Here is a 113,823-nt window from a genome sequence, read left to right on the forward strand (position 1 = left end):
CTTCTGTCACCATTGCATCTAGATGTGGCTTCCAGCAAAGCAACTGGCTCGACACCCAGGTTTACCAGGCAGCTGTGTATCCTCTTCACCACTGGCGTCTCTACTTTGAGTTATAAACACTCCTTAGAAGATGTATTGGTTATCTACTGCTGTGTAACCAATTACTCCGGAACCTAAAAGAATAAACATTTATTATCTCAGTTTGTGTGGTCCAGGAATCTGGGAACGACTTGTCTGGGTCGTTCTGGTTCAGGGTTTCCAATGAGGTTGCGTTCAACTCGTAGTCTGATGGCTAGACTAGTGCTGGAAGCTCTGCTCCAAACTCACTCAGGCGGCTGTGGACAGGAGGCCTCAGTTTCTCACTGGTTGTTGGCTAGCCAGAGGCCTCAATTTCTTGCCACACAAATGTAAGTCTCAACATAAGGCTGGTACCTGGCTTCCAAGAGAGAACATAGAAGACGCTGCATTGTCTTTGTGACCTAATCTCTGAGTCACACACCATCACTTCCCTTCAATTTTATTTGTTAAAAGCCAGTGACTAAGTCTAACCCATACTCAAGGGAATGGAAACTAGATTCTACTTATTAAAGGGATGGCTATTAAAGATTTTGTGGAAAAACCTTAAAACCACCACAGGAGGTAATTGGCCAGGGCTAAGGGAATGTAAAGATGTTCAAGTTGCCTTTATGGGGAAAAAAAAAAAGTCTAATTCCACCAGGATGCATAAACTTAACAGGAATCAGAACACCTACAGAACCTGAAAAAGCATTTGGAGTGCAGATCACAAATCGGATTATCATTAATGTACTAATGGGCAGTTTTGGTAATTGCTTCCCATGTTTTAAGTCTTAAAAGGAGAAAGAACACACAGACCAAAAGAAGTCATCTCATCTTGCTCAAACCCATGTTTTCCAATGGATCAGTTCTTTAAAAGGCATGTACCTTATACAGAATTCCGTGTATGTGTTAACAGACAAACAGAAATGACATTTAATTTCAAGCTCCATTAGTAACATATAGGGAATGGTAAGAACAAGGTCGGCCAAGATGGTGAAGGACAAAAGTATTTCATTTCCAATTACTTAAAATAGTGTACAAATGCAGCAGCTGAGATAATGTTGAGTGCTTGCCAACTTAAAATAGAAGGGATTATAGGAAAGAAACAGAAAGGCTTGTGATACCTGAAGATCTCAAAATGCTCTATTTTCTATTGAAATAATCATTTTTACAGCAAGCATTCAGATCATATATAACAGGTGTCTACAACCTGCAGGCCAAATCTAGCATGCTTTCTGTTTATGGAAAATTTTATTGGAATACAGCCATACCGATTCCTTTATGCATTGTCTTTGGCTATCTTTACAGTACAGTGGCAGGGGCTCTATGCTCCACAAGGACTAAAAGATTCACTATCTGGCCCTTTAGAGAAAAAGTTTGCCAATCTTTGGTGTAGACTAAAGAAGGAGGATATATGAGTATTCTTGACTTCATTAAAATAATCCCAAAGCTTTCAACACAGATTCTCTGGGCCTTAAAGACAGATCCAAGCAAAAACAAGAAGATCAAGGGATTGGCAAAAAAACATGTCATTATTTATTAAAACTTGCTACCTTTAGGGCAATATGATGAAAAGTTAATGCCAAGTATTTCCTCTCATCCTAATCTTGTTCTTCTCTGTATCTATCTATCTATCTATCTATCTATCTATCTATCTATCTATCATCTATCTATCATCATCATCTATCATCTATCTTCTATCTATATAATGTACATCTGGAGTTTCCAGAAGTCATACTTCTTGTGACATGGAGAATATCCAGTTACAGCAGGAAGAAATGAAACTAATACAGAATACTATTTAAAAAAAGCATATATATATATATATATATATGTGTGTGTGTGTGTGTGTGTGTATATACATATATGTGTGTATATATATACATATATATATATATATATATATATATATATATGAAGTAATCAGTGTTCTTTAGGTTGTATGTGTTTGAAAAGAACCTCCAATTTGCCTAAGGGAATAAAGACGGAGGGAAATCAAAGGAAGTCAGAACCTGGGAATCTGAATACCATCCTCTTGATCATTCTGTCTCTCACCCTTTCCCACTTTCCTTCTTCCTCCCTTATATCCCAAGCCCCTCATTCTGTATTAGCTTCATTTCTTCCTGCTACAACTGGGTGTTCCCCCTGTCATGAGGAGTATGACTCCTGGAAGCTCCAGATGTACATTTCCTGCCATCATCAGAGCAGCCAGAGAGCATTTCTTTTATCAAGCCTCATAGAAATCCCAGATGGAGCACAACGATTGGTTTGGGGACCAAGTCTGTGGTTATAGGATTAGGCCTTTCTTCAAATGAAGAGCAGAAGAGGAATGGTATGCAGATGAAAGGCCAATCAGTGGATGAAACATGGCCTACTCCACCATAAAAACTGGCCCTCCCACAGCAGTCAGTCACAAGACCCAGGGACATTCTAAGAGAATATTTCATCTATTCCTTGGCTTGAGGGCGGCGGGGGGGGGGGGGGCGGGGGCTCTTGTAAGTCTTAATTGATTAATGGATTCTAATTTGAAAACCTCTCTAGATTTCATAACTCCACCAATGTGTTTCTCAAGAAATTCTTTATTCTTCATGCTACAGTTGATGCTTCTAAGAAGAGAGACATACAATGTTACATCTTCTTTTGACCATATACCTTTCTCTGGTCAAATAATTCAAATTTCTTGGTTCCTCTTTAAGAGCCTATGGCTGAGGTTTTGCTCCTTTATCAAATTTTTGACTCCCACTAGATTTGTTTTTGCAGAATTTAAAGCACACCTTCTTAATATATGAAACTCAGAACGTGACACTGGATAGTGATCCATTCAACCCTGGCTTCATTTGGAATTAACATTGGAATCAGATTCTCTTGGGAAGGAACCCTAGCTCTGCCATTTATTCGTTGTATGATCTTGAAATACTTGATATTCTTAGATGAGAACTCTAAAATATTCATCTCATAAATATTTATTGAAGGTATCAGTATTTGGGTTGCAACAGTAAGTGAGAAAGTCTCCATCCTAACAGAACATATGTCAAGAGGACTATAGGTAAATTTATAGGCTGTTTTTATATACTGTGGTGAGTACTGCAATATGAAATATAGGATGTTCTAGAAGGACATAGAAAGGGTATGCAACCTAGACTGGGGTAGGGGTTGAGTGGGAGGTATACCCTTCCCAAAGGAAATGGTATCTAAGGGGAGACCTAACTCAATGAATTAGGCAAAGAAGAGAGAGAAAAAGGATTAAACAGTCTTTCTGCAGAGAGTACATAGTACATTTACCATGATACAGGAAAGCATGATTTAAAGGAACTGAATATTAAGTATTAGTCAGGAATATTCAGATGGCAAGTGACAAATCCATTTCCAACTAGCTCAAATGAAAAAGTAGGATTTTCTTATTTATCAACCCATGGGTAGACTCGGCTGGCATCAAGGATGGTTAAGATATAAGGACCAAAAAAATGCCACAGGTCTTACCTCTGCCGGTGATTTTTGCTTGTCTTTGCGGGTTAAGTTTGTTCTCTACTTCTGTAGATTATTTTCTCCACACGACTGAGAACATGGACACCAGCTATTCTGCATTAACAAGCTTTGGCATTAGTTAAGGTGGCTTACAAGACATTAAGAGAGGAATGTATTTCACAAAGACGAGCCAGACTTATTATAATTCAGTATTAGAATGAAAATAACAAGGTTGAAGAGCTAAGATGGGGCCAGATCATGATTATGTAAGTTATATTTAAGAGTTCGTAATTTTTCTTATGTGGAATAGCAACTTATTAAATAACTTTATAATGGGGGAGTGTTAATGTTATCTTTAGAAAAATCACACTGGCACAGATTTTAGGGATTGGTGGGAAAGAGCAAATGAGAGAGGTTAAGGGACTGTTGTAATAGTCCAAGTAAAAAAAGGTAACAGCAGCCAGAACCAGGATAGTAAAGATGGAAAAAAAAAAAAAAAAAAAAAAAGGTCAAATTTAAAGAAATCTTGGTAGCATCTGTAGGGAGTGAAGACAGAATCGAGGACAAGCTTTGTGTCTGTTTTGGGAAACTTAGTGAACTGAGATGCTGAACCTAGAAGTAGGTTTTAGGCAGGGAAAAAAGACAAATTCAGCTTTAAAAATTATAAATCTGAAGTGGAACAGGTCTTCAAAAGCCGGACTAAAGAAATGGATCAGGAAACATGGGTCTTAGACATGGATGGGGAGAGGGTTGTAGAGGAAAGACCTCCAGGACAAAAGCTGAAGGACACTAATATTTAAGGGCAGATAGAAGCAGAAAATCCTGGGGGGGGGGGGGGGAGGAAGAAAAGCTTGAGAAAAAGTAGCCAGGATGGTAAGCAGAAAACTAGGAAGAGACAGTCCAATAGAAGACAGAAGAGAATTCAAGAATATAAATTGACATATTTTTTGGTTAACGGCTGTGCAACATGCCATAGCGTGGATGCACCACAGTGTAGGAATAAAAACAAAACAAAGAACTCAAAGCAGCTAAGCAATGTCAAATGCTCCAGGAGGGCAAAATTCTTCAGCTGTAAGATGGGGGATTCCATCAACCTTAAAGGATCGCCAGAGGTATACAGTGGATCCTGTTTGCACACCTCCTGCGTCATGAAGGCATTTGATGTCAATAATTTTCCTTTATGAAGCGAGTTGCTGTGAATTACCCGTGGCTCAGAAGATACTCTTACTCCAGGATCTTTTAAAATCACTCTTAGAAATATCTTGTCATTACATTGTACTAACATAGCTTTTTTGTGTTCCATTGTACTCATCCCTAATAAATGTGACCTTTCCTCCCCCTTCTGATTATGTCACTGGGACCAAATCCTTTGATTTATCAGCTGCACCAAAAGTCACAGATTAATTGGCAAGATAAATACAAGTGACATTTTGTTTCTGCTCATCTCATTAATGTAGCTCAACTTTGATTAGTTTTCTTCCAAACACTAGCTAGAATGGGACTATAACTTGGTGTCATACAGAGTACAATGGCTCGTGATGGTTGCTTTCCAAGGGAGGATTTAATAGTTTTTTTGTTTTGTGTGTGCTCACATGATAGTCTCTTACATTTTTGTACCTGGTTATCATTTCTTCCCCAAGAACTAGCACAAATAACAATTCTTAGCTCTTTCTTTAGGAAAAGGGGGAAAATAAAGTACCACTCCAATTAAAGAGAGAAGGAAAGTAGGAAAAGGTTGGGGAGGGCATTTTATAATTCATTCATATAGGCTGGTGCCTCCTAAAATGTTTCTCTTTATGAAAAACAACTGAAGAATAAGATCAGAAATAAGAAATCAAGGACTTTAAAAGATTTACCACTTGCTTTTTATAGCTTTATTGATGATTACCAAGTTTCAAGGTGGTTCAAATAATTAAATACTGCAACTGGGACATTAAAAATACAAACTAATTTACCAAAATAATTGTATTCTGAATATTATGTACAATATTATACATTTTACATTACATAAAGGGTTTTTATACATAAAGGTAAAATTTGATTCATGATTATTGAAAATCCAAAATACATTTGAACAAAACATTCCTATGCATACATACACAATCACTCCACCGGGATAATCAAAACCATACATGAGTGTGGTTATTAAAAACTAACATTACATTCATACAATGGTAGAAATTAAATTTGTCTTTACTAATTTGAGTGTATTACTATAAAAACCACACACATATGAATTATATAACCTAATTCTAGATATTTAAAAATCTTTATGTAAAAAGACAAATATGTCTTGATCTCAAAAGAAATTTTTGATTTTTTTTTTTAATTTTAGGGGACTTTTGTAGTCATTAAAATGCCATCCATGGGCATCACACAGGCCTGGGTCCCTGAAAACAGAAAAATCATGAGGGTCTATCATATATATCATCATGGGTACTTCATTGTATAGTTTTCAAAAAATAATCCTATTCAATTGTATCATCTGAAATGCCTTCATATTCATACTTGTCATCAAAGAGATTACATAATGAGGAACAGAGCTGATGGGGAAATACATATATTACTGTAGAGAACTAGATATTGAAACAAGGATATCACTAGATGATTTCAGTAGAACTGAAGGGTGTGCTCCCGAAGACCATACCACCCACACACACACACACTAAATTAGTTACTAAACAAGGTGTCAGTCCTTCAAGAAGGTTAATACACTGCTGTGTCCCATCTTGTTTGAATACCGGAATATCAAAGTCCAGAACACTGTGGCGCGAGTTTAGGTACCATCTCCTTTTAAAATCCAATTCCTTTCCAGAACGGCTGTGATTTGAGGTAAAGCCAAACATTTTTCTAACTGATATGAAGAGTCTGAAAAACAACGTCTGTATAATCAAAATGCCCTTCCAGTTGTACGTCAGTCTGCAGTGGATCTTATTCCAGAGACAGACAGAGGGACGAAGATTCCATCAGAACTATACGCAAGAACCTCAGAAAGGCAGCAGTTAATAAACTGACCATTCTCCTCAAAGGCTACACAGCGCTTTGCAATATTCCCTATTTGAAATCCTGTATTTTCTTCAAGGCTAACAACCGAACACCTGGAAACTAGAAGATAGAAAAGGAGCAAGCTGAAATATACAAAATCGGTGCCCTTTCCAACATCACATGATCTATGAAAACGAGATTCAAAGGCTAAGGTTTGCTTTATTGTTTTTCTTCTCCTTTGTGTTTAGCTTAAATATAAAAGAAGCTCTAAACCTAGGTTATCAAAATATATTCATATAAATGTATGAGCATTTCTAATACAAAAGTTAAAAAAAAGTCTAAATTTTTAATTTTTGTAATTAAATATCCTAGAGTTTCAGTAGGCAGATTTGTTTCTGAGCAGCTTGAAAATAATCCGTTGGCTGAGCACCGTCCGTGAGGTGGGGCACTGCTACATTTCCGCTCTTCGCTGTGATTTCTCTGCAGCCCCAACCCCATCTTCTTCTTCCTCCTCCTCCTCCTCATAGGGTTCCTCTCGGCCTTTGGGGCGGTTGTCATCTCGAACTTCTTGTTCTTCGCCATCGTTGTTTTTTTCATCAGCCTTAAAGATAAAAGGAAAAACGAAGAGATAGGGGATAGAGTGGGTGATATAAATAATTCCTTTTTTTAAAAAAATGTGAAGTTATTCATTTGTAGAGAAAGGAAATGAGTGCAGAAAAATGTTCAGATACGCAGCAGTGCTAGTCTTTCCTAATCCTCATACTGTCACAGTTTTCCTAATTCTATGTTGGCCTGTTAAACCACTAGCACGTGAAACGTACCCACTGGTACCTACCCAACTGGCCACACGTATCTCCTACACATGTACAAGCACGCAGTGGACATCTCTGTCCTGTACGTACGTTTTCCTCATTTTCCCCATAGGTCTCTTCAGCATTATGCTCCAATTCCCTTTTTTTCTCTTCAGTCAAATCTTCCTGAGCCTGAAAGAAACCAGAGATACTAGGTGACCCTTTTTATCATTTAATATATTATGATATGAACATATAATACGTTCTTATGCAAGAACATATTTTGATTTCTAAAATGTTCGTTAAAAGTAGCAGAAATGAGGAGTCTGGGTGGCTCAGCTGGCTGAGTGTCAGTCTGCCTTCCGCTGAGGTCATTATCCATCCCAGGGTCCCGGGATCCAGCCCCATGTGGGTTCCCTGCTCAGCCAGGAGTCTGCTTCTCCCTCCCTCTGCCCCTCCTTTCCGCTTGTGCATGCACTTTCTTTCTCACTCTTTCTCTCAAATAAACAAACAGAATCCTAAAAAAATGAGTAGCAGAAACTAAAAATAAGCTTGAAAAAAAGACAAGTCTTTTTGAATCAGAGACCTGATTTGTCTATTAGCTATGGAGAGATGTGTAATACACCCCCTACAAAAAATCATTGCCACTGATTTAGAGCCTAGGACTTACGTGTCTGAATTTCTCATTTCTTTGAATAAGTGTTAATCCTGCAAGTATAGCACCTGAAGAAATTCAGCTTATAAAATTAAAAACTCCCCTTTTCCAAATGGAGGAACTCTAGAAGTCTCAAGGCTCTGATAGAATGTGAGTTCTAGGAAGGAAAGAACCGTCTCTCTTACACTCAATTGTCTTCCATTCCTAGATGCATACCTGGCACACTGCAGCTGCTTAATAAATATTGATGAACGTATGAGGCAATGAATGAATAAGTGAATGAACACAAAAAGCATCTGCTCTGTTAAAGACACAGAAAACAGACACCCTTATTACATGCACATGATGTAGTAAAAAAAAAAAAAAAAGGTGTACATCTAATCCTATAATTAAGAATATAAAGTTCTCTGGCTAACATATCTAGAACCCAGAACACAAGCATTTCAATTTCTTCTTGAAATAGTTACTAAACTGCCCCAAATCCCTACATCTCTTCATTGTTCTAAGTAGTTTTCTACTTAAGTAGAAATAGTTCTTTTAAAAAATATTTTATTTATTTATTCATGACAGAGAGAGAAAGAGGCAGAGACACAGGCAGAGGGAGAAGCAGGTTCCATGCAGGGAGCCCAACGTGGGACTCGATCCCAGGTCTCCAGGATCATGCCCTGGGCTGAAGAGTGCCCTGAACCACTGAGCCACCCGGGCTGCCCAAGTAGAAGTAGTTTTAAGTAGTTTTCCTTTATGTGTGCTATTACTGTTTTAAGTAATTTTAAGTGCACTATTTTTATTTTAGCCATTACTATTATGTATCTGTCATGGGTCCCAACTATTTTTTTCAAAACACAGGTCAAAGAAAGCATCCGAATATTTTTGCAGACTAGTCTCTATTTAATGGTTACATTCCACAAAAATACAAGGTAAAATATTTTCTAGCTTAACCATTTTGAAAACCATAGGTATGCCAAAAGACTGGAGTCACTTGAATTTCAAAAAATTGCTGCCCATCCATTAAGCGTCATGTGGAGTCCTGGGACTACAAGAAAACCTAACCTGTCCTACGACAGGGGTGTAAGAGTAGGTCTTCCTGAACAACACAGAGAATTACCAAATTTGGTTGGTGGGGGAGGAGTGTTAAAAATCCCAGAAATGGGCAGGGGAAGGAAAGCACGCAGGTGTTACAATGCAAGAGGAACAAATCAGGGGCTGCCTCAAGGTGTCCAGCCCAGGTGTGACAGGAATGAAGCACAACCCACCGCACAAGCTTTGGCAGGAACCTGGCTTCTTATGAGCTGACAACGATGACCCTTCAAAGACGCCCTAGACAGAGCCCAGCTTTTACGAACCTCTTCTAATCAGCCCAGTGTCGGCCAGACTCACAGCCACTGAACTACAATGGCATCCAATAAATACATTCTGGGGACAGAGGCACAGGGCATTCTTTGTATTTACATGTCCCGGTGGCGGAGCTTAAGAGACAGACAGACCTGGATTAAAACCTTGGCTCCCAAATGCTGGCTGTATAAAAATAAGGTCACTTGTTTCTATTAGGAAAATTTGCAAGCAAGCACAAGCAAAGCAAGTAATTCACTGAACTCCTTACAGCCATCCACAAGGCTCAAAAGTTAGCTCAACGTTGCCACTCCCGCATGACCTATCAATCAGTATTCTTTATGTTTTTGATGACCTATTATTTAAAAATTTGGCGTTGCCAAAAAGAGTTATGGGTGCTTAAAAGTGACTGAAATGCTCAATATATATATATATATATATATATATATATATATATATATATATATATATATTAAGTGACTGCTTGAAAGCCCTGAGTGCTCATTTTCTCCAACTATAATTGGAAATAGGTCAATCTGAACACTCATGGGAGAGCGCGTACAAGGTTATTTGGCTACATTCAGTGGCACTGGCAGCCTGTGGATGTCTGCCTACAGCATGGACATCTGGACGTCCTGTAATTTCACCCCTACCCACCTCACCATGTCTCTCTAAAAACAAGGTCGTTTTCTTATATAATCGTAATGCCATTGTCACCTGATAAATAATCCCATGGTACCATCTAAAGTCTAGCTCCTACTTAGCATTTTCCTGATTATCTTCAAAATGTCTATTGACAGCTGGTTTAGCCTAATCATTATCCAAACAAAGGCCATGCCTAACATCAGTTCCGCCCTGGCAAGATGCACTCCCTCCCTAGGAGAAAATGCTGATGGAAGGCATTTTTGCCTTAATGCTATTGACTTGTTTTGCTATAGAATGACCCACACTCTGGACTCACCAGCTTCTTTAAAGTTATGACTTAACTCATTCCTCTAGACCTCACATTTCTTACAAAAGGAAGTTAAAGACTTACATGAATTCAATTTGCAAAACAAGAATTTTTCAAAGGTGATGCTGCAGATTTATTTTTTCATCACACCAAAAGGCACGTAACACTCGTCCCACTTTTCTTGAGACTGAAGTCGGACAGCGCACTCAGAAGGCAACTGCCTCATCCGGATGCTCCATGATAAAATTCCCTGACCTCCATTCACCTAGTGATATCATCCATTGATGACTGGCTCCTAAGTCACTTGTTTTAATTAGGGGTTACAGAAATGGTGACTCTCTAATTTCACCATTCCTTCTGCATTCACTAACTTCTACAAAGAACTTGCCCGTATCCATTACTTAGTTACTGTGCTTGTTATACTAAAGTACAGTAGCCTCTAAAATCAGACGTGGGGGGCGGGGGGGGGGCTCCAATCATGGTTCCAACAATAACAAGCTGGTGAGTTCCAAAAACTTAGCCAACCTCTCCGAGGCTCAAATTCCTCATCTGTAAAATAAAAAGGTGTGATAAAACCAGTGATTTTTAAGTTTCTGTCAGGGGGAGGGAGGGCAGGGGGTCATGGGCCCTTTTAAGACTTTGGGAAGAAATGCAAATGTATGTACATAGGCACAAATACACATCATTTTACACAGTAGTTTCAGGAGATTCAGACTCCGCTGAGTCTACCTGTGGCCACCTGTCCGAGGAATGCTTCTCCAAACAGTGTGTTCCTGGAATAATTCCTAGGTTCCTCCACAGGTAAGATCAAAATCTTCAAGGGTAAGGTCTGAGCCAGGAATTTGTGCCTTTCACACACACTCTCCAAGGTGACTCTTAGCCACAGCTAATAGTGAGAGCTACTAGCTTGAGTGACAATGACTAGGGGATTAAGAACGTCTCTGGCTAGAGATGAACACCCTTGCATAAATTCCTTCTTTTATTCCCTGGAGATCTATTTATAGAAAATTTGGGTTGTTTACCAGCTGTCAATAGATTCTGAGGTAAGAAGCCCTCTGTAAGTTACTCTTTAGAGAGAACCACAAATAAAGATTTTGTGATTTTCAAATTTATTGATAAATACAAGATATATTCTTCATGTTTGGGACAAAAGTAATGCAAATTCATCTCACAAGGCACTACTGAAAAGGAACAAAATGATACGGCATTTCTAATTTTCAAAGATACTTAGACTTAAAAAGAGAAGCCAAAGGTGACTCCTTTCTAATGGAGACACACCAATTAGGTCTTCCACATTCGACCCTCCTTAGCATCTTGATAAAGCTGATGCAAACATCTTGTCAGAGATTTACAACACTACTCCTCATTACTCATTTTGAATTCACTGAAATCTAGTGTCTGGGGCATTTTAGAAATGGTCCCTATATGATGCAGCAAAGTTTAACTGTCAAAATAAGACAGATCTACTGAGGCCAAAATGGGCTTTGGTGTTACACATCAAAGATGCCATAGGATGAGACACCACGGACCAGAAGGCTGAACTTGAAGCAATCCAGAATTCTGGGGTCCAAACACGGGGATGGAATGTGACAAAGGAAAGGCCTTCAGCACCAGTGGCTCTCGTGAGGGACACCACTGCTGGCTGAGTCAGGGGTCACGGGTCACGTGTGTGCTGCCTGGCCGGCTCTGTGCCATGGGCACCCACAGGCTCCCAGTCCCACTGAATGTACCAAATAACCTAGTGCGCGCTCTCCCACGAGTGTTCAGATGGACCTATTTCCAATTATATTTGGAGAAAATGAGCACTCAGGGTTTTCAAGTGGTCATGTAGCGTATATATATTTTTGAGCATTTCAATCACTTTTAAGCACCCATAACTCTTTTTGGAAATGCCATAATTTGTCTTGTTTACTCATGAGCAGATAAAAAGTCTAGAAAGTAAGCAACATACGGATGGGATCCCCACATGAATGTCCCAAACAAGAAGCCACGAACGCTTGTTCATAACCATCATTTTTCTGTCTTAGAAGGGTAATGCTATGGCACCAAGATTAAAAAAAAAAAAATGTGGGGATAGTGCAAATTTCCAAATGGCACACTCGTCTTGGGTCCTATTCTCTGAGCTCAAGTCACAAGTGTGATGGGCTATACCTCTGAGCAGGGAGGGCCCTGGCAAGACGCACTCCCTCCCTAGGAGCAAATGCTGATGGAAGGCAGGTGACATGGGATGGACGGGAGGGGGACCGTACCTCCCTGTGGTCTGCTGGGGCAGCTAGAAGACTCTGAGGCTCAGTGAAGATAAGGACGCATATGACATGGTGGTGCATGGTCTTCAGAGCATCCCACAAATGTCTCATGTGCATCACTTACAAACAACATGAAATGGGTTTGCACATATTGCCTTCCTCTCTTTCTCATTTTGCTGCAGTCTGGTGAGAACTGCATCTCTATTGCTAGTCCTTAAATGGTATTTGGGAACCACTCTTCTCCCTTTTCCAGGGAAGAACTGGGAATAATGGGAAAAGGTGGGAAGATCCAACAGCTGACCATCTCAGGAACTGCCTGAGGAAGGCAACACAGCCTGTGCAAGGGCCTCTGGGGATGGGGAGGGAAAAGGCAGGCTGAGAGCACCCCTACATGGGAGGGTGCACAACCTTGAGCCTATATAAGAGCAAGAGAGGGTCAGAAAGTGGGGCCGAGACACCAAACAGGAATTCAGAGCAGGGAACCAGAGAAGGAGAAGCAGGATCTGGGGCCCGGTACAGGGAGAGTAAAGGGCTCTGGTGGGTTCAGCCCACATGAGGGACAAAGAGCAGTGGTCCTCACGTCGACCTGTCACCACTCTCCACCCCTCATGTCTCTTTCTTTTTTCCCCTATCCTTGATCCCTCTCGGATACAGGAGTGCTCTCTTCACCTTAATTGACATCATATGAAGGTAAAAAAGTAACCAGTAAATACTGATTAAAATTTTATGTTTACCCTTCTGCATTTTTAAAAAGAAGTCAAGGTGAACCTCTTCTCTTTTAATCCCTCCCAGATCCCTGGCATCTGACCCAATGAAACAGAATAATATTTGTCCAGACATCCTGTTACAAGAGAAGTCCAGACAAATACCTTTTTCTTGCCAAATGCCTTAATATTCAAGACTGCTAATTTTTCTAACTCTTGTGACAACATAGCTCAGGCTCTTGATAGGGATGAACAGTAGGATGAGAACAGAGAAAGAACAGAAAGTCCAAACCAGTTAGAGTGCGTGTGACTAGAGCTATGTGTCGCCAATGGCTGTAAAGAGCACCATCCTTTTCTATTTTTCCAGGATAAGTGCAAATTTTAGCATTAGGTCTGCGAAGTGGACAACAAATACGGCAAAAATAAAAAAGCAGGGCTGGTTGGGGGAACTGTGCACACGAGTGTAGTGGCGCATGTATTCTGAGCGGGATCCCCAGGGGTGGTGGGGGGATTGGTCTAGGCTGCCACTTGTCCATCTATTCATGCAGTTCCCCTTCGGGCCAAAGCCCCACAAAGGCAAGAAGCCTGGCTGAGAAACCCCTCTGAACTAGAGTTTGAATTTAGTGGACCATTTACTGGGCCAGAGAGAGACGAAACATGGGGCGTTGGCCTCTTTCATAGCAGGTCCCCAGGTACGGAGCTTCGGTGATCCGTAGAGTAGAGCACTGTGACTCACCAGCCACAACCAACTGCACCCATCCATCGCTTGCACAGATGTGCCACCCCGATAGGTGCTCTATAAAACTAACTAACAATAATCTGCCAGAAGTTTCCAATGAAAAGGAAACCAAAATGAAATTTAAGAAATTCCATCCATGGGGCGCCTAGGTGGCACAGTCAATTAAAGCAGCTGACTCTGGATTGCGGCTCAGGTCCTGATCTCAGGGTGGTGAGACTGAGGCCTGTGTCAGGCTCTGTGCTCAGCATGGAGTCTGCTTGAGATTCTCGCTCCTTCTCCCTCTGCTCCTTCTCCCCACTCCATGCGCGTGTGCTGTCTCTAATAACATGAACTAAATAACATCTTAAAAAAAAAAAAAGAAAGAAAGAAATTCCACCCAAATGCATTTTATTCAACTGAGCTCCTTACATATTTTTCCCTTTCTGTATTGTTAAATTTCATCATGACATGAAATTCTTAGGAGGGAAGCAGCAAAATGTAGAGACTCTAACAATTTTTTTGGAGGCTGCCAAGTGTACCCTGATGGACACTGTGGGGCACCCCTGTGAGACGGAACTATGGCAATGTCTACAGAGCAAGTTACAGGAGTTACACCAGACCCCCCCACAATAGGCAAAGCTTTGCTCTTCTCTCTCTTTTTTTTTTTTTTTTGCTCTTTTTTTTTTTCTCTTCTCTCTTTTATAAGGAACAGAAACAGGAGAAAATATTCTTACAAAGATCACACAGACCTAAGTCTACCGTTCCTAGAAGGCCGAATGTCTCTCTTAGTTCAAAATTTCTAGTGAGCACCAGAAGGAAGGAGTCTATGGCCCTGTTTTTGTTACCTCCTAACCAAATGTCTCTACTTCCATGGTCCATTTCCTCTTGAAAGCACCCTTTTCTCATCCTGCCTATGTTTTTCTGCAGGTGTCTACAGAGGCGTGTCAAAGCCGATGCCGCCGCTTAAGGTGAGTGCGATGCACCAAGCAGCCTGATCAGGGGCCTGCGTTTGGCCTCCCTACCTCCTCTTCTCCCTCTTCCTGGTACTGCTCATCAACATTATCCTCCTGCTGGTCTGGGTTTCCTGCCATCTGTTGAAACAAAAAGGGGAAGCTCAGGTTACTGAACACTGGAGATGAGTTTTACAATACGCTCAAAGGGAGGGCAGGCTTGCTGCCATAAAAAATGTACTTTTGATGCATCGGTGGCCAGGAAATGATGACTAATCCTTCCCAACACAAAACCTAGGAGGTGTGTCACCCTCTCTCTCTCTCAGTGTGGGCCTAACATTTCACACAATGGCTCAAAAACCAACCAAAGAGGCAAACCTTCCGTCAGTGTGTGTTTGGACTAACCCTGCATCCACCAAGCAGTTACTACTAAGATGCCCGGATTTAAACCCTCTGTAGTAGCGTCTGCTTACCACTAAATGCTCCTCCATTTCTCCGTTCTCTTGCTTTTGACTGCTTTGCTTTGGTTCTTCATTTTCATCTGGCAAATTTTCTTCTCTCACTTGCTCAGCTTCCTCAAATTCATCTTCGCCTTGATTATTGGGGTCATCTGCTGGGTTTATATCCTCTGCAGCTGCCCTCTGCAAAATTTTAATAAAAAGCAACCACTACTTCGACATCCAGGATCAAATTTAATGTCACTGGAAAGACCACACACTGGCGGAAAATGAAATCGTCCTTCACCAGACTGTTCAGATCTATCCCTGCCAAGACTCGCAAGTGCACATCCCACTGTCAGAAGAGAAAACCTCGGCTTTGTTTGTCAGAGGCTGACGGAATCAGAACAAACAGCGCCTGCTGTCTGCAAGCGATTCCAAAACGGTCCCCCAAATTCGATCACGAGAAATGTGAGCATGACAAACGGACAGCGAGAGAAGTAGTTAATAAAAGCTAAGGGGATCCCTGGGTGGCGCAGCGGTTTAGCGCCTGCCTTTGGCCCAGGGCGCGATCCTGGAGACCTGGGATCGAATCCCACGTTGGGCTCCCGGTGCATGGAGCCTGCTTCTCCCTCTGCCTATGTCTCTGCCTCTCTCTCTCTCTCTGTGACTATCATTAAAAAAAAAAAAAAAGCTAAAAGACGAAGTAGGAGAAATCATTAAGATGAGGGATGGAGATGGGCAAACTGTAACTCCTTTGGTGAGTATGTTGATTTTGATACAGACACAAGCAATGTTTCACGTGTTAAGTGGGTGGACAGTAGGCAAAGAGCGAGGAGGCCCCACCACAGAGGACCCAAGAAAGCGGCTGTGGAGGAGACAAGGGGCTAAGCCAAATGCAAGCACTCAGTTTCTAGCATGGAACAAATTTCTGTACGACACACACCACCATGAAAGAGAGACACTGCAGCAGCCAGAGACAGGAGGAAACACACACACACACACACACACACACACACACACACAAACGAGCTAACCCAGTCTTCAGCAACGTATCTTGAAAAACCTCTCCCCCGCTCGCCGTCCCGCACAGCAGCTCTCGGGTTTGCTGTTCCACAAATGCCCTTCACGATATCAACCTGAGAGTCATCTCTATTTTCCTCCACTCAAACTCCCAGAGCACCTTTCAAAATAATGCATGTCCTCATAAAGATTCAGATTTTAAAGCCCGAGCTGGGCAGAAACGGTAATGCTTGCGGGAGCTTCTTGATCACTCCAGGGTCACCAACAGGACACTTAACCGAAGTGGCAAATGCTGCCCAGAGAGGAGGCCTCAGAGTGAGATTTGGTCTCCGTCGGTGTTCTCCCGACAACACGATTCTACTCCAATCCAATTCACCTCGGAGCCTTGAACGTGGTCAAGAGCTCAGCGCGCGGTCTCGCTGACTTATTGTGCGCATACCCCCGGTTGTACACTTCTTGCAAGTGCAGATGACACTCTTCTTGGGAATATAGAGTGACAAAGCATCACCTTCACACGACGCCAATCACTCCACAATCTCTTGTTGTAAAGATTTCTTTTTGTGCATTATCGATAGTGCGTGTGAAAGCATGGGAAAAACGTAACACATTCTCTTCAGGAAAAAAAGTACCCAAAGCTTTTGCAAGGGCCCACAAAACGTACACACCAAGTACGTTTGGGTCCAACCCTAACCAAGTAATAAATAAAGTTGAATAGGCAAGGTTGTTCCATCCAAATCAAACGGACGACCAGTTATAACTCAGTGAAGCCAGACAAAATTTTTTTAATTATATAAAAAAATTGAAAATAGATGAGACAGAGAGACAATTAGACTAACACTTTCTAATTAAAAGAAGGAATGGGAGGAAGGCCACCAGTGTGTTCTCCAGAGCCTGTCAACCGCTGACGGGAGAGTCAAGGGTTATAGTCAAGTAGCCAAGGTACACGGCAGGCCCCAGAGGCCGGTGCCTGGAACAGGCGTCCTTTTGCTGCCCCTCCATCCCTCTCAGACAGGCACACCTGCTCCCCTGCCGCTGTGACTACAGACTCTCGTCCTGTCACAGTCTCTAGCTGTGTCCTGCTCTCTGGAGCACCTGCTCTTTCCTGAGCGAACTGTCACAAGCGCGGCTCCAGTGACCACAGAAGGACTGTGCTTTGCCACAGCCTCGCACACGTAGAAAAGTCACCCGGGGACTTGAGGTGGCTATCAGGAAGCTTTCCCAATGACTGTCACAGAGCCATATGGATCCCTCTTTCCATACAAGCAAGACCCATATGACAGCATCGACTGAATTTCACAAGCACAGTAGTTGACTTACTAGCACAAGAGGACAGTAAGTTGTAAAACGCATCTACACACATGCACGAGAACACACTCACTGGACACTTGCTTGCCTGGTCGGGGTCCTCTCCCAGGAAACACAAAGAACATTCCCCGTTAGTAGGTCTCTACCAATTTATATTCTAATTCTGCTACAGCCCCATGGTACCTGAGCAGTTTTGTCTTTTTTTTTTTTTTTTCATTTCTCAAGCTACACGTCCTTACCGATGTTATTAATTAAAATGGTCCCTGCCTGCTGGGAGATGACAGTCACACGACACACACAGTGCTCCAGCGCGCTGGTCAATGGGCCCCTAATGGTCAGCTTCCTTCCTCCAGTTCTCTAACTCCCACACTTGCTCTTTTTTTTTTTTAAAATCTTTCAGAATGACTGCATATTTCGAGCCTCTCAATATTGCTTTTCTCAGTCTTACTTTTACTAATATAGAAGTTGGCAGAGGGAAACTCCTCCTACGTTTTCCCGGAACAACTTCTGGGCCGGTCTCCTCACACAAGCACCCTCGGTTTACAGTTAGCGACACTGCTTATGCCATCACACAAGCCACCTTCCTTCTGCGCCGACATAACAGACACATCTGCAGCCGGAGCTGGAGCCAGAGGCTTGGTGTCGGGCAAACCTTTGAGTTTCCTTCCCGCCTTGGGGGCTTCCAAGTGTGGTGACCAAGAGAGGGGACACTTACATCTGCCTCAGACTCCGGATCAGCTTCGTGGGGCCCGTGATCTTGAGGCTCACGTCCATTCTCTGGGTCGTCCTCTGCTTCATCTTGGTGATGGTTGTCCCTCTCATAGGCTAGCAAATCGAAGGGATGACATCAGTGCAGGTGAACCGGACGGGACTGTGCCCCTTCAGTCCCAGAAAAGCCCCCAGTGGGCTTTCCTCCAGACCACTTCACCCAATCTCTCCTCCAGAGAGGCTAGTTCACTGCAAAGCATACATCTCAGCTTTTCTGAATAAAACTATGTTCCCTTCCCCAGACTGTGTGTCTCAGGAGATAGCGTGGGTAAGCGATGCCATGCTTACCTTCTAAAACAAATATTTATGAGGGCAGCTGCATCCCCCCCTCCTTGTGATGCAAACGATAACCAGAACTTCCTCACTACAGGAAAGCCCAGTCCACTGGACGCTGCTGCTATATCAGGTTATTTGGGGTACCATGAGAGGAAACAGCAGGGAACCAGAAGAAGATGGTAACGTCTCAGGAGACGGAAGAAAGAACAACCCCATCTGTGGAGCTCAAAGCCAATCTAGCCCATCCTGTGTGGTCCGATATGGCAACGATGAGGGCGGCCACCACAAAGATGCATCTCGCACACACATTTACTTGCTGCTTAAAGCAAAACGTAATTTTTTTTTCCGGGGGAAAAAAAAAATTTCCATAAAGGAAATTTAGATAAGAGCGTACAAAGCGAAGAACAAACAACTTTTTAAGTAAGTTGTGAGAGGAAAGGTTAAGTATATAGAGAGTATTTAGCTTACAGAAAATAGGGATGCAAGGTAACTTACCATCAGGTTTCAAGTGCACCAAGGGATTCATTAAATAAATAAGAGAGCAAACTGTTCTCCCGTCTTACTGATAATGGAACAAAAAAGCTTAAAGTGCCGTACAGGGGGACATAAGGAAAACGATTCCTTGACTATAAGGGCTATAAAATATCAGAAGAGGCTATGCAGAGAGTTTGGGTAATCACCTTCTTTTAGGCTCTTTTAAAAAAAGGATACCTGTCTGAGTGTTAGAGTTGCCAGAGAGGCTACTTTCTAGTTGTTACACAGCAAGTGATATTTGATAAATTACACAGGAGCCGCTCACCACCAGTGAAAGCTACTATTGCCTTAATTTGAAAAACTTTTAAAGGCAATGATCCAAAGGCTTTCAAGGTAAGGTGAAAATGGAGCCATTTCCCAGAGTACAGCAGCCCGGGGATAATGTGTCAGAAATAACAGTTCCGTATACAAAAAGCCTAAACGACAGGAAAAACATCAGAAAGGAAATACATGATCTCGAATAGTCTGGGCCACCAACGAGCACCATTCCGGAGGACCGGCAAACACCTAACACCGACAACAAAAAAAGACACGCAGCACACAGACCTCCCTTGTGTGTACTCACACGTGCCCACTGCACTGGGTTGATAATCTGTATTACCAAGTAATCCAATTAACATATGCATCATCTAAGAAGTCTCACCACCTCCTTCCTCTTCTTGGATGCCCTGGTCCTCCGCGCCCTGGACGATATCATGATCCATAGCATCGTAGCGAGCTTGCTGCCTGTAACGGCACAAACATGATCAGTCCAGTGACAAATTAAGGAGCACAACTGGCCATAAGTCAGTTATATTTAACGGTAGTAATAAATGCATTTTTCCACGTTTTCTTAAAGAGTCAGATTTTTTTTTTTTTTTACACCTTTTGCTATCAGGCTTCGTAAGGATTCCAGATACGATTTCAAAGGATGCCTTGAAAGAGCGAAGACACCTTTGAAGTGATGAAGTAAAACACAGTCATCACCAAACCTGCTAGGTTATTTTGAGAGCTACACTAAGCTTAGAGACCTAACATTTTTAATCGGGGGGGGGGGGGACATTTATTTAAAAATGTTTAAAAAAACATTTATTTTAAAAATTAAACATCTGGACGTTTAACTTTCAAGTCGTCGTCCTGCCCCAGCCAGGGGAGCCCCTCAGGCTCACAGGTAACACACACACAAAGCTACTGCCATCTGCTGATGGGATCAAGGGGGGGGGCGGGGTGTGCCCAGGTCATGATCCCAGGGTCCCGGGTTCGAGTCCCCCGTGTTGGGCTCCCAGCTCAGGGCGGAGTCTGCGTGCAGAGTCCGCTTCTCCCCCTCCCCTGTCCCTCCTGTGTCCCCTCTCTCGCTCACTCTGTCTCTCTATTAATAAGATCTTCAGAAATTAAAAATAAGTAAGGAGGACACGGGGCGGGGCCAGGAGGCTACCGGAGCTGCTCGGGGGGCCGCGGCCGCCCGTCCTCGGGGCCCGCCTGCCTCTGCCGGGCCGCCCCGGCCAGGAGCTGCTGCTGCCGCTGCCTCCACGCGTGGCCCTGCAGCCTCTGCTGGCGCCCGGCCTCCTGCTGCTCCCTCGGCCGCTGCTCCAGCTGCTCCTCGGACGCCGGTCGGAGTCTGGTGGCCGGCCCGGCCGAAGGACGCACCTGGGGGACAACGAGCTGCAGCTGAGCAAGGCATCGGGACCTCTGGGGCGCCTCCGCCTCGTTTCTCACGACAGGCTCAGGAGGCAGGGCCGGCGGAGCGAACCCCTGGAGTCAGGTGAGTAGATGCAAAGGCCCCAGGCGCCTGCCTCCCACCCTCGATCGCCCGGAGTGGCCGGCGTCCCGGCAGGTGTTCAGTGTGCTCCCTCTCACGAGGAAGGGGACACAACAGAAGAACGCCGTTTTGGACCGTAATTAAGTGTTATGTTCGCAAGGCTCTGCCGTAAGCGGGTGCTTGGGGACCTCACGTTAACTGGGGCAGTGCTTCCAGGAAGAGTTGAAGATGCAAGGATGCCAATTAATACTAGGAGTGCATAACCAATCTCAGGCTACCCTGAGCCAAGAAAGAAGAAAAGAAAAAAGAGAAAAGAGAAAAGGGAAAAGAAAAATAAAAAAATGAAAGAAGAAAAGATAAAAGGAAAAGAAAAGAAAAAAGAAAGCCAATTTCAGATATTTGTGGAGAGACAAAGACCAAATTCTTCAGGACGCCAGGGTGGTGGGTGGCTTAGCACTTGAGCATCTGCCTTCAGCTCAAGGCATGATCCTGAGGTCCTGGGATCGAGTCCCACATCGGGCTCCCTGCATGGAGCCTGCTTCGCCCTCTGCCTGTGTCTGTCTCTCTGTGTGTCTCATGAATAAATAAAATCTTAAAAAAAAAAAAAGTCTTCAAAGAAAAAGAGAATGCATGAGAACAAAGTACCTTCCAATGAAAGGAAGAACTGATGCAGGAATCCTTAAACTCTGCTCCCCACTGGGCTACCCACCACTCTCTCCTGCCCACCCTCTCTCCCAACCAACACAAGCACAAGCAATTTTCACCAAAGGAAAGAAGGTGCAGGGGTGAGGGAAATCAAACCGACGGGGGAATTACTTTTGAAGAAAGCTATGAGGGACACAAGGCTGGGAGAGGCTTCTCCATGCGAAGTGTGCAACAATGTGGAAGTACAACAGAGGCCTTTGCATCTACTCAGCCCAGAGCCTCAACCAGCTTGAAGTCTTAGAGTCTGAGGCCACACAAAGCTTCAGAGTCATAAATAAAAGGTGATCAGCATCTATGGAAAGGCCAAGTAGCCCACTGCTAGGTATCGGCTTAGAGACAGCAGAAGAGAGACAGCCCTCTGCGCTCAGTGTTGCTTCCAGTTCTTTTAAAGTATGATGTCTCATAAAAATGGATTTTCTAAAGGGAAAAAGCCTTACTTCTGTGAGAAGGCAGGCTCTGTAGGGGGAGCCAGAGCAGGGACTGGTTAAACATACTCACCCAGTGGGGCATTCTTAAGTGCTAAGATCAGCCTTTTGACAACTTAATAACCACCTTGAAGATGAATGTGCAAAAGCCAACCTACCATTTGATAGTAAATGAACAAGGACAGGGAGGCTTTTGAGTCTAGAAAATGAGACCCTTCTCGGCCTCAAGATGCCGGTGGGACTTGAGCACGTTCTGGGAAGTGCCCAGTCAGGCGCTCATGCCTCCTCCTACTGCTCAAGGAAGGGAGCGTGATGCTCCCTTGTGATGTGCTGCTCGCAAAGAAAATACACACACCGACAGCAGCCTTCTCCTCCCACCGGGCATCTTCCTGAGCCATGTGAGCAGCTAAGCCACGAACATTACAATAGAAAGCTTAAGCATGTGCATTCAACGTTTAGTGAAGTCCCTCAATTTTTATTTGAGAGACTGTCAGATATGGGGAGGCTTTTTCAGTGTTTACAAGCAAAGCCACGTTCCCTATCCCAGCTGACAAAACATCATCCTGGTGGACAGGAAGTGGATGACCTCTTACCTCAGCCGGAGCGTGACCCCCTAGAAGGTTGGCTTCTTCTCTGGCTTCATGCTGTTCCTTCCATTCCCGATGCTGTTCCTTCCATTCCCGATCCTGCTCCTCTGGAGATGGATCGTGTTCCTCCTCCAGATGCTCAGCCTGCCCGACCTGCTCCATCGCTTCCTCTTCCAGGGCCTTTCTGTGCTCCTCTTCCACCTGCCGCTCCTCGGGTTCTCGGGGTTCCGCGTCGTGCTGGTTCAGATCTGCTGGAGCCTGAAAGTCTGCCTCCTTCTGGGTGGGAGGGTAAAGTTTTGATTCTTCTGTTCTCCTGCGAACTGCTTCATGTGTCTGCCACGCATCACTATTTCGAGACACCTAGGCCAAGCACATCACTGGAAATGACACTCTTCCATTTTGAAAACAGTGACATAATCTCTATGGGGTTACAACATAAACAAAACCCTGGCGTCTAGAAGTAGAGAGTCCTCACTGAAAAGTATGGCTGCAGTGGAGTCACTTAATGCTTCTCACTATGTCATCTCACTTATAAAAGAGAGAGAACATAAGCAAAATTTCATCTCAGAAACAATACGGTTAAGTAGTTCAAAAGTAAAGCCTGCACATGACCACATCTCAGCAGACCCTTCCCTCAAAAGCAATCTAACTCCTGTTTCTCCTTTAAAACAAAAGGGAAAAAATCCCTCAGCCTTCAAGTAATGCAGTGTCTATGTCACCTGCTTCAATGTAAATTCTGTTTTCAATAAGGATTTGAAAGAGTGGGACACCTGGCTGGCTCAGTTGGAAGAAGGTGTGACTCCTGACCTCAGGGTTGTGAGTTCGAGCCCCATGGAGGTGTGTAAAGATCACTTAAATGAATAAAACTTTAAAAAAATATATAATTTGGAAAGAGAAGGACAAGATCAAGTTGAAGATGAATTGGGTTTATTTTTTATTAACTAATAAAAAAAATTGCCATTACTAATAGATGCCCATGGTAGCTGCAAATAGTGCTCATTAAACCAAATATAAGAAAATATTTTTTTTATGTACTAAATAGCATTTCCTCGTAAATCAGAGGAAATATTTTGTATTTTGTATCGCTAATACAGAAAAGTCAACATAAAAAAAGGCATATCTTTTTACAGAGGACTCCTCTTCTAAAATTGGTTGATTTAAATGGATTTTCCTGGATTTAAAGTTTCAGAGATTTCCATGTGATCTTCATTACTTAGAAAAGAGGGGCAAAGAAGAGATGATACAATATCATAAGAAAATATATCACTCCTCCCCTCGTCCAATCTTTGGTCAGACTGTTCTTCCAAATTGAAATAAACGTGAAGCCCTCTTCTTAAATTAGCAGAACTATAACTGAGAAACTGGATTGATTAATTGAATGAATGAATGAATGAATGAGTGAAATGAATGGAGGAAGAAAGCCCTCTCTCAGACATCTGAGGACAACTTCTGGAGATATGTCTTACCAATGTCCTCACATACCTGGCACGTTTGACCTAATACTGCCCTGGCTTTATACGAAATATTTCTCTAAGGGGCCCTAAGTGCTTTCAGATACGTGCCAATTATCTCCACAGCCATTCCCATGAGAAAGGTGACAGCAGAGAACTACCAACCCCACCTCCCAGATGAAAAAACTGAAGGTCTAAGGCATTAAAAGATAAATTAATCCAGTAAACTGGTAGTGAGACCAGGAGAGAGAACAGAACCAATTCCCAGGCCAGGGATCTGGTCATGTCTTCTTAATAGTAGCAGAGAAGGGTCCAGAAGGACACAGAAGGTCCCGTCTGTAAAGGAATGAAGGCTTCCATGAGGTCCTCTCACAGCAACTGAATGATTCCCATAAGATGGTAACTCAGGACACAGCTCTCAAACATTCACTGTTAAAAACAACTTCCTTGGGGAGACACATAGCCATATTTGCCATTTTTTATGCATGTGATTAAAACAACAATATGTGAGAATTAAAGATAAGGATGACCCTACTTTGGATGTCCCTCTTATAAGATAGTCTTCGGCAAAACCTCAATTTTTATGAAAAGCAGAAATTTAAAAAAAAAAAAAAGGGTGGATTAAGAGACTAGCACTCATACCTTTGATGGCTTTATAAAGACCTCTTAAATACAACGTTTGGCTTGTTCTGTGTGGAACAAAGCATCAAGTTCGACTGTATCAGCAACTTCAACACGAGTGGGCTGTAAACACCCTCATGATCATTCAGTCTTCTCACTCCAACCCCCCAAAAAGCCAAACGACAAGAACAAAAAGAGGTTAAAAAAAAGCTTCAGACACAACAGCTTCTTCAAACCAATAAACCCACCTGAATAAACAAAGCCAGTATTTCCTTCCCAGAAAACACTATAGCAGGAGTTCTCAAAGCATCCTCCCCAGACCAGCTGAATCAGTTACAAATGCAAATCGTCAGGCCTCATCCCAAAATAACTGAACTGGAAATTCTGGGCTAGGGCCCAACTATCTGCGTTAAAACAGCTCTGCCGGGGGCTCCGATATACGTGCAAATTTGAGAACCACTGTTGCACAGGAAGAGGTGGCAATATATAGAGCCGTTCACCTGGTGACAGCATGACGGGGAAGTGACCCGACCGTGGAAGAGCAGTTGGCGCCTCTTACCTCCCGTGGCTCTCCGGCTGTGTTCTCCCTGGCTGTGTTGTCGCCTCGTGGAGAATGTGTCACCTGGGTCACATTCGGCTGCTCTGCTTGTTCTGGCTTTCGAAGGCTTGGAATCCGATTCAGAGTATCTTTCAACTGTTTATACTCTGCAACTTGCGTCTGTGTATACATTGCACAATCGGATGCCAATTGTACAATGTGAGGAGGGAAAGAGACATGATCGTTCATGGATGGACATTAGGGTTCACTGGAAGCCTAGGCTAAGATATTTTACCTACGTACAAATTAGGAAAAATATGCAGATTATTTCCATGCATTAGCTATTCTTACTTGGACATGCTTACCCATTTTTAAGCACATGCAAATGAGAATTAGACATCAAGGGAACAGAGAAAAAATATCTAAGACAGATGTTAGTTTCTCATGCTATGTTAAACAGTCAGAATTCTTATAAATAACTTTGTGGTATAAATACCATTATTCACAAGGCAGTTTGCAACCAGTGTTATAGCATTAAAAAAAATCTGTTTAAAAATTCACACAATTATATAAATACAAGCGCAGATATCTTTTACCAAATTGGTCTGAGTAATGTTTTCCAGTGAAAAGGAATCCGAAGTTTAAAATAAGTAAATATATATATAAATCGCTCAGGCCACCCCCTTACTCCCCACCCCCTCCATCAACCTGTGCTCAAATAGGGTCCCTCACTCTCCAGAAGGCTTCTGGTATTGTGCTCTGCAGATTTAGGGAGGCAACAGCGTAGGCATGAAATGAGCCTAGATTTTTATTCCTCGTTGTGAACCTTCCCTCTTCTAAGGTGATAAAGGTACTCATGTAAGTATTAAATACAATATACTCATATGGGCGTATCTGTGTATATGTGGTGCAGTGTGTATGTGTGTGTGTGTGTGCACAATATTTTTCATACCAGGAGCTAGAAAGGCAGGGAAAAAAAATCAAATACCTTAACTAAGAAAATCAATAGACACTGCTCATACTTAGCTCATCATATGCACCAACACTGTTGTCCTAAAACAGAGATTCTGTGTGTGTAAACACACACCTACATAGACACACACACAAAAACCACAGAACTCTTTTCTGGACAAGTTTCCCAGACAGTGCGCACAACAGAGCAGCTGAGTGGAGGCTGGAATCCAGCTGGCGCTCCCGCTGCCCCAGCCGTGCACCCTGGCATAGCGACTGCTCTTCCACCCTGACGAAGAGGGGCTTTTTTAAATTCTTTTTCCAACTCACACAAAGGTGAAGAAGTTTTCTTATGAAATCTGTCTCAGGGGAGCGCTTCCTTATAATTCGTACAAAGGTATGCCACATGGCTAACAGTGAGTGGCCCTTATCCCAGAGATCTATCAAAACACTTGCATACCAACTTTAGAGGTCAAAGGCAATCTTTAAAAAAAGACATCTGTCCACATAGTGACACTTTTCGTAAATATTTCTTCTTTCTCCTCCTCCGAGATACATATTTGAAAGCAGTTATGCTGCAGCTCTCAAACATTAGTGTGCATTGAGAATCATGAAGGATCGTGTTAAAAATGCAATCTCCGGGGCCCCCATCCTAGGAACTATGACTCGGTAGGTCTGGGACAAGGCCCAGCTAACTTGATGCAGGGAAGTCTCCAAAAACACCAGCTTATGAGTTACCCGTGACCGTGATGTCAAGAGGACCTAAGCTCTAACCTCAGTTCTGGTCGCTGATCTTAGGCCAGCTATTTTCCCTTTGACTTCCTTGCATTTGGTTATAAAAAAGGGCACAATGTTATAAAGTAGACTGCGAACATTAAATAAAATCCTGTATGAAAAGTTCTTATGATGATCCCAGACACACTGTAAACTCAAATTCTATTTTGTTCTTGCTTTCCCCCACTCGGCTACATTTAAAAATTGGGCTGTTGCTTAGTCTGAGATTTGTGGCCATCACAGCACACAGAATATTCAAATCGGTTTGTCACAATGTTTGCATGAAAAACGGCCTCAAATAAAGTAATACTTGGTAAAAATTGTATAAAGAAGGTTTTAAGTGAAACAATCTCCTAAAGTCCATTTAATTTGTACACGTGTAAAATAATACCACACAGCTATCGCTTCATAGGGAGATATTATATCCAATGACTACCTTGAAAACAAGTCCCACAAACAGATGCTACAGCCTGTGAGATGGGTCAGGGCCCAGCATGTTATGCTTTTCATAATTTTATAAAGACAAAAAATAATACACGGTCTCCTGATTAAGGACAGATAGCTGGTTTTCCTCTTAAATCTTTCCACAGTAGAAAAGTGCAAACCCAGTGGCTAAGCTAGCCATTCCTATTTACTTGCATCTCCTAGAAAGCTGTAAAACACAGTATGGTATCGCTTTCATAAGCTCTCCGACACCCGTATTCGTGCGCTTGCACATTCAGTGCATAAGCACGGAGGGCCTGCTCTGTGCCAGGGGCTGTTCTAGGCTTTGAACAAACAGAATTTATGACTCCTGTTTTTCCTTCTCCATTGACATGAGGTCTCTTATTTTCCATAATTTGACCAAGAACACCTAAGGCTGGTCGTAAAAGGAGCGTGCGTAGGCTGGAATATGGGAGCGAAGGAGGGGGGAATGGAAGAAAAAGTCTGACAGTCATGTAGTTGGGAGCTAGCATCATAAAATCCTGTAGATCCTAGAAGAAGAGTCACCACAGGTCAGAGAGTGGCAAAAGACCATACAGATGGGACCATCTCTGGGATTTAAACAAGCATTAGCCCATTGCGTGTAGGATAGAAGTGGTCACAGGTACCACACTACCGGTGCAAAACCTCATCAAAGGCTGATTTCATATTCTCTTGATTGAATTTCGAAAGCATGCATGATCCTCAGGATCAGGAGAGCTGTGTGTCCGAAGAAACTCACTCAAGATTGGCTTGTCAGAGACCACATGCATAAAGGAATTCGGAAATGTTAAGCAGATTGTGACAAGAACCCACAGAGGCGGCTACCCTTCTAACCTGTGCAGCCGCTAGTGCACTCTTGTGGTCTTCCAAAGTCACTACAAGCTGTTCATGCTCCGAGAGTAAATTCTTATGCTGTTGCTACACAAAAAAGAATGTTACATGTTGAGATTTAGCATTCCCAGACAGATTCTTCTTCCGCTGCTGACAGTGGTATGAACACCCAAAGGCAGCTTGCTTGTCTGCTTGTCTGCTGTTCTGGTGACACTTGCTACGTTTAAGAAATCGTCGGAGAGAGAGGACGATTTGCTGAAACCGAAAATGCGCTACACCTAAGTATCACAATCCTTTACAATGAGATCAAAACCAAAGGAATGAATATTTCATTATTAATAAACCTTGGCAAATAAAATGCTTATTACAAGGCAACCACCTAGCCAAAGAATCGTTTTGCTACTAATGAAAACGTTTGGATTTTTCAGACCATCTTTTGGCTTACAGGGCAGAAGTGGTCAAAGTACTGGGCACATTCTAGTTTATGCAAAGCCCAGAATAACAGTGTGGATTTGTAATGCAGGTCACTTAGGGGCTGACTGGTCAAGCCATTCTACAGAGTAAAGCAGGCCAATGCCAAGCAGTCAAACGCTCCGTCTTGTTTTACCTTGACGTCTTGAAGCTGTGTGTGCATGTCTTGGTGTGCTTTCCTTAGTTGTCTGTTTTCTTCTCTCAAATTGTACACGGTTTCTATTTGTGGAAAAAAAAATCATGCATAAAGCCTTAGGATTTTTTTTTTGGCTTTGGATCCCATTATTTTCATATCTAAAACTTCACATAACTATTTTTAGGATTTGTTTTGAACTCTGTACAGTATGCCCAATCAACGACAACTGTATCACTTTGGGATGTGGCATGGATTCAGCTTGATATTCCAATACAATCTGGTTCGGGAGTTTAAATACTTTTAAGGAAGCTACACAGTGTGGAAGTTAAGAATTTCTAATTAGTCAGGAGTTGAAAATGAAGGATTTCTGTCAATAAGCAGGTCCTCAGGAACAAAGTGTAATGGGCATGGATGCTATAAGATTTGAGTCTCTCCACAAATTAAAAAGAAAGTTTCAAAGAGTACAAATCCTTTTTCTCACAGAACCAATAATCTCCACAGACCCCATTAAGTACTTCAAGTACAAAGACAACTCAAGAAATGAAGAGACAGAGAGAAACTCCACTTACCTGTTTAAAAATTCTAAGTATATTTTCTTATTTCTTATATATTTCTTATTTTCTTTCCTACCTGATGCAAATTCCCCCTCCAACAGCGACAGGACAGTTTTTTCCAGGGCAACAATGTGAGACTATAGCTGCCCAAGGGAAGTCCTATAATCTCTCCCACCTCAAGCCCACTGCTCAAGGAACAGCCTCAGTGACGTAAAGACGCCAGGCCCACCTCTCTTACCCTCTTGGTGATTTTCTCACTTTTGCTGTTTCTGGACACTGGATGTTATAAACTGGCAGCCCCAGGGCTGAATCCAACTCATTTTCTCTTTTTTTTTTTTTGGCCCTTGCAGTCTTGCAGTGTTGGCCTATGCAGAGTGTTCCACATTTGAACCATTTAGAAATCAAGGATCTGGGTCTACTAAGACCTGGCAACACGAGGCCAATTCTCATGTGACAATACTCAGCAGAGGTTGAATGGTGGCAGGGAACATTCTAATTCATTTTGCAACGGGAGACACCTCTGAAAGTGAAAGGGGATGCTGTTAACGACACTGCTGGGACAGGAGGTCTGAGTCTACACTGCGCTGGGCTAACAATCCCTGAGTGGACGTCACCCCCTGCAGACAAAATCCTAATCCTCCAGCGCGGCACTCAGCACTGAGAAAAGTGTCCGTCACCATCTCTTACCATATTTTCTGCCCACTTTTACTCCTTTAGGGTCCCCGCCTCGCCCCTGAGCTCTGGATTGCTGACTGGGTGTAGGGGAGAGGTCAAGAACAGGTAGGAAAGGTTTCGACTCGAAGGTCAAAATACCACTGGGAATCAAGGGGGAATACCATGGGGACTGTCAGCGTGCTGTTGGCTGGATGAGGCTTTAGGACACACACACACACACACACACACACACACACACACACACACACACAGAGACAGGTGCACTCAATACCCAAACTGCTAGCTTCTAAAGGAGTTTTCCATCATAAACTCAATGGTGGTTGCTTCTGTGCCTTAAATGTATTGCCCTTGAGTAAGTTCTTTAACTTTATGAAGGTTTCAATTTCCTCATTTGTTAAATTAGGCTAAACACAATGCCCAGCTTACAGGCTGTTATGAGAATTAAATAAAATAACCGCACGAAGAGCTTCACCTGGTCCTGGCACATGGTAAACATTAGCTGAGTGTCAGCTATTATTATAACAGGGAAGGAAAAGAATAATTATCTAAGCTTATAGGCTACTGGCTCATCTCCCTAGGGAGTCTAAACTCTCTCCTGGCATCACACTGAACTTTACCAGAGACTACCTGGATTATACGCCTGAGTTGCCACTACTGACCTGCCTCCATCGCAATATGCTTTAACTTACTGTCCGCAGCTTTTATCAAAGGATCATAATTGAACGGAAGTGCTGACGGAGGAACTGCTCATAAAAGTGCCATCAAAGGCATTGTCACACCCTATTGTTTAAGGCCTCTCAGAAACTTCTCCCAAAAACTAACTGATACTGGAAATACTGTTCTCTCTCCCCCCTTCTCTCTCCCTCTCTCTGTTTCTCCCTCCCTTGCCCCACCCACAGGGTAGGTACACTCTCTTTCTGATAAGAGGCCCATAACTTACTGCATTTCCCTTTCTGTCCTGGCTGCCAGGAAATTTTGGCCAGGTTACGAGGCTTAAATTCTCTTAGTACGCAGAACTCACGTACAGGTGTCCTCCTCTTTTCCACGGTTCTGATTTATAACCTCTACATATAATTTGTTAAAATTTTACTCTAAATTGCCCTTTGTTTCAAAGAAAATAATACCAAGTAGACGTAAGAAGACACGCTTTATATTACCTTTGTGAGGACTTTTCTCTGTTATCTTCATGATCTCCACCATGTGCCCATACCACCAACAAGCCAACCGACGGCCCTGCGTGTCCTGCGTGTCTATAGCTCGTGGGTATTATCGGCTGACACCTGGCCCAGATCTCTCAGGACCATGTTAACCCTCTGCAATCTGCCTCAATGGCTACTTAACTCTCATGTGCCTTTTTGTTATAACTTATTATTTTGAAATACTTATAGACATAACAATGCAAAAAAAAAATGTACAGAGAGGTCTAAAGTACCTATCACTCAGATTCCTTCCCTCTATGATGGTATCTTATATAAAATAAAAATAGAGTTTGGCACAGTATAACTAACTGGACCACAGACGTTCCTTGGATTTCACCATTGTTTTCACGAGCACCATGTGACTTTTTAAACCAACTGTCGCACTTCAAACTTATTAAGCACCTGGATAATTGATTGCAGAATATTTCCCTTTTTTCCAGACTTTACATACACTCAGAGTGATACATTTGTTTCAGAATACCATGAAAATACCTCATGCTGACAGTGATCTTGTATCAGAAACTGTCCTAGGTGCTTTACATAAAACCCTGCGAGGTTGGTAACTTTTTTTGAATATCCCAGTTTGACAGATGATGACAATGAGGCCCGTGGTGATCATACAACTTGCCCATGGTCGTAGAACCAGTAATTGAAGAGGCCAAGTCTCGCCAGGGCAGTCTGACTCTAGATCCTGAGCTTTTCCAAGCTACTACTAGCGATCAACAGGTAGATTTCTTGGCCCCTTGGAGACTAGGAAATGCACGGGGCAATTTTGATCGTTGCACTGAATGTGAAGCATTGATGGCATTTTGTGGGTAGAGGTCAGAGATACTAAATATCCTACAGCACACATAAAAATAGCCCTGCCCGATGTGGCCAGTGTACCCCATCGAGAAACACCAAGTACTCTATCCTGTTTCTCTAAACAAACCCAAAGAGATAAGGATCAATGTGACATGTTACAAAGAAATACGTGCCTATAAATAGCCACATGATAAATGTGAACCAATCACCATGCAAAAAAAAAAAAAAAAAAAAAACACAAAAACCAAAATTCTACTTTACTGAAACATTACAGGAGTAGTTATTTCCATGTAAACTAGCTAATCAGACTCGCAAATACCTTTTAGCTTAGAAAGTTCTTGTTCTTTCTCCTGCTGTAGCTGCAGGTATTTCTGCTTATGGTCATTAAATGTCCTACTGAAGTCTTCTCCTTGTCTGCGGTGCTCTTCCTCCAAGTCGCTGTGCTGCTTCTTCAGCTCTTCGTGTTGACTCTGCGAAGATGAGAACCTGAGCAGAGATGCACATTCTCGAAATGACACCCCAGCTGACAGCGCCTCAATCTCTCCCTCCCCCCCCACCCCCACCCCCGGCCCACCGACAGATGAAGCGGGAGGCTTTGTCTTCCTCAGGCTTGCTGTTAATTTGGGCAGCTCCCCCTCCATTTCCCTCACATTTCAAATCAAGTGTTGGGTATCCTGGCCAAAAATAATCTTCTCTTCAATTTCCAACGTCGGTAAAGACAACAAGAAGTTAGAAGTCAGCAAGGAGAGAAGGGGAGGGGAAGGATCCGGGGCAACTCCCTGGACTCACACTGCTGTGGAGACAGGGTAAAGCTAATGGAAAAACTATCCTTCTATGGATATTCCAGGCTTCCTCTTTCAATCTAATGTTTTCCCAGCAACATTTTTTATTTCCCTTCTTTAAATTTCAGCCCTCTGGGTAACCCAGTTTAAAGAAAAAGAAAGAGAAAAAAAGAACAGATTTCCTTCCCTTTGGGGGAAATAATACATTGTTTATAGAATGATTATTTGCCCTACTTCTGGGTCAGAACACCATGCTGTGATCACAGTTTAGATAAATCCCACGGTCTCCAAATGCTTAAATGTGAAAGGACAGTGTGCCTTAATCCACACACAGCTTTCTGGATAGTAGGAAAGGTTCTGGCTTCAATAAAAAGCACTTGCTCTCCTGATATGGGAGGAAAGACCACGCCAAACCAAAAGTGAGGCGGAGGAGGAAGGGAGGCTGGAGGCCTAGAGATCAGGGCATGGTTTCCCCACTGTGCAGAACACTGGATGGCATCCACTCCTCTCTTCTAGCTTGACAGAAATAATGAATCTCTCCCCTCCACTCACTCTCTCTCTTTCTAAGTCTTCTTGACACACAATAATGAGTTTTACCCCAGAACCAAGGAAGGAGAATCTTTAAATATAAATTGTGTTCCTGGGGTAGGTGAAAGGACACATTAAGTATCGGTAACATGAAGGAGGCGTTTCATTGTCTGCTACCTCTGGTGCACCGGGGATCACAGAAACGTCTAAGGAAGACCACTGTGAGACATGAAACAAGCAGACACAAACAAAAAAAGCCTTAAAGGATAAAGAGAAGAATAAAATTTTAAATGAGGTGACCAGACAGACTGATTTACAAGAAAATGTATTAATAAGCTGACCGTGATTTTTGCAACTGGGGTGATTAGAGGAGGGGACACGTCACAATTCTACATCGTGTTTACTGCAAATGTGACTTTAATGTTCCACGTTACCACACAAATCAATCTTCTGTAAAAGCTTTCCCTGATCACTTAAGTTACTCAGTTAATTCTTTCATTCATTCATGAGGAACAACGTTAAATGACTCACTTTCAACATCTGATGCTGCACGTTCAACGCACTGTATCTACTATTGGAATCTTGCTGCAAATTGAAAAGAAAATAGTTAACACGATGATAACGATTCTGGCTCTCTTGCTAAACTAGCTTAAAGCACTTAACAGAAGAATTCCATTTATTTCACTCATAGAAGCTATGATGAATGCCCTGCTCGAACCAGGACGTCTCCAGGGCCGGCTCTTTATTTAACAGCAGGAATGAAGTTTTAACATTCCTGGAAGTTTGCTAGACTTTAGTTAAAGAAAAAGCAAGGCATGGCTTCATAAACGAGCAGCTTGGCAGGGCCCTGGAAATGATTTATGTCCCCTCTCAAGTTGCGAAGAACCAGGGCTCAGAGGCACAAGGCACTTGTCCCGAGACACAGTCACCGCGCGCGGCTAACACCCTGTGCCAGGGGCTCCGGGGGGCTGTGGCGATGAACCAGCGAAGGCCAGGCCAGGCCTCACAGGCTTTGCAAGGCTTAAGAAAGGGGAGAGAGAAGGCGCTTTCCTTCCCGGGGCTTCGGGGGTACGGCATTCTCCATCTATCACTCCACCCAAATGAGAATCTATTTCACAGACTGAAGAAACTGAGAAAGGATAAGCAATAAGCGGAGGGCAAGCATTTCCTTTAGAAGTCGAGCCAGGACTGAAACTTGAGTCTGGGCCACGTTCCATGCAGTGGGTTCGTCTGTGTCCCAGCAGGACACGGTTACACACGGACCCCCCACATTTCCATTGTCCGCCACGCCCCCGCTCTATCCCACCTCCAGCCCAAGGACACCCTCAACCCTTTAGAGTTGGGGGTTTTTCCCCCCCCTTTTTTTTTTTTTTTACAATTCCTAAAATGAACTGCAATTTTGCTCCATCGCTTTATTTTACTGCTTTACTCTTTTACTTGACAGAGAAACTGTGTTACGAAATGCACAACAGAAAGCACACAGTTTTAGTTGGGGCTTTTAAAAGCAAGTACGAGTTGAAAGCGGACAGCCTCCCAGCTATGCAAGGAACGGACCCTTCTCGATTTTAATACCCCCAAGATGCCAATGGTTCATCCAACCAATGCTTATATGATTTTCTTAGAGTAAGAGAAAAAGTTGCTTTGGTCTCCAGTTAATTTGGACTGTGCAAGTGACAGTAATGTTGTGGGATTCTTTTAGCAGCAAAAAATAAATAAATTACACACACACACACACACTCCAGCCCTACAGTCCTATGATTAACATAGTAAAAGATTTTGCCACTATTATTTCCCTCTCTTTTTCATAAAATAATTAAGAAAAAACCCCCAACTTACCCTTCCTTTATTTAGTGTTTCTTGTGCTTCTAACTTATAAACAAGAAAATCTAGAAAATAAAAAAAAATGGAGAAAATGGGGTGTAATTAACTCATTATGGAATTTTTAAACATCTAAAAGAATAAAAGCACATTTCGTACACACTTGTGGGAAATATTTTAGGTTTAAAAACAATCGGCTTGGTAGCCTACTTTGTTTTGCCTCTCAATGCTTTAGAAAGACTAGGAAAAAAACTATTAGATAATTTTCAGCTTTATTTTAAACCTGTACATCTTGAATAAATAATGTATACATTATAACCAATTAGTTAGAAGTGAATTTATAACGTGCACTCTGTGATTAACTCTCCTTGAAATTAAGGAGGAAAAAAAAATGAGGCACATCTGAAGACAGAAATGATTTACTGCTGTCCACTAGATGGCACGCTAAAATCATTCAGGACTTGAAAAGAGAAATCAAGCCACAGAACCCATCTCTAATGCTCTTAAGGCTTTATTATCCACTAGATGGCTCTATAAAATCACTCTGCATTTAAAGACAAGGAATATCCAAATCCTATCAAAGCATTTTAATGATGCTAAACTCCTCTTCTTCATACAGGCTTAAACCGAGGGTCAGTAAAACATCCTAACCCATCCTGCCCTCCCACACTCCCTCCCTCCATCCCACGCCAACATAATGAGACAAAATACCTAACTTATATTTCCTCACAGGATTTCACAATACACGAGCAAATAAATCAAACGAAGAATGTGGATGATTTCCAATCACGAGCTGTATAGAGCCTATGCTTTATAGAAAAATTCTGTTAAAAGTCAATGGGTTGCCCAATGCCTGTGCTAGACGCTAATTTTCCAAATTGAACCAATCAGCTGTGCCAACAAACGCCTTCACAAGATAAAAACAAGTGTGTAACTTAAAAGATACCCTGCAGAGGAAAACAAAAGAGACACCATAAGATGTGATCAATGTGTTATGTTGCAAACATAGATAAATGTCTGTATGCCTGTGTATGTGTATGAATGTATAAAATGTGTCATATTCCGGGCAACACATGCTGTTGCTTCTCGGATATCTATGGCCAGAATTTTCGGGGATGAGTGACATATGTGTGTAATATTCAGAGTTAAAGCTGTTTATTTCTGATATAATATGTGTAACCAATGCTATGAACTGCCTCAAGGTGGCAGTGAATGAAAGATTCGGGATCCAATCTTAAGCAGGAATTACCGTATTGTTCAATGCGTAACATACTGCTTGACTTTCTCTGTCTACTTATAAAACTGACTCAGGGCTGATCTGAGAAAGTTCTTAACAACAACAAAGAAATAGTAAAGCAAGCACGCGATGTTTCAAAGAGGAGTATGATAAAAACACAGAACACAAACTGCATTTCATATTTACCTTCCTTTGCTTTTTTATGTTCAAGTCTTTCCTTTTGCAAGGATTTCTCTAATCTTGATCTGTGTTCATACACAACTGAAAGAAAAAAGTTAAAATTTGTCGGCAAAGAATTAGAAACTCTAAAGTAAAGATAACATCAAATTTTCCAAACAGGGGGAGGAAAACACTTTGGGGTCTTCACGATTGAAATAAAAATGTATACATGTTTAAGTTCCACGTTCTGGGTTAAAAAAAAAAAAAAAAAGTCACAACAGACCTAATTCTGAGCTGACTTCTGCACAGTCCGCACCTTTGAAAACAATACTCTGAAAGAGGCTTCCTTCCACCTTCTTTTTCCAGCTCCTTCTCCTGCTTCTCAAATACGAGCATCTGTCGAATACGAGGCTCCACGTCTTCTCCTGGGCCAATGTGTCCACTGTCTGGACCTCTCCCACCATGTGCCCCACAGCTCTATTTCTAGCTCCCACCTCTCTTAGTTTGCTGGAGACTCCGGGGCTTTTCCACCTAGCTACCCCCTAAGTGCTGCCAAGTCCACGGGATCTGAACCTGAACGAAGGCCGCACCCCCACTGGCATGAAAGAGACCGTGCGTCTCCCCTACATCAAGGAAAACACAGTGAGGGAGCCACAGAAGCCAAGAGGGGAGGGACCCTACAGAGAACCTACAGACGTCAGCTTCACATCTGCAGGAAGCCAACAGCAAAGTGAGGTCAGGCTGGAAGACGCCCCTGGACTTGGCCTGTCCCCACCTGCCCTGTCTACTCTGAAGAGCCAGCGATGCCGGGGGAAGAGAGAGGTAGTCTGGATGTCCTAGAGGGAAAACAGGGACGAGGAGCTCAGCAGAACTCTTCCCCACCTCGGCCTTCACATCTACAGCAAACAAGAGCTGGAGGAGTGGGAAAAGCTTTACTTTGGAATGAATAAAATAATTAAATGGCTATTTTATTTCTATAATAAAATGTGTGCAGATGGACTAAACCAGACATAATATTTACTAGGCCGAGACTGTGTTTGTGGATACAAGTTATTAATGCTTTTTTTTTTTTTAAAAAATCTGAGATGTCAAGAAGCATCCAGGTCTGTGCTAAGATTTCATTCCGGGACTGAAAACCCAACCTCACAGAGTGGTTTGTACAGGCCACGAAGGGTGAGGGGGGGAATGGCAAAAACTGAATTTCTGGTGTTTGCTTTGAATCCTCTGTGCAGCATTATGGTCACATATGACCTCAATCCCGTGCCAAACTAAGCCAAACCTGTCATTTGGTTCATCTACCAGCGTCTGGCTTCCCTTGGCTACCCTAAGACACAACTGAATCACCCATCACTGACTCGCCAGATACAACACATACAACTGCCTGACACTACTGGCCATCCCAAAGCGCCGAGGTCACAGCAACTCCACCCACCCACCCCCACGCCTGCTCTAACTCCTTGTCACTTGAAGGGACGCCCTGTCCCTCCTGCCCTTTCTCCAGTGTCACAGCTGCCAGTTGCCAGCCACTACTGTCCTCCTCCCACGGTGCCTGCCATCTCCTGGGAGAAGTCCATCTGCCAGTGTCCAAACCCTCGGGCTTCTCCCTACCCTGCATGTCTCATCTTGTCATCCCAGAGAAACCTTCCACTCTCCGGGCTCCCTCTACCACTACCACAACCCCTATCTCTACTCACACCTCTAACATCTCTGGGCACAACTCTCAGAATGCCTACTACCACCCAAACTGGCTTGGTGTCATCCCCTGGCAGGTGTATGCCTCAATCTCAACTTCCTCGTCCTCCCCAGCCTCTTACAAGTCATCGCAGCAATCCCTGCCTTGGTCTTTTTTTTCCACCAGTGTTCTGTTTTCTTTGCCAGATGACCCCTTCCCCCCAGTGCTATGGTTATAAAGGATCTAATACAACTTTGCACGTACTGAGCCCCTATGTATCTGGAAGCACATTATGAGTAGGAATGCGAAATGAATCGCCATGCGCCTTGGCCATAAGCAGCTCAAGTGTAACACAGTGGACAGGGGAGGTAAATTTTAAATAATTAGAGCTAAATACACTTAGCACAATAAAAGCATATTTAAGCCCAAGGAAAGTCAAGGAAGAGCCCTGGATGGGAGAGGGGTGAGGGAAGACTTCTCAGAGGTGGTCATCTCTTGGCTGGCTTTGAGAAGGAAGAGCAATTCGATAGAAAAGTGTGCCACGGGAGACAGGCACCTCTGGAAGACATCACAGGGACGAAGGCACGGGGGTATGAAATTGAGCTAAACGTAGCTGTACTCTAAGCTTGCTTGTAAGTCCATTGTTAAAAAATCACATTTTTCCCCCCAAATAAGTCTCTTTGGCAGATAAGTCCATCTGCCAGTGTCCAAACCCTACTAAAACCAAGAAGTTCCTTGAATGGGTACTAACAGTATCATCTGGAATGATGTTTGGAACAAGGCAAGGGAAGAAAAGATTAGCCCTACAGAACCTCACTAAGCCAAGCCCTAAACTGCAGGCTCATGGACTTTGAGAATTTCAGTCAGGTGGGAAACATTTACAGGGGAACAAGTCCGTGACGGTGCTATCATGACATCCAGAGGCAAGAACAGGATGCCCCAGGCACACCTGAGCTCCCCAGTGGGAAGGAAATATCCTGCCTCTCCTCTAATCCACTGGCCAAAGTTCCCAGGTCTGGGTAGAGTCGTGGGAACACAAACGTGCCCGGTACCCTGGAACTGTGGTGCACTAGCTGGATATGGGGTAGATGATTTCAGCAAGCGTGTGCACCACTTCCAAAGGAAACAACAGGAAGAACTGTCAAGGTCTTTTTCCAATGGAACTGCAGTGGCAGAGGGTGTGGGGAGGTCTTGAGGTTGGGGGGCTGCCAAGGAGGTCAGGACCACTAGAGGGAAACAATTCCAGCCTAGAAACACCCGTGAGGGGGCTCCTGGGTGGCTCAGTGGCTGAGCATTGGCCTTCAGCTCAGGTCGTGACCCCGGGGTCCTGGGATCAAGTCCCACATCAGGCTCCTTGCATGGAGCCTGCTTCTCCCTCTGCCTTTCTCTCTGTGTCTCTCATGAATAAATAAATAAAATCTTAAAAAAAAAAAAAAAAAAAGAAAGAAAGAAACATCCGTGATTTTAAAAGACAGCAGCAGAGCCAACAAGACAAATTCGAGAGGACGGCTCACCACCTCAAACTCCCAAGTATCAGACCTTACTGTGGAATAGAGGGGAAGTAACGGCAGGGGAAAGCTGCACTTACGAATCACAATCCTGCACAATCCTCTACTGCAGCAACCACTGGCAATCACTTTGCAAACTTGCTGTGGCAAAGGAGTCTTGTATGGGACTTGGTAAGTGGGTAACGATGGTCTTTGCCCTGGGAAGCAGGGTTATGTCATCTCCCGGTAGAGTGGAGGGCCCACTGGATTGCAGCAGGCAGAGAGGGAGTCTAGGGGATGGAGTGAGAGGGTGGGAGGCTGTGCTCCACTCCCTCGGTCTCTTCCCCGCGACGCAGTCAGGTAGGTGATGTGCCAACAGCTGGCCCAAAGTGCCCATTTATCATACTGAGTCACACAACCGTCTCTTGACAGTCTGACACTCAGTGGGAATTTACACGTTCCACATCCTATTAGCAGTGTTGTCTCAAGAGCCAGAGAATCCTAGGACACTCCGTTACAAACTTTCATAAATACCCTAAACAGATGCTACACAACGTCCACGAAGCCAGGACGCGTTCGTGGATCACAGTCAAAATTCAAAGGCCGTGAGACACCTGAGCTATTCAAGGATGAATAAAATGGCATCGCTCATCAATAACAAGATCTGAGGCATGAAGAATGTGGTTTTGCAAAGGAAGTAAAAAAATAAAATAAAAAATTAAAAAAATTAAAAAAAAAAAAGATGTGATAAACAGGAACAGAGGATGTACGTACACACCAGGAGGTGATTGTACTATTGATATTATCCAACTCAGAACTGGCCAAGCCCTTATTACATGGCACTCGCTTCTAACCCCAACGTAAAGTAACTTAAGAGTGCAGAAATGGGAAAATAACAAAAATAAGTAAATAGAATAAATGTAAACAATTATTAAAAATAGCAAAAAAAAATGCAGCAATGGTTGCAGGCTGAGGAGGAGGCGAGAGGCAGGGAGAAGTGGGGTTCCTTCCCCGAGTTCCAAGAAGGGAAAACCATGACAAGGGGAGCCTTAAAAGATCTATAAGGGAAAGGGAATGGGTCGGTGAAAATTTACCCTCGGGATTGCAAATTCTAGAAAGAATGGGCGAGGGAAAGAGGCAGGCGGCAGCCTAATGGTTGAGAGCAGGATTCAAACCCCGGATCCGTGCCTTCTGGGGCGAGCTGCTGAACCTGCGCTTCGGCTTCCTCACCTGCTGTGGGTGAACAAGGGGAGCATCCACCTGTGAGCGGGTGTCGGGGTTACATGAGTGGGTCACTTGCGCCAAGTGCGCAGAACATGAGCTGGCACAGAGGAAATGCTGGGGCACCCCAAGATACTCGCTCTCCTCCCTGTGGGGCTTAAGATTGCCAGGGAAGCAATCAGAGGATTCCCTGAGCCCTTTCAACCCTACAGTTAAATTCTAATAATAATAAAGTAATTACAGATATAGATATATGATTATGCATAGAGGGAGGGGGGACTCAGAAAGGCAATAAAATATTAATCTCAGTTCCCTTTTACTTAAAAGGAATCTTTCCCTTAAAAAAAAAAAAAAAAGATCAGTCCAACGGCTCCAAACTTCAGAAGCCTTTAAAAAAATAATAATAAAATGCACACACACACATACACTCACACTGCCCTTAATCCTTTTAACATGCATTCTCCCGGCTTTGGAGCTAGTGATTTATCTAGAGAGGTTTACTGTTTCACTTAGGAGGAGGATCGCTAATCAATCCTTGTCACCTATCTCTATTTTTCTATTTATACTCTGAAGTCAAGGGCATCAGTCAAGATGAACTAATACCGCTAGAGGTACATAATGATTCAATCTGGGCATTCAGGATTTTTTTTTTTTTTTTTTTTTTTTTTTGCATTCAGGATTTTTAATGCAGAATTAACAGTGCAATGGGGGTAGGATTTGAATCACAAGAACCCATGAGAAAGAGATGAAAATGCATAATACTCATCATCTCCCCTGCGTCCTGAAAGGGAGTTTAATATTTTCCATGCAGTGGAGAACGGAAAGAGGTTTTACTCCTCCTTCAAGAGTTTAAAATCATGCCAGCTTCCTACAGCAATTTTCCATCTCAACTCTGACTTGCTCTGAAAGCCACAAGAGAAATTAGCTGTATACATCCACTATGGGCAAAACACAAATCCATGGCATTTCAGGGCAAACTGCTCCAATTCAGAATTTGAAAGCAACACTCCAAAATTAGACATAAAACACTGCTAAGTGTTTTAACACCTTAAGCCAAGAGAGGGCAATGTTTCTTTGGCAGAAGCAACAGCTCATAAAATTTTGCTTTCTGTCCTGACGATAACGTAAGGTTTTATCTTTATAAAAAAAAAAAAAAAATTGTATGAAAGTCACACAATTCAGCTTGTGAAAACATTAAGAATTGCAAGTATCTTTATCGCTTTAGAGCTGATAAAAATGAAAATGAACAAATCTGTGCTTTTGACTATTTGGTTGAAGGTTTGTTTTTTGGGTTTTTCTTTTAAAGATTTTATTTATTTTAGAGAGAGAGAGAAGGCAGGGGGAGGTGCACAGGGAAAGAGAGAGGGAGATTCAAGAAGTTGCTGTGCTGACTACAGAGCCGGACCTGAAGCTTGATCTCATCACCCTGAGATCACGATCAGCTTGATCACGAAATCAAGAATCAGCCACTTAACCGACTGAGACACCCAGGCGCCCTGGTGGTTGAAGATCTTCAAGTAGGAGGCAAGAGGGATGACAAAGAGGAAGATAAACTGAAATCACCTTAGTTCCCAGAACATAATACTTTTGAAGATTTGTTTTGTCTTTGTTTTTAGGCCTAGAATAGCAGATATTGTGGTTCTCAGCCACCAGATGTGGGATGGAGGACAGTCGCCCCCTCTTCTGTAGAACAATGACTCAGGAGTTAACACGAAGACAGAGTTTTCCAATTCCCTTTCCTTCCTTCCTTCATAATTCTACCTCCTAAGGAGTCTGAGGAAGAATAGAGGAGATCTTGGAAAACAACGCACATACAACAAGGAAGCAAAAGAACAAGGTGGTGGTGACATTTTGAAGATCTCACTGGATCCCCCCCTCCAGCCCCTGGGAGTAGACAAGGGACACCCTGTGGCTATCGTCAGTGGTCAGAGTCTCAGCCCAGCTCTTTCCCTGGTGTCTCCCCGACTCCTGCACCATCTTCAGAAGGTCGCTATGACCTCTCACAGGTAACTCCTCAAAAGTTAGGCCCAGGTTGGACTTCTCGCTCATCCTAGTTTTACGTCTTCCAGCACAGTTTAACCTTTCCAGTCAGCTTGACAATTTATGGTTGAATTCAATTATTAATTAACCTTTCCCTGCGGTTAGCTCCCTTTACTAAATTACATATTCACATTCCAGGCCTGCGGCGCAGAACCTTGCAGTGGCTTCCCATCATGCTCCGAGTGACACCCAACCCCCTCCGCAAGGCTTCGCCAGGCTGTTGGTCCCGCTGCAGCCTGCCCTTCCTCGAACAGCCCAGGCACCCTCTCCCCCCAGCACCTTGCACCGCCTCTTCCTGCTGCCGCCACTGCTCCTTCTCCAGGCACTTGCACAACAGACCCCCTTATTTCTTGCAGACCTTTACTAAAAAGATACCTTCCCCCCAAGTCCTTTCCCGGACAATCTATTGAAAATTGCAACCTGCTCCCCACTCTCAACACTTCTAGTCTCCATTCCTACTTTATTTTTCTCCTTAGGGCATAACACCCTACCAAAAAAAAAATTATATATATATATACATACACGTGTCTGTTATTTGTCTTATTTATTGCTTTTCTATATATATTTATATATATATTCTATATATTTTTAATATATATACTTATATATATATTAACACACACACACATATATCTTCTTATTTGTCTTTGTCTTATTTATTGCTTTTCTATCCCACTAGAATATAAGTTTTGTCAGGGCAAGAATATCTGGTTTGCCTTATTTCCCTTCTGTACCCCTGGTACGTTGGATTGTCAACATTCGATAGATAATGAATGAATAAATGAATGAATGAATGAATGAATGAATGAACGAATTATAGGTGCCTTGAAGGCTGGGATTGGCTAGCTCCTTAATCCTCCTCTTCAATATCCCAAACCTTCATTACTACTTCAGTCCTGGTACTCTAGTTCCTAATATCTGGTGGTATTCAATAGCTGTTAAATGAATGGGTGCATTTAGAAGATATTTCATACTTTTGCTCATTTGCCTGCCATCCTTTATGGCTGGGCACTTTTAAGCTAAATTTCCACATTTGTTGGCTCATTAGTACTTGCCTATTGCAGAGAAGAGAGAGGTACCAGAAAAAGAGATTAAATATAAATTTATCTGTTGATGTGCAGGCTCATAAGATTAGCATTAGTTAACTCCCAGCTCTGGAATACAGACGCTTTCAGGATGCTGAGAGAAAAAAGGACAGTCTGATTAGGTATTTTTCTACTGCATAGCAATTAAAGTTTTTTTGTTTTTGTTTTTGTTTTGTTTTGCTGCACAATAAAGTTCCTATAATAGCTCACACAAGTGTCTATTTTTAAGTTTGCTAATGCATACAGTTTATGAAGTCATTTAAATGGAAATTTTAACCATGATTTCAATGGTGCTTAACTGCCTTTTTTATTTTGGATAAAACTATACCCAGGCTTTCCCTCATGACACTCTGAGATTTGGCTTTCTCAAATAAGTATTACATTAGCTGACTTAAGATATATTTCTTCATAGAGGAGTCTTCTTTCAAGTGGTGAGCTACTAATCATCATTCTTATTATTAGATGAAATCTACTCACTCCTCATGAAAGGATTCTTCTCTTAGCTGCTTAGAGCTATTCTATTATAGCCCGGCAGTGTTCCTTCCAGGCATCTTGAAAAACACAAAAGTGTAGGATTGACTCTTATAAAAAGCTTATAATCAATAAATTTGGGCTGTGAGGAGAGGTAAAGTCAGGTAAAACAGTAAGAAGACAATTAGCAATCACCAAAGGTTACGTGAGCTGACATCATGTATCTGCTGAGCCAACAGATTTTTAAACAGAACCTCTTTGCAAGCGGAGAGGAAAAATATCCTCCTGCCCCATGAAATGCTACACCTTACAAAGCAAAAATTATATATATATATATAATATGTATATATAATATATGTGCATATATATTAAAAAATATATACATATATTTGCATATATATGGGGAACTTAAGAACTTACGGTAATAGAAGCAAAATTATTCTAAAATTAGATGTATATAAATAGGCCCTGTACAGTAATATTCTTATTTAGCAGTCAGATATTAGCAGGACAGCATCATAGTGTTTCAGGACACAATGCAGGAGAGAAAGAGAAAGAGGGGAAGAGGGTTCTGGTCACCCCCAATTGACTCAAGGATGTAGAATGCCCTTTAGATGAGCTAAAATATGCAAAAGCACATTGGTTTTATAATAGGACTATGCATTTATGCATATACTTTTCAAAATTGATGTGCTTGAACCAACCATAAGACATTACATTTTCCTAGGTGATCTAATTTATTCATGGGAACCTATCTCTGAGGACAGTACCACTAACCCCAGCAAGGAGGGAACAAACACTCAGGTATCTACCCGGAGAGGTTTTTAACTTTGCATAAGCCTGTATCCCAAAGAATAGCCCCAAGAGCAGTAGGCTGAGCCAGCCTATAACACACTTCTTCAAATCAACCCAGCAGCACACAAGCAACCCCAGCTTCATCCAAACTCCCAATATCACATTTTCACTTCAAGATGTGAAAATATACAATATAGCTTGGAGAAGTTTTTCCTAAAATTCTGGCTTCTACAGAGATATTATTTAAGGTTACATCTCTAACGCATCCTGAATACTTCAGTGAACAAATCAAACAAGTATTCAGTGAACACTTACTATGTGCCAGGCACTGGTCCTGATATCCTTGGGCATACGTTATGAGCACAACAGTAAAAAAAAAAAAAAAAAAAAAAATTTAAAAATGTCTCCGGGGAGTTCATATTCTGGGAGATATATAAATGATTCGGAACTAATGAGTGTCATGGGGTGGGGGGCAGGGAGAGCAGGGTAAAGGAACTAGAGGTATGGGAAGGATGGGTCACATCTCTAAATCGGGTAGTCAAGGCAGGACTCACTGAGAAGAAGACATCTGAGCCAAGACCTGAAAAAAGTGCAAGAGTTACTACTACAGACACGTAGAGGAAAATGTTCTGGAGAGAAGGAATGGGCAACGCAAAAACTCTACAGGGCAAGCATACTCCGGGACGTTCTAAGAAATGTAGAAAAGCCACTGTAGCTGAGTAGCTGGAAGATCAAAGGGCAAAAGTGGGGAAGGGGACAGGGTGGGATGGGCCTCATAGGACCTAGTGAAGAAGACTCTAGCTTTTACTCCAAAATCCTCTGGAGAGTTTGAGCAGGAGTACAGGGTTCAGATGATTTAGATCTTAAAATAATGATCACTCTGACCGCATAGGTGCAAGATGCCAGCAGGGAAAGAGGTTATTAGCAGGCTTCTGCAATAATCTAGGCATGAGGTGATGGTGGAATAGGACCGATGTGCAGGCTGTGGCAGGTTCTGCATTTATACTGAGGCTAACACCAGTGCATGCCATCAGCTGAGATGGGCAGGCCACTAGTGCAAGAGGTCTGTGAGGAAGATTTATGGGATAAGCAATTTATTGATTATGGAGTGATTCACTCAGCCTACAGGAGTCAATTAGACTCCTACAGGTAACATCTGGTGTGGATGTTGAAAGATGACAATGGAGGAAAGAACGCAGAAAGATACAGTGGAGACAGAATGTGCAAGAGCACTGAGGCAAAAACAAGAAATCTGCTTATGGTATTCTTCAAACTGAGTAAGAATAACCTTGTTAATAGCACAGATTCCTGGGGCCCAGCCTGCACCTACTGAATCAGAATTTCCAGGGACGATGCCTGATAATTGGAATACTCAGCAAGTGCGCACCACCTGCCTCCCCTGCTGTGTGCTTTCACAGGGGAGTTCTTTTTTTGTTTGTTTAAAGATTTATTTATTTATTCATGAGAAACACAGAGAGAGGAAGAGACACGGACAGAGGGAGAAGCAGGCTCCATGCAGGGAGCCCAACAGGGGACTCGATCCAGGATCTCCAGGATCACACCCTGGGCTGAAGGTGGCGCTAAGCAGCCAAGCCACTGGGGCTGCCCTCACAGGGGAGTTCTGGAAACATTGTTTAGCATAGGGATGATAGGAAAGTAGGCGGCAGCGTGGGGAGAGAATGGGTGAGACAGGGCTGCGATGGACTTGGCCTGCAAGGTTGCCAGAAAATAAGTTTATGGGTGGTGCAGAAGATAGAGAATCCAAGATAGCATAGAGGTTGATGGATTCATCAGTTAGGAGGTCATTGCAATAACCTGGAACAAAATAGTATGAAGAGTAAAATTTCATATTGCCCAAATAGAAGATGATCTCCAGTTATGAAAATAGGACAATCCAATAATAATAATAAAAAAAAGCTGATTATTTTACCACCTGGAATATACAACATTTTAGAGCAGTGGAAAGGAGTAGGTGAAAAAGAATACAAACCGACACTTAAATGTACGAAAAAGTGGCCAACTAAATTAATCATCAGGGAAATCAAATTAAAATCAGGTAATACCACTATCCTCCCAACAAAATGGTGAAAACTCTCAAAGACAGACAATACCAAAGGTTGGCACGACGTCGCTGACGGATGTGAGTCAGTACAACCACTTCAGAAAACTGCCTGGCAGCGTCCGCCAGGGCTGACGAATGCAGACCTCGTGGCCAATGAATCCCACACCTCGGCATGCACCCAACCCAATATTTTAATTTATTTACCATTTACCTCACATAGGAGGGTCTTAAGAACAGCACTATTCATAGTAGTCCCAAGATGAAAAACAACAGGATCATGGGGCACAGGAGAATGAGGAGGCGCGGTTGTTCAGGAACCTGTTGGCGTCACCCAGCGGGGCGAAGGAGCGGACTGCGAGAACAGGCGAGTTCCACACACGAAAGGAAAGCAGCCAGACGGCAGGACGGTGCTTCCTAAGTCAGGCTACTCACAAGCAGCTCAAAGCCAGGCGAGAGCTGACGGCGGTGACAGGAGACGGGAGGCCGCGGAGGCGCGCAGGGCCTGGGAGAGCGCGAGACAGCCTTTCTGGGTGCCGGAGACGCCGGCTTTGTGCAAATCCACTGAGTTCTCTACTTAAAGCTTCCTCTACTTTGCTGACTGTGTGCTGGTTTAGGTGAAAGGTGAAGGGTGTTTGTTCAGTGACAGGAACAGTGAAATGGAAAACACAGCTAGATGTGTCCCCCTCCCACCCGCCATCCACATCTCTCCCAACACCATGATTCAAACTCTTCAGGCAGGTTTTAGAATTTAGAATTTTAGTCCTCGGAGGTTCCTGAAGCATCCCCGTCTCCCCTGAGAGGCAACAACTGGGGACGCTCTGTCTGCTGCTACTGCCAGAACCGTCCTAAGCTGCACACATCTGTAAAAGCGAGGAGATCCCTCCTCACCCCAGTGAGAATGGGGGAAATGAACAAGACAGGAAACAACACATGTTGGAGAGGATGTGGAGAAAGGGGAACCCTCCTGCACTGTTGGTGGGAATGTGAACTGGTGCAGCCACTCTGGAAAACTGTGTGGAGGTTCCTCAAAGAGGTAAAAATAGACCTGCCCTACGACCCAGCAATTGCACTGCTGGGGATTTACCCCAAAGATACAGATGCAGTGAAACGCTGGGACACCTGCACCCCGGTATCTCTAGCAGCCATGTCCACAATAGCCAAACTGTGGAAGGAGCCTCGGTGTCCATCGACAGATGATGGATAAAGAAGCTGTGGTCTATGTATACAATGGAATATTCCTCAGCCATTAGAAAGGACAAATACTGTATCCTTTGCTGTGCAAAAGCTTCTTATCTTGATTAAGTCCCAATAGTTCATTTTTGCTTTTGTTTCTTTTGCCTTCGTGGATGTATCTTGCAAGAAGTTACTATGGCCGAGTTCAAAAAGGGTGTTGCCTGTGTTCTTCTCTAGGATTTTGATGGAATCTTGTCTCACATTTAGATCTTTCTTCCATTTTGTGAAACAAAAGCAAAAATGAACTATTGGGACTTAATCAAGATAAGAAGCTTTTGCACAGCAAAGGATACAGTCAACAAAACTCAAAGACAACCTACAGAATGGGAGAAGATATTTGCAAATGACATATCAGATAAAGGGCTAGTTTCCAAGATCTATAAAGAACTTATTAAACTCAACACCAAAGAAACAAACAATCCAATCATGAAATGGGCAAAAGACATGAAGAGAAATCTCACAGAGGAAGACATAGACATGGCCAACATGCATATGAGAAAATGCTCTGCATCACTTGCCATCAGGGAAATACAAATCAAAACCACAATGAGATCCCACCTCACACCAGTGAGAATGGGGAAAATTAACAAGGCAGGAAACAACAAATGTTGGAGAGGATGCGGAGAAAAGGGAACCCTCTTACACTGTTGGTGGGAATGGGAACTGGTGCAGCCACTCTGGAAAACTGTGTGGAGGTTCCTCAAACAGTTAAAAATATACCTGCCCTACGACCCAGCAATTGCACTGCTGGGGATTTACCCCAAAGATACAGATGCAGTGAAACGCCGGGACACCTGCACCCCGATGTTTATAGCAGCAATGGCCACGATAGCCAAACTGTGGAAGGAGCCTCGGTGTCCAACGAAAGATGAATGGATAAAGAAGATGTGGTTTATGTATACAATGGAATATTCCTCAGCTATTAGAAATGACAAATACCCACCATTTGCTTCAACGTGGATGGAACTGGAGGGTATTATGCTGAGTGATGCAAGTCAACTGGAGAAGAACCAACATTATATGGTCTCATTCGTTTGGGGAATATAAATAATAGTGAAAGGGAATAAAGAGAAAGGAGAGAAAATGAGTGAAAATATCAATGAGGTTGACAAAACATGAGACCCCTAACTCTGGGAAATGAACAAGGGGTAGTGGAAAGGGAGGTGGGTGGGGGTGGGGGTGACTGGGTGACGGGTACTGAGGGGGGCACTTGGCGGGATAAGCACGGGGTGTTATGCTAGATGTTGGCAAATTAAACTCCAATAAAAAAAAAAAAAAAAAGCAAGGAGGGCCAGTGGTTTCAGTCGTCCTGTAGGTGAATATTCATGCTTTCTGTATTGTTGACTCGAGTGTACTGGGGTGCTTTTGGCGGGGGCTCGTGGTAAAGAGGCTTGTTTATAAAAACATTTTGCATTTGCAACCGGAGGAGGACACATTCCTGGGAATAAATACACCATTCTAAGTGTTATTTCGTTCTTAAAAAAAAAAAAAAATTGGTCAGGTGCCTTCCATAAATATCTAACCACATCAAACGAGGTCATTTTGGGCTAATGTGTCTTCCTCACATAGTGCTCTGCTGTTTAAAATAAAGCAGTTGGGAAAGCACCCAGAAATAGCAGAGGCTTTGTGCTGACTCCAATACAACAAGACTCCCTCTTTTTCTGAGGGGTAATTTTGCAGAATGAAGGGAACCTTGCCTTATAATATCCAAGGGTATGCAATCATCACTGACAGAGGGAGAGGAATGCCCAGAAGCAAAATATATTTAAGGAAATCAAATCAAAATGCCTGAGTGATGGATTCAAAGTGCACCATGCGAGTGAATCCAGGGATGGTGCAAATATTTTTGACTGAGGCTACCGTGTGCAAGATGGATCCAGGATCAAGGAGGCCTGGGGCGAGGCAAACCATGTCCCCCACGGTGGACAGGTTTAATGTTTGATAGGGATGTCCAGATGGCACAGAGGACCTTAAAGATAATCCAAGAGGGACGCCCGGGTGGCTCAGTGGTTGAGCATCTGCCCTCGGCTCAGGGCGTGACCCCAGGGTCCTGGGATCGAGTCCCGCGTGGGGCTCCCCGCAGGGAGTCTGCTTCTCCCTCTGCCTGTGTCTCTGCCCCAATCTCTGTGTCTCTCATGAATGAATGAATGAATGAATAGTAATCTAACCAGCACTCACGTTGCTGGCAGCTGGAAGGTCCTTGCTGGGAAGGGCCACCATCTCTTACAGGCCTAAGACCAACAGAAGGACCCCTCCGGGGCAAACCTCAGCCTATTCCCCACAGCCACTCTTACTCCTCCTGACATAGCTCTCTGTCCACCACCACCAACCTGCCTGACTGCTTATGGTTACAACTGTGGGAACTTACAAAAAGAGAGACAGAGACAGAGACAGAGACAGAGACAGAGACAGAGACAGACTGTGGGAACAAAATCAGCACTGACTGTCTGAAAGCTACTTCACCAGTTTCGCTGGAACTCTTAATGATAGTCTGAATTCTCTTTTCACTTTTGGCCATTCATTTTCAAGCTTTCCTTTGGGATAAAAATATACTTAAGTATATTTCTTTATACCTCCTGCTACAGAAAATGAATATTTTCCTAGCGGTCTCAGAAGAACACATGTGACTCCAAACAGGAATATCTTCTGCACGGAGATGTCGGGCACCACCAGATGCGGCAGGGGGTGACAGCTTAGTCACTGATCCCTGCACCCGATGTAAGAAGAGTCCTTCAGCCACTAGGCTGGCCTCACTGGGTGAGACCCTCAATTTCAGATGAAGGTGTTATCCCTTCTTCATCCTTTAGGAAAGGGCATGGTGCTTACGAGGAGCTGTGGACTCGAGGGGGGCAGTGAGAGATTTCTGACGACCATACGATGCAAGAAGGATACAGAGGGTTTTGCGGGGGCATATTCTGGTGAGTAGCCCTTGCGATACTTCCATTACGCTGGTCTGGGTCCTGTAAGGAAGGTCATGGGTCACATGACACCCAACCCTCAAGATCAGCATCTGCCTTCACCGTGATCCCTGGAGGCCCAAGGCACAGCTCTACCCACAGTCTTCTTATCTTTTTATATACAGACTTGCCACTCCTCCTGCACGTGGATTCCTCCTGAGAAAGTTGGTCTCCTTGCTGTTTGCACACTAGCCTTGGTCTGGTACAAAGTGGGCACCTGCTGAATGTTTATCAAGCGACCGAACTAAGGCAGACAAATGAATGCCAGGATCAAAGGTTGCACGTAATGTTAATAATGTACCCTTCACATCAACTATTCTATAAAATGCATGTACGTAAAGCTTTAATGATTACATGTCAAGGTAGATTTCCAAGAGTCTCATTTTTAGATACTTTAAATTTGATACAGCTGACCTGCACCAAAAGAAGCCTGGGAATTCATTGGCACCCTCTAAAGCTTCTCTATCAAAAGCAGAGATGATATATCTATATTGTTTAAATTAACAAAGTACACGGGGACTTTTGAAAACACAGAAAAATCAATAAATAGTCCTGATCTGTAGAAAGGAGCATGACTGGATGCTGAAAGAAAAAAAAGAAAAAGAAAAGAAAAGAAAAGAAAAAATCTTTTCAAACTCATTCCATAGTTTGAATTCAGATTAAATCCATTGAAAATAACTTAAATAGGACTGAGATGAATTCTCCTGAAAGAAAAAAGCAAGCAAGAAAAAAGAGACAGGCTGACAAATGGAATCAGATGGAGACAAGAGATAGTTTTAAAAGGATTTTTCAAATAATTTAGGGAAAATAACAGTAGCCTGAGCCAAGTTTCCTGAGTTCCATGCTGCCTGACACTAACCAGTTCTGTGCTCACGATCGAGATACTTCACCTAAGTCTGTTTCTTCAGCAATAAAATGTAGTTGGACAGTTGAGTGGTTATTGCTAAAATTCTAACCATGCATATCTGCAGTAATTACTAGGAGAAGAGTGGGGACATTGACAGTACATAAATCATTTCAAATTGGTATTGTGTATTTTCAATATATGATATTTAAGAATGAAAGGACCCAGAGTTTAGCAGAATGCTGAGAAAGGCTCTGATTTTTTTTTTAAGATTTATTTATTTATGATAGACAGAGAGAGAGAGAGAGAGAGAGGCAGAGACACAGGCAGAGGGAGAAGCAGGCTCCATGCCAGGAGCCCGACGCGGGACTTGATCCCGGGACTCCAGGATTGCGCCCTGGGCCAAAGGCAGGCACCAAACCACTGAACCACCCAGGGATCCCCTGATTTTTTTTTTTTTTTTTAAGGAAAAAGCTTTTGACAGAAGGATATTATTTCAGATTTATCTCCCATGATTTTCAAAAGTTGAAAACTTTCATACAAGCTAAGACCCTTTGCCATCCTTAAGGTTGTCCTATAGTGGGGTTCTCCTTTTCTATAGGTTTGGCTCTGAGAAATACAACACGTTAACCTTTTTTGACACTGAATGAGTAATAAAAGCAGCAAAGTACATAAAATATAACTGCTACCCTAATCGCAAATGGATCTGTGAAGTGTGCTTGCTCAGTTTTCCTCTGCCTAACATATGTTTCAATTTGCTCTCCCCATACCAACTTTTTAAATTCCCATAATTCTTATACACATTGGGACATAATCAGGCATATCTGGTGGACAGCCTGGACACAGAGATGAGAGATGCAAGTGCTAGGTGTTCCTTTGGAGGAAGCAGATTTCTGCTCATGCCTACTTGCATGTATCTGCAGGCAACATGTGATGGTAGAAGGGGCCAAAGGCTAGACGTCCAGAGATTTGGGCTTAATTTTTAATCTGATAAGTATTTATTTAATGCCATATATTTTATCATTTGTAAAGTGAGAGGGCTTACCAACTGATTACTAAAAGCCTCTCCTACATCTAAAATTCTGATGCTCTGATGTGGTTTAGCAGGCAAGGGCACAGAATCAGAACTGTGGCATGACCTGGATAAATGTTTAAGATCTTAGAGCATAATGGTGATGTACAGAAAGCATGCTGGCCTGACTACAACACAGGGACCCAGCAGGGCAATAAAGGGAGATGAGAAGGGGTAACACCTTTTTGGCTGAAGGGCTTAAGGCCCTTTTCTCTTGCAAAGTATCTGAAAATGATTAAAATTATTTTGACAGCTGCAAGTAATTGGGAGGTAGGTGAAAACAGGAAGTTCAGGCATAGAATAACCCCACTAGTTCCAGATTCAACCAATTCAATATTTATAGTAATTTGGACCTAAGTAACTGACATTTATTATTATACTGCATAGTTTTTTCACGCAGCAGAGAACAAAACTAATTATAACCATAGCCTTTAAAATAAGATCCATTAGCATATGAGACACATCGCCTCTGATTTTTATGTTATTTCTCCATTGACAAAGTGTAAATCAGAATTTCTCAGGAAAAGCAAAGTTATTTCACTAAAGATCTCAGTTCTATTCTTTATAATCTTGTAAATAAACCTGTCTCTAAGAGGTTAAAAATATTTGTAGGTGAGTGTCCACTTAATCAAGGATTCATTCGAAACCTACTTTCATAGCAATCATAATAAATTATGTTTTTATAGTCTTTACAGTTTATATACAAAGAGCTTTTACAACCAATTCATGTGTAATTTGTGAGGGAACAAGGTGCTAATTAGAAATTACTTCCATCTATTCATTAGAAGATACAGTGACCTTTCTTTAGCCATTGGTTCATCTTACATTTTGTAGCATTTAAAAGTGCATTTACTTAAAAGGCATTGAACTTTTTGGTGATTTAGTATGGTCTTGTTCCATTATTCAGGATTCCTTAAGAGTTACTTCATTAGAAAAGGAATCCACTTACTATGGCAATTTTGTGAGCGTCATTCAAGAGGCCGGGAGAAAGAAAAGAGACTATTTAAATTTACCTTAAAATTGTTGATACAACATAGCCCCCCCCCCCCCATAAAGCTGTGTGAATAGAAGTATACAGATAAAAGAAAAAAAATTGTAATTACCACTGAGTACGAATTACCATAGAAAAATTAGGACAATTTTTAGTTAATATTCATGCTTGGTTCTCTCGTCTCTGCTTTAGAATCTTGAGAACACACTCGGTAAATTTTTTGTTTGACATTTTAAAGAATCCACTTCTGAGCACTACTTTCAATGAAGATAATTGTGTGCCTACTTTATTACCTACTCAGTGGTGGTATAAAAACTACAGTACTTACAAGTAGCCAATCCCTTCGGCACCACAAATTTACCAATTAAGAATTCTAGTCCTTGATCCAACGCAATGAACCTAGGAATACACATATTGAGCTGTTATCTAAGCAAATACATAATTAGTAGTATGTGCAGGCAAACAAAAAAAAAATAGAATTAAATAGTTATCAGCTTTTCCTCCAAGGCTACCAAACGCACAGACACACACGTGACACAGCAAAATCAAAACCAAAACAAAACCACCTCTGATCTTAAATGGAGTGGCCAGTGTACTGACCATATTCAGTAAATCATCCCCGGACTAACTACACTAGAGATATAATGCAGCCATTCAAGAAATAAGAAAAAGGCCAGGGCTCACAAAAAAAAAAAAAAAAAAGGCCTTTTAAGGCAGAAAGGACAATTTACATTATCAATATGGAAATGTACATGAATTTACATTATCAATATGGAAATGTACATGATATTTATATGAGGTGCAGAAAATGAGTATTTTCATCATCTTGTCTCTAGAGTTCCATGAATCTGAAAAAAAAACAGAGATGAAATCTTGACGGGCATGTCAATATTTTCTGGCCTGCTATTTCACCAGGGATATATAAAAATAATTTTGTAATTCCTTAACTATAGAGCTAAGAAATAAAGGATGCTATGAGCTAAATTTCTACTCCAAATTTTCCTCACAAAGTCAATGATCAGGAATTAATCTATGTTAAGATATATTGATAACTTATGGATGCATTTTTCTGGTGAGGCTTAAATTCCCTGCTGTCATACAAAACACTTGAAAGTAAACCAACAAAAAATTACTGTAATGAAATTGCTCATTCAACATTGAGTAAAAAAATAAGGCAGAAAAAAAAAATCTCTTAAAATCTGGCTTCTGAATGGTCCTATTTGTTAGAGCATTTTTCCCCCTGAATTTCCCCCTGAATTCTGAAAGGGATATGTGATTTACTATTTACATATCAACTTCTTGTAGAACAAAAACATGGGGGAGGGGGGTTAGATTTTTTTATTTATTTGAGAAAGAGAGAGAGCAGAGCAGGAGGGGCAGAGGGAGAGAGAATCCGAAGCAGCCTTGCGCTGAGGGCGGAGCCCACGTGGGACTTGATCTCAGGACCCTGAGCTGAAACCAAGAGGTGGGCACTTAACCAACTGCATCATCTAGGCATCCCAGAACAAAAAACTTTTAAAAATAATTTATCTTTTTCTGTATGCCAATTAAGATACAGCAATGTTAAGGACATATTTTTTTAAAAGCATAAAGGAAAGCTTTATTTCTGCTCCTTTTGTCCATTTTTTCTTATTTCTCTAAAACTTAAAATAGAAATAAGAATACATAAAGCAAAACACGAACTTAAGCATTTAAAAAAAAGAAAATAAATAAAAAATAAAAATACAAAAAAGAATTGCACATCCATTTGCTTTTGATTCTGTAAATAAAGACTAAACACTGAAGTTTTATGAGATTGCTCTGGTTATTGAGATTATCAATTACTTTTTCCTTTTGCCTCTTAAAAATTTTCTTTACTTTCCAAATTTCCACACAAACATAAACTACTCTTTCAAGTCCATATTCTATCAATTCTGTTGATGCTCATTTCACCATAACTGAGTGGATTTTTTTTTTTTTTCTGGACTCAAGTTCTAGAAAAAAGGGAAAGATCAAAATCCATTGATTAAGTCAGTTCATGGCTACGCTCATTTAAATTGAATCTTCTTTATATCTAATCTACGTTGGAAATTGATGTTTCCAATGATGATCATTTGTACCAATTAAGTAAAGCAATCAGGATAGTTTGGAATGCTTTTCTATAATGTAACTTGAAACAAAAAGGCTCTCCTTTCATTGATTTCCCTTCTTTTTTCTAGAAAAACAAACAAACTTGGCATAGACCTTTCAATATGAACTCAAATTGAACAGAATGCTTCAAATACAGAGACCAGAAACCATATGGGTGGAGAATGTAAGAAGTTTTCTATTTAACATTGACAACGAAATTCACCAGAATATTCCATTTCCTGACTATTTCACTTAATTGAGTTTTGCTGCTTTGATGTTCAAAGTCTCTGAGTAAAATGAATTAACGATTGAAACAGCAGCCTTTCAAAATCATTCCAAAATATGCTTCCTGAGAAAACTAAAAATGCCTGTTAAAAGCATCATGTCTTAATGGGAATCTTAAAAGGGTGTCATTACAGCTTTAGGCCATCTCTGTTTTCACTTTTCAAGTTGGTGCTACATAAAACCTTTGATATAATGTAGCAAATTTTGAACTATGAAGTCTCTGCCACTACCAACTCATCATGGGTAAGGCAAATACTTTGTTTTGCTAGTAATTATAATTTATCAACTAATCAAAATGCTGGACTTTTGCAGTATGTCTACCACGTACTAGGCACAAGACAGATGCTTTCATCAGACTGCTAGCTCCAGAAAAAAAGCAGTGTAGTCCCTATTACTGAATAGGCAATGAAACAGGCCAAGTGCTAGGTAACCTGCCAAAGGTCATCCAAGTCTTTAGTTACAGAGTCCAAATTGGAACCCAGGTCTATATTCACTCCAAATTTTGGGAAAGTGCATAGTTTCCTCAACTTCCTGAGTTGGGTGTTCAATACTGTGGCTTCATTAAAGTCTCTGATGTGGTCTTCAAATGTCATCAAATGCAGATTCTAATGTAAACTCTAAAATCACAATATGAAATGCAAAATGAGTTATTTTTAATATTATCCTCCAATAATACAATTAATCCATACTATCTATTTTTCAACTCACAGAAACCACCTTCATTTTCATTAAGGTTATTTAAGAAATATAAAAAAAAAAAAAAAAAAAGAATGAGAAGGCATATAGCTTTAAAACCTGAAAGCGAATGCTTCCTCAATGTAATAAGGTAGCACCTTTCTACTTTTCTGATTAAAGATTAAATCCATATCCTGAATAAACTGAAATCAAGGAGTTCCCTCAACCTCTTTACATTTAGAAAATTTACTCTTCTTAGTGAGTGGAGGTTTTCTATCCTGAATTGCTAAACCTAAGCAATTTTTTTTTTTGTTTTTTGTTTTTGGTTTTTTTTTTTTTTCTAAGCAATTTTTTAAGACCAATCTTTTTTTTAAGATTTTATCTATTTATTCGTGAGAGACACAGAGTGAGAGGCAGAGACAGGCAGAGGGAGAAGCAGACTCCCTGAGGTAGCCCGATGTGGGGCTCAATCCCAGGACCCCAGAACCCATGACCAGATGCTCAACTACTGAGCCACCGAGGCACCCCTTTTTCTATTTTTTTTTTTTAATCGATGGTGAGTCTATCTTTCCTTCCATCCTATAGGCCTGGCCCCTGCACATCTGCCACATGCTGCTTGCAGCAGACACCCGAGCTAGAGAAGAGGTGATGGCCAGTGGCACAGACCCAAGCATGACCTAATGAAACTTTAGAGCTCACATCATCAGTGTTTCTCAGCATTGGTCTGGAGGAAAGGGGGGTTGTGCTAAGTCAGAAGTAAAACTGCATTTGGAATCAGCAGATTTGCATTCAAATTCCCACCACTGATTACTTTTGTCATTCTGGACACATAACCTTTTTGAACCTCATTCCTCTAATCCATAATGTAGGTACAGGGACCTAATTCAGTGTGTGGCACATAAGAGGTCCTTTGAAACAAGAAAAAGGGTGAATCTCAGCAGTTTTCTCAGGGCTTGGAGGTAAATGAATACAAAAAGTGCAACACTAGGCAAGAACACCCTGAAGTGAAGAAGCTGGCCATGGTGAGAAGTTCTTGATGGTCGGTGGAAGCCAGTCTAAGGAGAAAGCAAGGAAACATGGAAGCAAGAGGCGGCCCAGTTGAAATGAGATTCTCTGGGACACACCAGACGATCCAGTAGGCCAAGGAGATGACCCACTTTTGCTCGACGACTAGAAGAGAATGCTGATTTCACTGATTTTGCTCCTGAATGAGTCACAAGGGTGGGTAAACTGAGAAAACATGTGAGGGAGTAGAAAAATGTAAGTAATTACAAGGATGCCCCAGAACTTACTCTAATTAAAAAATTCCTTGCTCTGGAAGTGCCGTTAACTTTGAGTGTGTGTACAGTGAGTGATTCATCCTCCCATGAAACCCCCACGTCCTTAATTCTTCTCAAAAGCTGTGATGCCTCCGAGTTCCACTGCTGTAAATCCCAGGGAGGGAGTGAAATACCACATAGCAGGTAACAAATCTCTGGTGGATACCTAAAGAGCATGTTCACTTTTATGGCCAGTCTTGGGGACTGGGTTTTCTCTAGGGTCATGTCCTAGGTACCACTCTGCAGTGAAACTCAACGTTGGATCACTCCCTGAGTTACGCTGCCAACCTCAGGGAACAGAGGTGAGCTGCAGGACTGGGCTTCCTTCCTGGCCCAGCCTCCACTGCCAGAGATACACTGGGACATCCCTGTCAAAGTGCTCACGCCTTATGGGTGATGCTGGCACTAAGCACTAGGTGATGTCGTGTGAAGCCCCTTCAACCTGGTGGGGAATAACCAGCAAAGGAGGAAAGCAGGGAGCAGATGGCCAGGTAACATTCTAGGGCCTTGCTGTATTCATTTACTCTTCAAACTCCCACCGTGAGGAAGAACTGACTTTTCTTCTTTTTCTTACATGACTCAGAAGGATCCAGCACTTATTTAAGGATGTAAAACTAAAATGTGGTGGACCTATGTGTCGGTCTGACTTTAAAGCCAACTTTGATGATGCTGCGTGAGACAGAAAGTTTAATGGGAAACCCAAGGTAAAATAACCCCCTGTCTATCAAAGGGGGGTACTCAAATAGGTGAGAACTAGAAAGATGTAAAAATGGGCCACAAACGGTTAAACTAAAAACAAAACCTCCCCGAAAACTTCATTACTTGAAAAGCAAATTTTTAAGAGCCTTCTTTATTCTTCTTACATATAATTCTTTCAAGCTTGGGTATTGGGCTTTCAAGTCCACAGCAATTAGGTGAAGCAACCTGAAGATGAGGGAGGCAGAGGGGCTACAGTGAATAAGCTAAGAAGAAAGAAGAAACCTATAAAAAAATCATCACTACTCCGAGAACTAATTCCGACAGTACATTGGCCTGGAGCTATTTGATGGACTGGTACACTGCTCCACATATGACCACATATAATAATAAAACACAATTCCATACGTTTTCAGTCATTTCAGCAAAGCGATTTTTTAAAAAATATATAACTAATCCACCATTTCTATTTAATTCTATTTCCTGATTTTGTTGTTTAGAACATACGGTTTCTTTCCTTCTTACATTCTGAGCGTGCTAAGAGGAACACAGTATTACAGCACAAAATCACTGTACTGACCCTAAGACATCTAGAGGGCACCCCGCTGTGCAGCCTCCTCCAAGGGCCATCGTCCCCCTGGCCCTGTACTCCCCTCTCTTCTGGTTTACCTGTTGCCATGTGACCCACACTGCATCTGCCCTTCTCTTGTGGGGGCAGGGACTGTGTCTTACCTGTGTGTGTAACTTCAGACTATCTAGCAGAGTGCCTCCTACATAAGGTAAACTCAGCGAATATTAAACTAATGAAATTTATGCACAATATACTCAATTTTAGAATATAGAGAGGCACATAGAAAGTTTCTTACAGAATGGTCACCATAAAACTTCTAGGCCTTCGGGGGCAACCAGGTGGCTCAGTAGGTTAAGCACCTGCCTTGGGCTCAGGTCATGATCTCAGGGTCCTAGGATAGAGCCCCGTATCAGGCTCCCTGCTCAGCAGAGAATCTGCTTGTCCCTCGGCCCCACCCCTGACTGGGGTGGCCCTTGCTCTCTAATAAATGAATAAATCTTAAAAAAAAAAAAAAAAAAAAAAAAACTTCTAGGGCTTGAAAAGGCAAACCCACTTTTCATTTATCAAATAACTATTACATTTCAGGCATTGTTGTAAGCTCAAGGATTAAAACAGTGGACATGAAATACCAGTTTCCTGAACTCAAGGTCCTATATAATCTCACAGAGGAAGACAGATAACTTCGAGATACAACATTTCAGCGAGTCATCGGTACAAATAAGAAAATCATGGAGTGAGGCACCTGGGTGGCTCAGTCGGTTAAGTGTCCGCCTTCAGCTCAGGTCATGATTCTGAAGTCCTAGGATTGAAGCCTGTGTCAGGCTCCCTGCTCATTGGAGAGTCAGCTTCTCCCTCTCCCTCTGTGTCCCCTACCCTAGCTCATGTTCATGTTATCTTTCTCTCTCAAATAAAACCAAGAAAAGAAAGAAAGAAAGAAAAGGAAGGAAAGGAAGGAAAGGAAGGGAAGGAAGGGAAGGAAGGGAAGGAAGGGAAGGAAGGGAAGGAAGGGAAGGAAGGGAAGGAAGGGAAGGAAGGAAGGAAGGAAGGAAGGAAGGAAGGAAGGAAGAAAGAAAGAAAGAAAGAAAGAAAGAAAGAAAGAAAGAAAGAAAGAAAGAAAGAAAGAAAGAAAGAAAGAAAGAAAGAAAAAGAAAGAAAAAGAAAGAAAAAAGAAAAGAAAAGAAAAAAAATCATAGAGGATAATGGGATACAGTACTTAGAAGAACTATTACCATTTTTCTGCTTATATGGGGTATGACCCTATATCAAGGAATAGATGTAGTTACAAAGTCTAGAGATTGTTCAGAGGTTAAATATATATATATATGAAAGGTACAGGCTTCTTGAAAGTAACCAGTGAAATCTCAATGGGAGGCAGGGCTACAGTAGTTGCCAGCCTTTCAGATTGTTCCCTGTGATCCCACCTCCTGGTGCTCTAACCCTGTGTACTCCCTTCTAACACTGTAGTAGGTTGGTCTGTGTGACCAATCGCATCCAGCACAAGAGATGTTATTTCACTTCCAAGATTAGTTTATGAAAGCCTCCGCCTTCCATGTTGGACTCTTCCTCTCTTAGATCCCTCACCCTGTGGGATGCCAGCTGCCAGGTCACGAGGTCATTCAGGCAATCTATGGACTCCCATATGGAAGGGTATTCCACAGTGAGGAACTGAAGCCTACCAACAACCATGTAAATGAACTTGGAAGCAGACCCTCCCCTCGATGAATTTTAGATGACTGAAGCCCAGCCAGCACTTGGTTACAGGCTCATGAGAGACGCGGAGCCAGAACCATCCAGCAAAACTGCTCCCAGATTCATGAACAGTGTGAAATGGTTAATGTGTATAGACTTGTCGCTTGAAGATGCTAAATTTGCAGGTAATTTGTTATACAGCAATAGGTAACACAGCTACCCTTCTAGTAGTACAAATTGAGCCGAGGCCTGAATAAAGAGGAGCTAGTGAAGGCTAGATCTCAGAGACGAATATTCCAGACAGAAAGCAGCAAGTATAAAGACTCTTAAGAATTAGAATGTGTGCTTGCAGTGTCACTTAAAATAGCTAGAAGGCCCATGTGGCTGGAATCTTGTTAGTAAAGTAAAATAAAGTAGTAAAAGAGGAGGTGAATTTTCCTTCAGAGAGAAATAGAAGATAACATTACCCAATTTATATTTCACAAAGAATAACCTTTGTAAACTACTGGACCACCATGTGGGAGGTAAGGGTGGAGGCAAGAAAACCAGGTGGAGGCCTACTACAATTAGTCCAGTCAAGAGATGATGGTCAGCCCAGGATGTTAGTCTACTTGAAATATAACTCAAAATTCAAGAAATAGTTTTATATATAAAGAGAGAGAAAGATTTTATTTATCCATTTAAAAGATTTTATTCATTTTATTTATTCATTTTTTTCATTCAAAAAAAAGGGGGGGAGGAGAAAATTTTAACTTAAAAGAAACAGATGTTTTGGGTCACCTGGGTGGCCCAGTTGATTGTGTCTGACTCTTGGTTTTGGCTCAGGTAGTGATCTCAGGGTCACAGGATCGAGTCCTGCCAGGGCTCTGTGCTTAGTGGGGACTCTGCTTGACATTCTTTCCCTCTCCCTCTGCCCCTCCCCCCTCCTTTATATGAATAAGCTTCTAAATTATTTGAGAGAGAGCAAGAGCAGGGAGGGGCAAACAGAGAGGGAGAAAGAATCTGCAGCAGACTCCGCACTGTGCACAGAGCCCAACTCGGGGATGGATCCCACCATCACCGAGATCATGACCTCAGCTGAAACCAAGAGTCGGATGCTCAACTGACTGAGCCACCCAGACACCCCAAAATTTGGAATATGTATTGTGAAACGCACAATCAACACAACTATATGAAAAACGTATCCATGTAGATAACACCACGCAGTAGGTTTCTGAGGCACCTGGGTAAAACCAGAACAGCCCTAGAAAGAAGGGAAATGAGATATGACCTACTTGAATATAACTTAAAATTCAAGAAATAGTTTTAGGTGAGGTAGTTAAAAACTAATCTTTTGTAGTTAAAATCCAATGAGGAATGGAAATAAAGATTTTTCCCTTATAAAAGAATTAATAAGCAGGGCAGCCCGGGTGGCTCAGAGGTTTAGCGCAGCCTTGGGCCCAGGGCCTGAACCTGGAGTCCCAGGATCGAGTCCCACATCGGGCTCCCTGCATGGAGCCTGCTTCTCCCTCTGCCTGTGTCTCGGCCTCTCTCTCTCTCTCTCTCTCTCTCTCTGTGTCTCTCATGAATAAATACATAAAATCTTAAAAAAAAAAAAAAGAATTAAGCAGACAATAAAAATGTTCTTTTCAGCATCTATTCTGATTTGTGCCATTAGACTGTTAAAAAAAAAAAAAAGGGTTGTTTAGGCTTAGGCAATCAACTAGTGAGGTTAAAAAAAATAAAATAAAATAAAATAAAATAAAACAGAGACGAGGAAGACCAAAAATAAAGCCAGATTTTCCTTCCACATCAACGTATTTCCAAAGTATTTCCAACGTATTTCCTTTAGGTTAGAGAATACTTACACTAGGAACATGCAGACTTCTCACTGGTTTCACAGAGCTTTAGAGCTTCACTTATTAAAGCTTAGCAAGAATCTACATGTTCCTACTCTGCAAATTTTCTGAGCAGGCAATGTTCACAAAAAGTACATTAATGAACTTGTCGGAAAAAAAACCTTGCCTCTCTTACTGCTGCCTGCTGCTTCTATGTGCACAAAAAGCATGTCAGGACATCTCACAGGAAATATCCATTTCCAAATCAAGACCATATTTGTATACCTAGGGACCAGCTTTCAGCTTCCCATTTTTACTACAGAATTCTGATGTTCTTAAAGCTGAAATAAATTTTAAAAAATCAAGCTTGAAAAATAAAAAATCTAAAGACATTGCTATTTAAAGAAATAGCTCTTGGGATTAGCTTACTGAAGAATGTCAATATAATAAGTAATTACACACACATATATACGATCTTATACACACACAATCTCACATTAAATGGAAATAATGAGCAACTTTTTTTTTTTTTAAGAGAAATTGAGAGAGCCAGCAGAGTGGGGAGGGTCAGGAAGGGGAAGAGCAGAGGGAGAAAGAGAATCTTAAGCAGCATAGAGCCTGACACAGGGCTCCTCAGGGGGCTCCACACAAGGCTCCAGGCTTCATCTCATGACCCTGAGATATGATCTGAGTCAAAATCAAGAGTCGCATACTTAACCTACTTGAGCCACCTGGGTGCCCCATAAATGTGAAACTTTTTAAAAGAAATGTTTAAAATCAGGTAAGTTCTTTAAAAAAACAGAAAGACAAACTGACCAAAAGAACATCTGTATGTATGAATTTTCCATAGTTTTCCCCCCAAGGCTTTGGGTATAAACATATGTAGTTACCATAGTAGGTGCTTGACCTTTTAAATAAATACTAATTGCATATTTTTTTCATTTAATTTTGTTTTCACAAAAGAATCTCAGTAAATATGCAAAAAAAAAATTTAAGTACTATATACGTTCATAAGAAGTGCACAAAAACTTAAAATCCTAAATTCTATTCACGGGTGCATGTTCTAAATTGCTTTAGTTTTTTTTTTTTTTTTAATCCACATAAATTAACATATAAAAATAATTCTATGTTTTATTACATCTGCTTTTGCTGCTAAAATCATTATATTAAGTGTTGAAATGCTTTGGTAGAAAAGTTCTACTTTGTCAGTGAAAGAGCAGAGTGATAAAAAAAATCCAACAGAAAAGGCTTTAGCTTTACTGGATACTTCATTTACATTCTCTCTCTTGATGGCAGCACCTGTATAATCAAATTTATGTCCCCCAAGAAAGCCTGTGGCCAGTAAGTGCTTCAGGAAAAGTCTGCTGCTTAAAAGAACATACTTACTTATTGCATTTTTAGAATTGATGGGAAGTGCTTGTTCGTTATTAACTTAAGAAACCTGTCCAAGAGATACACAAAAATAACTAACAATATGTTATTTAATGTTACTCTTCTGAAAAGTTTGTATCAAATCACTGCAAAATGATTCTTCAAATAAAAGCAGCTTTCTTCCTTTATCTCACATTGTACCAATTTTGAAACTGACTTATGGTGTAGATGGAACCATTATGCTACATCCTTCATCCCTTATTACTGCACTATAACCACACCCCACTGCTCACTGCTACAGGGAGAGGATGTCCTGCACCCCAACCCACTAATGTTGGGATTGACCATGTAACTTGTTTGGCCAATGGGAATTGCACAAAAATAACAGCGCACCAGCTCCAAGCCCGGGCTTTGAGAGGCATTGTGGGTTAACACTCACTCTCTTGTGCTCTTGTAATCCACTGAGAAGGGAACCCCCAGGTAGATGGAATCTTTTCAGCACAGGTTGTAGAAAGGAGGCATTCAGAGTCTACTTGAAACAAACCAAAAACCTGTTGCCCAGGCCTAGGTTCAGGCATGTCGGGCCCAGCCAAGCCCAGTCCCCAATGGCCAAACCACAGCCAAATTGCAGAACTTGAACATGAATATGTTTGTTATTGTAAGTCACTGAGATTTTGAAATCCACACAAAACAAAAACTAGTGTACTGACTCTCGGTATCGTTATATGGTGACTCGTGTAACATTAGTTGCATGGAACCACACCTCCTTGATCTACCTATCCTAAACTAATAGTCATTTTCTTCAGCTACCTTCAATTTCAGAAAGTCAGATATTTTTCAAATAAAGGAATTTTTAAAAATTGTCATACAAAGACATCTGTTCTAGAACTAAAGTATAATTTCCAGAAATAAACTATAATATACTGAAGAAACAATATTTTAACACATCCAAGTTATAATTTTGTGATCTCAGAGGTTTCTATAATTTACCAGTCTTCCAAGTGAACTGAACATAAAGGGCTTCCCTGAATGTCTGATATACTCTAGAACTTTTTGTCTGTTTTTGCTTTGTTTTGCTTCGTTTGAGCAATTTCTGAAAAGCTTCCCATCAAAACCTCACAAGAAAAATAAATAAATAAATAAATAAATAAATAAATAAATAAATAAATATAAATAAATAAAAAAAAAAAAACCCTCACAAGTGTGAACTAACTTGTGTTGGGAGGAGAAGCCAGGACGAATTAGCAACAGTTTCCAAGAAAGTTTTAATATGCGCAATTTTATTACTTATGAGTACTAATAGTATCAGGGCCTGCCTGAAACTAGAAGGGAATCATTTGTTAATTCTTGAGTTAGGAGGATATCTTTTCATGTTCCTACATGATTTAGAAATCTATTGTTTTAGAAAGTGGGGTAGATTTTTCTTTACACAGATATTTTATTAATTTTTTCTGTCATAATTTGAATGAAGATAAAGTATAATCTAACAGAAGTTCAGTTATGTTATAAAAGTAACATTAATGAGATTTTCATGGATCAATTCCAAGAATGTCATTGCCCTTTCTGTCATTTATATTTAGTAAGGCAAAGCTATACTGTGAAAACTATGTACTAAAAGGTGGTAAGTAGGAGTCACTATAGGTAATTCTTATTTTCATTATTATTCACTTAACCTATCATCTTAGAATTTAAAAATTACAAAATTTTAGCTTAGAGGAATCCTAAGGCTAGTTCAACTACCCACCAGGTCTCTGAGCTAACTCCATACCATTCCTCCAGAGTGCTCAGTTATACCTTGGCCCATTGCAGTGAGAGGCAGTGTTTCCAAACTAGTGGGACTGCCAATATGTTTCAGGAAATTAATTTAGCAAAAGGCAGTAATTGGGCGTGCTGTAATTTCTACTTTTTAAATAAATTACTTCTAAATGACCCCTTTACACAACACAAATGGGAAAAAAAAAAATGTACCAAAATGAGCATGAATGATGGTTTACATGAGAATAGATAACGCCAATTCACATCCAGGCAGTCCTATGGTCAGCTTATACTTGGCTGAACAATGATACCACTGCTTGTGTCTCGAACATTAAATTATAGTTGCTCTTACTTGGGTCATATTTTAAAGTCTGTACCGATAATAGGCCAGCCCTTGTAGACAGGATCCTAAGAATATTAAATTAGCACTAGTAGAGGGGCAATAATCATGATTTTGCAAATGCACTCAAAATTGTCCTTAAGTGGCATTATCTAACTCAAAATAGTCATCAAGCACATCAAGAAGCTGCTAGTCCTAAAAAGGCAAAAGAACCAGAGCCTTCACAGCAGCAGGAATTGGTATTACCCAACTGTCCATCAACAGAAGAATGAATAAATTCTAATGGCATAGTAACAGAAATGAGCAATCTGTAACTACAAGTAACTGCTTGGATGAAGCTCACAAATAACATTAAACAAAAGAAGCCAGACACAAGAGAACATATTGTTTGGTTTCACTTATGGTACAAGAACAGGCAAATTAATCCATGGGGATTATCCACAGAGGGAGGGGCAGTTAGTGACTTGAAAGGGGCTCAACAAAACTAGGGGCTGCTGATATTGTCATGTGTCTTGATCTGGTTGCTGGTTACACAAGCATGCTTGTGAATGTTCCTGAAGCTGTATGCTTACAATATGCGCACTTTTATGTATATAAGTGACACTTCATAATTCAATAACTAAAATGTCAAAAAAAAAAAAAGTGTTAGGTTTGATTAAGCAATCCACAAGCCCAATGTTCTATGTGCAGAGTATTTGATTCTTTCTTACCATGCTGAATATAAGAACTCAATATAATAGGTCTACAAGTAATTTTGGCTAATTTTAATGTTACAATAGGTAACTAATTTTAGACTACATTTTAATATACATCTGTGCCAAAATCAAATACAATGTTATTTTGAATGCATTAAACATTGTTCTCATTTAAAAAAAAAAAAAAAAAAAAAACCTTTTCTAACACAATAATTCAGAAAAAGTTGAATGGTCAGTGTCACTAACAATAGAAAATAATTAAAAATAGTCTTTATGTGTCATGAATATTAATTTTATTATCTTTTGGATTAGCTTTATTATAAAATTGTTGATGATATACAGAGCTGAATTTTCCTTCACATAAAATAACTTCTGTATCACGTACCATGTAAAAATGATGAAAAACACATTTCTGTAGGAAATGAAAAAGATTTTGAGAATTAGAAGAAAAAAAAAGGATACTACTTTAGTAAAGGAGAAAAAATAGGACTAGAACGGTGGATATCTACTGACAAATTCCAGACCTGCCACGAGCAATCTATGTGAACTCAGTCAAATCAGCACTGTCCAACAGAAACACACTGTGAGTCACATCTGTAATTTTTAAATTTCTAGTCACCATATTTTAAAAAGAAGTATTTATGTGCACTGTAATATACCATAATATTTAATGCAACATACCACTTCACTGAAATGTAGTGCCACCAAAATAATAAAGTCGTTTTCCAGAAAAATATTTCACAACGCTTCTGTTTTATGACTTTTTTTTAAATCTTACTTACTAATTTAGAAAAAGAAAGTAAGTGAGCATGAGCACGGGAAGGGGCAGAGGCAAGAGAATCTCAAGCACACTCCCTGCTGAGCACAGAGCCTGACTCAGGGCTCCATTCACCACCCTGAGATCATGACCTGAGCAGAAATCAGGAGCCCAGTGCTTAACCGACTGAGCCACCCCGCACCCCCACCTCCACCGGCTCCCCAACAATGCTTTGGTTTTAACTTTTAAATTTAAATTAGTTAAAATGTGGAATTCAGTTCCTTAGTCACACCAGCTGCATTTTATTTTATTTATTTACTTTTATTTATTATTTATTTATTTTTTTACCAGCTGCATTTTAATGCTTCTGCCACACATGACCAGGGGCTACCATATTGGAAGGTACAGTTGTCAGGTCATTCCATCTCTTGAAGTTTCACTTTTTTCATCGATAAACTAAAGAAGTTATTATTCGAGATACAGAATTCCCAGTGAGAATCTCTGCCAACTGAAGCCCACATGCTCCAATCAATATGTGGGCCAATCCCCAAATCGAACTTCAATAGAAACAAATGAAAAAAAAAAAAAAATGTGGGTCATTCACCATGCAGGAATGTAGACCAGTGTCAAGGAATCTTTGGACTTTTCAAATAAAGTCAGAAATCTGGATGTTTACATGAAATATCTTTCTTTTTCCATGTAGACAACTACCGTGAAATTTTTCAGAGCACGGTGTGGGCCAAACCAAAACATATCCATATGCTACTCTTTGCAACCTGGGTTCTATAAACATTCTTCCCTGCTCTACCAATCTATGATTTATTTAGGAGTGACTTGACATCTACATCTGGAAGCTAAAAAGCACAGCTGGAGAATCAGTTGAATGGTGAGATTCAAAGCCCTCCTGTGAAGTCAAGGTGAAGCTACAGATGCTTTCAGGAGGTGACAGCCTCTGGTCAAAGTCAGCAGGATCCCAGTGTAAGCTTAAGCTCTGTCTATATCCCAGAATGTAGAGGAGTCTTAAAAAAAAAGATTTATGATGATGATGATGATGATGATGATGATGATGATAAGGGACAGCCTAAGACTCCAAATTTAAATCATTGGCAATGTGCCAGGGACAGATGGAAAGGATAATGAAGCCAAGTTCATCACTCTTCTTGCCCTGGGACCCAGTCCCTGTGATGCCTGCTTAGATCCTCCAGGACATGTAAGGTCTCAAAACAGAAAAAGGTAAACTTGCCTCTGACCATGAGAAGCTGCAGAGGTGAAGCAGGGAAGTAGCAGTTTGAGCAGCTATTGCTCAACACAAGTTGAGCTACACAAGCTATTGGTACCTTGTGTGGACAAAAAGATGGGGGTGGGGGGTGAGGCTGGACCTTAAGAGTTCAGATGTAAGAATGAACCCTGGGAAGAACCTGACAACCAAGGAACACACAGGCCTAGGCTCAAGGCATAGGAATGCTTGCTTATCATTCAAAGGAACCTGTAGGACAAGAAATTAATCAGCACTACTGAAAACTCTCACATCTAGAACAAAGATAATTCTCAACTTTCAAGTCTCTTGAGATGGAACAGACATTGGGGGGACCAGATGAAGTGATGCCGTAAGTTATTAAGTCACATCTCCTAGCATGACCTCATGGGCCTCCAATCAATAGCATCCACCTCCCAGAAGACCTCTGTCCCCAATTTTGTCCTTAAAATCCCTCACATGCAAACAATCAGGGAGTTCCAGGCTTTTGAGCATTAGCTCCCGAATGCCCTGGGTGTTGCCACCCCAATAAACAGCCTATCTTTCTTCACTGCAAAAACCCCCATGTCAGTTCATAGCAGTTTGCTCTGTAGCAGGTGGACAAATGCTCATTGGTTTGGTTACAGTGGCAGGTAGACACCTCAAGTCCAGGTGAGTCACCATCTGGGGATATTCTTAATTTCTTAGAATCTAAAAGGGACAGAGTTCCCTCTGAAGAGAGAAAGTCAAAAACTCTGTTCTGTGAATATTGTTAAGGCCTCGTTTTGGTTTCCAGGATGACGGGGCCTTGGAAACCTTGGATAACTAAGAGCCCTGAGTTAAGAGTCAAGCAATCTGAACATTAATCCCAAGTGTGTCGCCGTCTTGCTGTGTGACTTCTGCTTCCTCAAATTCAAAATGGTAATAATTTAGCATATTGCTTTTCTCTATATCCTGCTTCTAGGACCAAATGATATCATGAATGTAAATTTGGAAGGTATAAATTCCTCATGTAATTACAAGGCATTTTTTATTATTTACTAAGCAATTACTAGTGGATTCTAGGAATGTAGTTTATGAAGTGCCTTTTAAGTCTCTATTCAGGAATCTCAAATTTGAGAAAGGTGGGGTAGGTTAGGGCTTTTGGGAAATAGCAGTGAGCACAGACTACCCCATTACAAATTCAGCCACTTTCTAGAGGATTCATGGGGTAGGACCAAAGGAGGTCAAATTCCAAGATGGACTTAAAAAGACCTCAGAGGAAGGAATGTGCCCTAAAGCATAACCTTTTTTAGGTCACTGCTGCTTTGAGGATCTGATAAAAGCTAAGGCTTCTGTCTTGGAAAAAGGCACCTATAAGGAACTGACATATATCTTCAGGAAGTTCATGGACCCCCATGGACCCCAAATTGAAAATGCCACCCTTAAAGAAGAGAAGGTCACAGATGAGACGCACAATGTGGCCTTAGGAATGAGTTGTTGCTGCGTAGGAGGCAGTTTTGAGAACAGCTGGAGGCCAACAATAAAACAAAGTAGTATTTCTTTAAAGGCTCAGCCTCTACTCAAAGTATTGCTACCATGGGACCCTCTGATGAAGACTTCTTGGGGTATGCACTCCCAGAAGGATCATTCTAGCTAAATAGGTTAGTAGCTACTGCTTCCTTGGACAGTTTAACAACGGAGTGCATCCCCTACCTTAATCCAAATGGATACTAATCAACCAATGGAGCAAAAAATAATCAGAGGAAAAAAACCAGTATGCAACCTCTAAGTCTCCCTCAGAACCACACTGCACATGTTAATAGTACATCGTAGAACATGTAGATAATAGGTCACATTTTGGTTTGGGGGACTATGAACAAAGACTGATGAAGGTTAGTTGGAAGAAAGGCAGGGAGGGACAAGCTCCTCCCCCCCAACTCCCTCTCTAAGAGGAAACCACCCTTAAAAGGATTTTATCCTACCCTGGAAGGAGCCCTCCATCCTTTCGCATGTGATAGATGGATGACAAAAACCCAATTGGGTGACAGGTTCATGGAGACTTAATCAGATTAAAACAGTCCATCAACAAGCCCATAAAAGCCCCTAGACTTAGAAACTCTGATGGCAACCCTCTTTGGTCCCCACCCTCTTCAGGAGCTTTGTACTATCACTCAGTAAACTCAATAAACGTGGCTTTGGTGTCCATCACTCTCTCTGGTCTACCTCTTCATTATTCACAGTGGCATGACCAGGCACTTCGGGCACTAAAGGAACAGAAATCCTGTAACAATGACCACATATCACAAGGGACTTAACTGGATGAATGCGAATATCACAAAGGAAGAGATGGCCACAGCGACCCAGAGTATGAGCGAGTACCACGGCAGCAATCTGGCACCCACATAGGTAGCAGTGGGGCAGGAAGAGAATCACCGATACTGCAGAAATTCAACAGCAACGTTTCATTGACAAAGAAGAGACCTCTTCTTCATTCTTGAATGGAATATGGCCTCAAACACATTTTGACAAGATATTCCCTATCCACGTCCCAATTCTATCTCTTATGGCACTACATTTAGGAAGGTATAACAAAGTTAAATGGAAAACAGAAATATTTGAGGTGCTTGGGTGGCTCCGTTGGTTAAGCAACCGACCCTTGATCACAGCTCAGGTATTGATCTCAGGGTCCTAGGAAATATTTATCTCGTATTTCTAATTACTACAGTATATTAAGAAGGGGGAGGTCAAACCATGAATTTGGAATAATAATTGTTTAGAAAATATTTAGTGATTTGTTCGTAATATATGCTCTTATGATCTATTTTAATTAATAGTATGAAAGAATCCTCTTACATTGCAAACTTTTAAACTTGATTTTCAAAGTAGAGACCAAAGAACAAGTTGAAATCACCAGTCACGTAATTAAATATCCTCGATACAAAGAAAGAATATTATCTTTCTAAAACCAGCAAAACCCATCCTCCCGAAATTTATCTTCTAACAAGATCTTCATCAAGGACAGCAGTCTATAAAATCAGAAGGAATAATCAGAAGTAAAAATATTATATGGGATCCCTGGGTGGTGCAGCGGTTTGGCGCTTGCCTTTGGCCCAGGGCACGATCCTGGAGACCCAGGATCGAATCCCACGTCGGGCTCCCGGTGCATGGAGCCTGCTTCTCCCTCTGCCTAGGTCTCTGCCTCTCTCTCTCTCTCTGTGTGACTATCATAAATAAATAAAAATTTAAAAAAATATATATATATATATGAACAAATACGTTACACTGCCTTCCTATGGACTTGCCAAAGAAATACAGTCAATTGTATGAATGAGAGCTCTTCACATATTGTCAACGGATTCTGAAACTCCTCAAGGACATGATACTTTCCGCTGTGGGAATTCCCTTGTTGGTGTGGTGGTTGGGTTTATATTTCAGAGAGTTACCTGGAACTCTTTTCATTTCAATCCTCACAGGTCAAATGGTTTAAATACCAGATAATTTCTCTCTCAACTGCCATGATTTCAAATGGCACTTCTTGCTAATTTGCTTTAAATTAAATAATAAATCACATTAAAATATGTAGTAATGCAGTTTTACAAAAGTATTATGTTGGATTACCCAAGAAAATCATTTAGAACAGTACCTGCTATAGAGCTAGTGCTCAACGAACGTCAGTGTGTGATGACCTTAGTAATGATACTGCCAACAATGACAATAATGACATTATTACCTCCACTTGGTGGCAGGCAGCTACCAAGATGACCCCAATGACCCCCACCTTCTGTTACTCACATCCTCACAAACCCTTTCCCTTGAGCATGGACTGAACGTGGTGATTCAATTCTTTTTTTTTTTTTTTTTTTTTTTTTTTTTATGATAGTCACACAGAGAGAGAGAGAGAGAGAGAGAGGCAGAGACACAGGCAGAGGGAGAAGCAGGCTCCATGCACCGGGAGGCCGACGTGGGATTCGATCCCGGGTCTCCAGGACCGCGCCCTGGGCCAAAGGCAGGCGCCAAACCACTGCGCCACCCAGGGATCCCCTGGTGATTCAATTCTAATGAACAGAACATGGCAGATGTGATGGGTTATCACTTTCAAGACTGAGGTTATTAAAATACTTTCACTTTCATCTTAGGTTCTTGCACACTCTCTCTTTAGGTGTGCCTTGGATCTCTTGCCCTGAGAGATACCAGCTATCTTTTTTTTTTTTAAAGTCCCAGGGTGGAACTGTAGGAAGTCCTAGGGAAAGGCCCAGATGAATGAGATTAAAAGCAGATCTTCTGAGGCCTGCCAACAACCACATTAGTGAATTCTGAAGCAGATCATCCAATCCCAGGCAAGTTTTGAGATCACTACAATCCTGGACAGTAGCTTGATTGCAACACCATGAGAGATCTTGGGGGGAAAAAAAATCACCCAGCTAAAACCAGAATCCTTTCCCACAGTAACTGTGAAATCACGTCTGTGTTCTACACCAATTCAGCTTGGGGATAATTTGCTATGCAACAGGATAACCAATAGAGATTTTGGAGTAGGGTGTAGCCATCACCAAAATGTGAAAGGTGAACAGCTTTCGAACTGTGTAAGTAATGGACCCTAAGAAGAGTGTGAGTCGGGATCCCTGGGTGGCGCAGCAGTTTAGCACCTGACTTTGGCCCAGGGCGCGATCCTGGAGACCCGGGATCGAATCCCACGTCAGGCTCCCTGCATGGAGCCTGCTTCTCCCTCTGCCTGTGCCTCTGTCTCTCTCTCTCTCTCTCTCTCTCTCTGTGTGTGTGTGACTATCATGAATCAATAAATAAAATCTTAAAAAAAAAAAAAAAGAAGAAGAGTGTGAGTCAACATGCAAAGTGCTTCAAACAAATATGTACATTGTTGACAGAATTTTGGACTTTGGAGAGATTGCTAGGAAGGGCATGCATGAAAATGAGGAAAATTTTATTGGAAACTGGAAATTATGTAGTGGCAGGGGTTTAACAATACCCACGCTTTCATGGAGTTACATGACCTGCACTCACTTGGAGTTCTATGAGAAGTAAAAAATGTGCTGAATGAACTGGGTAATTTAGCTGAGAAGATTTCCCAGCAAAGTGCTGAAGATGCTACCCAGTTTCTTCTTGCTGATTATAGTAAACTCTGAGAAGGTAAATTGAGGGAAGGACTATTAAACAAAAAGGAGCCGGGACTTGACGGTTTTGAAAATTCTCAGCGTTTCTGGATAGCAAACGATGCTGAAATTAAGAAACAGTTTCTTAATTTCAATTAAGAAACATCAATTTCAGGGAACTGTCAGAGAAAACATGGCCTAAAGATGAGACAGAGGATGTGGCTCCTTGCTAAGACCTTAGAAATGTGGCTCTTTTTTTCTTTTTTGGGAGAGAGAGCATGCATGCACGGGCACATGTGCAAGCAGGGGGAGGGGCAGAGGGAGAAGGAGAAAGAGAATCCCAAGCAGGCTGCATGCCCAACATGGAGCCTGACGTGGGGCTCAATATCAGGACCCTGAGATCATGACCTGAGCTGAAATCAAGAGTTGGAGGCTTAACCGACTGAGCCATCTAGGTGCCCCAGAAATGTGCCTCTTAAAGAGCTGTGGGACCAACGTGTCTCCTAAAAGTTTAAGGGTATGACACAGAGATCCTGTCAACAGGCCTTTGGAAAGTGAAAGAGCACTGCATATCCCTTGTCTCAGCAGAAGCCCCAGGAAGAGATGGATTTCGCTCCAAGAAATATGTGGGTGTGGTTTTTGTCTAATAGATAAACCCCAACATGTTTCACAGGAGACTGACAAAAGTTTTGAGATTTTATCAGCAGAAACTCTGCCAGTTTAGAAAGAAAGGAACAGAGATTGTATAAGTGAAAAGCCATTCATCCCCCAAATTCTACTGGCAGGAAGCAGGCTGAGAAAACCCAGCTGCAAAACACATGCTACCTTTCATGAAAAAGGAAAGATGAGTCAGAGGGTAGAGCCAATCACCCAAGGAGTACAATCAAGAGCCAGGGAGAATTATCTCCAGCTCTGAAATCCTAGTCAAAGAATGTCTGCCTTGTTGGATTTCAGAATTGCTATGGACCAGTGGCCCCTACATACCATGCATCTTACCCTTTTTTGAACAAGAAGACGTAGGTATCTTAGGCCTGTCTCATTGCTGTATGTTAGCTGTACTGAGGTCAGATATCTTGCCTTTTTAGTTTCACAGATATACGGATGATGAGGAACTGTACTCAAGGAGTCTCACCCACAGCCAGATGAAACCTGATGACCTCTGGATTTAGAGCTGATGCTCACCTACATAGTAAAGACATGTTATTTTTCATCTTCTAATGAGAGTGATGCTTGACATCAGTGCAAATTAACAGGTTTTATAGCATCAAACCTTTAAAAAAGGATAAAAAATCCTTTTAAGAATCAACATGTGTTAATAGGTGGAAAGATTACAGATTTAATCTCACTAATGTAAAACTTAATGAACTATTCTACACTAACCAAGTTAAGTGAAAAAGTAATTAGCAGCTGCCCAACTTTAATGTTTAGAATATCCATTATAAAGCATCAGAGCTATTGTTGAGATCATACAAGGCATGCAAAAGCTCTCTTAAACATCTTGATTTGCATTTTTTGTTGCTGTTTATAACAAAAATTCCCCTTAAAGAAGGGGTCTTAAAGAAGGGGTTTAAATGATATGTGAAATAGGAAATAAAATGTTCCACTCTCCTGAAATGATTATATATTTTTCTTAAACTCGCTCTCAACGAAAAGGAAATAGTGTCATTCAAATGTGCTATGATGCCTTATCTTTCAGAATGACAGCCCATCTTTTACTTTCCATTCACAATCTATCATATTTGTGACATTTTATATATGAAAAATAGTTAAGGCAATATTTTTTAAAATGTCATACTGTTTTAAAGGGCAATTTATTTCATGCCCACATCCCTCCAGGCCATGAGCCTATTTAGTGAGGTTTATTAGTGAAGGGTGATGACTGGCATGTCCTCTGAATAAGCACTCGCTGGCCAATAAAAACAAAGAACACAAATATGCCATTCAGAAATACACAGCATTGTTTAAAAATAGCAACACCCATTGCTGCTGGAATTAAGAAGAGGGTGCTGGTCTCAAGGGACAGCAGAGCACAGCAGAGGAATGCTATGTTGTACTGGAAGTCAGGATATGTGGGCTTGAGATACACAATACATGATTCACCTGCTTCAGGATTGTTTCTTTGGCTGTCAAATTCAACATCTGTATCGGATTCAATCAGTTAATGCATTCCTGCACCCAGACATGCAGGTACTCAAACACCAGTTCTTACTTTATGCATGCAAAACCTACACAGGTTGCCAGATTTCACTTTTTCCCCTAACATAGACTTCTAAAACAAAAAAAAAAAAAAAAAATCAAAACTACCTGTACACCACTATCTTGTAAATGAAAAACATGACTGACATGGCATTAATGGATAGTGACCGTAAATTTTAAATGCAATAAAACAACAATCAATTATTAAATTCTAGCAATCAAACTGTTGGCTGCCCTTATTCATCTCTGAGAAAAACAAATGAGTAACTAAATCTAGAAGAGAGATTCGAGCAACAAACTGAGAGTTTCGCCTTGACTTGTCAAGAAAACACCAAAAGAGAATTCAAAAGGGCTTAAGGTTTTTATTATGTGATTCAGCATTATTTAATACAGCATCTGACACCACCTAAAATCAACTCCGTATCAACCAAAATTACCTTTTGTAATAGCAGTAAATGTCCTACACTCTGGAAATGCTGCATCAAATAATCACTACTATTACTTCTGATTCTGAATTTTATCTTGACTCTTCATACAACCCACCTAACCTACTTTCTCAAAACCATCAATATTCTCCTGAGACACTCTAAAATAATTTTGAGGGCGATGGAGCACTGTGGAAAGAACAGGGCCGGGAAGTTGCATTACGGTTCTAGGCTCAGTTTCATTAGATTTGACCTTGACACTAGCAAGTTAATTAACCCCTCTGAGCCTCAGATAGCTCACTCACATTAGCATGCTCTTGTCACTGTTAAAAGAGAAAATGCATTAATGCGCTTAGCACAGCACCTGAACTTGGTAGACTCAACAAATGTTACGTATTTAAAATCATTTAATTTCTTCAAATAAATTTTCAAAAGTCTATCAAAACACATTCACTTTAAATAACAGTGGCTTGAAAGGAAAACACAGTTTGCCACTTTTCTTTTATAATAACGTTATATTTTATACAACTTTTACTTCCAAAGCTACAAAATCCACAAAGCACTGACTGGCAAAAGTAGCAAAAACATTTTGTCCTCAATGATAAATAAAAACACTTACTGGTCAAAATGGAAAAGCAGCAACTCTAAGTCGCTACCATGTAAAGTGTACTCAGGCCTTTTCTTTCCCCCCAAGGAAGCGTTAATACAATAGAAAAGAGTGAGGGTGTCTTAAATCAAATAAAAGTTTCAGCCAAGTTGGGCGCTTAGCTCTGAAAAGAGCCACAATTAGGCCACAACTAATAACACCAATCCCTGCTTTGATGCAGTAAACAGTGAGCAAAATAAAAAGCAGCCCAATGCCCATGCAGCAAACAGAGGTCATGGCCACCTAATAAGTTCAGTAGTGGTGCGCTCCAGGATCCGTGCTAGTCATTTTGGAGGTATTATTTATAATCTACACAAGTGTGCAAAACAGACAGTGTTGTCCCCAATTCGACCTGAAGAAACCCAAGTCCAGAGGTGTTACATGCCTGTTCAAGGTCTCTGCCTGTGAGCACCAGAGCTGTGTTCAAACAGTACTTGATGCCAAAGCCAATCGCCCTTCACTAGTCCCTGTTTCTCTTTTTTTCAACACAAACGTGTGAGCAAAGAATATTCCTTGATGCTTTTGAAAAGTCAGCAACTAGTAGCAGTCCCCCGTTCTCTCTCCCTCCCTTCTAGTTTCTCTCAAATCTGTTGCATATCAGTTCCCCAACTCCAAGTCACTCGTCCCTTAGATGGCTGAAACCTGTCTTGTGCCCCAGCCCTATAAGACACTGTCCTTGGAAAAAAAAAAAAAAAAAAAAAGACACTGTCCTTGGAGAGGCAGAAGAGGATGAAGTCAATGTAAGGCTTCCAATTTGCCTGGGACTTAAACCAAAGGCTCACAAATAATGAAATTCTCTTACGTGGTCAACCGATATGGGCCTGTTCCAATTTACAGGGATGACTAAGGCAGACACAGTGTGTGGAACCATATAAATACGTGCAAGTCATATATATTTAACAGAAGGCTTAATGGAGTCAGATTTTCACTAAGTACCTAGAAGCTTCCGTTACTATACTATTCAGGGAATGCCTTTTAAGGTAGGGTTTTACATATAAATAAAAACTACTGAACTTAAGAGCATTTACTTCTGTTCTATTTTTTAAATGAAAGTGTTCATCCAATGGACAGTATCTAGTCGATGTGTATAAAGCCTACCTTTGGGATCCCTGGGTGGCGCAGCGGTTTGGCTCCTGCCTTTGGCCCAGGGCGCGATCCTGGAGACCCAGGATCGAATCCCATATCGGGCTCCTGGTGCATGGAGCCTGCTTCTCCCTCTGCCTGTGTCTCTGCCTCTCTCTCCTTCTCTCTCTCTCTCTGTGACTATCATAAATAAATAAATTTTAAAAATAAAATAAAATAAAGCCTAACTTTGCGCTTGAAAGTGAGTGTACCTACCCTCGGACAGCCCACACTCGTGGGTCTTAAAACCACTGTGTCCGGGGAGCCACCCAGTTGTACATCAAGTCCAAACAGTCCAAAATGTAAGCTTATACCCCTAAGCATTGTACGCCAGCTAATGCGATGGATCCTCATGACAACCTATTAGAAGCATTATTATTCTGATTGTTACACATGATGAAAGTGGATCACAGGGAAGTAACGTGTCCAAGATCACACAGCTGATAAAAAATAAGACAGCGAGACTCGAAACCCAAGTGCTCTGACTCCTCAGCCTGTATCCACTACACTTCACTGCCCACCGTATGTGTGTAAGCACATTCCTACGCAGATGGAAATACCACACGGGTATAGACCTACACTCTCCGGAGGGCCTACTCGATGCCAGGCGCCAGGCACTGGAGATGAAGGAATAAAGAAAGCCGGGCCCTGAGCTGAAGGGGACCTTTATTCTTTTTAAAGCAGATTCAGGGTAGGCTGAAAACAAAGAAGTCACCAGTTCCAATGTGTATGGTCATGCTCAGGCCAGCGTGCCATCCTGTGTTAGGGGAACACAATGCAAGGGACAACTAACTTAAGTCACAGTAGGAACCTCAGAAGCACCAAACAGTTTTTACTTTTTTTTTTAAAGATCTTATTTATTTGACAAAACACATGCACGCTCAAGGGCAAGGGGAGGAGCAGAGAGAGCAGCAGACTCTCCACTGAGCAGGGAGCTCTGTATGGGGCTCGATCCCAGGATCACGAGCTGAAGGCAGATGCTTAACCGACTGAGCCACCCCACCGCCCACTTTTTTTTTTTTTTTTTTTTACTTCGAATACCTGTAATACCCTTCTCTGGAACAGGAGCACAGGAAACGTAATATAAACCTTTTCTTAATGGTTTCTGGCCATCACTGGGAAGACCAACAGCACTGCAATACTGTGATACGGTGCTTCCGGAATGAGGGGTTATTTGCCCCTAGTTTTAAAAAATATAAACAGTTCTATCTCGATTCCAGATCCTATTACACAAGGTTATTGCCTACCACTAGGGGTTACACCCTTCTCTTATCTGATCTGATACAGATCAGAGTTAATCGGTAACCCTACTTTAATTTTTTAAGTTTAAATTGTCAGTGAAGGTCCCTTCTCCAGAGGAAAGTACTCGGGTCTGTGTCGTCCACCTGTTTCCTTTGATGTTCAATCAGGTACAACCAAAGGAGGTAGCTGATTAGGAAAACAAATCTTGTGAAGTTCAAAACTTACACCCATGACAAACCTGGGAAGAGAAAGACATGAAATATTATCTCACCTCAAACTGGGACCCTGATGATAACAACAGGTCACCTTTCATGAGAGGTATCTACTATGTGCCAGGTATGCGCTGGGAGCTTATTAGGAATTCATCGTTTTATCTTCACGTTAACCCTATGAAATAGGTCATTCTAATCTCCGTTGTATAAATTAAGAAAAATGAGGGCCAAGTTCACGCAGAAAGTTGCAGGACTAGAATTTGAATCACATGCTCAGGGTAAAAGCAACAACAACAAACCCCTCAGATGTCTTTGCAGCCAAGCAAGTAAATGTGTGAAACGGCTTCGTTTTTAGGGTGACAGGGCTGTAGTTCTCAACCTTGGCCACATATTGCAGTCACCTGGGGAGGACACCATCACCCACAGGTTGTGACTTCACTGGTTTGGGAGCTGCCGGTGGGATTCCAATGGGCAGTCAGCGCTAAGAACCACCGCGTATGGACACAGAGACTGGGGCATGGCCCACCTGAAAGCAGTTTTTAAAAAATTTAAGAGGTTACGTAAACATTGTGCCGGTCAAAGGTTGTTAACTACTGCCTCTGCCACCAAGATGTAACCTCTGCCCCCACTGGCTCAGGATAATTAATGTGCAGTAGAAGTGGGAGCTGGATAAGTAAATAGATATCCTGGCTGGCAGACACAGACGTTTGTTTTTACTGGAGAAAAGGTTGCCTAGCCTTGGAGCTTTCCCCAGGTTACCCCTCACCGTCTCCTATTTATGGATCGGGTCTTTACTGCAAAATGCATTTGGAGTCAGACATAACCTACTTTCAAAATAATTTCTGGAGTACAACCCATTCTTAAACTGAAGATGACCTAAATATGCTCACTTAACAAATGTATACCTTCAGATGAAAGGGCTAAACCACTTAAAACATTTCAAGAGTCATAGATATACACACACACACATATATATTTTGAAGAGGGCCACTCATAATTAACTCTGATCTTAATCCAAGCCAGGTCAAGAGATCTCACTTAACTAAACAAGTCCTAAGAATGGAGAGCCTAATGCCCTCAAAACAAATCTATGCAGGTGGTACAACACAGCACTGCTGAGGCAAATGTCATTTGTCATTGGAAGAGGGAAGCAAAGGCTGCATGCCATCAGAAAATCTTCATTAAATGGCCTGCAGATGTAAAATCCAAAATAAAAGCTAAAGGAGTCAATCGTGAATCCATGAAAGAAAGAAGAAAGAAAGAAAAGAAAAAGAAAGAAAGAAAGAAAAGAAGAAAGAAAGAGAGAGAGAGAGAGAGAGAGAGAGAGAAAGAAAGAAAGAAAGAAAGAAAGAAAGAAAGAAAGAAAGAAAGAAAGAAAGAAAGAAAGAGAGAAAGAAGAAACTGTAGCCTGCTTAGGGAACCACTCTTCATGCATGACCATATTGTTGCAGCACCAAAATTCAAGAGGAAATGGCAAAATACATTAAGAAACAGACTTTAAGGCCACTCAAACTAGCTACATTTTCTTTTCCTCTCCTGCTACAAAACAAATGTTGTGTATTTTAATGGCCTCGTATTACCACTTAGCACCACCAAAAAGAAGGCAAATAAAAGGAGAAAAGAAATTGAGATTGATTTTCAAAATGACATACTGCAAATACAGGCCATGACTCAGAAATCAGGGCCTCATCAATCAGTTCCAGCATTGTCTGCTGAGGAAATGCTCTACTCGGGCCGAATATTTTGTTGTTATTTTGTTTTTGTTTTTTCAAAAAGCAGAGACAGGGAAAAAGCCTGAGGAAGCAGACAAAAGTGCGTAAGATTAATTTTCACATCAATTAATTTTCACTGTTCAGGTAACCGTTTGTTGACTGAACAAATACATATTGATGCCCTCCTGAGTGTCAGGCACTGTGCAGTGCTGAGGATGTATGAACTTGACGGTGAACTTGACGGTGTCTATTTGCATGGGTCACCTAAACCAAGAGACCAAAGCACCAACCTCCTATAATCCACCACACACACCCCTTCCAGCCACAGGGTAAAAATCCAGTCTTGCCCTTGTAGTAGCGGAAGGCAAATTTTCCCCTTTGTCTAACTGCACTGAACTTCACAGGGAAACCACTCATGTCTTCTAAGTAAATAATACATAAATATCCAGATTCCGCATCCCAACAAGAAGTCATGGGTAAATTTCGACAAGTTTAAAGAAAAAAAAATTTTCCCCCTAAGTCTGTATCAAAACAGGTTTTCCTTTTGAACCAAACCCAGCTCCACATATTTTCACTGCCTGTGGCTGTGCAGCTTCAGTAAGCTAAAAATACTTCCCTTTCTTCTAAGTTGGGAAGAGAAAATAAGACCAAGCAAATCAGCCGCATGTCATTTTCTCTCATTTTAATTTTTTTTTTTTTTTTTACTAGAAAACACTCAAAATAGCCGAAGCAACGAAAAGGCATCTGTTTTCTATTTGTACACGCATACACGGACACCAACATCCATCCAGCTCGTCTCTTCCCAGTAATAGGAAATACGCTTTATTTGCATTATCAGCAAAGACTGTCAACATTTCACTACTCACAGCTTTCGTTCATTATATTTGTGGTTGCGGGGCGGGGGGGGGTGGGGGCGCCTAAGTGTTGAAAACCAGACACAAGTACAAGCTTTCGAAAAATACGTATATAGGATGACTGCGCTCCTAAGACCACATGGTGCTTGCTTTGCAGTCCAAGCGTCATTGAGGTCTCCGAAATGTACATTCAGGGAGATTCTAGAACAGAAGGATGGGAACTTTGCATCTTCTCGAGGGTCTTGCTCAAGTTGTGTTCATTGCATCCCACCAAATGAAAAAACTGTTTCTCCCCTTAGACTTCTGCAGGCTCACTGGAAAACACACACACGCACACGCCCCTACGTCTGTGACAAACGAAAAGTTACTCAAGGAAGAGAAACTCTGCACCCCCACCGCCACCCCCACCAGCCCCCAAAGCAAACTGCAGGACGGTGACCCGGTAGCCGTGGGTGCACTTCTCCAACTCTCCCAACATCCCTAAAGCCACCCTATTAAGTTAACGCAAACTGGCAGCGCCGGGCTCCGTGCGCCTGGGCCGTTAGTCTGGGCAGCCAGGTCCTGGCTAAATCTCACTTCAGAGAAAGAAAAAAGAAAAAAGAAAGCACAGCTGGGGGGGTCCCTGCCGAGCAGCCCCGTTTCTCGAGCTCCGGGCCGAGCCGGGTGCAGAGCGCACCGCCCGCGCCGGGACCGCGCGCCCCCGGGCCGCGCAGGCGGACGCGGCAGGACGGGCGCCCGCGGCGGGACCGACCTCGGAGGCCGCGGCCGGGGGAGGTGGGAGGCGCGGGTGTCACGTCCCCGGACCCCGGGGCCCCGCCGGCCGTACCTTGCAGCTGGGCGGACAGGGACTCCTGGTGCTGCTGGTACTTGAGCGCCACCGCCTCGGCTTTGCGCAGCTGCGTCTGCAGCTCGTAGTAGAGCATCGCGCCGTAGAGGAAGCCGAACACCACCGTGAGCAGCAGCAGCGTCTGGAAGATCCGCTTCTGCTTGCGGGAGCACATCCCGTTCCCCATAGTCCCGCCGCCGCCCCGCGGCCGCCCGCCGCCGCCCCTTCCCCCGCTGCGCCCCGAGCGAGCGTCTCAGCAGCCGCCGCCGCCGCCGGAGGAGGAGGAGGAGGGGGAGGGGGAGGGGGAGGAGGGGGAGGAGGCGGCCGGACGCGGCATGGGGAGGGGACGCGACACACAAAGCGGGGCCCGGGGGGAGCGCACACCCGTCCACGCCGCCCGGGCCGCGGCCGCCAAACTTCCGCGGGGCGGGCTGCGGGCGGGGGCGCGGGCCGGGGCGCGGGCGGGGGCGCGGGGGGCGCGGGCGGGGGCGCGGGGGGCCGCCCTGCGCATACTTCCGAGCGGGCCGCGGCCGCGCCGGTCCCCAGGCGCCGCCTGCCTTGTGTGCTTGGGTATTTTTTTTTTTTTCCCCTTTTCCTCCTCCTCCTCCCCACTTTTCGGCTCGGCTGCCCCCGGCGGCGCTCGGAGTCCCGCCCCGGCCGCTCCCGCCGCGCGCCTCTGCAGCCACCCAGAGGAGGGGGCGCGCCCAACAAAGGCCCCGGCCCGGGCGGCGGGGGATGGGCGGGGCGGGGCGGGGCGGGGCGGGGGCCGGGGCCACGGCGGCCGCCGCCTCCCGCCCAACTTACGTGTCACCCGCGGCCCCGCCAGCCCGGCCGCCGGGACTCCGGGAGGAAGTCCCCCTCGGGCTCCCCGCTCATTGGGCCCGCCCGAGCCGCCGCGCCCTCCCTTCGGGCCCCATTGGACGCCCGCCTTGTCCGTCCGACCCGGCGCCGCGCCTCCCCTCCGTCCGCGGGGGCCCGCGAGGGGCGCGGGGGGGACACGCGGGGAGGTCGGGGCGCCCGGGCCGGCCTGCGGCTGGGAGAGGTGCGGGGAGCGCACTGCGCGGGGTGCAGGACCCCCCGGGACGCCCGTGGGGACGGGGCAGGGGGGCCACGCGGGGAGGTCGGGGCGCCCGGGGCCGGCCTGCGGCTGGGAGAGGTGCGGGGAGCGCACTGCGTGGGCTGCAGGACCCCCCCCCGGGACGCCCGTGGGGACGGGGCAGGGGGGCCACGCGGGGAGGTCGGGGCGCCCGGGCCGGCCTGCGGCTGGGAGAGGTGCGGGGAGCGCACTGCGTGGGCTGCAGGACCCCCCCCCGGGACGCCCGTGGGGACGGGGCAGGGGGGCCACGCGGGGAGGTCGGGGCGCCCGGGCCGGCCTGCGGCTGGGAGAGGTGCGGGGAGCGCACTGCGCGGGGTGCAGGACCCCCCGGGACGCCCGTGGGGACGGGGCAGGGGGGCCACGCGGGGAGGTCGGGGCGCCCGGGCCGGCCTGCGGCTGGGAGAGGTGCGGGGAGCGCACGTGCGCGGGTGCAAGCGCGGGCGGGTCCGGGACCCGGGACGCCCGTGGGGACCCGGCAGTGGGTGCAGGTGGGAGGGGAAGGGGGGCGGTGGGAGCAGCCGCCCGCGCCCTCCCGGGCTCCCCGGGGTCCTTGCCCGCGGCGGGCGCGGGTCGGGAGACTGAGGCACGCTGACACGCTGCGCTGCCGCTCGGCTGCCCGCGGGGCTGGGGAGACCGTGGGGACACCAGCTTCCTTTGGCCGAGGGGAACGGAGTGATCTCATGTGCCCCCACACACACCCATTCCCCCGGGGGCGGGCGGGGGGGGGGGGGCTCCTAACAGAAGAACTTAGAAAACTAATCTCCAAAATCAGTATTGCCTACGTTTTGTCTCATGCATCTGGCAGCTTGGTGCAAAAATACATGAGTAACGTTGCTAGATCACACAGGGAGGGGTTCCCTACGTGAGGCAAAGTAAGACGCGAGAACCACAAACCTCTTCAAAGAAAATCAAAGTCTAAGAAAACCGTGCTTTTGTTCTTGCACGCGTCCCTGGGGGGGGGGGGGGGGAGGCCGGCGTGGATGATGATTCTGTTTCTGCTCTTGAGCTGACTTCGAAGAAGGTAAATTGTTTTCTCAAATGGCTCGGTGGCGCCTTGGGATTTGTTTCGCACCGCGTGGTTTTTAGGAGGCTCTAACCAGGTTTCAGTTATCACCGTCAATAATGGACAGTGAGGGTGGACCTGCGTGGCCAAGTTAGACTTAAAGATGGTCCCTGGTGTAGAACTTTTTTAGGGAGACTCTGGAATTAGAGAATGCCCCAACCGTAAAATAAACCCCATTACCTTGGCCCAGCTAGCCTATGACATTTATACTGCCATGAAAACTTAAGTTTGCCTGGCGTGTGCTTTTCCCTAATACGTAATAACTCACAATATAACAATGATTATATAACCGTAATCCTGTTGTTCAAGATGCTTTCGTTTATAAATATGCTCTCTCACTTATCACACCCAGGTTAAGTATTAGCTTTACGTTTTGGTAAAGAAATGAAGGTTTCTTGAAGGGGCTGTGATAGCTCTAGGACCTACAACGTGCAGAAATTTAGGAGTTCAGCAGGATTAGATCCAGGTGACAGTCCTGCTGATTTTATCTCTTCTCCTAATGGAAGCCAAGTTCTTACTCTTTTTAAACAAGTGACATTAACAAACTGTTGTATCTGGCCTGTTAAAATGAGACCCTAGCTTAAAAAGAGAATGATTTAGGGGATCCCTGGGTGGCTCGGCGGTTTAGTGCCTGCCTTCAGCCCAGGGCGTGATCCTGGAGTCCTGGGATCAAGTCCCCTCATTGGGCTCCCTGCAGGGAGCCTGCTTCTCCCTCTGCCTGTGTCTCTGCCTGTGTGTGTGTGTGTGTCTGTGTCTTTCATGAATAAATAAATAAAATCTTTAAAAAAAGAATGATTTAAGGAAGTTGTAAGATTTGGTTCTGTCGTATAGATCGTCTATAGCCTTACTTGTGATGCAGTCTACCACTGTTTAAATTTCCCTCTTTCAGTTTTACTCTTAGAAATCCAGACTGGATAATTGCTGCACTCTTGTTAAAATTCCTCATAACTAAAAAAAGTCCCTAACGTCATCAGTGTACAATCTGCTAAATAAACTCTCCAAAAATACTAGCAGAACCACTCTGGAGGAAATGGAAATTTTATAGCAACCATCCTGGCCCAATACTAGAGGAGAAAATTAACTGAAAAAAGAAGGAAGGAAAGGAAGGGAGGGTGGGGAAAGAAAGACAAAGGGAAAAGAGAAAGGAAGGAAGAAAGAAATTGTACAGAGGATTGGGAAATTATTACTCATGTTACATAGTGTGCAGTATTTAGTTGCAGTTCAGAATCTTTGGAAAATTCTTACGCTTCTGGAATACATGATTACTCTGTTTAAACCTCTGATTCCTTTGCATCTGATTTCAGACTCCAAAAGTATTCTTTGCCTAAAGCTGCTGGCTGACTACAGAATATAATAAATGTAGGCCATAAAACACAACTCAATATTTTAGTCATAAAATTTGAAAGAGAACAAAAATTATTACCTGGACTTATCCATTATTTCAAATTCAGGAAGGGTAAGTAGAAGTACATAAAATCACTAATGGCAGTGTCTTTATAAAATTACTTTCCAAGGTGAAGTATGCTGCTAGTTTCTTAAAAATATCAGTATAAAGCTTTTGAGAGGCCAACATTGGGGAAGCTATCCAGGGCCTATAAATTGAATTTACATAACATTGCCTTTGGGTAGAACTTGTAATAGATGAGCTATTTCTACTGGTCTTGCGAGGTCCATTGTTAGTTCTATTTTATTTTTATTTATCATTTTTAAAATAGTATTATATAATTATATTTCCATATGTCATATATTTAGCAATATATATATATGTAATTTAAGAATAATATATCCTGAGGTATTTCACCAGTTTAATGTTTTATTTCTGGGGCAGGGAGAAATTAACTTAAAGATTCAAAGTCTAACATTTGAGAAGGACTAAGGTAACATTTGGGAACCTTAGCATTCTTTCCAGTTTTATTAAATTTGTCATTTTAATAAAATGTGTTCATTTTCAAAATAGGGGAAGGCGAGAAAAATATAGTCGGGGGATACAGCCTGTATATAATTTGTGAAAATAGATGATCCCTCCTAGAGTTAAGTAGTTTCCGTTGTGAGTGGAATTTTTCAGTTAAATCTCTTTACTATAAATTGAATTCAATAGTTTGCAAGAGATATCAACATCTAAGAAAAGGTGATGAACATTAAATAATTTTTTGAAAAACTTTATAACTGTAGTAATGGGGACGTCTGGGTGGCTCAGTGGTTGAGGTCTCCCTTTGGCATAGGTCATGATCCCCGGGTCCTGGGATCGAGTCCCACGTCAGGCTCCCTGCAGGGAGCCTGCTTCTCCCTCTGCCTCTGTCTCTGCTTCTCTCTCTCTGTCTCTCGTGAATAAATAAAATCTTAAAAATAAAATAATAAATAATAAAATAATAATAATAAAATCTTTTATTAAACCTGTGTGGTAATGGATGTTACCTAGAATTATTGTGGGATCATTTTGCAGTAAGTATTTATTTTGAATCATAATGTCATACACTTAAACTAATCCATGAAAAAAAAACTAATCCAGTGTTATATGTCAATTATATCTCGATAAAAAAATAAAATTGTAAATGGCGTTTCAGTATTAATAAAGCACAGCTTTGGCCTTTTCATGTAAATATTTCTGGAATCAGGGATCCCTGGGTGGCACAGCGGTTTGGCGCCTGTCTTTGGCCCAGGGCGTGATCCTGGAGATCCGGGATCGAATCCCACGTCGGGCTCCCGGTGCATGGAGCCTGCTTCTCCCTCTGCCTGTGTCTCTGCCTTTCTCTCTCTCTCTCCCTGTGTGACTATCATAAATAAATAAAAATTTAAAAAACTAACTAAATAAATAAATAAATAAATAAATATTTCTGGAATCAACTATCCTTTTTCCTCTGTAGGAATCTATGCTCCCCATCTCTGTCTCTTTACCACTTTACCATTTGCTACACCTAATTAACACACAGGCTTCCTGCTTGCCACTTTAGGGCCACTCTGTTTTGAGAGATAAAGGGAGCTACATTCAAGGTTTTCTGCTTTTTTGAGGACTCTGTGAGAGATGTTTTGAAACTCCTTTTCCACAAAATGTTGCTAATGACCTGGTAGTAATTGGTAGCAGATTAACAGAGTTATGAAAATTACTTAGGAGGCCCTAAATGTGCAGGTGTGTAGCTGAACAAGAACTACCTACCATTTCAAGGGTCTTTAACGTCCTTCTTAAGTAGCACAACTTTGCATACCATAAACTTCCAAATTCTAAGGTGGTGGCACAAGAAATTATTTACGTGTGTTGCTTAATACTTATCATTGCTACATGTCACTTTTAGAAAAGAGTTCCCCAGAATGTTAGAATAAATGGAAAAAGACTGTATGTGAGACTCAAGTGAAGTGGATTTCCCACATCTTCCATTGGCTCTTTCAGGCCACTTTTCACCAGTTCACTGTCTTTGGCAACTCAGACTTCAGACAGACAGACTGTGGGAAGATCAATAGCCAAATGAAACATTACATTTTTAATGCCCCCCCGCCCCGCACAAATGTATAGGTTGTTGGATTCCTTTGCATAAAAGACATGCTTGGTTTATCCATGACCATTTTATAGAATTGGTTTTAAAATTTAGCGTTATGTGGTAGGTACGTGTAGTAATTTCTTAGTTGTCATGAGACATGGCTGATCATATTTATGATGTATCTAATGCTAAATTCTGGGTCAGAAATTCAACATTCAATTCCAGAACTTTTCCGAAGGGAAATCCTATTCTGCTCCATAAATATGTGTTATGCTCTAGTTTCAGGAATATTTTGAGTCAAAACAAAAGGACAATCAATGGTTTTACTTAAAAATTAAGAAGAGCAAACTTAAAAAAAAAAGAAGATTATGAGAGTCAAGTTACCTCAGCATTAAGTTCAGCTCACGTTAAAATTGTGAAATAAAAACACGTTATCTTTCCTCACTCTGCTCCTTCTCATTCTGTTCTGTAGTGCAACTCTTCACATCCTGGCACCCAACATCCTAGTAATCCCCTATTGTTTCCCAGGATCTTTTTTTTTTTTTTTTAAGATTTTATTTATTTATTCATGAGAGACACAGAGAGAGAGGCAGAGACAGGCAGAGAGAGACGCAAGCTCCCTATAGGGAGCCCGATATGGGACTTGATCCCGGGACTCCAGGATCACTCCCAGAACCAAAGGCAGGTACTCAACCACTGAGCCAACTAGGCGTCCCATTTCCCAGGATCTTTGTCTACTACTGTGTCCTCCACTCCCTACCACCCACCCGCATACATTGTCCTTCCCTTCTTGAAGACAGAGGACGAATCTAAAATAATTTTCCTCAAAACACCTATTCCTGTTCTTCATATAATCACTCAAAGGAAAGCAAGTAGGACAATATTAAAGGATGGATTACCTTATTGCTCTCAAGAATTTTGTGAGAAAATACATTAAACCAAAGGACTGAGCTCTAATGGCATAATCCTAGACAGGCTGGTGGGCAGATGAGTCATAATTATGGGTTAAAGAGTTTCACTTTTTGCTACTTACTTCCTGATTCTCCTGCCTAGTTGTAAAGGGGCTCAGGAACAAAAGGTGACACAAGATGCCTACTGCCAGGTTACAAATCCCACGTAAGTTACAAACTATCTCTGAAGTCAGAGATATAAGGTCAGTCACTGTTAGGACCTTAATTCTCTCATCTGTAAAATGGGAGGGATGATCATATCTGTGCTGCCTAGCTTCAGAGAGAATAAACCCATCATTTCAAAAAAAGAAGATAAACTTTAGACTTCAATTTAGATAAAATTGAACGTTGTAGTGATACTTGTCAACCTAAATTTGTACACTTGTGGAAAAACTACAGTTGATTAAAAACAAAAACAAAAGACATCAGCTACCCAGTTTAAAATGATAATTTTCCAATCACAATTATTAACTGAGCTTCTTTCATAGTCGAGAAGGAATGAATTATGACCTTAAAACAAAGGTCTTTCCTTGTAATCCACTTATTCAAGCCAGATTTCTAATTCTTGGGTTATAATTTACAGACTAATGTTTTCATTATGCTTTATCTCAACAATTCTCTTAAGTAGTTATTGTGTGCAAGGCACAATGCGGGGAGGGAAGTGGGGGGTGGAGGATATAATGCTGAGTGAACCATAGACCCTTTCTGTGAACAGTTTACGAGTATGGCCCTTGTTGATTTAAAGGGTAAATCAGGGGCACCTGGGTGGCTCAGTCGGTAAAGCATCTGCCTTCGGCTCAGTCATGATCCCAGGGTCCTGGGATCAAGCACCTATTGGGTTCCCCACTCAGCGGGGTGTCTGCTTCTCCCCCTGTTCTTGCTCTCTCTCTCTCTCACTCTCTCAACTAAATTAATTAATTAAATATTTTTTTAAGAAATGGCTAAATTGAAGTTCTGGTTGGAAATTAAATAACCCAAGGAGAGATCAGAGCAAGAGAGCAAGAGACGTCATGATGTAATCATGATAGTTCTAGAGAAGGAGGCCTGTTGGACAAGACAATGGGATAGGTTAATCAGTAGAGTGAGCTCAAGCTGGGAAAAAGGAAAGCGATGCCCAGACTCCTTAAAACATATAAACGTTACTTCATTTTTATTCTCTTTTGATGAAGGACAAGGCCTTTGCTCTGTGTGCGGGCCTGTTGTTGGTTGGAGCTCTGCTTAGTCTCTTAAGCCAAACAACATCGTTCAGATTCCAGTTTCGGCTTCACTGAGTGGGGCAAGACCTTCAGGATGTTTGTTTGGTAAGGTCATTCAATGTAAATATGTCTAGATTTGAAGGCGGTTTTATCTTGGTTTTGTTTTTCATCTAACCTGACTGCAATTTTTCTTTCAGATACCAGCCACCATGGAGCTTTTCCAAATCACTCATCTTAATTTTCATAGAAACAACTCTTTTATTTTTTCACTCTCATATTTCATTAGTTTACGTAACAGTTGATTAAATTACATAATTAAAATAGCAAGTGGAATTGCATAAACAGCTTTTAGAACAAACCACTAGTCTGTAGGAGGCATTCTGTTCAGTAGACAGACAAGCCAAGCAGAGATTAAGGGATGTGCCAGGAGTCTTCAGCCCAGAAGTGCACAGGGGAGAGACCAACTAACAGAGTGGAAAGCCTCCCATCATCCAGTGAGTTGGCGAAGTGAAGTCTAGGGCTTCTCCCATACATTGAGGTGACTAGTGAGGTAAAAGGAGAAATTGGTGATCAAGAAAAGGTATGTGAGAGAAATAATAGGGCCACCAGTGGTGTTAAGAAGAGAACTTTGAGCATTGTTGGTAGAACTACCAAGAGGATGTTGAGATGAAGCCTACAAGGAGGATGGAACTGTTGTGGGGTGGGTTGGGGTAGAAGATGACAGTGGGTTGGGGATAAATTGGTGACAGATAAATAAGGGAAGAGGAGTGGTAGGGTGCACTCTGCTTTTGATGGTTTGCCCACAAAGGAAGATAGATTGGGTGGAGCTTGAGGAAACAATGCGGTTGAGAGAAAGTTTGCTATGGGGCCTTTTGTTTTGGGGTTAGTACACACAAGAATTTTTTCAAGGAGCTAGTAGAGAGGGATAGGTCAAAGATTTGAAATGCCACATTAAATATATTGGAATGTATGGAACGTTATTTCTTAAGGCAATGCCCTATTATAGTTCATTTTTCATTTTAGAGGCTCAATAAATTATGGAATGAATGGTCTTCAGAGTCACTAAGAGGAAGAAAATTGAAAAGATTGCCTGGCTAATTGAAAAAGAAATTTGTTTGAGGGCCTCAGGTGGTATGTACTTGTGTTAATTTACTCTGATTAAATGTGAATGTCCCCCCAAAATGGGCACAATCGTATGATAATATCCCAAATAGAGAATCTGTTAAACAGTATGTATCTATTTAAGAAGAAAAACAAACTCTGCTTTGAATAACAATAATTGGTCCATTTAAAACCTTTTATGTACAACTGTTATATATGTTTACTAAGCAGTTTATTACATTTACAAATGTTTCATAACATTAAGTGCAAACAGGAGAATGTGAAATTGTATAAATAATATTACTGTAATCCTGTTAAATTACTTACAAAAATAATTTGTTATATATTACTACTTTTAAGGAATTAGATGGAAAGGGAAAAAAAGGTGGATATTTTCAATAACTCATGAAAATCTATTCTCTTCAGGATAATGATGCTTTCCGCTCATTTGCTGGTTTTAACATTGTTGAACATATCCCTGATCATAAGATCTGTTTTTCCATAGGAGTGAGTTGATATCACACCATGAAAAAGGAGAGTAAAATACCCAGCCCTGAGAGACCATTTTCCACGTCTTCCCTCTCTCTCTCTTCCACCATCAGTAATGAATTAAGTCAGCTGTCACTGCGTGACTTTGGGACAGAGAAACTAAAGTAAAAGCAAAACCATGAAAAACTGGTTTTTTGCTCCTTTTCCTGCTTCTATTCTTGCTGGGACCTACACCCCCACCTTATATAAGCCTTATAAAACAGATAGTGTATGTCCTCTTTTTAAAGGTCAAGAAGGTAATGATTTTTTGGAGTCTTCCAGCACAATCAATAACACCTAAGTTGTGACTAGGTGGGGTCTTCATGAAAGTTTTCTAAGACCGCTGACTCATCAGGACCCTTGGCTCCGGGGCATAAGTGACTATTATGAAGAGCACCTAAACACTTGGCTTTGTTCCTGGATCCTGAGAAGACACTACACTGGACCACAATTCTCAATAAAAACCCCACGCCCCACACAAAGTCAAAATTCACTCTTTCTTCCTTTCTGAGGTTCCCAGATGCTCTGTCTGTATCTATACTCTCTCTCTGAATCTATGATAAACTCTGTTCTCACTTCCTCTCAGCCCACATTTGATTTCTGTCCTGCACCTGAAGTCAAGGATCCTCTTGGCTTGTCCAGTGGGACCCCTGTAGGTCCTCGGACCTAGCCAGCCTGTATCAACCTCAGATGTGACTTCAGTGTCCCTCTCAACATCAGCCCGTGCCAACAGTGTACAGCACTACGCCTAGTATCTAGTAAACACTGAACACATTTTAATGGAGTGAGCGAATAAACTTAGCATACAATGGAATCTATTTCTATTCTCTGGTGAAAATCAAAAGAAATAACAAGGGAATTTACAAGATAAATGAAAGAGATAGAAAAGAAAAAATTCTGGGGAAAAATATAGAATAAAATTTATCTGATTTTAAAAGTAGTGCAATTTCTAAGTAGGGAAGTGTTGCAAGAAATCAGAAATGAAAATAATTAAATACATTGGATTACTTGAAATTCAAAATTGTTGCATCTCAAACAATACTAAAAAGGTTAAAAAGCAGACATTTACAGAATATTATTTGCATAGATTGAATAGATTGCATAAATTACATAGATTCAACTTCATATAATTGTATACATATTGTTAAAACACTAAGATAATTAAAAAATTGCAAAGTTCATAAGCATATAATAGTCCATAAACAGTTCGTAAACAGGTAAACAGACAGTAAATATGTGAGAAAGTATTCAATCTCAGTAATCAAAGAAATGAAAACAATACTAATAATCTCATAACTAAAAAAACAAAAAGCAAGATTTTTTTTTTAAAGTTTAAGATTGGCTTCATGTGATCAAAAATATTTCAAACAAAAATATGCTGCAAAGGAAGCTGTGAATTGATACATTTTCTGGAAGGCAAAACGGCGATTCAGATCAAGGACCATAAAATATTCATACCTTTTTTCAATAATCTGTCTTCTAGGAATCTAACCATAGAAAGTAGTCTAGAACTCAAGAATACATTTTTACATGCAAAGATAATTATCACAAGGAGTGCCTGGCTGGCTCAGATGGTAGATCATGCAACTCGGACCTCAGGGTTGTGGGTTTAAGCCCCATGTTGGATATAGAGATTACTTAAATAAATAAGCTTAAAACAACAACAAAACAGATAATTATCACAAAATCTGTTATTATAAAAAAAAAAGTAGAAACAACCTAAATGCTGAACTATTGGGAAATAGTTAAATAAACTATAGTATAAATGATATATAAAGAATAGAATATTGTGATATAATAATTTATAAGAAATATACATTTGATCATTCTGATGACCAAAATACATTTCTCAGATATATTTGGTCCCCATCCACATTCCCTGAAAATGCTTCAGAGCCATAAAGGTGAAATAGATGTCTTGTTAAGAATGAAGGTGACTTTTGGACCCCACCCAAGGTCAAAGTCAAGGACTAGGTGCCAGGAGGACCAAACATGTGAATAAAGGACTGAAACTCAGTCCCATCCCCCAGTGTCAGGGAGAGGGGCTGGAGATTAAGTCAGGCTATGAGCAATGACTTAGGCGATTATGACTTTGTAAAGGAAGCTGCCAGGAAAAACGTAAGAACGCAGCTTTTTGGTCCTTTATTTCAGAGATCTTCCTGGTTGGTGAACAGGTGAAGCTCTGTGGAGAGTGACGTGCCTAGAATGGGCATGGAAGCTCCCTGCCCTATGGATCTCTTCCTTTAGCTGTTGATTTGTATCTTTTATCATATCCCTTAATAAACTGGTAAACAGGTGTTTTCCTGAGTTCTGTGAGCTGCTCTAGCAAAGTCATCCAATTTAAAGGGGAGGTTGTTGGAACCTCCAATTTGTAATAGGTTGGTCAGAAGCGTAAGTAACAGCCTGGGGCTTGAGACAAGTGTCCGAAGGGGTTAGGAGTGGGGGTGCAGTCTTGTAGAGCTGAGCCCTTCAACCTGTGGAATCTGATGCTCTCTCCAGGTAGATAGGATCAGACTTGAGTTGAATTCTCCAACTGCCTGCTGGTGTGCAAGAATTCATTGGCATTGTGGGTGAGAGAAACACAACCCCATGTTGGAATTGGGTCCAGATTCTCTAATAGAAATATTAGACATTAAAACCAGCTGTTTAGCTTAGAATCCTCAGAAAAGGACCCCAAATAAAACTTTCATGTAAGGTTTTTAGGTTATTAGGAAGGTTATTAGGAAGAATTCCCATGAAAAATCAGGATAGCAGGAAGGGATGGCAAATGAGAGGTCCCAAAGTAACTTTTGCTCACTCAGAAGAGCTCTGGAAAAAGTGTAGATCATACCTCAGAGTTGATCCCATAAGGAGCAAGAGAGCTGGCATATCTGTATTTCTGCTCCATGGATTCATTAACTAAGGGTTTGGTTTAGGGGTATAAAATCCCAGATATTTCCCCATCCTCTGTGCAAACAGCAAAGTGGCCACAGCAGCCCGAGTCCCAGATACTGGCTACCACAGGAGTGAAATCACACTAGAAGCTTAGATGCAGGAAAATGGCAAAAGTTCCCCCCAGATATGCATGCGGCGCTGACATATCTGCTAAACATATCTGCTAAAAGAGGGGTATTTGTAAAGAGTACCCAAGATATGATGAATGCTAAATTATGAAAAAAAATAAAAACAAGGTAGAAAATACTGCATAAGGGATCCAGATTTGCACCGCAGCCTGAAATAACTAAAAAATGAACAAAATATATGACACAGTGGTTCAGACAGAAGACATGGGGCAAGAGTGATCCTAGAAAGAGAGGAAACAAAAGAGGTCAACCTAAGAATGACTGCTCTAACTACTGCCTGACGAGAAGGCTGCCATACAGAGAAGGAGGAGCCCAATGGAGCATGGCCATCGCCCCAACAGAAGACAACCCCAGGAGACTAAAGAGACGTTTTGTGTTAGGGAAAGTTGGTAGAAGGTACACGACAATTTGTGCAATTTTTCTGTAGGTCTAAAATTACTTCAAAATAAAAAGTCTTAAAAATCCAAAAAAGGGAAAAAACAAACCATGAGAATGCTAATCAAAATAAAGATGGGGTGGCTATATTAATAATAGAGAAAGTAGATTTTATTTTACTTTTTAATTTTTTTAGAGAAAGTAGATTTTCGAGAAAAAATATGATCAAGAAGAAAGTTAAAAAAAAAGAATAAAGTTGATCATTTCAGAATGATAAAGGAGTCCATTTATCAAGACGACCTAATAATCCTGAATGATTATGTGCCTAATGGTAGGCCTTCTAAATGCACGAAGCAAAAAGTAATAGAACAAAGAGAAGTAGACCAGTCCACAAGTACAGTTGGAGTCTTCAACTCTTTTCTTCTGGGACTTGATAAAAGGAGTAGCTAGAAAATCGGTAAGGATTTAAAAGACCAGAACAATGTTATTGACTAACAAGACCTAATTGACATTTATAGAACATTCCACTCGACAACAGAATCACATCCTTTTTAAGTGCTTATGGACCATTTACCAATATGGACCACATTCTGAGATATAAATGAGTCTCAGTGCATTTATGCCACCCCACACACATTTCTTTTTGTTGTGGAGTGCTGTTGGTGGGTCAGATAACATCCAGTGCATCATGGGTAGCTTCTGCTGGTTCCTGCTAACAGGTGGGGAGAAAAAGCATCTGCCAAATCAATAGCCGTATATCTGATATCAGGTGATGTGTTAATTTGCTCAAGCAATTGGAACCCATAGTTGGTACAGCAGCTACAGTTAGTTACCACCTGGATAAAGCTTACAAAATCTACCACTATGCTCCAATACCTATCCGTCTCTAGCAGAGACCAAGTAGGTGAGTTGAATGGGATTGTCATGGGATTGCCATGCCTGCATCCTTTAAGTCCTCGGTATTGGCACAAATCTCTGCAGTCCCTTCATGAACGCAATTTTGCTTTGTTTTACTATTTTCCTAGTTACAGGCAGTTCCAGGGGCTCCCACTTGGCCCTTCCCACCATAATAGTTCTCCCTCCACAGGTCAAGAAGCCAATATGGGGAGTCCACCTGCTATAATTATATCTATTCCAATTATGCATCCCAGAACTGGAAAAATAGCCACAGGATGGGTTCAAGGACCTGCAGGCCCACTGTGAGAGGTTACCTAGGCCAAAATCCCCAGACTACATGACGTCCATAAGCCCTTCTTCCAATGGTGGATCACAGTGATATTTCGGGGCTTCTAGAATTAGTATGTCAGTTCAGAGCCAGTGTTCAGTAGTGCTAAAAGTTTTCATTATTTTCTTTCCTCATTGCAGAGCTGTATGTCCTTTGGGTGAAGGCTTGGGAAGATTATCAGTTTTTGGCAGTGTACAGGGGCTCTGTCTCAAGGGGACTCAGTGTCTTCTCTCTTCAAGGGGTTCTGGGTCTAAAAGCCAGTCAAGTCCAGGGATTGGCTGAGAAGCCATGACTCTATTTTTTATGATTTAGCTTAGACTTCTGTCCACTTGACCTAAAACATTTCTGTTGTGATAGATCAAGTAAGAGTTTAGCAGGCTTCCTATCTATCTCACTTCTTGGAACACCATGATCGACCAGCCAATGCCATGGTTTTGTGCAAGTCAGACCATTCTGATGGCTGCTTAAGTGCTATCCATTATGGTAACCAGGCCCACCTTGCCTTTGGTGGTTGAGTGCTACCACTTGGCCCTTACTACCCAGGATCCAATCACTCTGATTGCATTTCAGTTTCCTGATTCAGTGTCTATAGTCCGCACTGTAAGGACTGGCCTACAGAGAAGAGTGTCAAATCCACTAATTTGACAAATCTACATTCCAAATTCCTAAGCATTTAAATCTCTTCCTCTGCATTTAAGCAAAGGAGGTCAAGTGTTTCTAGTTTGCTCATAGTAGGCCACCTTCTGGTCCAGGTTTCATCCCATCAACCAAAACTGTTAGAAACCTTTTCCAACTCCCTGAGCTCCAACGTTAAATCCAGATCTCTGCTTAGTTAACCCCATATTGATAATAACGACCTGATCCAATTTTGCTTCTTCCATCATTACCCCATGCCCTCAGTATCCATTCCCATACATATTTTCCACATTTTAGTCTGTATAAGTTAGAAAAGTCATTTCCTTCTTTGGAAGTGTAGCACACCACCTCATAGGTCACATTTTGAACCTCACCCTTAGGAGCCTTCTGGAATTTGAGTCTAGGTGTAGGCCCAGAAGCAAAGAGGGGTAGTAGAGTTGGGTCCTAAGGAGAATCAGTTTTGTACTGCATAGTGTTAGGGTTTCCTCAGGCAATGCAGAGTTAAATCCCTCCAACGGAGATTAAGGGGGAGTTGAAGAGGCCAATACCACTGGGGGTAAGGAGGCCACTTCCACCAGGAAAGAAAACTAGCCAGAATTTAGAGGTTCAATGTCCCCAGTCTCATCAGGCAATTCCAACAGGTCCCCATTCCAATTGACAAGATTCTATTCTTTGCCAAGCAATGCCATCATTTGGATAGTAGACACCCTGTAGAGCTGGGAGTTCAGCTAGTGTGGTAATTCAGCCACAGCAGGATGAAATTCTGTGTTTGGTTTTCAACAATCTCAGCCCTGAGGCTACAGGAGATAAGGGTCTCCTTTAGGGCACACACAAAAATGTTTAGGTCATTTATGTGACACTTGAACTGAGATTTCATAACCCCGAGCTCATCCTTTCTTTTATCACTTTGTCCACCAACATGAGGAGCAACCAACCAACCTCATTAAATTCTCTAGATTTCCAAAAATGTCTGAAATTATCATATATGCAGTTACGAAGCTCTTTACTTCTTACGAGTTGTTGATTAGAATATCTAATGAAGATATCTTGCATATCTCTGTTGCTAGATCTTGCCAGGGACTATCAGTACTCTCTTCACTACTGGAAATAGGGTCATTTCCATCTTTCAATCTAATGAGATTAGAGAGCCAATGTTAGAAACCTCTGAACTAATTGAGGAAACTCATCCTTAAAATTGTGGTCCTCTAGATCCACTGTTGGTACCAAAATCTGAACCAGTCAGGGTTCTCCAGAGAAGTGAAACCAAAAGTATATTTGTATATTTTTCTGTATTAAGAGATGTACTACAAAGAATTGTCTCATGCGATTAGGGAGACAGAAGTTCAAGATCTGCAGTCGGCAAGCTCAAGACCCAGAAGAACTGATGGTAAATTTCCAGTCTTAGGCCAAAGGCCTGAGAAGCAGGAGAGAAGTTGATGTACGTCTCAAGCTGAGTTTGAGTCCAAGGTAGAAGACTGAGGTTTCAGCTTGAAGACATGAAGTGTAAGAATACTTTTTTTATTTTTTTAAGACTTCTTTCTTACTCAGCCTTTTATTCTATTTAGGCCTTTCATGGATTAGATATGGGGACGGCAATCTGTTTTATTAAGTCCACCAAGTTAGATGTTAACCTCATCCAGAAACACCCTCACAGACACAACCAGAAATGTTTAGTCAAATATCTGCATACCCTGTGGCCCAATCATGTTGACACATAAAATTAACTGTCACGTACAGGTTGGAGAAGAATCAAGGACACCTCTATGTTCTGTCATAGTACCTTGCCTGAGTGGTGGTTCCATAAAATCAAAAGAGAATATGGAAGGAAGAATGGACCTGAGGTACTGGTAAGAAGTTCAGTGCTGGACCTGTTTTGTGGAACATCTTTGGAACATCCAATTGTAACCATATGGCTTTCGGTCTGGATTGGAGATGTAGACCTGACAGCCATCAGTATATAAGCTTTAGAAGGAATGAATGAACTTTCTCAGATAAAATGTGTATACCGAGAAAGAGTAGAGTGTGAAGGATGGAACCCGGGAGGACTATTAACATGAAAGGACAAGAAAAAGTCAAAGGCAGAAAGGCAGCATATTTCAGACACAATGAAATCAGAAATCTAAGTCAGGAGATTCAAGAATGGAGGAAAGGAAAACTATTATCCACTGTAGAGAGGTCAAAGATGGTAAATACTGAAAACTACCCGATAGAAATCACAAATAGGAAGTTTGTGTTATCTTCAGGGAGAAAAGTTGCGGAAGTGGGATGGACTGAGAAGTGACCGAGTGCAAAGGAGGCAGAGACATGAAGTGTACACTTGCTCCACTGGCAGCCTGGACTGATGGAAAGTGAGATGACCCAGGATGGTTAAGGAATGTTTTTCTAAATGCTGAAGGAAACTCGGTGATGGGAAAAGCAGAGATAGGGAATAAGGTCCTTGAAGAATGGGATCCAGAAAAGAATGGGATCCAAAGCACATGAAAAGTCTGATTTTGTCCCGCTGGTGTCACCGCCCATTTATGCTTTTCTAGTCCAAGTAAATAAAGGGGGAGTTGTCACTAGAATATTACACTGCGCTCTGTCATAGGCAATGCATCGCAATTTCTATATGTTAGACGTGATTTTTTATGTAAGCTCAGGACATTGTTTAATTTCATTATTTCAAGAATTGTATTTGAAATTACTGTAAAAAGCTATAAAGCTGCCAGCAGTAAAGTCAATGGGAGTGATCTGAAAGAAATGTAATTTTTTTTAAGAAATGTAATTTTTGTCTTTTATTCTTTACCTAAATAATAATAATAATAATAATAATAATAATAATAATAATGTCCCAGGGCACATATTTCTTTTATAAGAGATTCATAAAATCCCTCTTTCTTGCCTTTCCTTCTTTTTCCTTAAAAACCAATACCAAGCCAAAGCCAAACCAAACTCCCAAATCTCTCATTTGCATACGGTCCACTTTCTCTGCCCTACTCTAATGATCTTTTAATTGTTCACTATTTGCTAATTTCTGCTCCTCAATTTGTAGCCTAAATTTCATTCACTTAAAACACTGATTGCAACTTCACTATTCTATTCAAAATCCTTCAATGGCTTCCCTAATCTCTCCCTTGCATTAAACACAGAACAAACTCTATATTGCTTAGCCTGGAATTTGAGGCACTCCATAATCTAGTCCCCAGTTTTCAACCTTCTCTTTAAGTTCTACTTAACACCTACCTATGTTCTACCAATGTCAGATTGATGTGTTCTTTGTTTCTTGAAAGTCATCCAGATGGGCCATGTTAAAAAAAAAAAAAAAAAAGAGTCAATTTGAAGATCTAATTGACTTTATTAATTGATTCATGTATCAGGAGTCATTCCATCTAGCAAGTAGAGTTACTCTGAGGAATTGTACAAATTGGAAGGTTTTTATAGGAAGGAGGGTGGGGCAAGAAGTTATTAGCAAAAGAAAAGAAAGGGTTGTTCCAGGCAAGGTCACCTTCCCTTACAGAGAAGGGCAAGGGGATTTACTAGGTGGATTACCTCATCTTCCTTTGGGGGATAGAGAGGGCCCATGTAGCCGATTACCTCATTGGTGCTGACCACAAAATTCTAAATTGACTGGTTTAAAATTCTACTCCTAGAGAAGTTGAAATTGCAATTAAGTCCTCGTTCACAGTCCGGGGGGCAAATGACTTCACCTCAGGTTTGTGGGTTTCTTTTTAATAGCCAGTGTTATAAGGGTTGTGCACTGCACAACCTCAAGAGGCTGCAATGTCATCGGTCTAGGGCTGTGCAGCCCACAACCTGCATAAATGGAGATGTTGGCCCCTATTTCACAGTTGAAATATTATTCCAACTTTATGGAATTGAACCTAATTTTATCCTGACCTGCAGTTTGATTTCCCTTTCAATTCTTCTTTCAACCTACATATAGTGGAAACTAGAACTAGATAAAACTCAAACTTAGAGACCCAGTATTCAAAATCTGCTTTAAGTTGACTTAAGTATAACCATTTTTACCTCATTCTAGACATGAATTATCCATTATAAGTGAGGTGTTGTCTACAATTATGTCTCTATAAATAGATTGTCTACCTCCAGACCATTTAATTTTCTTTCCTTCCACCCTAATTTCTTCCCACCCTCTTCCAACAATTCAAAGACAATCCATTTTTCGTTGAACAAAACAGTTTTCACAATCTGTAAAACCTTCAAAGATTACTCTATTCCACAATCATCCTGTCTTTCCTGAGTTGTTATTTTTATTATTAAGATTTTATTTATTTGATTTATTCTCTTTCTAGAGAGAGAGACTGAGAGTGGATGCATGAATGGGGGAGAGTGAGAATCAGAGGGAGAGAGAGAATCTTCAAGCAGACTCAATGCTCAGTGTGGAGCCCTCATAGGGCTCAATCTCACAACCCCAATATCATGACCTGAGCTGAAACCAGAGTCGGATGCTTAGTCGAATGAGCCACCCGGGTGCCCCTCTGAGTTATTACTAAAGTTATCATTTGCACTGCTATTTTAACACTTGGTTAATATGATGTCTTATATTCACTTATTTGTCATGCATCAGATTTTTTTTAACCACTAGCCAGACTGGATTTCCTCAATGGTTGAGTTTGGCTTCTATATCATTTGCGTCCATTGAGCATAATACAGTTATATACTATGTGCTTGTTGACTTGATATTTTCACTAAAATTTAAAAATGGTAAGGCTAGCCCTTATGCTAGTCTGTATATTCTTTGCAAGTTGATTTGTAATTTTTTAGTGTAATCTTATAGCGTTTTTTTTTTTCTCCTGTCCAGCGTGCTTTCTTATCATTTGTCTTTGAGTTCCATTAGGAAACGATGCTTTCATGCTTTATCTGGTGTAACTTTATGAAACCCAGGAAGAGCCAATAGTTCTCTTCCCTGGGGTATGTGACCCGAGGTTGTATGTGCCTTTCTCGAAAACCACGTGGAAAATATCTCCTTGAAAAATGAAGACAAAGAGATATAGAAAAAGCAGAGAGTTGAGGAGAGATAACAGTAATGACATTCTTTGAGCCCCTCAATCCTTTTATACTTGAAGTCAGCTGCATCCCTGGATTGGCCATTTATAGGAGTCAATACATTCCCCTTTTAGAAACTAACCCAGTGTGAATTAGGTTTCTGTTATTTTGCCACTGAAAGTGACCTGCTGCATATATATGTAGTATCATCTGATTATTGTGTATATGTAAAGCACCGTGTTAGGTATTGTGAGTGACACTCCTATAAGAAATTAACTCCTGTTCTGCCTTTAAGGTACTTTACAATATAGTAAGAGAGATAAGATGGATACAGATAACAATACAACACCGTATGTGACGGATGGCACATGGGAAGTACAAAGGACTCCAGAAGTTCAGATAAAGGACCAATCTCTTATTTGGAAGGATCACAGAGGCTTCACAGAGAAGATGGCATTAGAAATGGCCCAAGATCACTGCAAGGCTTTCTTAAGGAATGATGAAATGTCTAATAATGTGAGAGTATAGGTTTGTATAGCGAGGGTAAGAAACTAAATTGGAAAGACAAATTGGGGTCAAGGAGTGGACAAATTTAAAAATGCTGAGGCAATGAATATGAGCTTCAATAGGAAAAGGGGAGCCATGACTGGATTTTGAACAGGCTCAAAGTATTGTAAAATACACCAAGTATTCAAAAAAGAAACACGAAGTCCGTCTACAATGCAGGAAGTCAGGAAAGGAGGCTTTGATGGAATGAATGGTAAGCTTTGCAAATCTCTTTTTGTTCACAATGGTTTCTCAAATATCATTATCAGCATCTAGCAACAAAACGTATTTCTAGCACACTGTCTCCAAGCACACGGACAAGTTTTAATTAGTATGTCTCTCCCAGATATTTTAATTATTCATAGTATCTGTATTCTTCAAAGATTAACTCTTTGCCCGAATTATACAACAATCATTACTCTGACTGAGTTTAAATTATTTTTCGGTACTTTAAAGCATCTTTAGAACCTTTCTATTACCCACTTAATTCAAGAGTGGTGAGGATTACATTTACTTGAAATAGGCATAGACTTGAAGATAGAGAGCATTCTTTGGGTTGTATTGCTCAAGGTATTCTTGAAGAATAGATCATCCTATTCCTTTGTCCTTTATCTAGTTACACAAGGCTGTCTTCGCATTGCACACACATGCTTGGAGAGGAGCTCCGAAAAGTTCTCTTTCACCAAGTTGTGGGCAGAAAATGACATACTGTGCAGTGCAAGCCAAGTAAAGAAGCAAACTTCCCCCAGAATCACGAGAGAGCCCCATCTGTAATTCTGGGTGTAGCTACAGTCGAGTGCCAATTCTTTGCTCTGGAGGAGTTAAATAGGACTCTTTCCCAGAACTTCTGAGAACAGTCACGTCGGGGCCCCAGGTAAAGGTCCTGATGCCAAGTATCTGACGACCACTGGCCTTCAACTCACAAGTCCTTCCCACCTGGCAGCTGCCTGGCTCGCCACAAGGCACTTAGGAGAGGCCGTGTGCCTCTTCGGTGAAGAAATGTCCTAATCCCAAAGACCACACTGCACTCTCATACTTTTGAGATTGGTAATGAATTAAATTACGTTGTGTTTACCCTACTGGTAGAGTCATAAAAACTCGTTATGCATTTTCAAAAGATTTCCACTTAAAATGTGTCCAACTAAAACATTCTCTTGGAAAGAATAATTGTCTGATATCTGAAAGAAAAAAAAAATAGTTCCTTGGCAGGTGACCAGATACAAACCACCAGATAGGCATTTCTCTACTGAATTTATCCTGCAAGCAGAAAATCTCAACCAGCTTCACATTTGATCATCATCAGGGAGCCGTGTTATTTGATTTCAGTTAGCAGATGACATATGCTATGCTTCTGATCCTAGTCTTCTGTGTGAGTGACCAGAGGCAGGCTAGTTCACCCTGGAATAACCCGGAACTGGGGAGGGGAGGGGGAGCAGTAGAAGGTGTGAAATTTTAGAAGCAGGGGGGCTTGAGGGAGAAGGCTGTTTCTTTTCTTTCTTTCTTTAAGATTTTATTTGTTTATTCATGAGAGACACAGAAAGAGGCAGAGACATAGGCAGAGGGAGAAGCAGGCTCCCTGCGGGGATCCTGATGTGGGATTTGATCCCAGGACCCCGGGATCATGCCCTGGGTCAAAGGCAGATGCCCAACCACTGAGCCACCCAGGTGCCCAGGAGAAGATTGTTTCTCTGGGCCGCACTTACAAGGAATAGTGGCTTTATTGTTGCTCGCTGTGCCTAAAGGGCTTCTTCCTTTTGTTTATTTCTTTTTGTTCCTATGGACTCCTCTGTGTGAGTATTAATAAATTAGTCTTTGCCTAAGCACTCCAGGTAGGGGCCTATTCTCCCCACGGCTGGGAACAACGCTCCCACTACCACAAGATGAAACAGGCACGCAAGATTGAGACGTGCTGCGGTGAAGCAACATTCGGCTTTATTTTCTTTGCTCTTCAGATAATAACGACTCTGGGGAAGGAAGGGAAAACTCCAGAACTACTTTGTTCTCTTCAAAGCCCGAGCCTCAGGAGAAAAAGAAGACGGGACACCTCACAGGCCAGGGGGGCCACAGCACAAGCCGGCCCTGTGCTTTTATTTTATTATATGGATAATAGGAAATTCAAAAAGTACTCACTTAAAAAAAAAAAAGGGTAGTGGATGGGTAGAGCCTTCATGGTGGCATTTAAATCAAAAACTTAGTTTGCTCATCTACATTTTCAATTACGTTTCCTGTTGAAGAATGTGGAATTTTAATGTTCAAGGGGAGGGGGGAAGTGAAGGAAAAGTCTTTGTTCTCATCAGGCAATCAAGAAATAAAATGAGGGTGTCTTTGTAATTGCTGGATGTACACAGATGAGTGAAGAATTGCTGGGATTTGCTCGTAGCTGATGAGCTGGCTGCCAGTAAAAAGGCGAACATGAACCCTTGGGCGATCCCTAAGAGCACCTCAGGGTGATGACGGGCAGGGTGATGGGCACCTGGGCCACAGGGGGAGGAGGAAAGGGAGAGGGAGGGGAGGACTGTCTCCAGGAGTTCAGTCTTCCCAAGTCAGTTTCCTCCCCAAGCTCACCCACGGCCAGCTCTTGTCCTAACCACGGGCTCTTCAGCTTTGGGCTTGCCCATCTCTCACCAACTCTGCACACTCCATGACTTTGAACAAGCAACTTGGCCTCTCCTGTCCTTGGTTACACACCTGTGGTTATGAACTGAATGTTTGTGTCCCCCCGATTCTCTATGGTGAAGCCCTTCCCGTGCCCCACCCCCCATGGCTGTGTTTGGAGGTAGGGCCTGAGAGGAGGCTAAATGAGGTTATAGGAGCAGGGGCCCTACTCTTAGAGCACTAGTGACCTTAGAAGAGGAAGAACCTGAGAGCCCCCTCTCTCTCTCTGCCACATGAGGACACGGAAGTCTACAAACCACTGATGATAGCATCCCAAAATGACCAAGATGACTGTAAAATATGAGAAAAATGCGGTAATCTTCCCTGCTGTTTTCAACACTAACATTTTATCATTGACATTGACGTTTTGAAGTAAATAATTGGATATCATGTTTACATCTCTTCTTAGCTGGATAATATGTGTGTGTGTGTCTCTAGATCATTCTAGATCCTGTTGTGATTCCTCATGATTTCTCTAAATGTCCATATTCTCCTATATATCCCTCCATGTCTAAGTAGAATGTATTGGCCCTCAAACTGATTTATTGTTCAATTATGTCTTTCCCATATTCAAACCACATTAGTCCACTTTAATTTCAGCTGGACTAGTCAACCCTATGAGAGCTGCCATGAAGATGTTCAAGAAAAGGATCTAGTGATCAGGGTATGACAGCAGGAAAGCTTTGGAAGCATGGATGATCTTAGGACGATTAATGAATATAATTGACGTGGCTTAGGTAGCTAGAACTCAAATATTGCTCATGCCACTATATTTTCCTTATCATTTTTGGATGCTTGTTAAACATGAACGTTGCCAGAATTCCCTCAGCGTCCATGAAATACATCTCCTTTTGCTGATGAGGTAGTTTTTTGTTTTTGTTTTTGTTTTTGTTTTTTTTCCAAATTACTCCTGGCAAGATTTGGAGCTATGATTACTTTTCTTTGAATCTTGAATGGACTTAAGAAATCCAATTTAAGGTGTTTTTCTTTTAAATGAAATTTATACCATGAGAAATGCTAGTTGTGATATTAAAACCTTAATATGTGACAGTAAAACCTATAGGTTTTATTAGGTATCATTAAGTTTTATATATTAAGTATAGGTTTTTAAAAAAAAAAGTATAGGTTTTATTAAATATAGGCTTATAAGCCCTGTAATAACAGAATTCTTTTCTTATAAGCAATATTTTTAAAAGCAGCCCCAAACCCTTTTTTGAAAATAGGCAAGAATATATGCTTTTGTGCGTTTATTTATACAAACACATATTATCATTATTTCTGTGTTTATTCTTGTGTCCTTTTTTTTCTTAACTTTTGGGAAGAAAAAGTGAGCCCTGAGACCGGGGAAATTCGGGTTGGGTCAGGAGGCCGGGCTGCTCCTTGCACGTATGCAGAGTTGCATCTCTGACTCTTTCTGCACTCCGGTGTAGCCTATTTAGAGAATAAACCTTTGTGCTGGGAATTTCAATATAGACTGGTTTCACATAGAGTCCATGAATTGGTTTCTGAAAGAAGAGGGCTCTATGTCACTTCATAAAGTTTTATAGGAAAGTACTTAATCCTTGCATGGAAAACTCATGGCTGCTTATTTTATGAGACTGGAAAAGGTCAAGTCTTCTGAACACCAAGGAAGAGGTCTTTCAAATGGCTAGGTGGCTCCAAAGGAGGAGAGGCGCGAAGAGACTCCATACTGAGTGTGGAACCCTATGCAGGGTTGGATCCCAGGACCCTGAGATCATGACCTGACCCGAATCAAATGGGTTGCTTGATCGACTGGGCCACCCAAGCACCCCAAAATACTGATATTTCTTAAGTGAACCAGTTAATGAGTTAACACAATTGTTTGTTTTACCACCTTTGGAGAAAAAAAGGAACAATTATCAATCAATCATTCTCACTTAATTACAATATATGATAGGTGAGTTTGGGCTAAACTCTGAGAGGATCATGACCAGGTCTGCTTTTGAATGAAGTGATGAATAAATTTATAAACCTCTTAGGGCTTCCTATTCCCTCTAATGATCCTGAAAAATTTTTTCCTACCCCTCCTCTGAAACCCTACCAAGAGTTTTTATTTATTTATTTTTACCTAATATTTACCAGTTTGACCAGAGGGAACAGGGACATTCCTTCTCATCAATCCATCTGATCCTGTTTGAAATAATACCTTTGTTTGTATTGTAAGGTACAGATCGTAAGGGACATTCACATACTTCTCATAAAATCCTCACCACCACCTCCTACAGTAGCTTATAGGGTCAAGTTATGCCTTCTCTTAACACCCGCCTTTCCTTTGCAGGATTTAGTAATGGCTTATGTAATATCTATCCGTGTGCCTTGCACAGTGCTTGGCACACAGTTACTGGCCAATCAGTCCTTGTCAAATAGATGAATTGATGAATGAATATAAGTTTCTGTCCTAATTTTAGAGTTGAGAATTGAGACTCAGGACATCTGAATGACTTGCCTAAATTTAAAGAGTTAAAAATAGGCTGAGCCAGGGCTTTAGCTCTTCTGGACTTGGAGCCCTTCCTTTCCATCCCACAGCTGCTAGGCTGGAGACAAAGTACTAAGAAAAATTTTGAGTACAAACAGAGTCGATGGAAGCCAAATAGGAAGTATGATGGTGTACTCATTCCCTTGGGTTGAGGTAATAAAGTGCCACAAACTAGGCTTAAAAAAACAGATTTTTTTTTCTCCCAGAGTTCTGGAGGCTATTAAGTCAAAAATCATGGTGTTTGCAGGGTTGATTCTTTCCTGGAGGCTCAGGGGAGAACCTGTCCTATGGGCTTCTCCTTGCTCATGGTGGTGACTGGCAATCCCTGGCATTCTTTCCTTTGTAGCTGTGTCCCTCCCATCTCTACCTCTGTCTTCACTTGGCTTTCTGCTTTTTGTATCCATATATCTCCTTTGTTCATCTTATCAGGACACCAGTGATTTCATTTAGAGTTCACCCTAATCTAGTATGGCCTCGTCTTAATTTACATCTTAATTACATCTACGAAGACCCTACTTCCAAATGAGGGCACACGCACAGCTTTTATTGTTAGGACATCCACGTATCTTTTAGGGGGACCTAATTCAACCCACACAGATTTTTTTTTTTAAAAGAGACTCATATATAAATAATTTAAGTATGGCTGATTTATTTCCACTGGTTAACACTTGCCATAGTACTAAGGTTATAGCTTTGTTAAATCATTTGCTACAGCATTTCCTCAAGTGTGTTTTTTGAACATTAGTCTGAAGGATTTTAAGAGATACTGGCTAGGGAGAAAAAAAGGGTTTAATTATTAGTTTTAAGAAACAGTGGGTCAGAGAAAGTTAGTAGCCTTCTAGTTACAAGGCTCCTTGGAGTCTTTAACGTGCCAGAGTGCATTTGGAGGTAGATTAAGTTTCCTGAGCTTCTAAGACAGCAAATCATTTTCTAACTTGAGTGTTATTCTAAGGCACATTCTTTATGAAACCCTGACATCCCAGATAACATTACGCTGTAACTCTCCCTTTACAAATTTGTCTCGTTAGGTTGTAAGCTCCTGATCGGCAGAAACCGTATTTCACTAATTCTTGGATCCCCAGAACTTGCTTACTACCTGGCAGCTCTGGGACCACGTGGTTGTACAGGATACAAGGAAATGACACTCCCTGGGCTAGTGTGGTGCAGTGGCCCTGGCCCCACACACCCCGCAGGGTGTTTGATCAATTAGGATCTCTTTCGGCCCCATGTCATAAAGCCTAGACTCTCCCTTGAACACAGAGAGTTTCTTTTTCTCACATAATAAGAAATCTGGGAGGAGGAGGCATAGTTGCTCAAAAGGAATCATGAAGGCCACAGATTATCTTGTTTCTTTCTCCACTTTCTGCAATTAGGAGGTTTTCATCTCAATGTTGCACAATGGTTGCTGCACCACCAGCCACCATGTCTGGACTGCAGGCAGGAAGGGAAAGTTCGTTTGCTCTTTCTTTTTCTTTCTTTTCTTTTCTTTCTTTTCTTTTCTTTTCTTTTCTTTTCTTTTCTTTTCTTTCTAATCTTTTCTTTTCTTTCTTTTCTTTTCTTTTTCTTTTCTTTTTTTCCTTTCCTTTCCTTTCCTTTCCTTTCCTTTCCTTTCCTTTCCTTTCCTTTCCTTTCCTTTCCTTTTCTTTTCCCTTCCCTTCCCTTTCTTTTCTTTTCTTTTCTTTTCGATTTTTCTTTTTAAAATAATCTCTGCACCCAATATGGGGCTTAAAACCACAACCAGGAGATCAAGAGTCATATATGCTCCACTGACTGAACCAACCAGGGCCCCTCCCTCCCTTCTTCCCTTCCTCTCACCCTTCCTTCTCTCCTTCCTTTCTTCTTCCCTCTTCCTTCCCTCCCTCCCTCCCTCCCTTCTTTCCTTCCTTCCTTCCTTCCCTTTCTCCCTCCTTTTCTTTTTCTTTCTTTCTTTCTTTCTTTCTTTCTTTCTTTCTTTCTTTCTTTCTTTTCTTTCCAGCACTCGGGAAAACAATGGCTTTCCTAGAAGCCATACCAAGAATTACAGCCTATATATTCTATTGTCTAGCACCAGGTCACATGGTCTCCCCCCAAATGCAAGAGGGTCTAAGAAGGTATGTACCTTTAGGCTCATTGTCAAGCCAAAAACAAATGAACAAACCAAAAAAATGGAATCTTATTGATAAAAAAGAACGAAAGTCTTTTGAGTAGCAGGGTCTTGAATCATGTGCAATATATGTTTGTCACTATTGTCATTGTTAACTGTATTGGGCTTGTGGCTGGCTACGGCTGGACTATGGTTTTTATTAAGGAAAGGAAGTTTTTTTGTTTGTTTGTTTGTTTTAGTTAAATATTGCCAGATTTAAGATTCTATGAAGAAGACATTTGTTTCAGTAATCACTTAGGCTGTTAGGTTACATAACCTATTAGTAATAAACTGTCTTGATGAGAGAGAAGAATGTGCTGGAGAGTGTCCCAGGAGCTCTGGACCCAGAATAGTAGGCTGATTGAGTGATTATGCAATATTTTGATAAACTCACAATACAACTGAACAAGGAATTAAATATGTGACTTTAAAATATTCCATTGATTCCCTGCTTTGGGAATCAGCATTAACTTGCTGCATCTTATTGACTTGGCATCATAAACAGAGCATTTTCCTGGGAACTTTGATGCCATAATGATTCAGTTTCTAACATCTGTAGAATTCTTCAGAAAGCCAGAAAAACAACTAGCAAGACTTGAGCCATGCTGCTATGATGATTTGCTTTACAAAGTCGGTGCCCTTTCCCTCTTAGATACAGCCACGCTCGATGAAAATCATGCGATGCTGGCAAAGTAACGGGGCAGCAACCAATATTTAAATCATGGAGGAAAAATTCCAAAGTGTGTCTGCATAATTGAAAGCAGGAACTCAAAAATAGAAACTGCTTTCTGCTGTGACCCCACTGTGTAGCTGTCAGAGATTTTTCCATTGATTTGGGGGAGCATAGGAGACGCAAGTTAAAAATAGGCAACTGTAGCAGCATTGCTGTGACTTTTTTGGTCACATTTAATTACTTAGAAGTTTGAAAACCTTACGACTTTGCTATAGCTGCTTTATTTGTCTTTCATTATATTTTTAAGCTTCCTATTCATATTTAGGAGGTGGATTTCTGAGATACAGAACTAGCTGCCCTTCAGGGTTTTTTTTTTTTTTTCTTCTTTTAAATCTTAGTATCAAGGCAAGTAATTGAGGGATGGCTCATGATTGAAGATGATGCTATGGCACCTCTGACTTCTCAGACATGAATCAAGTGGGGCCGACCTCATTCCCTCTCAGATGTCAGCTCATGAAACCTTATTTTAGGGAGAGAATGAAGAAGCTTTTACCTCTGTCACATCTCCCAAAGATTATGAGATGGAAAAGAATATAAGACCTCCAGAAAACTCATTCAGCAGGATCCGGATGCTGGGTGAAACCTCAGCCCCTAACTATGGTCATTCTCAGGAATTCCCTGATAGACACAAGGGTACATCTTCACTGCTTTTTACTTCTTCAGGTTCTCAATAAAGCCCTGTGTATTGTGCAGGCGACGTGCTCAGACTTTAGGCTCCTAAGGGATTTCCCAAGGCCCTTTCTCTGCTTACTCCTGCCTGCGGGCCTTTGCACAGGCTGTTCTTTTTGCCTAGAACACTCTTCTCTCTCCTATTTCCTCTTGTCCTATATCCCTTTCCTCTTTTCTTTTCAGGCCGAAAACTTAGCTTATTTCAGCATCAGCACCGTCTTAGCCATCACAAAAATAAACTCTACTTAGGCCACCAGAAGTCTCTCCAGCGAGGCTAAGGGCTCAGCCAACAAGTGGCGAACATCAGAGGGGTGCACGGTGGGCGGGCACTGCCCAGGCCATGAGTTAGGAAGCCGCAGGGCTGGTGGTGGTGGCAGGTGCGGGCTCGGGCCTCACTTCTGGGCAGGCAAGAGGTCATCAGTGGCCTGGCCCTGCTCCAGCCGCTGCTCCATCTCGATGAGCAGCTTCACACCGTCCACCACCATCTGTACCAGCTCCACCCCCGAGAAGCCGGGTGCTGTGCATTGGAGACATCAAGGATGATACCCGCAGCAGCTGTGTCCACACCACCTGGGCCTCAGGTCTCATTTTACATTTCATTTGTGAGCTGGTGAGTTTTTCCCAGTGATGAGCTCCCTAATACCCTTCTTCTTTGTACTTACCCTATTTATCATTACTCCCTTTGAATTATTTGGCTA

At 42.0% G+C, this 113,823-nt stretch overlaps 1 protein-coding gene and 1 long non-coding RNA gene across 6 annotated transcripts; one reads left to right on the top strand and one right to left on the bottom strand.

The window, feature by feature from the left end:
* Window positions 1-5,373: 5,373 nt before the first annotated feature.
* On the bottom strand, window positions 5,374-84,473 carry GOLIM4 (golgi integral membrane protein 4). Of its 4 annotated transcripts, none has more exons than XM_077880228.1 (16): window positions 84,213-84,472; window positions 36,672-36,746; window positions 35,267-35,316; window positions 33,962-34,015; window positions 32,440-32,590; window positions 28,889-28,971; window positions 28,285-28,368; window positions 25,282-25,440; window positions 22,657-23,010; window positions 20,610-20,821; window positions 19,842-19,921; window positions 18,333-18,442; window positions 15,326-15,493; window positions 14,925-14,993; window positions 7,410-7,490; window positions 5,374-7,108 (listed from the first exon to the last, which is right to left on the bottom strand). In XM_077880228.1, exons 1-16 carry the CDS (start codon window positions 84,397-84,399, stop codon window positions 6,959-6,961), a joined length of 2,067 nt encoding a protein of 688 aa, XP_077736354.1. In that variant the 5' UTR covers window positions 84,400-84,472; the 3' UTR covers window positions 5,374-6,958. The 4 variants fall into 4 exon arrangements, with proteins under 4 accessions (XP_077736354.1, XP_077736353.1, XP_077736356.1 ...); XM_077880227.1 differs by having other exon boundaries at window positions 19,839-19,921; XM_077880230.1 differs by lacking the exon at window positions 28,285-28,368 and having other exon boundaries at window positions 84,213-84,473.
* Window positions 84,474-90,525: 6,052 nt separating this feature from the next.
* LOC144302669 (uncharacterized) lies at window positions 90,526-94,922 on the top strand. 2 transcript variants are annotated; one of them, XR_013369652.1, is made up of 4 exons: window positions 90,526-92,095; window positions 92,188-92,570; window positions 93,014-93,121; window positions 93,597-94,916. It is a non-coding gene; the product is annotated as an uncharacterized LOC144302669 (long non-coding RNA). The 2 variants fall into 2 exon arrangements; XR_013369653.1 differs by having other exon boundaries at window positions 92,188-93,121; window positions 93,518-94,922.
* The last annotated feature ends 18,901 nt before the right edge of the window (window positions 94,923-113,823 follow it).

The sequence above is a fragment of the Canis aureus genome, chromosome 31 (genome assembly GCF_053574225.1).
Source record: "Canis aureus isolate CA01 chromosome 31, VMU_Caureus_v.1.0, whole genome shotgun sequence".
NCBI classification, from domain to species: Eukaryota; Metazoa; Chordata; class Mammalia; order Carnivora; family Canidae; genus Canis; species Canis aureus.

Excerpts from the sequence above, each read along its gene's own strand:
- GOLIM4 (XM_077880227.1), bottom strand. The coding sequence starts at position 84,399 with ATGGGGAACGGGATGTGCTCCCGCAAGCAGAAGCGGATCTTCCAGACG. Across the intron at positions 32,591-33,961 it reads TGCAGCATCAGATGTTGAAA|AGTCAACACGAAGAGCTGAA; the intron begins GTGAGTCATTTA and ends TCATCTTCGCAG. Across the intron at positions 7,109-7,409 it reads ATGGGGAAAATGAGGAAAAC|GCTGATGAAAAAAACAACGA; the intron begins GTACGTACAGGA and ends TTTATCTTTAAG.